At 39.1% G+C, this 102,912-nt stretch overlaps 4 protein-coding genes across 8 annotated transcripts; 2 read left to right on the top strand and 2 right to left on the bottom strand.

Moving 5' to 3' along the window:
• Positions 1 to 1,013: 1,013 nt before the first annotated feature.
• LOC119647026 (chromodomain-helicase-DNA-binding protein 7) lies at positions 1,014 to 85,246 on the bottom strand. Of its 5 annotated transcripts, none has more exons than XM_038047767.1 (21): positions 84,292 to 85,246; positions 54,036 to 54,092; positions 32,176 to 32,596; positions 31,734 to 32,057; positions 31,233 to 31,550; positions 24,244 to 31,178; positions 24,010 to 24,190; positions 19,708 to 19,795; positions 19,352 to 19,505; positions 19,100 to 19,277; positions 18,937 to 19,026; positions 15,471 to 15,668; positions 15,004 to 15,116; positions 10,114 to 10,283; positions 9,278 to 9,661; positions 6,081 to 7,809; positions 5,634 to 6,025; positions 5,338 to 5,572; positions 5,032 to 5,281; positions 4,649 to 4,969; positions 1,014 to 4,586 (listed from the first exon to the last, which is right to left on the bottom strand). In XM_038047767.1, exons 3-21 carry the CDS (start codon positions 32,217 to 32,219, stop codon positions 2,228 to 2,230), a joined length of 14,463 nt encoding a protein of 4,820 aa, XP_037903695.1. In that variant the 5' UTR covers positions 32,220 to 32,596; positions 54,036 to 54,092; positions 84,292 to 85,246; the 3' UTR covers positions 1,014 to 2,227. The 5 variants fall into 5 exon arrangements, with proteins under 5 accessions (XP_037903695.1, XP_037903693.1, XP_037903692.1 ...); XM_038047765.1 differs by having other exon boundaries at positions 19,367 to 19,505; positions 31,233 to 31,559; XM_038047764.1 differs by having other exon boundaries at positions 31,233 to 31,559.
• Positions 19,914 to 21,718, top strand: LOC119647027. Its single transcript, XM_038047769.1, has 2 exons — positions 19,914 to 21,320; positions 21,379 to 21,718. Exons 1-2 carry the CDS (start codon positions 20,017 to 20,019, stop codon positions 21,401 to 21,403), a joined length of 1,329 nt encoding a protein of 442 aa, XP_037903697.1. The 5' UTR covers positions 19,914 to 20,016; the 3' UTR covers positions 21,404 to 21,718.
• On the top strand, positions 83,453 to 84,019 carry LOC119647028. The gene is made up of 2 exons (XM_038047770.1): positions 83,453 to 83,662; positions 83,759 to 84,019. Exons 1-2 carry the CDS (start codon positions 83,576 to 83,578, stop codon positions 84,017 to 84,019), a joined length of 348 nt encoding a protein of 115 aa, XP_037903698.1. The 5' UTR covers positions 83,453 to 83,575.
• A 490-nt stretch (positions 85,247 to 85,736) lies between the features above and the next one.
• On the bottom strand, positions 85,737 to 87,128 carry LOC119661140 (ribonuclease P protein subunit p30). Its single transcript, XM_038070341.1, has 6 exons — positions 86,932 to 87,128; positions 86,685 to 86,869; positions 86,562 to 86,630; positions 86,234 to 86,502; positions 86,044 to 86,123; positions 85,737 to 85,978 (listed from the first exon to the last, which is right to left on the bottom strand). The coding sequence occupies exons 1-6, from the start codon at positions 87,020 to 87,022 to the stop codon at positions 85,785 to 85,787; spliced, it is 888 nt and encodes a 295-aa protein (XP_037926269.1). The 5' UTR covers positions 87,023 to 87,128; the 3' UTR covers positions 85,737 to 85,784.
• Positions 87,129 to 102,912: the final 15,784 nt, after the last annotated feature.

The following is a 102,912-nucleotide window of genomic DNA, read 5'->3' on the forward strand; positions in this document are numbered from 1 at the left end:
AAGGAAATATATTTTATAAAATATATTGGACAAACTAAGACGACAAGGAGACGAACGTACACAGGAGCGGGTGCAGAGAGGAAACAATCGCCCATGACCACTCCATTCATAACATTATGTATGTTCTCTCATCCCGCTCGTTCTCTCTTTTCTCATATTATTCTTCGCGTTAGAGATAATCTTATGTAAAGTCACAAAATTACCATTTTTCATTTTATTAATATATTTTAATCACAATAATGATGGAATTCAAACATATCCCTTCCGCTTGCTTTCGTCTACTTTTCATCATTCCGTATGTACGAGAATCGCTTTGTATTTTACATAAACAACTAGTTGTTAATTTGTATTGTTGTTTTCAAATGTTTCCCTTTTTAAATAAACTATACATCATCGACTTAGTAGTACATTCAATTTTACTGTAAGATCAATCATTCACAGTTTTTCCTTTTTTCTTTATTTCGATTATAAATTTTCTAAGAATTTGTCATCATAATAATTTATTTTATTTACTAAAACTCATGTTATATGAGGCGCATTGCACACACTTTGACGGCTTTCAAGATGAGTATCCGCAGAGAAAAGTCGGTTTTGTTTGACCGCCAAAACCGACTTAACTTGTCGAAAGCAGCAAAAGTGTGTGAATGTGCTGAACATGTTCAATTGGATTTCTCAAAAGAAAAAAAAATATTCTCTACCGAAAACAATACCCGCTTGCTACTGGCCAATGACGGTAAGAACTCTCCGATGCAGCATTTTGATGTTAATATTCCTACGGCCCCAGCAACAATAGGTAATTGTGCTCTCAAATATAAATATAATTAAAGCGCGCAAAACACCAGTCCACAGTCAATAAGCAAAACCCTTGACAATTAAAAACAAAAAAAACAGAATTGAACGCAATGCTCGCCTCCACCAAAAGGCATTTCGGCACCGCATTCGAGGAAAATAGAATATTAAGAAATGTCTGTCCATTGCAATCCACACTCTGAACAAATGAAAACTGTTGTCAATCATCATGCAACCTTTGTCTCGTTTTTATTCTTTGTTTACCGTTAGAGTTGTGTCCTTATCAATAATTCTTCAGTACAATTTATTATGCCTCCCTTCAATGTACGGTTGTTTTCTCATTAAGACGTAATACCTTAATGTATTTTAGTAAAATCTTAACTACATGCTTAGAGATGCGTAAATATTTATCATTTATAGGGTACTTTATATCTTTTACTTTATTAATATATAATTGCTTACGATCGATATCTACTTAAAATGAGATAAATAAATATTTTCCTTCTTGTTTAGTACACTATTCTTTTAGCTCTTTTTTGTTATTTTTTCTTTTCTTTATAAACTCTACTTTCAGAATCTAAGTGATTTAATTTATCTTATTTTTCTTGTTATTTTTATAATATTTAGCTTTCATTCTTAATGTACTACGTAAATTCGTCCTTAATTATGTACATAACTAAAAGAATTACATAATCTAATCTAAGAGAAGCAGAGGGTGTTATTAGAAATATGTATTTATAAAAATTAATTTACTTTATATCAGTTTTGAACATTTTGAATATATTTTAGAACAGCTCTTCAGAAAACCTCAAATGTAGGGAGAAATTCGCAGTTTGATGGAATACGCAACCTCTTACTTGTCGAGAATGTATGTAGTGTGACATGTCCGCAGCAACCCTTCAATGCTTACTACACACTCCTCGTAATTCGCTGAACGATATTTCCCTCCCTAACATCTTTGAAGATACTTGAAAATCTTTTATGCTCCAAACATCTTCGTACAAATATAGGAGAATGAAAACAAATTCATGTATATTTTACAAGATAACGATGGACTGTAAATAGCAAATAGAACGCAGATGAAAGTGTCACTGGAATAATGATCCAGCTTGAAACTTGAAGCTATAGAATTGAGTTTGGTGCTCGTGTAAACCACACAACAAACCAATTTCATCTGCACATCTCCTCGGATAATTTATCACAATATTGTTTATCGTAGCTTATCATTCATCTTGATGTGAGCATACGATAAACACTATCGAATGTAAAAATTTTGACGTTAGTCCACAGCGCGAGTGTTAAGATGTTGGCTTAAAACTTTATCCTTCGCTACACATTAATCCTAATCTACAGCATTTCTCTGGGAACCCAATCTCTTGGAAACCTTATTTTCTCTACTTGCCAAGCTTGCTCTAGATCATTACAAGCGCAATGTACTTTATCGATCGTCTTTGCCGTCGTCATTATGAGATGTCGACAGATTCAATGTTTCTGAATTTCCAGACTGCCGCGTTCTCATCGTTGAACGGAGCTCACGCTTTCGTTCAGGCGGTTGGCATCCATCTTGTTCATGTACAGCCGATGATCGTGGTCTCTTTAGGCGGCCCGACCGTCTCTCCTCTACGCCTCCCCGACTTGTGCTCGAACCTGATGTAGAACTCGCTCCAGTATTTCCTCCTGAAATTTCATCTTCATTAATTGAAGCCTTTGTTTCGCTCGACGGATGGGCAGGTATCGCAGGTGATCGATTATCATTCGTTGCTGATACAGCTGCAGGTGGAGTTGGTGGCGGTGGTGGAACTGAAGCTGGTCTACTGGCAGTAGGTGACACGGTCGCCCTTGAGGCTGGTCGTGAAGGTGGTCGTTGAGACATAGCCGATGGTGGAGGCGATGTTTCTATTGGTGTCGGAGGCTTCGAATACTTCGGTTGAACGACGAGATCTTCAACTTCCGTATCAGACACATGTTGAAGTTGTTGTTTCAGAGCTGAATTACCTTCGCAACTTGAAACAGTAAGACTCGAACGGGGCTCACTGCAACCACTGCTAGTACTGGCCCCGCTGCTCGTCGGCGGCGCAATTGTTATTGTCGTCTGAGAGGGCAGGGATGCTGCTATACTGGCAGCTGCCACTGGAGTTAAAGTAACTTTATCCAACGATGCTAAATCACCTCGGCTACTTTTATCTGATGAACTACCCAGATTTAATGGTATTACATCATCTTTAGAGCTGTTCGATATGTGACTCTCCGTTCGCGGTCGTTTTGGCTTATGATCTTCACTTAGTGGAATGGAAGAGGTAGGCGTTAAAGATATACCAGCTCCCAATCCTAAAGCTCTCGTGTACAAATCCATTTGTTTCATGTTTTGCTCGAAAACATCTTTCATGTCCTGGTCACGACTTCGCTTGCTACCGCTCCCACTGCCTGTTGTAGCAGCGGCCATTGCCTGGGCTGCCATTTCCGCCAATAAGGCTTGATTTATATCGGGTGGCATTCCAAGCGGCAACTGTGATTGATTTTTCGAACTCCCTTTGCCAGACCCACCAGAACCCATTGGCAACTTACCCTGAGTGAATGCTTGGATGGCTGCCAAATCAGGTGGGAGAGCGCCTCGTGCTAAATTCTCCATCCATTTTTGACGATCTTTCTCGGCTTGTTTTTCTTGCGAATCTTTTGAACTCATTGATGAAGAACGCTTATCACTTCCTGGCTGCGAACTTCCCATCAGACGTGAGGCCTGAGCAATATCCATTCCAGTCATTCGACTAAGTGACTCTAATAAATGTGGGTCACTAGGCATAAGCAGGCTTGATAGTTGCGAAGACTCATTGTTTCGACTTGACGCGGATCCGCGTCCCCGGCCACTTGAAGTTGTTGAACTACTCATCCCAGATGATCCGAGTGCACTTGTTCTCGAACTTGATGATTTACCTTGCGACTGTCGTGTGCTTCCTCCACTTGTATTTGATCCACTTCCACTACCACTGGCGCCACCATTTAGTAAATTGTATTGTTGTGCCAGCTGATCATAGGGTGACAAAGAATACGGATTTAGTCCACTTAAACCAAGCGGTGGGTACAACAAACTTGGATTTGGGAATAAGAATGGGAACCCCGAGTTGTTTTGTGCAGATGAGCCTGATGCGCTCGACGTAGGAGTCTTGTTTGATTGATTTCCTTGTGATTGGCTTTGCTGTTGTGACTCACTGCCGCCTTTATTCTTTTTATTAGTCGTATTCGGCGAGCTACCAACTTTGCCACTAGCTGTGCCAGTCAAGTTACCTAAATTTGCCCCACCTGCAGCCGCCATCAATGCAGCCAAGCTTTGAGTATCCATCCCTGCTAAATTGCCAATACCACCTAGGCCTGCTAGATTAGCAAAGAAGTTCATATTCAAATTTCCAAGACCTCCCATTCCGCCTAGGCCAGGCATGCTACCGAATGGCATTAGAAGTGGATTTTTCGGATCAAACCCAAGTCCTGGAAGACTTGATAACAAACTTGGGTTCAGGCCCGCTAAACTTGCAAATTGCATCGCGTTCGCTTGGTCCATGACACTTGGCCGACCTTTTTTAGATTGCTGTTGTTGGCCAGTTGAGCCCATACCACTCGAAGACGAATTGTTTGCTGATGAAGATTGTCCACGCCCTCCATGCCCTTTACCTGAGGAACTGCTCCCCATGCCGCTAGATTCTAAGCCCGAAGATTTCGGCGATGGCGCCGGCATAGGGTTCGTTTGCATTTGAATCAGTTCAATCCATTTTGGATCAATTTCGTAGGCGGGATTTTCACTTAACCTGAAGTAGAAAAATATGGAAGATTTATATTTACGTCGTAATTTCTTTAAAATATCACCTACCATTGCATTAGCCTTTTCAGTTGCGGTGCTTTATTCCCGGATATCCGTTTGCCTGTTTGTTTGTTTATCACTGGAACATATTCTTCCCCAGTTAAACTGTTCAAACCCATTTTCTGTTGTTGTTGAGCTTGCTGCTGCATTGCCTGCTGATGTTGTTGTTGCTGATGCTGCAACTGAGATGCTGTCGAAGTTGGCACATTCATATTGCTACCATGTTGTCTAGTAGAGCGTCGGTAGTCCATGTTCAACTGGTCATTTAATGCAGCATTTTGTTCTGCCAACCATTTATTTACTTTGGCATCATGTGAACTGTATTTAGCACTGCAATAATTGCAAGAGTCAAAATTCGACACTCACAGAACAATCTTTATACGGATAATTACCTGAACTCCATAGCTTGTTTCATTTCAGCCAACATCCCCTCGTATGCTTTTCGTTGCGATGCTGGCATTTGCTGCAGTAGCTTTTGCTGTTGCTTTATGAAGCTTTGCGGGTCGGTAGACATGGTTTGAGCAAGTAATGAATTCAAACTATCCTTTGACGAGCTACCTCCTCCCATTGCCATATTTTGAAGAGCTGCCAAGCCCGAGTTTGAGGAAGAAGGTGAAGATGCAGGATTTCCCTTTGAAGTGCCTGTAAAGCAAGCCATTTGTAATTCGTTTCTCGCTTAATAAGCACCCATTAATTACCTGGCACACTTGTAACGGTTATTGTGAATGGTTTCTGATTTGGTTGACTGGTTGGTGCAGACTGTGGAACTGCTGGCGTCACGGACACACTTGGTGTTATTTGTGGTTTCTTAGAAGACGGAAGAGATGGATCCGGGAACGTTTTTTGCTCCTTAGCAGCTGACAAGCCCAATACGATTTCGTCAAGCTTCTTCCTCTTCTTTTCCTTTCCAATTACGGGCGGTTCCTCGATTTGCTGGAAATCGTGTTTTGTTAATAAGAGCATAAGTCAAGTACTTTCAAATCATTATACTTACACAATTGTTCTTTTTCATCAATTTACTCAATGTGTCGTCTAGTTTTCCCTTAGTGGGTCCTCCATAGTTCATACTCAAATTTGCCGCTTGTTTCTTCGAACCCATCGAAAAGTCTTGTACCTCGCTAAGATCAATTGGACTCTTCATTTCATTAAGATTGACTTTAGGTAGTCCGGCTGATAAGTCCATTGCGCCCATTGATGATTGCGGCGATTGCATTGGACCTGATTTATTGAAGGACGTTGAAGGCGCTTGCCTAGTAAGTGGCTGATGTTGATGCGCAGGAGGCGGTTGCCTTTGCTGTGAGGGTAACGGATTGCTTCTCCGCGAATCCGGCCCACTACTTGGTGGACCGCAATTTCCTCCATCATCGTCCCATTTTTGACCTGTAACTGTTGAGGACATATTTTAGCGTCTAACTCTAAGTCGTTTCAAAATTCAACTTACTTGTCACTTGTGTACTGTTCAAAAGAGCGTGCAATTTTGCTCGCTCAGTTTCTACGTCAATAGCAATGTGCTTTTTTCGTTTCTTTCCTAAACCACTACCGCCAGTGTTGCCGACCATGCCCGCAGGAGATACAGTAACGTTTGCTCCACCAGGAACCCCACCTACACTTACTGGAGGTAATGGGCTAAGTGTGGTGGACGGACTTGGTGTTGACAATTGCGCTTGAAGATGTTTCGGCACTCCTTGATCAGTTGTAATAGTTATCACGTCTGGTGTTGCAGAACGTCGATCCAATAAATTCACATGTTTTATTGTTTCATAGAGAGGAATATCTAAGTCTACTCCTTGGCATCCAATATAAGCAGAATAGTTTTTGCCAACTGGCCATTGATTCTTCTCGACGCATGTTACAATATGTGATATGCGCTTTTCTAGTGCGAAATCTCTGAACCAACGCACCATCATCATGTTTTCCACTTTTGGTCTATCCCGTTCGGTTTTCACTTTCAGTTGTGGTTGTATTACTTCCAGATCGGGGAATCGAGCTTTCAATTCTGCAGCTTGCTTTTTACATTCTTCTTCAACGGCTTTCTCCTTTTCCTTCATCACTTCGTCATCATCTGGATCTCCCGATGAAGCCAGATCCAATAGCTCTGTTGATTCTTTTTTCAAACATTCCGCGGACGTTACGTCCTTATTTTCAGCATCTTCTACTTCTTTCTTAGCAACAATCTTGCTTTCTTCATCTTCCTCTGGAGGTGTAACTTTCTCTTCTTTCTTCTTTTCATTTTCTTCCTCCGATTTTACTTCTCTATCTTCATCAGCATTTTCTATGGATTTATTCATGGATTCTTCATCGACTTTCTCCTTCTCTTCGCCTTCTTCTTTGACCGTATCCTTTTCCGATTCGTCTACTTCCTCTTTTGCCTCTGAATTTGCTTCAGAAGCAGCAGATTCATTTTCAGTAGGTTCCACTTCAGTTTTCACTTCCATTTCTTCTTTCACTTCTGATTTTATGTTATCACTTGGTTCATCTTTAATCAGTGGAACTTCTTTTATAAGAGTCACGCCATCTAAAGGAGGTGCTTCTTCCGCTTTAGGTGGCGGAATTGCTTCAATCTTAATGTTCCTTTGGAACTGTGTTTCCAGTTCTCTAGAAAAACGACGTTCACATTCAGAAAAACTAAAGGAAGGATCGTTGAAAATATAATATTCAGATTTATAAAGACCATGTTTCAGAACAGCCGCAATCAGTTCTTTGTCATGGTGGCCTGGCTCCCACCAATCTGGAGTGTCGTAGTTATTTTGGCATAATTTGAGACGTTCATCCAACACTGGATGTCGTGAAATTTCACGCAATTTCGATAGAAGCTCTAAACGATCAAGCACTAATCTGGCATGATCCTCGCTTATATCATCGATGATTCCTTCGAATCCCTTTTCACACTCCGACAATTTTACTCCAGCTTGACGTTTGCACATCGCAATGAACACTTTATAGTAGTCGCTCAGAGTTTCATCGCTTTTCCTATCCAATTTCGACATTGCTTTGAACTTCAGCCAATCCGGCGCAGGAATATTTGATGGTTGTAAATCAATTCCGTATCCAGTGAGAACGCGCAGGAATTCGTTTTCTTCCCGCCGATTCCATTTCTTCGGCAGAGTTTCTAGCCGTGATCGCTCTCGTTCCTTGGCAGCTTGTTCGATTTTACTTTGCCGTTCCATTTTCTGTACAGTGGAATGAGTACAAAATTTATTAGTACAGTTCGTCATCATATTTTTACACAGAAAAATGAATATGTTTAATTTGTTCGTCCCACACCACAAAGTTTACGTACCAATATCAGACATGCAACAAAAAATTATTAAAGAATAAATACTTAACATGATATCAACCAGAAGACGAAAGGGTATAACTACGCTTTTGACGAACTAATTATAGATACTAAAATGTGTCATTAATTCACAAAGTGCATTCTACATTCATTTTACTTTTAAATTTCAATCAGATTTGTGTCTAGGAGACAGTTGACGCTGAAATCGATTGAATGTCATAGGAAATCTTCTAATTGGAGGAAAAGCGTTCTACGTTTTTGAAGTAATTCCTCTCTTCCATCGGTCGATGGAAAACAATTAACCTCTTTAAAAATAAGATATTTTGTTTCTTAAAGTTCTCTGCATTCACTCTAATACCGCATACAGTTAGTGTCCACGAGGTGGCCTCAATGCCGTGAAACGACTCCCCGATAAGCTCATAGGAGCCCTATATTAATCAATTCGAAGTGTAAACTCTAAAACTATGGTCAAAATATAGAAATTGGAAGAGTAATATTTGAATTACTGTCCCTTTCGAAAGTTAGATTACGACATGTACGCATGTTCAAAGTGTTATGTGCACTCGATTTAAATAAATGCTTGTACCAACATGTACCCTAATTATCGTCCGTATAAGACCACGCCTCAAATCTGATAAGTTTTCCTTCCCCAAAGGTATGACTATTTCCATGGTCGCAAAAGCTGGCAGCCTTCTGTCAACCAAACAATGAATACCATGCTTTTTACATAACTAATTTTTTGGCAATAGACACCTGCCTAAAGAATACCCAATCTGACCCGAATCATAGCAAACAATCCAAGACCTCTCTCTAATCATTCCCAAGGGACTCCGCACTTCAATAATAGATGAATTTGCTTAAATCCTAAAATTTTTTTCATGGTTATAGAGTTAGTGGAAAACTGATACAAAATACACTGGAAACATCAAAGCACCTGTTTTAGTGACAGATAATGACGGTTCGGTTTAGTTTACAATATGGTAGTTTCAACCCTGGAACATGGTATTGATTTACAGTTGCACCAAAAAGCTCCCCCAATAAATCACCCAGGCTTTCTTGGGTCAATAGTTGGACTATTTTCCTGAAGAAATTTTTCAGCATTCCGTGCAAGTAGCAGGGAACGTTTGCAAATTTTTCGAAATATTTGGTAGAAATTATGCTCTTTGTTCCAGGGTTAAAATATGAAGATTGTTTATAAGGAATGAGTTCAGCTCGGAACAAATGATAAAATTTTGGAAAAAACAAATTTCGATATGCCGAAAGTGTCCAAACATGAAAGATGACTTGGAATGATTTTTTTGCATCGAAAAGTTGTGTTTATTGTCGTTTTAATTCATATATTTTATAGATAATATACTAACCAAATACATGGCCAATTTATTCAAATCCAAATTGGCTAATTGACTTGGATCGGTCGGATTCAAGAGGCTGAGCATCAATCCAATATCAGCTGCTGATGGCATTTGGGCTCCCTGGGCGGATGATTGTGCTTGCGGTTGGCTACTACTTTGGTTTTGATTGGCTAATGTAGAAATATTTGTTGATGTCGGCGTCATTACACCACTAACGACCGCTGCCATATTTCCACCAACTCCACCTGCGGAAGTACCTTGCATCGAAACGCCCGTGGATGTATTGGCTTGTGATGATGCAGCAGAAACAGCACCAGCACCCGGTATTATTTGTACACCACCCATTGTCGTGGTTTGTGTTGGTTGTGATGGTGTCGATACCAACGCTTGTAACTATATTATAATAATAGGAGGGTACGAATACATATAGCAGAGAATAATTCGACATCAAAAACATGTAGGTAGATTTCGGTTCTTTCTTTCGATAGAAGCAAAATTATTAGTGAAAGGAAAAGAATTTTGAGGTTAAACATAACTTAATACGAATTGAACTAAATAGAGCAAACATCAAGTTACGTGCCAAAGTAGATCGCTATTCTCCTGTTATTGTAGTCTATTCATCACTTTTGTTAAATTTGTTATTGGTGCCATTCGTCAAAAATAGAAAGATATCTCAAATCCCTTACGAGTTTTCGAAAAGGTAATGAAACTAATAAATTTTCTACTTTTTTCGAAATAAAAAAAAATAAAAGAAACTCAACTGTTTCTCAAATCTACGAAACATACGTGTACACTAGAGTAAAACGATATACATTGAAGGGCGAACAATACGCTTCTTCTAATACCTTGGCTTTTTGTTGCATTTTCAATTCTTCTTTTTTGTAGTTGCGTTGATACGAGGTGATAACACGTCGTAAGCGTGTGTTTAGATCTTGCATTGATGGCCAAGTGTTATCGTCCACAGGTAATCCGGCAACCATGAAGCTACTGCTGGCGTTCTCTTCTTCCTCCAATCCTTAATAATGAAACAAAGTGAGTAAGATTAGTGAAAGCTGAAACTAAAAAATGTTCAAGAAATCACAAACATTATATATATGATACTAAGTTGAACGACGTTCAGACTTCACAATTTTATGGGAATAAGCTATGAAAGACCACTAATAGAATGTTTTATTTTCAAAAGGAAATTATTTGATTTCAGGCCATCATAATTTTCAGCACCACATTTTATTTTGTCTGAGGGGTTTAACCAGTAAAAAACAGTTTTTACATATTTCGATGGCTTAAGAGAGTCATCCCCTGTGAAGGCCATTTTTTGGCTTTTTTTTTAGAAATTTTTTGTGAAGAACTGGATACGAATACGAATTTTTCACCATAATTAATTTCTCCAGCCCGATCGCATGGTTCATTATTGAAATACAGAGTAATTTATACACCCATCTCCAAAAAACGGGTTTTTCTACTGTCACGGCATTTTAACGTACAGACTTAACTACAGTCCGCAAACTAGGATTATTAAAAAATATTAAAAGCTAACTTTTTAGTGCCTTGTTAAACTTTTTTTTTGTGAATTTTGGTGTTTTTTCACGACTTCTTCAATGAATAAAAAAACTACTGAATGAATCGCAATTATCCTAGTTTGCGGACCGTAGAAATGTATTCTGAATAAGTCGTGACAATTTCAAAGAATTTGGTTGGATAGATTTTGGGCCATGGTGGCAGCCGATTTTCAACATGCAGTTTCGAGAAAAACGCATTTAAAAAGTGTAATGCGATTTTTAGCCATAAAACCTTAACTGACTATTAATCTGCTATACCTAATCCATAGACCTTAGGTTTCTTTAAGAAACACATGTACAGCCTTGGCTTCAATTCTTGTCCTTGTAGCGAAGTCATTCAGACCGATAAATACGAACTTTGTTACGGCGATCGACATAAATCTGGCATTGACTTATCACGAATGACTCCGAATATCAAAAAATCACTTTGCCCATATATTCTACACTATATCTAGATACAATTGATGCAAAAAAAAATCGATTCCCCGGATCCGACACACAGGATGACCCCCTTAATACATTATGTAAAATTGAATTGTTCATCAGAAACTTTTTCCTAAATAGCATGTTTTCCAAGCATTTGGGCTAGCCCAGTCGGTACCAACGTAGAGCAGAAAAGATTGTATTTATTTTTTTACATGGGTGTACAGGGGAAAAACCCCTTAGAAAATCTGCTGACTTTTTGTAATATTTCTTACATCCTTTGCTTAACTTCCAAGCTGAGAAATAATAAAACTTTCAATGATAATGCCCAAGATACAGCAATGCATAGGAATCCCCAGAGCAGATACGAAAATTTAAAGAAGTTTTGTGTACATGTGTAATCTGCAAGAAAACATTATAAGCCTCACGTATTGTCTTCAAGAGAATAAAAGACTCAAAACGGACATTTCTTGAATAAGACATCGACAGTTGAATTAACAATAACCAAATGGAGGCGAAAGGTACGAGGAATAGCTCAACTTCTAGCAGAAGCCCCAAAACCTTGGCGTCGTTGATAATAACGCCAATGGTCGAGCGCGGCGTTCAAACATTCTGTTTATGCACGAGTTGTGGATGCAATTGTATCCCGCAAATATTTCATCAATCATGATAGCTAGCAGAGTGAGCAGTCGGAAAAAAAACGATACAATTTGTCGAGGACGAAACGCCCGTTAATAGAAAATATTATAGGGGAAAATATGCTCCCAATATTTACACAAGGCATCAATAATATCTATTGTCTATGGACAGAGAGGAGATGATTTTGCTGCAGGATGGAGTTCAACCGTATGCAGCTTCGGCAATTGACGACGCAATTTACGAGCACTTGGCCAATTTCGGACAGTTTTTCCTGGTAACTCTCCTGACTTGATTGCCATAGAAAATGTGTGTTCCACGTTAAAGGAGATTGTGTTTATGGGCCTCAGATCCAAAATAGGAAGCGGTTGTTCGAATGAATACAGTAGGAGTGGGACACATTTTCTTAGATGTCGCGTAAGCCTTCGATTAAATTCGACATGGTAGCCTCAAATATAAGGAAAAGGAAAAATTACTCCACAAGTCTATTCTCTGCTTATTAGATTAACAGAGCTTTCAGGTTAGACATAATTCTCACGTAATTATGTACCTGAAAAATATAAAACGGAAGCAGAAATTCACCGAACCTCACTCACTCTGCCTTTGACTTTTCCTTTGATGCCATCCTGGCACGCATATCAATTCATGAACCGCTTCTAGAAAACAGGAACATATACAAAGGGTCGAGAGCTAGATGAAGCAATGGACAATTAACGATGAGGCTAAATTTATGCATGATACCTTTACCCTCAACAAGCAAACATGTCTATCCGTAAGGACCAGGTCATCAATTATATAGGAATAATCCTGGATAAACGATTCACGTCGGGAAGCGTATACAGGCATAAAACGAGTTAACTTAAATACAAAGAAAACTGGATAAGAATAAAATACTTTAAACTGAATTTTTAAAAGAGAAAGCTCCTTAGAATTCTTAAAAAAATGTTTTTTTACATATTAAAAATTATAATACATTGAGAACACATTGTAAAAAGAAAAGTTAAAATATTGAGTATTTACGGAGCTACTGTACATAGGCGTGGGCAGTCCAACCGCTCATGTAGTAGTTGACCACTTACTCGGTTTAGGTAAGTCATCCACTTCCTGGGTTCCGAGAAATAATTTTTTGTTTTGCATATTTCAAATTTTGATATTTTCAGAAATAAGCCATATACATACATGCATGGAACCTGAAACATAGTTGCCTCGGGCCTTTTCGTAGAGAGATTTAACCTTCGATTGTTGGCAAACCAAGAACTCCGTGATCAAGAAGGAAAGCTTTACGGCTCTGGTTAAATCGTAAGTTCCTTCAATCACGTTTTACACCGTCATTTATCCTTAACTGCGATTTCTTAAAACTTGCCGCTATACCACCGCATAGCAAATATTTTTCCAAGTGTTTGGAATTCTTTTTTTTTAATTATTAGCTCGTTTTAAAAAAATAAAACAAATAGGAATTTTGAAAGCTGAGCGCTTCAGGTAGAAAGGTTTTGTGATCATATTATATGAGAAATTTCCTGTGCTTGTTTTTCCATTCGCATATAGCTGAAAATTCAGAATATTCCTTGATATATCCAACTCCGCTGCTCATATGAGTTCACTTTATATGACGTAGTTTTTGACCTTCTATAACTTTGTCAATAATAGTTGGATTAACTTCAAACTTTGTAACTTTGTGTACCGCACTGTTACTTATAATTGTGATTTTCACTTTTAAGCTGAACTTAGGGGGGTTTTCGGGTAAATTTCTAAAATACGGTAATCTATTATCAAGTTTATTTGAGCAAGTATCGGAATGTGATATATTTTGAGGCCTAGATTTGCATTGGTTTGCCATTGTGATTTTTTTTACCTGTTACACTCTCCCGACCATACATCTTGAGCTCTCACTCCTCTATGTTTCACCCAATATAAGAAATAAAGATCAATTTCGAAAAGTACCCCACATGACTATATTCTGTGAGAAAAAATGTACACTTCACATTTATGGCATTAAGCTTAACAGAAAATTGCGCCAGTTGCTATATATAAAGGGATTCACAGACCACATGTTCCCACCAAATTCTATGACAGTAGCCTCAGCCGATAGACACATCTCAGACAACAAGGTTTTGTTTTACACAAACCATTAATAAACGGTATCAAAAAACAGCCAATGCAATACTAATGGAAGGCATAAGCAAATTACAGTACAACCCAGATGATTGATTGAATTTTCGGGTGTAAAGTAGACGACCTCCTTGAAAATTAGTGTTTTCAACTGAGGACGGGAGTTCACCTGGATAGTTGACGATAATGTTTCAAAAGAAAAAACTATACATATAGTAAATGCAACTACAATTAGTGGTTGGTGGTCGCGTAGAGAAACTGCTTTCTTATTGAAACTTTATGCTCGATTTTCCTGAATTGGTATCCGCATAGCTCAGTGGTTAGAGCGATAGACTGCCCAGCGGAAGCTCTCGAATCAATTCTCATTAATGGCAGAGGGATTTGTATCGTCACAGGATGTCGGACACCAGTCATGTAAGCTGTGAATAAGAATCTGGGTCAAACCAGGTTAATAATGACGGGCGAGTGCAATGTTGACCACATTTCCTCCTACAGTGTGCCGTAGTCCTGCAGTGTACCGTTACGATTTGAATGTTTCAAGACCAAGTCCAATTGGAGTATTGTGCCAACGATTAATATTACTACTGAGATAAGTCGATTGATAAAAAAAGCAAAGATACTATCTTACAGTCAAAGTCATGCGTCAATTTAATTGAATGCCGTGATCCCATTTTTGACCCACTCTTTTTGTTACTCAAATTAATGAGCGTATCGGTTTATACAACACTGGAAAATCCGGAAGATTATCTAAGAATTCCAAGTTCTTGCTGTAAATTCAATTCAGCTAAGCTCGGTTTTGTGGGGATATCATATAAAAAAACTTTAGGTTCATGTTTTCCCCAATTCATTGCAAGGGGTTATCGCGCTGGAGAGTTCATTTTTGAGAAACACATATTCCAGGCACTCAGGACAGTTGTTCAAGTATAGTGGGAAAATGTTAACGCGCGAACGTTTCGCTATAATTCATACAATTTGCAAGATTACCATTATCATTATTTGATAACATACCTGATGAACATGGCCTGTCCATTTCAGCTTTAGAATCTGAATCCTTTGTGGCCATACCGTCTTCATCGACATCTTCTGCGTCTTCATGCTTCGAATTCGCGTCATCTTCATTTCTGTTCAAACCAAACAAAAAAAAACTCAATGTTAATACATAGATTGTCAGAGGAGAAAGCTCATTACTCAAATACAAAGATATAGTTGATAATCTACGAAACTAGAGGGATATATATGAAATATTATGATGACATGCAACAAGGTATTATCAGGAAAGAAGCGTAATGAAATATTAAGTAGCTCATATGTGACTAAATGTAACCAGAAAATATAAGAAATTGTATCAAATTCAACCAACTGACTAAGATGTGACAACATACATACTCACAACGTGTACTTCATTTATTTTTTCTATACAAACTTTCTGACTTTCTAAGTGGATAAGTGTGTTGTGCTTTTTCTTGTTCACTTACATTACGTTAGAGACAGGAGCATCATCACCGGGACCAATGTGACTACTGAAACACAATGTGGGATCGGCTCGAATTTGTCGATACATTTCGCATCCGTGCTTGTATGTTCCAACCAATAGACTCTTGTCGCAACAGTTCGGATTCCACCACGAACTTGGCATCTGATCGGGTGTTGTCGGCGGGCGAATGGGGAGCTCACTACGTAATAATAATATAACGAATAATAAACCCAATTTTGAATTTTGACAATTTTGATTAAGAGGAAAAAATACATAATTTCTTTTTGAATTTTTGCTTTCCAAAAAGTATGCCTTCTTCAATACTTGAAATTTAACTTTACCGAATCGTTAAAATAATAAAAAAACGTCGTGTACTTAAGTATTTACAACAAAAACTCTCGTGTTCACATGCAGGATGTATATATTTTAGAAGGGGCATAATATTCAACTAAGAGTGTACTACTATGATTCTTAGTTTTGATTTAACAAGAATATCAACTAATAAGAAACAAACGAATATATTCAACTTATATATTTGTGTAGTATTCAATAAAAAATAGCGTAACGAAAATAGCTTGATGTTATATATAAGGGAAAAAATATTTCTGGGATTAATAGATATAAGCGAAGCGCTTTATTCTTGCTGTGTAACTGTTCGTATGTATCTAGCTTCAACATATTTTCCACCTTCAATTATGAACGATTTCTCTAACACAAAGCTTCAAGATCCTTGCACACTCTTACCCGTTGACCAATTCTTTTACAACTACAATGTTCGTTGTTTTGATCGTGCCCATCACAATCCCAAAGCGGCATCACTACACAATTTGCCTACATCGATCGATAGCATTCGATCTGAATAGGTTTTCCAGTCGAGCAAGATACTAGACAGGTGCATTTCGCTAATAATATGAAGCTTGCGTAGTTCACATTGTTCCAAATGAGGTAAGATCTTATCTAAGTTCTTTTAGAGGTTGTACAAACTTATGTTTTTACAGTATGGAAAAAATCAGTTATATGAAATTTTCCCATATTTCTGCACTGGATAAAACAGAAATCTATTTCTTACATTAAGAAATATTTCGGTGAAATTTTCAAGTTTAATTTGCGTCATTGATTATCAAGGGAAATAAAGTAAAACACTTTATTTTAATTGTTGAAGAAACACAGTAAACTTGAGCCTATATGAAATATAAATTGCATTTTCTATGTTAGCATTATAGACGCATCAAAATTGAACTCTCCGGCCTAGTTGGTCAAGTCGCAGATGTTAATGAAACAACTATTATTTGGAACGTACCATTTAAAACATAGAGTGGTGAGCACACCAACTACGCAACAGCAGAATAATTCCATATTACTAACAAAACATTTTAAAGTAAATTGTATTTTACGATTCGGTAAATTTCTAGTTCAATAAATGCTTACTCTTTTTCTAATTATAAAATAATTTTGTATATTTCACAAAGCCAAATTTCATCATCAAAATAAATAAGATAGTCCGAAACCATTTAATGTGTAGTAGCTTGGAACGCCCGATTCGCCATTATATAAATTTACTTCTAGGGTTCGAACGATTTTTTCTTAGTCAATAGGCCACGACCGTACCAATACATTTATTATGGTGTTTTTCTGTTAAGGGATATTAATCTTTTGTTTGAGATGACAAATCACTCTTACTCTTTACTTTGCATTCTCAGAAGAGTTGGTTCTTTCTGGGGAAAAATTTACGTGTGCTGCCTGAGAAAACGACTCAAGAAGATCACTTTTATCTCATGCCTAATCATTTTTCGTAGGTGAATAGATCTTTGAAAGTTGATGTACAACAGGCCCAACTCTACCTCTGTCACTGATTTAAATACATTCCTGCATATTGGATAATCGTCGCTCAAAAAATCTCACAACTTTTATCTTTATCTAGTTAAAACTGTCTCGAATCAATGGTTCTCCGTTTTCAATTGCAAATCCTTACAGAGGGGGTCTATATGTTAATTTCGCTTGGTTCAATTGAACGGTGCTCTTAAAACGAGTTGTACTGAATAGGAGAAACGCGAACATTGAAGTCTGCGCTAACAAGCACAACCTTCCACTGTTTAGATGTTGGCTACTTAACGGAAGACCCACTTCGAATTAACAAATCCAATCAAGCCAATCTTTTCTTACGTTGATCATCTAATATGGTACAAATATATTACAGCATGTTTTACAATTTAAAACTCTCTCCAACATACACATCTTACATAAATGATTGATGAAATAGCTGAAGAACATACATTACAATCCATTATAATTAAAATTAAATTAATTTGATGAAATGCATGATGGTGGAAACATAGAGACTGAAATTTTCTCAAAGCTAAGCGGAAATTATTGGCTGATAATGAGATTTATGAAATAACTAGACAGAGAATCGTATTTCCAAAGTAGAAGGGGGACTTGGGGGCAAAGCAAGCAGAGTAATGAAAACATTTTCGTTCTGAAATTGTCATTGAATTACGAAAAAATTAAAGAACACAACATATCCCAAAAGACATGAATATAATTGAATGGATGTTAAATGCCTGTTGCGAATAGGCCGTACATGAACACTACACATATGCATACAAAATTATCAGTAGAAAAATTGATTTGGAATAATCGTTCTGATTTCAAGTCATAGTTATCATTCTTCATTTTTCCTTCTTGTCGACTAACGTCTCAAAAAAAAAGTATTAACATTTGAATTGTTTGTGAAATACACCGAAAATTTTAAAAATCAATTCCTACTATGAGAGAAGTGCTGTTGGTTGGAAATGCTTCAGACGACGTGAAGCATTTACTTAGGCTTTTACAGAGGAGGGTCGTATATGCTAAGATCATTTAAAGCTTCTATTCACATTGATTGTACGTGAGAGGCTTTACTAACAAACTTTCAAATCTTGATGCAATACATTTGGACCAGACGTCATATACAACAGCAATTCTTCCATTAGAAATTCGACTTATTCGTGAAATACCAATTGCAAAAATTCGAGAGAAAATATTTTTAAAAAAAAAACACATACATATATGTAAATACTTCGAAATCGGTAAGGAAACGAGTGGAAAATTGTATTAAACAGCATACCCATATGAAAATGAATTAAATGTAAATGTGATTTAAAATATTAAGTTTTCACTTTCAGAAAGCAAAGCGCACTGATTTCAATCGTAAATAAAAATAAAGTATTTTCTCAGTTTTCGACGTTTGGATACAGTAAACACGTCGCCTCTCCTTAAAAAGGCATTGACGAAAACAAAAAGTAATGGATCAAAATTTTATTGAATTTGAAATTTGGAATGCTTTAGTAATTTTCAAAGGAAGCAATAGGAACTCTTGGAAATATTTTATGTTTCGATTATACGCATTCCAAATTCAAATTGAAACTCCTATGAAAAATAAAATGATTCAACGCGGAAGAAGGAATCAGAAAAAAATGGTAATTTACCTTGCATGGACACCTTCATTGATTTGACTAACTAAATCTCCAATGACTTCGTGTTGTATGTAGTACAGCATCCTTACTCGAAGTAGAACCCTATATACAAATAAAAGCACGTTAGCATTAAAAAGTTTTCTCAAAAATACAGGTTTGATCCAACACGACTCACTTGTTGGCATGGCGCCCTAAATGCTTCTTATAAGCGCCTTCTAAGAATGTTTCGGCATCATACTTTTCGTCCTTACTCCAATGATTCGGGTCTAAAATATTCTGACCCCCGGGCACTTTGTCGCGATCCTGCTGTTGCTTATTAGGATCTTTTTGACCACCTTTACCCCCATTCCGACCTAGATAAAAGGTTTAACGTTTGTACTCGTAATAAATATTGACAGTTGCCAGGTAAAAGATAAACTAGTTTTACCTTTAGCATTCCTACCTCGTGGCACAAGATTATGTAGGCCACTGTGATCTCGGCTGATCTTTTGTACCTCGCCATCTTCGGTCGGTGTTATAAGATCCCAAATGAAGTTCTTTATTTTCTCATCGCCCTTATAAACGTGTAGACAATACAATAACTGCAAAATATTCAACAACGTGTTAACCTCTATGTTCAAGGCAATTATCGCCAATAGTTTAAACTAGATATCAGTGCATTTTGAGAAAAGTTTAATTCAGCGAAAACCTATAGTTTTCTCAATATTAGCATGGTAGATCATCATTCTGTTAGCGGAAGTGCCGGCGCTTTCGTCCTGGACTCTGTCTGCCAAAATTACTTACAATTATCCGAGCACAATCTTCGATGTCTGTTTCACGCCATCCCCGCTTAAATTGACCAAGTTCCTGAATTTCCGTCCATCGACCCCAGCTAGAAAAAATAACGATTTGAAAAAGAAAATTAAATGAAGTTTTACTCTATTGAAATTAGTAAAACGGAAAAATATAGGAGCCTAAGGCTGCCAATACTTTTCATATTATCATCCACATTCAACTACTTTCCGTCAAATTCGCGGCAAAGATCTTGTTGGAATTTCTATATTTTCTTCCTCTATTTAATTTAACTCTGAGATATTAGTGCTATCGGTCAATATGTCTAGCGTTTACATACTCAACCGATCTACATTGCCAATGGGAGCCAGCGATTTTCAACCCACCGACAGCCGATATACAGACAATGCTCTTGAAGAGCTCAACAATGCTCAATTGTTTAAGATTCTCGAAGAAGCAAAAAAAGAGGTCACTAACTTTCAACTAGAAAATTTCCTCCTCGAAGACTTTCTCAATAAAAATGACCCAAAGTTGTTAATCGGGGTAACGAATGCTTTGCAATTTAGCCACAAGACTGCTAGAATTCATTTTGCTGGGGTGAATACTGGATCACGCGATCGCAACGAAGAACCATATTTTCGGGCACGGAGTACAGATAGGGGTAGTTTTAGTGGCATGATGGGAGATGACTCTTCTTCAATGAAAACAACTACCTCCTTTTCACGGCGGGCTGGAACATCTGTGCGTACAATCGAGTCGCCACGCAACACTGTTGAGTTTCGGATTAACTACAGTATGAAAATAGAACTCGCTGAGAAGCTTTGTGATGAAATCAATGAGAAATTGGTTGCAATCGAAGCAAAAACTTTATCCGAAATGAAGGACTTAACGGCTAGTATACAAGAGTGGGCAATGAGCAATGCAGAAGCAATTCAGTCTAAAGACGCTTTCCAAAAATTCACTGCCGCTCACCTGCTCGACCAAATAAATTCCCGCATTCCAGCTGAGAAATTCATTCGCTATATCAACGACTGGTTGAAGAATGGAATGGCCTTAGTGGGAAAAATTCGGCTTCGCTTAACGGCGCTCAAACAACAATACCACAGTCAAAAAATTATACTCAGCAAAAAAGCAGATTTAAGTGTCATATTGCGCCCTATTGACTTTGAACAGCTTCAAATCGAGCGATCTGATTTTAAAAAAGAAATCGACGAGAAAAACAACCATTTGATGGCACTAAAAAAAGTAACAGGACGTGCAGCGCTTGTACTCAACCAGAACCAAAAGAAGCTCAAACTAACAGAAAGTCACTACAGAAAACTTGTTTCTGAAGCATTGGCTATTGAGGAGCATATTGCCCGGCTGGAAAAGGAAGGCACGTTGGTTCAAAACGATCTCATCAGCTGCGAAGAAAGCATTGAGAAATTACAGACAGATATTGACGATTACGTCGCTCCTAGCACTCTAGATTATGTTAATAAAAAGCATGAACTATTGTGTCTTGAAAAAGAGATGAAGTTCTTTAAGAGACAAATTTATATATTGAATATTAAACTGTCTAACGCTAGAGCGAAGTGGCGAAAATCTCTAACAGGAGTCGAATTTACAAACAAAACTGGGAATGAGTGAGCATTTAGTTCATTTATGCCAGCTGTGTTATTTCATTCCAATTTTTATGTTTAGATTAAAAATATTCGAATGCGAATGATTTCGTCAATTATTTATTATGAATAAGAAACGAACGATCTGTGAATTCCCTCGTGGTATTGCAAAGGAAAAGAAATATCATTAAATTATCTAAATTTTATTCCCTATTTCTTTACGGAGACTCATCTTATGTATGCCATTATTTACAAATACCCAATATATAAAATATTGTAACAAATTAATGATCCCTCCAATTGTAATTTAATAGATAAATACACAGTACGCTGAAGAAGAATTGGGTTACTATCCACAGCGGTATTAATAAGCTTAATTAAAATTTCCAAATTTCATATTTGTGGCCTGTATGTTGCTCTTATCACTAATCTCAGGGGTTGTATAGATAATATGAAGATTCTGTAAGTTACCCTAGTGACACCACAATCATCAGTTTGAAGGAATTCTCAAATTATGGAATATTAGGTGAATATTGAATTATTGTTAAGGACAGTTAAGGCCAGCTCAATAAAACTGTAAAGCGTAAATTAGACCAAACTAGATCTTTCAAACCAGTGCCAAATTGCCGAACACCGGGCGGGGAAACTACTTGTATCATGTGTCCAATCAGTTTCACATTTGACATCTTTCGTGCCGCTGATCTGTTGAAGTTCAACCTCCCGTGTCGGATTGTAAGCTTTTGTTTTGGTCCGATTTTGAAAGGTGAAATGGAAAGCACGCAATACAAGGCCCAGTGGAGAGTATATATACAACTTGCAAATGCAAAACCACTATTAATGTCAACAGCGTTACTATAAAGTAACAGATTGTAAACAGGGATTTGACATTCTTCATAAGTTACCTAGCGTAAACAAGCTAGACAACCTCTATAACTTTTAACAACAATAATCATTTCTGGTTTGGGATGGAGGGAGCCCGGAATCCGCCATTCCATTCATTGGTTGCTTGATATAAAACTATAGATTTCAAGTAACAAGTCAACTTATTGACACTCCTGACTTTGCAATGACAGCAAAGCAGCATTGATCATTCTCAATTGTCAGTTACTACACCGTAAATCCCAATATTAAAGTTTATCACCAGCTTTATACCGTCCTTGAAGAAATTACCACTGTATTAAATTTTATAAAGCATGCCCTGATGTCGAATTTTGACGATGCGATCCAGTTTTTAAAGATTTTCGAATTTCATGCAAGGAATACTTACAAATATTGGGCAAATAAATTGAAATAATTCTACAATGAAAAGTTCGAAAGCGCGATTATTAGAACATCCTTTCAATATTACGAAGTCTATACAAAACTTCAATATAAGTCAACTTTTCGAAACATTGGAAACTCTTCGAAAGGAATCTTTTTTCTTGAAGTGGGAAAATGCTTTATTTGAAGATTTCCTTGCACGACATGATATGTTTCATTTGTTGGCTACCAACAGCAATATGTCACAAGCAGGCCAGCAGCATACATCACGAAATTATCTTGCCCTGAAATCAAATAAGGAATCTCCTCGAAGTGAGGCGGAAGCTTCCAATATAACGAGAAGGAGCAGCGGAACAAAAATAGCAAGAAATCGCTCACATCATTATACTCACAAAAATGCGGATGATACGCTGCAATATTCTGTGGAATCTACGAAACCCCTAGAGCCAAAAATAAACTTTATAACTAAAATTGAAATGGCGGAAAGTTTTCACCAAACTCTGAACGAGAGGATGAGCTGTATCGAAAGTGAAACAAAGGCCCAATTAAGACAATTACGAGCTCAACTAATCGAAACTGGTTTGCGCAAAGCTGAGCTTAATCGAATAACAAATGTTTTCAAACGTTTCGTAAGTGATAATAGCTCGAAGTGGCCTAAACGTCGACCATCCGCTGAAAAGTTTATTAAACTTTTAGAGGACTGCCTCCGACATGGTACTCTCTTGGTTGGACAAATGCGACTTCGCAATTCATCTCAAATACGTCAACTACAACGTAATCAGCGAATACTTGATAAACGCACAGAATTGAATCGAACGCTTATGCCAATTGATTTTGAACTGCTTCAAATTGAAAAATCCAAAAATCTCCACCAAATGGAAGAAAGTACTTCCAAATTGGATTTTCTGAAGAGAAGCTCGCACAATGCAACAATGCGCTTAAAAAAACATAAAATTTTGCAGGAAAAAACAAGTGCGCTCGGAAAAAATCTAATCCTAGTAGAAAAAATGTTAATTGAAAGAATATCTAAACACGAGGCACTCTTGCCGCTGGCCGAGATGGAAGTGGATTCATGCCATCGGAAGGTAATGGATTTGCAGGAAGAAATCCGCAACTACGTGGTCCCTTCCACCATCGACTACGTTGACAAGAAATGTGACTTGATTTTGCTGGAAAAGGAGAAAAAGTGGTTGATTCGTCAAATTTATATATGCAAGATCAAATTGCAGAATTTGAAACGAAAACTCAACAAAATAGCACCCCAGCAAGAACAAGCCATCTAAAGAAGTCCAGATTCAGTTATGACATTGCAATGTTTCAAGCTCGGAACCAACTAACACTAAATAAACTGTGGATCGATTTTTATATTTTCGTTGGCCTCCATACAAATTCGTAAAAGTTTCAATATGCCCAAAAACCCTAAAGTATGCAAGCAAATCTTTGTTGAACGTACCCAAATGATAGAAGACCTTTTTCCACTTTAAAGCATTCTGATTTCGCCCACGATCCATACTGTATTTCATCTAGTCCAAGTGCAGCCAATGTATCCCTGTCTCGAGGTATGTAGTCATCATTTGCTGCCCCTCCACGTCGTTTTGCTGCCAATTTCTCCTTTCGACGTCTACTTCGGAGACCTGGACAAATTTAACATGTAAATCAAGTTAAGACTTGAAACAGATTTAAATACCTATACTGTCTTCGTCGCTATTTTCAGCCGAAGATTCTTCAGACATATCCATAACACCGTCATCGTGTCCGTACCGCTTAATCTGTGTCCTTCTACGAGGTTCACTTATAACAAGGTCTTCCGTTTCGTCTCGCTCCCCCGCATCAGGATCAATATCAGCTCTTTTCGCCCATTTATTCCAAAAGTCTGGGTCGTCAATTTTAATATCCGAACGATTGCCTGAAGCTGCGAATGATGCTTTCGAGAAAGTTGATCCCTTCTCATTCTCCATAGTGATAACTTGTGTGCGGCGCTTCAGAATCGAGTCGATGTCTTCTTCACAAAACTTGTCGCCAGCATTATCATCATCCATAACAGCGCCATAGGCTCCCTTCCGCAGAAGATCCTCGATTTCTTTCTTAGACAACTGTCTGTTACTGCTTCCATCCTTCCCTTGCGTGTTCATACTTTGCAGAATGGCTTTGTCCAAACCCAACTTAAGGGAGGCCTTGTCGAACATTTCCCTTTCGTACGTATTGCGACACAGTAATCTGTAAATTTTTACCATTTTCTGTTGCCCGATTCGATGACAACGGGCCTGTGCTTGCAAATCGTTTTGTGGGTTCCAATCACTATCGTATATTATAACCGTGTCCGCTGCAGTAAGGTTGATTCCCAAACCACCAGCTTTGGTACAAAGTAGAAAGACAAATCGATCCGAATCAGGCCTAGAGAATCGATCAATTGCCGCCTGCCGAAGATTACCCCGTATTCTGCCGTCAATGCGTTCGAACGGATACTTCTTGTACATGAGATAATCCTCAAGAAGATCCAGACATCGAACCATTTGACTGAAGATGAGGACTCGATGTCCATTTGCCTTCAACTTGGGAAGAAGCTTGTCAATCAAAACCATTTTACCGGCTGAATTCACCAAGTTCTTATAGTACGCATCGTGGTCATCGCCATGCGATATCTTATAATCATATTGAATTTGATCTTCCGCACCATTCAGTAGATACGGATGGATGCAGCATTTACGCAACTCCATCATAGTGTTCATCAAATTCGGAATGTTGGCAGAAGTCGTACCCTTTTTCAGGAACGAGAAATTCTGTTCTAATATGCCTCGATAGTACTTCTTCTGAATATTAGTCAGTTCGACTTCAACAATCGTTTCCTCCTTTGGTGCCAGCGACTTTTCTACATCATCTTTGAGACGTCGCAGCATCATTGGCTTCAACAAGGCTTGCAATTTCTGCACTTCGTCTTCAGTTTTTAAGCTGCCAAAATCTTTGAGGAATGAATCCGAGCAGGAGAACTGCTGTGGTTCTAGAAAATTGAGTAACGAAAATAATTCGTTTACATTATTTTGCAGTGGGGTTCCTGACAACAGAACCCGATGTTCGAGGTTTAGTTGACGTAATCCTTCTAGCAGTTTACAATTCCGATTCTTCAACCGATGAGCTTCATCAATAACACACACTCTCCAATTGAAATTTCTCAGGTCGTTATAGTCCGTTACAATCATTTCGAAAGTGGTTATAAGCACATTGAATTTAGTTATGTCCTTAATAACTTTACCGCTGTCGTTCTTAAAATAAAACTCATATTCTTGAATCATCTGTTTGCTCGTCACTGATCCGTGGTACACGATAATATTCATATCGGTCCAACCTTCAAATTCTCGTTGCCAATTAGGAATAGTCGAAAGTGGGGCGATCACTAAAAATGGTCCCCGCATTCCATACTCCCAGACAGAATGCACGAATGTCAAACTCTGAATTGTTTTACCCAGACCCATTTCATCCGCAAGAATGCAATTTCGCCCATTGTACCACGAAAACTTCAACCAATTCAGCCCTTCTAATTGATATGGCCTAAGCGTATTATTATTCTTGAAAATTGGGGTAGCCTCTAGTTTTTTCCACATGTCAGCCGTTGGACGTTTCTTTGGTTTCCACTCTGATTTAGGTGGCACTTTATTGAACGTGTGGTACTGCTCAATTTTGTCTTCATCAACATCCTCTTCTAGTTCCCATGTGCAATCTTCATACGGAAGACTTTTCCATTTCACTAAATAGTGTTTTGACACTTCACCCGTCTGGGCATCCGTGTGCTCCGACATATCAAGAACTCTATCGACTTCAATGAAATCGGGATTGAAGGGTTCCTCCTCAATATTATCGAAAATATTCATTTGTTGTGCTTGTTTCATTTGGAATCGCTTTATTTTCGATGCTATCCGTCGATCACCACGGAAAAGCTCCTCTTCAGTCCGCCACTCACAATGAAGATAGGAAAAGTTTCGATATTTCACTAAATATTCTTCAACCTCAATGAATACTGGTTCCTTTTTCTCCTCACCGTCGTTCTCAACTTTTGATTGTATTTTCTCGCTCCCCTCCCCGTCATCCTTTTTCTCAGGTGATTCACATTTTTCATTAATAGTGTCTTCCTTCGAGTCCTCGTCTTCCTCCGTGGCAGATACCTCTTGTGAACTTGACTTAACTTCGTCAATGTCCATTGCTTCAGCATTTGCTTTCTCATCCTGATTTACTTCATCAGTGTCCATTTTTTCCTCTGTACATTCTGAATCCTCTTCCACCACAGGTTCCACATTTGGTTTCACTTCCTGAACAGCTTCATTTTCATTAGCCGTCGGCTCACTTATTTCTCCTTTAGAACCTTCGTCTTGTTGCTCAACAACCTTTGCAGTCTCTTCGATAGATGCCCCGGATTCGGTTTCTTCATCTTTTTCATTTTCTCCTTCAGCTTCTGTTTCACTTTCCTTGCTCCCTTCAGCTACGTTTTTAGTTTCTGAGTTGGCGTCAACCTCGGCGTCTCCGTCAACGCGCGTTTCTTCCACCTTTCTTTCTTCTGGTGGTGGTGGCGGCGGATCAGGTTTCAGTTCTCTTTTCCCTATTCGCACAGACAAAACGTACTGCACAACCATCGAATCTTCGTCGCCTGTATTTACATAAACGTAATTCGGTTTATTCGCCTCATCTTGTTTATCTTTGTCGGCAGTTTCTTCCTTACCTTCCACAGCAGGTTTTACTTCTTCTGTGGGAGAGTTTGAATCTCGTTTTTCACCATCACTACTCGTTGCCGAGGCTGATGTCACTGCACTTGGCTTGTTCTTCTCTTTCTTTGCCGGTGAAGACGACATTAAGCCACTTTCGTCATCCGAGAAACGAAGCATTACGTCGTCTATATATTTTTTACGTTGAGTATTTCTAGCTGAACGACGTTTCGAACTGTCAATTTCAGAATCATTTTGAGGTGATGGAGGCGGAGTAGTGAGCAAGTCATCCGCTTCACCATCCGATTCGGGCACTATTCGCCCTTTTTTCTTTTTCTTCGACGACGACTTGCTGCCAGCTGGTGGACGCTTTCTTGAAGACGATCCTGACGACTTCTTCTTCTTTTTTGGAGTATTCCCATCTGGATTCTCTGGCAGTTCTTTTTGTGAATCTTCGTTGTTTTCTTCGCCTTCTTTACGAGTTTCTTCCGGAGCATTTTTGATAATCTTCGATACAGGAATGTCATCAAAATCGGGAGTTTCATCATTTAAAGTAGACCGGTGCTCTTCTACCACGGTCACTACTTTTTCCTCGGTACGAATTGCAGCGCCCTGCGAAGAGTCATCATTCGTCTTCCCATCAGGAGAATTTTCGGTAGCAACGGAATCTGCTTTTTTGCTCTTTTTCTTTTTCGGCTTATCTGGATCTTTGGGTTCCTTCTTTTTCTTCTCTTTCGGCACTTTTTCTTTGGGAGGTTTATTCGGATCTTTTGGTGGTCTAGGCTTACGCGGCTTCTTTGGCTTCTTCCCTTCCGTTGTGCTTGCATCTAATTCATTTGATGAATTATCTTGCGACAACTCACAACTCTCGTTGAACTCTGATAACGTTACAGAAGTGTCACCCGCACCTTGAGTTACACAGTCTTCAGAAACGGGAAGAGATGTGGGAGGTATGTCACCATTGTTTGAATCCGCACTAACGATGGGGGTTGCATTTTTCTCTTTTTTCTGTCGAGGTTTTCGTGGCTTCGAAGACCCTTTACTTCGTCCTCGGCCAGTTGTACTTGACACTTGAGGGCTCTCCACCATTTGATTACCGTAAATGGGATTTTGTAGAATGCACTGTGGACCACCATTGCATTGATCGTTAGTTTCGTGCTGTTGCAAAGAGTTCAAACGTTCTTGGAGACGCATAATCTTTTCTTGTTGTTCAGGTGCCGGTGGCATACAATACAATTCTTGCAATTGCTGTTGAAGTGCTGCCCGCTCTTGATTGTGAAGAATCGGACCCGATGGAAAGGGAGTTATGGGGTGAGCCCCCATCATTTGAGGAGGCATGTGCGGTGGTATTGGTTGAATTCCACTAGGAGGAACCGAAGTTAGCACACCGCCCATTATCATTTGCTGTTGGGGGTCATATATCGCAGTTGGTTGGGGAGGTAACTGGCCAATGCTAGGCGGGATGCCGTGAAGTCCAGAAGTCGGAACTAGAGGATGCATTCCCGCTGGCGGAGTCATCATTGAATTGGCGTTTATTGCAGGCGCGGGCTGTATTGGTGGTATTTGTTGATTTGTCTGCTGTGATTGCTGAGGAGACTGTTGTGGTTGTGGGGCCTGGTTCGCCTGAATGGCATTCACTGCAGGTTGCAGCTGAGTTAGTTCAGTACTGGCGTAGCTCTGTTCATTGGACACGTTTTGCACGGTAGTAGGTTGAAGTACGGTCAATTCGTTTGACTCCTCAACAACCGATGCGTCCGTTGTTTGTAATTTCGAATCAGTCTCCACTGATTGTTCAGTACTAACTTGGTTAGAGTTATTTTCGGGTGATGACGGAAGTAAATGATTTTCAGAGTTTTCATTCATTTCTTCAATGTTTTCCGCGCATCTTGTTTGGTCATCGGGGAAGCCTTCCTTCGACGATTCCTCTTGGGATGTCTCGCTATTTTGCGCTTGCGTTTGTTCCTCCGGCGATTGCACTTGAGGATGCATCTGGCTAAATGAAGGTTCCGAATGCCCTTCTGACTGTGTAGTCGCTTGTTGCGACTGCTGTGAATGAGTTTGTTTAGACTCTAAAGTAATTAACTGTTGATTTGAGTTCTCGTAATCTGCTCCCATTGAATTTGTATCTACAGGCACACTGAACATCATACTATGGTTAATTGAATTTGCCGAATTGCTATCATGCCCAACTACTGAAGGTGGCCTATTTACAAGCACATTATTGCTTGAATCTGTCGTTAAATGGGCTGAGTCGTTTGAATTGTGATCGATGCTTTTCAGTTGCGGAGAAGGTGTTGATATCGCTGGATTCGTGAATGTATCTATAAGACTATGATGGGTGTGTTCTGCTATGGACATGGACGCCACAGGCGACTTTGTGGATTGCAATAGATGCGATTCACTCAGAGAGCCATTGTTTTCACCTACAATATTGGAATTCAATACTGAACTATTTGGTTGTGGTTGCGGCTGCAATTGCGTAGGCTGCTGCAGTTGATCCGATGCTTGAGGCGGCATCTGCGACTGCTGTGTTTGCGATTGTATATGCTGTTGAGCGGTCATCTGAGGTTGCTGTTGTGGCTGTGGAGGAGCCACATTCCCAGCCAATGAATGAGGCGGAAGTGGCATCGTTTGAGAAACAGGAACTTGCTGTTGCGGATGAGGTGGCGTTAAGTCATTGATAGGGTGCTGGAGCTGTTCATTTACATGAAGACTTGCCCCCAGGGGTTGTTGGTTAGCGGAGGCTTGTGGATGCGTTTGCTGCTGCGATTGAGAATGTGGTGGAGGTATGGGTTGAGGACCTTGGTGGCTTAATGGTTGTGCGTACAAATGTTGCTGTGATGGTTGCTGTTGCGGCTGTGTTGAAATATTGCCAAGAGGGGCATTAGAGCCCGGTGGCTGCATATTCATTAAGGGAGTCCATTGCTGATGATGTTGCGGGGACATTGGCATTCTAGGGCCCATTGGAGACATCGGATTACTATTTGGCATCTGTTGCCTGTATGCTTGTGGATAATCCAAATTGCCGCCTGGCCCGGCTAAGGAGTTTTGTGATGGCATAACCATTTGCTCTAACGCTTGCAGAGTATTCACGGGAGTTGGTGGTTGTGAATTTGCTCCACTTTTTGATGGAGGTTGAATTGGCTGCGGGGGTTGCTGCTGCATCGGCCGTGGACTGGTGATTCCCGATAAGCCTGGATTGTGATGGGGCGACGGAGTGTTCGGCGGATTTGCTTGAAGTTGCGCTTGCTGCTGTTGCGGAGGCTTCGCGGGTGACATTACCGGTCGCGGAGACATTTGCGAATGTGGCGACATTTGAGGCGGTCTTGGCGACATTTGTGGCGATGATTGCGGGAATGGTGCTCGATACTGAGGACTACTGCTGAGTTGGGTTGCTGACTGTGGTTTTGCAGTAGTCATATAGGGCGACTGTTGTGGTTGCTGCGGACTTTGATGTTGGACACTATAACCAGGTACCATACCATGTGGTATCGAAAGATTCCCGCCAGGACCAGTTTGGTGTTGGCTCGTAACAGGCCCTGTGCTAGAATGCAAAATATTCGGATGCGACGACAACGCTCCGGCGTTTTGAGCATGCATGTGTTGCGTACTCAGGTGTGTTTGGTTTTGATTTGCATTTTGCGGTGTTTGAGATTGCTGCTGTGGGGGGCCCGACTGTAAAGTAGTCAGTCCACTCAGACTTGACTGATTAGCAGACGGATGTGTTTGTTGCTGCTGCGATGGATGTACCACTTGACTAGGGTGTAACGGCTGTGGCGGTTGTGCTTGACCAGGAACTGACAAATGATTCTGGGAGGGTTGCCCTAGATGATTTTGCTGAGGCTGTGGCGGATGGCCAGTCATTTGTGGCGCTGGTTGTTGTCCTGGTAGCAAATGGCCAGGCGCTGTGGAGCTAGGCACATGTCCGTAACTAAAACAAATAAACTATTAATATGATAGATTTCTCAAAATATCTTTAAATTACCTTGATTGATCTAATGAAGCATGGCTATATGCAACATGCTGGGGCGGTCTTCCAGGCTGATGTTGCATTCCGGCCGAAGGATATGGACTATAAGGCTGGGCGCCACTCGCTGATTGTGCTTGCGGTGCGCCTGGATACATTGGATGGCTACCCGCTTGGGGATAATGTTGTGGTATCCGTTGCTGCTGTGTCGCTTGTTGTTGATTTAAACCAACATAACTAGGTTGTTGCATCATACTACCCATTAAACTTTGTTGCGTTGAAAATGAGAGCTTCTGCTGTTCTTGTTGTGGATATGCGCCCATGTGTTGCCTGTACCTAAAGAATCTAAATTTAATCGTCGTCTATCTCATTAGGCTTGTAGGTTGGGTTAAACTGTATTTTTTGGGGTTAGTTGCTATAAAGAATAAATATAAACTCTAAGATAAAGTGCAGATTTTTCGCAATGGAGACACGCTATCCTTGCTAATTTACTAGTGGGTTACAGTTCCAACTACTTACCCTGCCTGGGATTGTGTTTGTCTTTGTGGTGATGGTGCGGCTTGTGGATGTCCGTATGCTCCCAAACCTGGTGCTGCATACGTACTTCCTTGTCCGGGTGCTGCAGGGCCACCAACCCAACCGCCTAAGTCACCCATTCCCATTCCAGCGTGTTGATCGGTACCCATTGGGTAAAGGTTTTCCGCCGATGGCTGGTACGATGGATATTGTGGCTGTTGTGGTAGTGGATGTGGTGGACGATGTCTTGGGTAACCTCCCGGTGGGCCCATTGCCCTTGGTGTAGGCGCTGCTGCAGCGGCTGCATCATATCGGTAGTAAGCATCTCTACAAGTGTATAAAATTCAAATACGAATGTAATACAAGTCAACAATTTATATTTTTAATATAAAGTCAAGTTCTGTACTGCAAGGCCTAGTGAAGTTTCAACTTTCTTTTTACGTACCCTTGGTGATTTCCGTGGAACATATTTTGTGCATTTCCATCCATTAGAGAATTGACGTGCAATGAAAACTTTTCCAGCGCGCATCCATCAACTCTGCTATAAATATTATCAGCTTCTCTCTATATCGTTTGCTTTTGCTTTCGAGTTACTTGGTACAGGTTATGAGCAGTCGCTTTTACAGCAATCATTCCTCATAGCGCCCCCCACCAATGAATATGGGTTGACGGCTAGCATCGGATATTCACCTTTATCACGCGTTAAACTCTGTACTAAATTTTTCAAATAGTTTAATCGAGTGGTTTCCAGTAGAAAATGACATCAAATTTGATAATTTGCGGGCAATGCTAACATTAATTTTTATATCAATTCTTCACAATTTTTCGGGTTCAAACACGAATTTCCGGTTTTATGCGCTGAAAAGCTGAAATGAAAAAAAAAATAGTTTAGTGTTTTGCAAAAGTTGAATATACGGTTTTGATACATATATTTTTCAAACTATAGTTTTCAAATGTTGCATAGCACATAACGTTAAAGGGGAAAAGCTATACGCTTATGGTTTCAAAAATATAACATATAACGTACAGCATTGCCCCGCAAACATTATGTAACTTTCATAATTTACAATATTCTATTAGGAGGATGTTCCTCTTCTCTTCCTCTTGTCCGATTATTCAAACTAGAAACAGTGAAAAAATATTTCCATGAATATTGATAGTGAGTCTTTATCAAATTGACTTGAGCATGTCGACAATAGCTTACTCTGCGTCGATGTAAAACAAGTTATTTTTAAACAAGTTATTTTTAAAGCATCCCCTCTCTGTACCATGCAGTCCCAGCGATTTTCTCAGATCAAGGTTTTTTATATAGTATATTTTTAATATCTAAGTAAAACAGTGGTCTCAACTCCATACCGGTAGTGGATCCAAAAACTCAGTGTTCGTGTTATCTAAAAATGTTTTTAAGTCAACATCTACCAATTTGAAGAAATTTTTATGCGGATGAAAGAGTACACCTCGGAAAGTTAGGCAGAAAGAAGGAAGGCATTATTGTAAACTAGGACTTTTACAAAACTTCTTCGAACGCAATGATTACTATGGATATTCTCCTTTTTTCATTCACGAGGGCTTTTCAACGCCATTGCATCCTTTAAGACTGGATAATTGAGTAGGACTATTCTATTCTCAAAACATTGGCTCGATTTTTCAAAAATTAACGATTTAAGGCTTAAATCAATATTGAACAATTCAATCAGATAGTTCTGTTTATAAATTGCAAGAGTGTAGTACAGACGTCCATATATTAAGGATATGTTGAGCAACGTATTGGTTAAAGTTGGATGTTATTGAAAAGGATGAAAAACAAAAAAAATTATTTCAAAACCAGAAAACGCTTTGTCCAGTATTATTCATTTATGTACCAGCAAGTGTTCTAGAGGGAGAGTTTTTATTAAAAGTGAGTGAACTATTTGTAAATCATTTTCAAAGTCACTATCATCACCGATCCCTAATTTTTGAACAAAATAACGCATATGTAGTACAGCGAACGCTTTCAGAAAAAAGAATCACACCTCAAATAAGGAATTACAATTAAAAATCGATAGAAATGTGACATACCACCACTCAAATTCTATCCAGCATTTGTTTAAACCCCGCTGCCTGAGCTTTTCTCTCGTTATGTATTCATTTCAATTTCATGTTGTCTTAGCTGCACACGCGAGGTGGTAGTGGGTTGACTATGATGAAATTCTCAAATTTAGATGAAACAGCACGGGGTGAAGGTAATCAGAGTGGAGAGTAAAAGGACAGACGGATGAGAGTATATCAGTAGAGAAGGCGCAACAAAGAGAACAAGAATAGGGATGGGATCAACCACCCGGCGACACATTACTTAATATCAAAAGAGAGTGTACTCCGAATAAAATCAATATGAACGACAAACGACGCCCAACAAAAATTCCATTTCATTCATTTGTGCTTCTTTCTACTGTCTCTTCTTGGTCTTTACAGAAAAAAGCGAATCACAGAATACTCTCCTCTCGTCCTTCTTTGATTTTATTTATTTATATCATACACAATATTCTCATTTCACTTTTATTATTTTTCTATATCGCCATTACCATGTGTATGTTATTGATAGAGTGAACGCGCTAGGGAGAAAAAACTAAGTTTTATCAGTTTTCTGTTCTATTTGCTTCAATGTATCTGTGAGTACCAAACGAACCTGAATGGAAGCTGAGTGGGGTTGATAGAATGGGTAAAGATTATCCTTTTTCTCAACTTTACATTTATATACGTATAGATATAATTCTTTTTTTGCTTCGCTCCTTGCCTGGTTGGTTAGTGCCAACAAAACACACAGCACTATCGATTTTTCCATCTTAAAATGCTGTGCTTGCATTCGTATTTTGGATTGTTAAAAGTGATACGTGAGTTGAGTCGAGGGGTTACTTACTATCAATAACAAGGGATTCAAATAAAGTTCATATTACGCGTTATTTTTATGCGCAAGTTGTCCAGCATTCGTAAGCTTTATTTTGATATGAGCTTCCGGACACTGGAATATAAAAAATGTATTCGAAACTACAAGCTGATTCTCCACGCCATTATTATTATTAGAAATGTTAGTCGATAACTGTACGAAAAATATAATCATGTATCAAACTATTCTGAAAATCTCAACAAACGGGTATACTTACAGTGTAAGTGAAATACACGGTACTCCAAAAAAAAAAGAAAAACAAAAAAGATAATTAAAGTCAACCCAATATAATACCATGTAAACATATATCTATCTCTGTACATGATGATTTGTAACTCTGTGCAAAACATACAGCTTCGAAATAATTGAATTCACAGTAACTTTGTTAGAAACGGTAGGATTTGTACCAAGACATTCATTCATCGGGCAATTTTTCGTGCCTTGTCTCTCTTCCATTGCAAACAAATGGCGGAAATTTTTACTTACAATGTGTAACTGAATTGAAAAAGGTCGAGAACCATAGTGCATAGTTCTTAATTAGCACACATTAGAATCAAATGTCGCCATACTACCATTATATAAATTGTAGATCCACTTTTCAACTTAAAGACATACATGTATGTTTTCTACTATTTAGATGTCTCAAAAATGTTTATGAATAGATTTTGGATCACTATACTATCAACTGCAGAACACTCAAAACAACAAACCGCATGATACCTACTCCGATTTCCAACCGAATACTACCAATCAACCCACATCTTCATCATCAGACAGTGAAGAAAAGACTCTAACCTATCACGTTAAAGGAAAGAAAGAAAAAACCGACTCTTCCATGTTTTGCCTATATTATCCTCTATATGTTGCTAGACAATTTTTTGCTTTCAGGATATAAGGTGTTTTCGTATAAATTTCCAAAATATGAAAATATACTTAACTTTATTTGTGCAGATATTGTGTATTTTGAGGCAAAGGTTTTTTTTTCAGATTTTCCGGTTGAAGGGGTTCTGAGAACGAACATGTTTCACGTGTGCTCCAAAAATACATTTTGAGCACTCACTCCCCTATCTCTCATCCAATATCAGAAATAATCATAATAATCAGTTTTGAAAAGTGCTAACCAAGCCCTTTCATTTGATACGCCACATGTCCATATTCTGTGAAAAAATTTACATATATGGGGAACCCCCCGTCAAATATAAAATGGCGCACTTGCTACATGTAATGGACCAGACAGACCACATGTTCTCACCAAAAGTCGTGACAATTGTTTCAGCTGGTTCCGAATAAACCGGATGTCACCGAGAAAAAGACATCGAATGGATTCTAATAAGGTTTTGTTTCACACAAAACTTTAAAAGCGAGGTATTAACCTCGTTGCAGTTCTCCTTTTCTAACCTAATACTCGCTCTCTTTGCCTCTTCAATTTTATTGTTCAGAAAATTGGCTGCAAACCCATATTGAAAGTTGTGAATAAGGACTCACATAAATGCTAGGAAAGACCGTTCCAAAGAGCAGTTACGGCATAACCTTTTCAGAATCTGACTGAGAAACTTAAAGCCTCAAACACAACACTAAAACAAGTCGGGAAACCGGAAGCTTAATTAAAGACATTTGAGTGTCCATTTGCCCCACTAGTACGTAGCACGTAATATATGCATATATTATGTGAGAATATCCAGATTCAGAGGGTATTTCGGAGCCTAGCCACCGTATAGTGGCAACTTCTTGATTTTTTTCGGTTGAGTAGTTTCTGAAAATGGGTCTCTTAAAGAAATTATCACTTTCCGACTCCCCGTACTCCCCACTTTTCCAACAAATGTCAAAATTAAGACAGGCCTCGGAGAGTACTAACCGAGACCTTTCATTTGATACCCCACATAGCTATATCTGTTGAAAAAAATGTACACCCCCCTTTTGCATGTACTGGGACCCCCCTTAAATTCGATGTAGAATTATGTAACTCACTGTATGTGTGAGCGTTCACCTTTCCCATCTTTCTATCAAATTTGGTGTCAATCGCTACAACCGTCTCCGAGAAAAACGCGTGCGATGGACAGACAGTAAACCGATTTTAATAGGATTTTCTTTTACACAAAACCTTAAAAAGGAGCACGGATGGATCTTTAGGGATAAGGGAAAATTTGTAACAACCAAAACCAAATTTGAGAGATTGACGTCGTCTTCGACTGAATCGAAAACGAACAGTGGAACTGGAGTTTGCTATCTTCTAGAAACCACAATGATGGGACTTGACAAATTTCGTCCTAACCTAGCTAACACCATTACATATTTTGGTTTGTGTGTACCCCGCGTGAAATCATATTGTTGTTGCATGCAGTTTACCTCTTGCGATTCTATGGACCAGCCGATGTGAGCAGTTTCACAAAATACTAAATGCGACCTTCCTTCCATTCAATACCCTAGAATTTCAACCCATATAATTTTATGAATCCTCCCCTCCTTAATATAAAATCATACCGTTTTTTTGTGGTTTACAAACAAAGATTTAATAGTTTGCCAGAAATGAACTACACAATTTTACGATCATAATGTGTGCCGGTAATCAAAATTTAAAGAGACTGCAAGATGTTTCCAAAAGAAGATATTTATTCGTAGTTCGTCCGAAATTTAATTCCATTTATAAATAAAGTAAAGCATCGCCCTGACCGTTCAAAATACTGGAATACAAAGATATCGAGTGCGCACCTATCAGGTTATGGAATTCTGAAGTAAAGCGAACACAAAAAGTTGATTAGAAAGTAATTTGCAAGAACACAATCGAATTTCTAGAATTAAATAGTTAAAAACTTTCAAACTTCTAGCAAGAAGTTCGAAAGTTTAGAAGCCACAGTTTTTTGTATTGAAGTACCCGTAGTAAGTCCACATAGAAATGAATAGCATCGCGACTAGAAGTGTCAACTATCATTTTTTAATGGAAAGGTCAAGTCGATGAGTTTCATTTAATTATTGTTGCTTCCTACAAAAACGGCATTTCGTATATTAGGTATGTGATTTTGAATTTTCTCAAATTACAGAAAGGAAACCCTCTAGTATGGATTATTCGAGATAAGCATTCAGCGTATTCTGTAATCAATCCAAAGATTCGCAGCGATAAACTGTACACTGAAAGTAGGCTATTGAGTGAGGAACTCAGCCGAATGACAGGTAAATTGGTCCTGAATTTTCTATCTAAGGAAGCTTTTTATTATTATTCCCCAACCTTGAACCAGAGAAATGCACAAAAATGATATTATGCCCGACTTGCTAACAAACAAATATCCAACTTAAAATACTATCGTTTGGGAATATCTTATCATGGTTATAACCAGTTTTCATGGCGGCCCATGGTCCATGGCTCACTTTAAAAATTGCAACCGAAAAAGGTAAAATAAAATTGGATAAAATCAACAAATGCTAGCTTAAATCCATGGCTGGGCGATGATCATAGAGAGTCGTTTCAAATTGCGAGAATAATACAGTGAACTGCTTGGGTGAGGTGAATGTGTTACTCGCGCACATTTGTAATTCGTCGAGAAGATGAGAAGAAACTCTGCATATATAAACATACGTCTGTAAAGCGATTTCATCATTTTTAGTCAAAATGAGCAGAAGAAGAAATCGTCTAGTGCGTTAAGTGTGAATGACCTTATAGAGGAGCATAAACCTGTTTTACAGATATAATACTTGCGTAACACATTATTAAGCAAAATAAGAGAAATATCAGGAAATACATAGCAACAGCACATGTGCTATATGTAGAAAAATATGTTGCATTGTCAGCATCGGCGGAGCAGTTTCTTTGGTTTTTGTCGATCTTTGATTTAATTCGAAAGCGTATAAGTCGGGTATAAGTAGTCTATCTTTAGCTAGTAAAGGAGATAAATATGTTCACAATTTGCAAATAAAAGTTTTGTAACAACTGCAAAATCTACTTTACTGATTGAACCGAATAGAACCAGTGAAAAAACGGATGCTCTCAATTGATCTTTTACGATAAAATTTAAATTTTTTTGATATTGATCGAAGTGTATGACACGGATACATATAAGCTTTAAATTTTACAGTAATGTTAAGTTAAGACGTATTGCTTGATTAACTGAAACCGAGCAATGCTCTTTACTTGCGGGAAATCTTGATCCCGGTCAAATATAAAATGAAAATTGGTAATCGTCTCAAATCGCTTCACACGCAAATTTATTAATTTCTTTATTAATATGAGCAAAGGATTCACCTATGAAAAATTATAGGACGGAAATATTGTTTTTAAGAGTTTTGTGTAAAACAAAACATTTATTTATTTAATTTAACGGACAACAAACAGAGAAAACTCCAATTAATTATTGTCCTCAGGAGGAGGAGAAAGCAAAAAACTTATCCTACGTTTAAAACTACTTAAAGTAGAGAAGCTCAAAGGACCGAGCTGTTCTGCGTTGTAATTTCGGCAAAACCTAGGAATGGGAGAATGAAAGTAGACTTCGAGTTCTACGTGTGTTATAAGATGCAGGACGGCAGGTGACGTCGTCAGCAACGGAGCAGTCCATCAGACCCGAGGAAAGTTTAAAAAATGTGCATAGATCCAGATAGAATCTACGCTGTTGTAGGAAGGGAAGGTTCAGAAAGCGGAGGCGAGGGGTAGTCCACACGAGGGAAGCTTCTCTTAAAGAAGAGGGAACGGGTGAATTTGCGTTGCACATTTTCAAGGGCAAGACAATCGCAGTTACGGAAGGGATACCAGATCACGGAGTGAGGGTATCCCTCACAAGGGAATTGAAGAGAGCTAAGGAGGGTTGGATGGAGTCAAAATCAGAGGACGAGTGAAGTATAAATCCTGACAATTTTGCAGCTCGATTGATGACATCGAGGAAATGGGTGTCAAAGCGGAGCTTATTGTCGAAAGTGACTCCGAGATCTTGAGTGGAACTTAAGCAGGATAAGGAATGCCCGTTAAGAGAATAAGGGAAAGAAGGGGGTAGCAACCAGAATGGCACCTTCTGACGTTTAGCGCTAAACCATTAGTCGAGCACCAACGAAACAGAGTGTCCAGGCTAGATTGAAGGGAAACACAGTCCATAGTCGATGATATAGCGGAAAACAACTTTAGGTCATCTGCATAGAGCAAACAGGGACAAGTAAGGAGGGGAGGAAGGTCGTTAATAAAGAATAAAAATGAACCCAGAATATATCCCTGTGCGACACCAGAGGAGGGGGAGAAGGAGCGAGAAGTACAGCCGTCAAAAGAGACGCGGCAGGATCGGTTGAAAAGTTAAGAGGCGAGCCATAAAACAAGTGGTATGGGAAAGTTTAGAGACGAGAGTTTGGATAGAAGTATCTTGTGATTTACAGTGTCGAATGCTTTAGCGAAGTCAGTGTAAATGGTATGCACTTCTTGCCGTGAATTTAGACATTTGGCGACAAAGTTGGTAAAGTCAAGCAGGTTGGAGGTAGTGCACCTACGTTTAACGAAGCCATGTTGCTCTTTCACTATGTGTTGGCCAAAGTGGGCGGACAACCAGTAAAACATTAAAATCGACTCAATATCTGTCTCTCCGTCTGCTTGACAGAGTACGACTGAACCTATGATCAGATACAACGAGTGTCATAATTAATTCTGTATTGAGTTTTATAGTTGCTTCCCATAAATGTGAAAAAAAGGAGCATTCTTTTTCTCAAAGTATGGTCAAATCAAATGGTTCAATCGGTACTTTTCCAAACGTTAAAGTTTGCGTGTAGACTCGAAATTCTCGCACCATATCAGAATTTGGAAATGCATGAAGGAATATTTTGAATTTTCAGCCTTTTGCAAATGGCATAGTTATGTATCCAAAGTTCTCAACATAAAGAAACACAGACACAAACCAAAACCTCATTAAAATCGAATTAATGTCTGTCACGTCCGATCTATTCGGAAACGGATAAACCTTTTGTCATCAAATTTGGTGAGAATATGTGATTTGCAAAACCCTTTAAATGCAACAAGTGTCATCTTGTGTTGAGTTTACATGCGAAGGGGGGTCCTGATTTTCTTTTCTTTTTCGAAACTGATTTCTGGATTTGTTTAAGAATTCAGACCTAAATCCACCATCCACTTGATAGCGGACCGTACCAGTTGAGAAAAAACTTTCTTTTGCTGTTCACGAGCCAAACCGCTAGTCGTCTATTTCTGCCTATTTGGTGTTAGCCCCAGGAAAATAAGCATATTCACTCCGTCCTTACGAATATATATAAGGGAGTAAATACGATCCCTGTTTGTCTTAAAAAGTGAAGTAGGTCCTTTTCTCATAACCTATGCAATAAAAAAATCTGAGAACAGAAAAATCGCCATGTTACACATATATTAAATCTAGGCGTCAAAATACATCCCATTCCGATTTCTCTGCAAATAAAGTTCATAAAAACACTCGAAAATTTAAAGGAAATATTATTATTAACAAAGTTATAGAAAATCAAATTTTTCTATTTTGTATTAATTTACATAGAATGAATATCATCATATAGTATTACAATAAAGTGAGCTTATATAAACGGAGGGGCGCATGAGTGAGAGTTTGAAGAAATCCAACTATTATTAACAAAGCTATAAAAGCTAAATTTTTCCATTTTATGTGGATTCGGTGCATTCTAAGACATGTATGACGTCATCATCATATATCAATTCGTCAATACCACAACAAGGTAAGCTCATAGGAATAGATTCCCGAATGAGAATTACTTTTTCCTTTTTAGCTTTCCTAATCAATTGTATATCAGTAAGAATTAATCGAGGCACACATGTATGTAAGTTCAGTTGTTTAAAACTGCAAATTTGAAGATGAGAAAAAATTTTGCACGGATCAGAGGATGAGAAAAAAAATTGCGTAATATCCTCCGGATGAAACAAAAATAAATTTGAAGAAACGTCCATCGATCTTCACAAAAAAAAACAGTGAAGCATGTAGGCGGTAGAATAATGGTGCGGAGCTGTTTTTCATAGCAAGGTGTAGGTCTGATACATCCAATTGATAGCGTAATGGATAGATTCATGTAGAAAGATTTGTTGGGGATGATAATGCTACCTTATGCCGAGGATTCATCATCATCATCATCAACGGCGCAACAACCGGTATCCGGTCTAGGCCTGCCTTAATAAGGAACTCCAGACATCCCGGTTTTGCGCCGAGGTCCACCAATTCGATATCCCTAAAAGCTGTCTGGCGTCCTGACCCACGCCATCGCTCCATCTTAGGCAAGGTCTGCCTCGTCTTCTTTTTCTACCATAGATATTGCCCTTATAGACTTTCCGGATGGGATCATCCTCATGCATACGTATTAAGTGACCCGCCCACCGTAACCTATCGAGCCGGATTTTATCCACAACCGGACTGTCATGGTATCGCTCATAGATTTCGTCATTGTGTAGGCTACGGAATCCGAGGATTATATGGTATTTATTTGGACATTTCAAAGAACAATGATCGAAAATACTCATTGCGATTGGTCAAAACATGGCTCCAGGGACTTAATGTGGCCAAGTCAATCCTCAGACCTCAATCCTATTGAGAATCTTCAAGGCAAACTTAAACGAGAAATTTAGAAGACAATCTACCAAAACAAAACGCAATTGGGGGAAACTATCCAAAAAGTTTAGTAAATTATTCCTATAGAAATTTGTCGGCAGTTGATATCGTCCATGCCTTGAAGGATTGAAAAAGTGATCAAGAATAATGGCAGATAGTCAGGGTGTTAAATATATTCTATCTAATTGAATAAACAAGTCGGGAAACCGGAAGCTGGACGCTTCAGGTACGAAAGGTTTTGTGTATTTCTTAGTACGCAGCACGTAATATATGCATATATTATGTGGGAATATCCACTTTCGGATGATATTGACATTTATAGTCTTGAATTTGCGAAGAAGCGACAACTTTGACGTATTATAACTTTGTTAGTAATAGTGCGATTTCCACCAAACTTGGTAAGATCATGCTCTATATTATACCCTATATTGTTGCGAAATTTTGTGGTCCTAGCATGAATTTAAGGGGGGTTCTGCAGCGAATTACTAAAAATTATAGTAATATACTATTATTAACTTTATTTATGCAGATATCAGTGTGGAAGGTATTTCGGAGCCCAGGCACTATATAGTGGCAGCCTCTCAATTTTTTTCAGATTTTTCGGTTTGGTAGTTTCTGAGAATGGCCCCCGTAAAGGAATGGTCAATTTCAACCACCCGCACTCCCCACCTTTCCATCAAATGTAAAAACTAAGACCAGCTTCGAAAAGTACTGGCCGAGACCTTTAATTTGATACCCCACATGACTATATTTGATGAAAAAAAAATTTACACCCTCCTTTTGCATGTATGGGGACCCCCCCCCCCCTTAAATTCGTTGTAAAAGGATGTAATTCACTGTATGCGTGAGCGTTCACAGTTCCCAGCTTTCCACCAAATTTGGTGTCAATCGCTGCAACCGTCTCCGAGAAAAATGCGTGTGACGGACAGACAGACAGACAGACAGACAGACAGACAGATAGTAAACCGATTTTAATAAGGTTTTGTGTTTACACAAAACCTTAAAAACGCGACCATAACTAACGAAATTCGAATGTTAATTATTAAGTTTGTACGACGCAACTATATATTATAAAATAATTAAATTTGCAGGTTTTCTTTAGAGTTTGTAAAGTTTTTAATTTTTTGGTACGACAATGAAGTATGTCTAGGTTGAAAATTGATCTAATTTTCGAAGGATCATAGAAAACGATATGAAAACCAAGTATGTTTGAGAAGCAAAAACGCCCATACCTATTATTTTGTCTATGTATGCTTTTGTGAAGAAAATCGGAAATATGCGTTCGATCAACTTATGTCTGTATAGGTACAATATTCGGTTCGGGTTAGGCAATCTTGGGATTTTGAAAGAATGTCAAAGAATATTTTGAATTTTAGCTTTATACGAACGGAAAAACGTGCAAAAAAAATTTCTCACATAAGATGAACACAACATTTCTATACCAGAAGCGTCAAGTTGCCGGTATTCCGAGCTGTTTTTAATTATTTCTACATCGGCGTCAGTTGCTCTATGCATACTTATATGTATGGGAATGCGTATCAGGAGTATTTATTTTACATACATATATATTTACGTATAATAAGGCGGGAATACTTAGATCCACAAGATGCGTATGTACATATGTAAATAGGAAATAAGCGGTAAAATGCAATGCTTGTCTTGAAATTTAGAAATACTTGAACGACCTTCATACCCTCAATTTGAGATCCCTTATTTAAAAGTGCAAATAAAATTAAAAAGTTGAATTGAAAAACTTGTCAAGTTAAAAAGTAGACAAAGTCAACCCAATTGTTGGTAATATTTTATTGAACAGTTAACATTTTGATCAGTTACGTAGCCTCAAATCTATGAAAACTTATTTTACAATTGATCTCAGATGCTCAAAAAATAATCAATAAAATAGAAGTCCTTTTGGTTTGGATTTACACATGTTCTCTTCAAAATGTAAAGAATGAAATAAAGTAGGATCCGAATATGAACTATAGATACTACGTTAATATAAGCCTACTTTCCCTGAACTTCAGCCTCTCCTCTACTTAGGGTGAGAAGATTGTTGATGACATATTACAAACAACTCGGTTTTACTATCCACAACTGTGTAGACCGTTATACTAAGATTAGGGAGGGTAAATCTTTGCTCGAATTAAATGGGAGAATTCAGCTGCAAATGCAAAGTATGAAAGTATTCCATCACGCAGAAAAAAACGTCGAAAGGGTTGCAAGAGGGAACGAACTCTTCTATTTCTGAGAAATAATCTGTTGGAGCAAGATTTTTCAATACCGTACTAACGATTTCCTTCATTCGGTTGTTGGTTGCTTAAAATTTCGACAAAAAAATTATGTTTGAAACTGAAACGATTGGAATGATTTTTTTTATCCGGAAAGATTAATTTAAATTTCATTCATCGAAATTGTTTTACTAATATTTTGAATTACATTTACGATATTTTTACAGTGATTTTTGGCAAAAATAAATGTCCAGGAGGATTAATACAACTACCTGTAAGGTAAGGTAAGGATTGAATCGAAATTCGATAGGGCGTATTACAGGTCTAAATGATTGCTCTCAAGTCCAGATAAAATAAGTCGCACATTTATATATTGAAAATATATCTAACAGGTAACGGTAAGCTACGCATATCTGATTTCTTTTAGTTTTGAGGGCCTCGATCAGTTTTATGAAGTAGAAATTTGAGAAATGTTTTGTTTCAATTTAAGTAACTCATGCTGAAATATGACCATATAATACTCTGACAAACTATAATACTATGAAACATTTTTATTAGACTGTTCTGATTGAAATAACTCTCTTTTCAACACAGCAGCGCAGCAATGATTCTGTTGCATAAGTATTAGACAACCATGAAGAAAATAATGGAGTGTTTAAGTCGCAATTCAGTTATCATTACATTTTCGTCTACATAAATACAAATGCACTTTTCATCGATGATATCTTATCTGGTATGGTGTTAATATAATCAATAATTTATTGACACAATAAATTATCGAATTGAATAAAAGTGATGAACCCATTAATAAACATAGAAAATCAGAGGAACAAAACCTCACAGGAAATATACTGCACGATTTGAATAGCAAAAGCAATAGAATGAGAAGAAATAGTTCACTGATCAACATGAGCTTGAGTGTACTCCACTTTTATAGTCGTTTCTATAGTTAAGCGGAGAAGGTTATTAACCTCATCACCAAGCTGAGAGTTTGTGAAACACATTTTATATATTGCAAAATGCTTCCACGTTAACCTAAATGACTGAACTGGTATTGTACAGTACTGAACTCTACTGTTTCTTGTATTGTGTGTAATATACACAATTGCATCGCTTTCATTCCAACCATTGTACACTATTTCTTCTCCCGCATTTTTCTCTACCTTTTTCTAAGCGAAAACAATCTCTGCTGCTTCGATTAGAGCGTACACTTTCATAATGAGGCTTCTCATCAAACATATAAACAAGAAAAAAAAAACACGATGGTCCAGGGCAAGATGTATATATATAATGTGAGGAGAGACAACGAACAAGACAAATCTCAAGATCGTCTAAATCTTTTTCTGTTTTATTGTGTTTTGTACTCATTACAGTCAAGCGGCCATCTTCAACTTGTAATATTAGCGCAATAGAAGCGATATGTTGAAACAACGGCAAACGTTTTAAGGGGACTGAATTATCGTGGGTTTAATTTCGCCCAAGTAAAATATTTTATCTTGCACGATGTTTATATTACTATCTGATTGATTTATGTAGGATGAATCAAACATACCATATATATCGCCAAATTTCTATCAGCAAGTACTGATTTAAAGTGCAAACGACCGTAATACAAAATATTTCCTAAAATTTGTTGAATACTCTTGCGTCTATTAACTATGTAATTGTGAAAGAACTCAAAGATGCAGATTAACAATAACTAAAGTTATATATAGTATACCTGGTTAAAAACAAGAATGTTAGAAAAAAACAATGAATGATAATTCTTTCTATTGCTCACAAGAAGGCTGGAAAAAAATTATAGGCTACTACGAACTGCTTTTTTTAAGGTTTTGTGTAAAACAAACTAATCTGAATAATTGCGAAAAATACCATCTGTAGGAGGAAGTTATGCAGATGGCTACTGCCAATTACTCAATAAGAACAAAGTGTTTTGCAACAACTAATTGGTAAGTTGTAGTAAATCCATATTTGTGGAACTATAATAAAATCAATGATTGAATTTTAATTCCTCGGTCTCGCTCTTAAGTTTCTAATCCTAGTTCTGATCATAGATATTTGTCTTGATCTTGTTTCTGGAAGATTGTCATCATGTGCATACATTGTGCGATGATGACAATGATAGCTCACACCAATATATGTGATGAAAAAGAAAAGTTACTGCCCTGCACGTATGTGGACCCCAATTTAAATATAATATAGAATGATCTTACTTAATGCATACATGGAGTTTTACAGTTTCCACCTCCCCACCAAATTCCGTGCCACCACGTATAACAGTTTCCCACAAAAGTACATGTGACAGACAATGGGCCGATTTTAAAAAGGTTTTGTTTTACATGAAACGAAAGAAAACTAACAAGAAGTCGGGAAACCGGAAGCTTGGCGCTTCAGCTATGAAAGGTTTTGTTTGTTTCTTCTGTGAGTATATTTGAGTGCAGAACTATCCCTTTTGTACGTAGCCCGTTATGTGTATGCATTTAGCATGTCAGACTACTAACTTAGTATGATATTGATATTTAGTTGCAGTAATTTTAAACGACAAAGTCAATTTTGAGCTACTGTAACTTTGTTAGTGATAGTATGAGTTTGATCAAATTTGGGGATAACGTGCTTCATATTAGAATCTATATTACTACAAATAATAACTCTTAAACTTAAGGGGGGCTTTTACTCAATTTCCCCCAAAAATATAGTAATATATTATTATTAACTTAATTTGAGCAGATATCTTTGTGGAGAGTATTTTTACACTGGACACCGTATAGAAACAGCTTCTCGATTTTTTTATTGGGTAGTTTCTGAGAATGGATCCGTTAAACAAATCATCACTTTCACTACCTAAGCGTCTAGCTTCCGGTTTCCCGACTTGTTTAAACTGGGTCGCCTGTAGTAGCTAAAGGGTTAAGAGATCGGGAGAAAATTATTTAATATTTGCTTCTCAGAACTGTGTGAGAAAACGCCTGATATGCAGCTTGTTCGATAGTTTTTAAGCACTTTGTACAGTAACCTGTATTTAAACATGTAATCAGAGAAGTAATCGTGTACTTTGCATTTCGTATCATTTTCACATTTAAGTGGCACTCGTGTTTTATAGAAAAGTATGCTAGAGCTATTTTTTATCTACCTATCTATCATCTGGATGAAGTGGCATTCCCCAACTGGTGTTCTTTGTGATCGACGTATCAGCGCACGTCCCAAATCTAAAATTTACTGCAATGTCGTCCGTCTGCCGCTCTCTATAATTCTGAGTGTTGGCCTACTATAAAGGACAATGAACGGCATCTTGCGGTAATGGGGACGAAGATGTTGCATTGCACTGGTGGCGTGACACGTTTTGATTACGTCTGAAGTGAGAATATCCCCCATCGATATGGGTTTGCATCGATCGTGGAAAAACTGCAAAAGAGGCGTTTTCGATGGTGTGGTCACGTAACTCACGCTAACGAGAATTCAACAACTAGTAGTGGTCAGAACATCGAAAGCAATGGGAAGCAACCAAAAAGCCGGCCAAAACAATGGTGGCTTGAGACGCTGGATGGGGATTTAAAGGTCTCGCGATTACATCTTGATCAGGCATTTGATAAAATAAAATGACGAAACCGATCACCACGAGCCGACCCCGCTTGTGAACTGAAGGCCGAAGAAAAAGAAAAAGATGCGAGGAGCGACGAGTCCACGACAGCTCCGTGTTACATAGTTAAAAATTCCATTGCCCTCAATTTTCTAGAAAACAATTCAAATAAATCTTTTGATGGAAAGCCCTGTGTTGATAATGATCAACTTCATAAGCCTCACGCTCTCAGTTTAATAGTATTAGCAAACGCCAACAATTTAACCAACATCAAATATAAAAAAAGGGCAAGGGAGAATTAGATTCTTCTTTAATGTAATTTTAATATTTCACTCGAATTTCAATTATTCTCGTTTATCATGACGTCAGCATCTTATTTGAATGGCTTAAGATGCTGTTAATTAGCACGAAATTGATAAGTTTGAACTTCTATAACTTTGACACTAATAGTTGGATTTTCATGGAACTTAGCATGTGTATGCACGAGACTGTTCTCTATATCGGTGCAAAATTTGGTACACCTAGGATGAACTTAAGGGGAGCTTTTAAGTCAATTTCTAAAAATTGATAATATACTATTAGTAAATTTATTTGAGCAGATACCGGAATGGGACATCTCTCGAAGATTAGATTTCACATAAGTGTTTTACACAAAACCTTAAAAAGGACTGCGGATAAATAGATTCTTCATAAATGCGACTTTAATATTCCACGCGAATGTCAATTATTCCGTGTAATTATGACGTCAGCATCTGATTTGCATGGCTTTGGAAGCAGTAAATTCGCGCGAAATTGCTAAGTTTGAACTGCTATAAGTTTGGCGTTAATTGCCAGATTTTCACCAAATTTAGCACGTTTGTACGAAATATTGTCCTCTATTCTGCTGCAAAATTCGGAAGTCCTAAGATGAATTTAAGGGGGGTTTTTCAGTAAATTTCTAAAAAGTAGTAATATACTATTAGTAAGTTTATTTGAGAAGATATCGGAATGCGACATATTTTGAGGCCTAGATTTCATCTAGGCGTACCACCCTGATTTTTTTCGGATTTTTAGGTTGGGTAGTTTCCGAAAATGAGTCCTGTCTCACTTCAAATCTTACTCACGCACTTTGCAATTTATGCCAAAACTAATGTCAGTTTCGGAAAGTACACACCAAGACCTTTCATTTGATACCCTACACAACTATATCCGGTGAAAAAATTTTTTGAATCCCCCCTTTGCATGTATGGGGAGCCCCCCTTTAAATTCCACCTAAATTTATGCCACTCGCTGTATGCGTGGGATTTCATAGTTCCCATCTGTCCACCAAATTTCGTTCGGATCGGTTTAGCCGTTTTGGAGAAAAATGCGTGTGACAGACAGACAGACAGACATTGAATCGATTTTAATAAGGTTTTGTTTTACACAAAACCTTAAAAACGTAATGGCCAGCTTCTACACATACTCACCACCCTCGGTTAGATTTAAAGAGAAAAAAAAAACATGTATTTCGAACGGTAAAATTATACAGTATTAGTTAATAAATAAAAAAAACCAAATTGAATCGTATTGACTAATTTCGCTATTATTATTAAGATCCACACTTATTTTCTTTGACATTGGTAGGTTGGTTGTTCGGTAGAATTTTTCGAGATTGTAGATCTTATGTATCTGAATGACTATTCAGTATGAAATATAGAGAAATGTTCGAAAAAATTGCAGCCAGTTATTGTTTTGTAAGTTTGACAATCCCTTCAAATTAAAATGTTAAATATGATAAATGCCCCTTGGATCTGCAAAGGAACCTACGAATAGAAAGTTCAGTGAAATTGTCGAAAATTATCAAATATTGAAATTTAAAAACTAATGGGCAACTCGAATCTGATCAGACCACCAAACAGTTTAACCGAATAATTTACTTTCATAATTAACTCTCAAATAGCTGAAGTTTATGAGGCAATGCAAGGAATATTCAAATTAGAATACCAGCCTTTCCAACACTTTCGGTGTAGATTAATGGGGGCATATCTTAAAGGTAAGAGGGAAATGGATGCCTGGAGACCTGGAGATGAAGCATCAACAAATGATCTTCACAACCACCTGAAGAACGTTATCATTGATACGGTCACAAACATACTTGGCCCCAGCCGCAAAAGGAATCGGAACGGCTGGTTTGACGATGACTGTAAGCTAACAATGAAACGGAAGAATGCCGCATACCGAGTAATGTTGCATTCTCCGTCGAGCGAAGAAGCAACTTCACAGACGGAAAAAGGAAGCCTAAGGGAACCAACAAGTCTGTGAACTAGAAAAGTACAGGGAGCAACCGCAACAGGTGCGGAAGTTTTACCAACAAATCAGCAGGATGAAGCTTTATACAACTCGATGCTCATCCTGCCGAGACAAAGAGGGAAATCTGATTTCCGACAGAATGGGCATATTGGAGGGATGGGTTGAGTACTTTGATGAAATACTGAACAACCAGAACTTCGGCGAGTTGGAGGTCCCGCCAACTGAAGACGACGGACAAATACCACCAAGTTTAGGAGAAATAGTCCATGCAATTCATCGGCTTAAAAATCATTAGTCGCCTGGAGCCGATGGAATTACAGCCGAATTAGTTAAATATGGATACAACCAATTACACCAAGTGGTTCCTCAACTTGTACTCAAGGTATGGGACAGCGAATCAATGCGTGACGACTGGCAAGGAGGCATCATCTGTCCCATACATAAAAACGGAGATATCACACAGTGCAGCAATTATAGAGGTACACGTTGCTGAGTACCATCTATAAGATATTCTCCGCTATCTTGCTAGGCCCCATACGCCCAGAACATCATTGGCCCATACCAAAGAGGTCTCACTCCAGGCAAATCAGCAACAGATCAGATTTTTTCTCTGCGGCAAGCGATGGGAAAACTTGGTTTCTTTCAGATTTTTGAGTTCGGTAATTTCTGAGAATGGATACGTTAACAAAATGAGCATTTTGATGTCGAAACTGCCAACAATCTAAAGTCGAAACCGAAACGCCAAAGAATTTTCGACTACTACTAATATTTTAGCTTTTTAAAGGATATTTTAAAGGCACGCAAGGGTGCAATTATTAGAATGTTTTTAAAAGTATGATTTTCAGAAACGAAATATCATATTAACATTAGTTAGGGTTTTGTGTGAAATGAAACTTATTAAAATCGATTCAAGTTTATCTGTCACACGAGATTTACTCCGAAATGGCTGGAACTATTGTCGCGAAATTTGATGAGAATATGTGTGAGGTTTACGGGGGATTCCCAATATACGCGAAAAAGAGAGAATAATTTTTTTTACAGAGTTTGGTAAATTCTAACAGAATATGGTCATGTGTGGTATCGAATTAAAGGGCTTAATTAGTACTTCTCACTTCTGATATCAAATGAGGACTCAGAATGCGTGTCCCACAAACAGGTCTCATTCCCAGAATCTATCTCACCGAAAAATTAGAAACAAATCAGTGCCTCTTTACAAAATCTAGGCCTCAAAATACATCCCATTACGATATCTGCTGAAATAAAGTTAATAATAGCAAATTACTATATTGAGGAAATTAACCTGAAACCCTACTAAAGGTCATTCTTTAAGGCATCAGTATAAGCGATAATATTAGACAAAATTCTGTAAGGTGTAAAGGCAATCCGACTATTGCTACTAATTAGAGAAAATAAAAAATTTTGTATTTCATATGAATTTATTGCACTTTAACATCATGATATAAACCGAACTCATATGGGCGGGGAGTTGGGAGTTTGGAGACATAGGAAGGAATATTTTGAATTTTTAACTGTGTACGGGTGGAAGAACGTGCATAGAACACAAGACAAGATTAACATAAAAATGTTATATTCGAAGCATCCAGCTTCCCTTGTTCCGACTTGTTTTAATAAATAAATAAAATCAAAGTACAAATGTGTTATTATGCACAGGCTTGCACTTGATGTTGAGATTACCCTTTTTTAAGGTTTGGTATAATACAAAAAGACTTGATTAAATCGATTCACTCTATGCTCTATGTTATAGCCTACATTACTGCATTGATTCCAGGATGAACTTAAAGGGGATATCGCAGTCAACTACGAAAAATTATATTAATATATTATTAACTTTATTTTAACAGATATCAATATGGAGGGTATTTCGGGGTCTAGACACCATATAGTGGCAGCCTCTTGATTTTTTTCGGTTGGGTAGTTTTTGACAATGGGTTGGTGAACGAAATGAACATTTTCAACCCTCGCATCTCCCCCCTTAAAACAAATGTCAAAACTAAAACTTCATTTGATAGCCTACATGACTATATTTGGTGAAAAAAAAACCTACATCTCTTTTGCATGCATGCCTCCTCTTCCTTTAAATTCAGTGTAGAAGCATGTAACTCATTGTATGTGCGAGCGTTCACAGTTCCCACCTTTCTATTAAAATTAGGGTCAATCGCTATAACCGTTTCCGAGAAAAATGTGTGTGATGGACAGGCAGTAAACCGATTTGAATAAGGTTTTGTTTTACCTAAAACCTTAATAAAAAATGCTGTCTTGAAGTATCCCTAAGACTTCACTTGTTGTAAAATGAATTTCGAAAAAGTATACGCAGCAAAGAAAAATACTGAAGCATCGTATTTAAAACGGAGTCAGAGTTGGGTGGCAAGGAGACGATGTCCGCCAGACGCTTCGGTTATAAAGGTTATGTGAGAAACTCGCTAAGCACGACTTTTCATTCGTACATAATTAAGAATACAAAATGTTCCACCATATTTTGCCAAACCCCAAGATTCACATATATACATACAAATCAGGTAATATACTATTATTAACTTTATTTGTGCAGATATCGGAATGGGATGTATTTTGAGGCCTAGATTTCATATATTTGGATTACTTTTTTCAAATTGTTCGGTTAGGTAAGTTCAGATAACGAGGCCTGTTTCACTTTTTGGGGCACACATTTTGTGCCCTACTCCCTAGGCTTCACCCAATATCAGAAAAAGGCCAGTTTCGAAAAGTACTAACTGAGCCCTTTCATTTGATTACCCCCTTGATCATATTCTGTGAAAAAACAGTTTACACCCTCCTTTCGCATGTATGGAGAGCCTCCCTTAAAATTCTTCACAAAATGGCGCCACTCGCTGCGTGTAAAGAGACAGATAGACCACAGGCTCTCATCAAATTTCGTAAGAATCGGTTCAACCATTTCTGAGTAAATCATGACAGACAGACAGACAGACATTGAATCGATTTTAATAAGCTTTCGTGTTTACACAATACAGTCGAAAATTTCCAATATATCGCAATACGATTGATGTGAAATTTTGCATTTGCTTTCATTCCAATGAAAAAATATTTTATCACATTGCTTAATAAAAAATTTTGGAGTACGTACTTAAAAAATTACCTCCTTAATACATCACAAACTACATGCATAGCAAAGAAACATGGAGGAAATGGTTTACAGTTGAATACTAGCCGCTAGCTGTAAATCTCCACATCGGAAGAGACAAACCGAGATATTTTACCATGTATTGTCGTTCATTTTGTTGCACTTAAAAAATAAATAGATATGATAAAAGGCAACGAAAAAGTGCCGAGAATAATTATTGTGCCGTAGTGACGTGGTTGGCCCGATTGCCTTTTACACCGATTATGAGATATGTAGTTGTAATTGATGAAAAGCTTTAAAAGTTCGTACAGTTCAGTTTCAAGTACACACTACAGCAATTTCAATAATAGAACAGAAATAAAAAATATCACTTTAGCGAAAAATAAATTATATGTGAACAAGAGTGAGATGGAAAACCAAGAGACTCGGGAAGAAAGTCCGCACTATTAACTTGTGCATGGAGAGCGCACAAATGTGAACAAAATGAGGCAGCGAAATTTAATGAGTCGTCGCCACGTTATTATGTTTATTAGTTTTTTCTTTTACATTTTATTAAAATACACCATAAATTTCCTATATTATAAATGTGAGAATCTAGATATGTTCGTATCTCTTGGGTCTTTGGATATACATACTCATATAAATGAACTCTGTATTGAGACGTTGGATTTTCTCGGCTTTTCGATTGAAACCTGAAAGAAAGAAAAAACCAAATAAGAAAATGAGTGGTTAGGAGAATTGAGGGCAGAATTCATATTTTATATCGACAGTAAGCAGTCACGTTGATGTAAGTAATTAGAATTGATAATGCAGTATTCCTGACATACCACACGCTGTTGAGTAAGCAAAATAAAAATGAACTTATTTTGCGAATATAATTTCACTATTACATAAAATGGTGAAGGAGATGAAAGGGTGACAGCGGAATTATTACGATAAGCAATTTCGTCCGAACCGCTTGGAACGAATACTCGCCGATTGGGTGTGCCTAATCAAAGTTAATATCCATGAGAATGAATCACTTTTTCAACAATTTCCCGAAGTACAAAGGCTTCCATATATGTATTATGGCCTGCCAATTGTTTTTGTAATATGATCTGTAGAAAGTTATTTTTACTAGCGCGTACTTATCTAGTTTCTTGTTGTTTCGTCTCTGACAAATTCGCGACTACTTTATTGTATAATCCTTTAATAAATAATACTGAATTATAGGGACGTGTCGATCCATATTTCGCCATGAAAAAGCCATACTGAATGATTTTCCAGCAAACTACGGCTTCCAATTAGGGCACTAAAGGCTACTAAATATACACTTCCAATCAATAGAATAAACTTGTGCCTGTGGAGAGTTTTTCTTTACTTTTGTGCTGCTTAGACAGATCGGCTACTCTCCACCGCTAAACTTGGTAAGGGCGAGGTCTCTGAATCATTATTTAACGTCTCAAAAGATTGCGCCTGTTTGGAGCCTCTGTTTATGTGAGTTATAGTACCATAAAGAACTACATATATAGTAGTACGCCTCTTCATCCAAGTTGCGCTGATAACCGGAATAATTGCATGGCCCTGTTGGCACCATTGTTCGAAAGCATAGAGTCGAGATACTTAAAAAGTTCAGTTCTTTGGAGGAACTCATTTCATTGATCTGCATAAAATAAGACAACGAACAAGCCGGAATACCAGAAGCTGGATGTTTCGGGTATCCATCTTGTCTTGTGTTTTTTGCACACTTTTCCACACGTAAACTGCTAAAAATTTAACACATTCCTTGATATGTTTCCAAACCAAGACTCCGCCGTTCATATCAGTTCATTTTAGTTGATGATGACGTTATACACGTCTCAAAGTGCAATAAATCCAATTCAAAAATAGTTGGAATGCCTACAAACTTTTCCGAATTATGTCTAATATTACCACTTGTCACTGATGCTAAATTTTGTACTTCTAGAATGAATTTGAAGGGGGTTTTCAGGTAAATTTATAAAATATAGTCATATGCTACTATTAACTTTATTTCAGCGTGGGATGTATTTTGAGACCTAGATTTTGTACAGATGCATCACTCTTGACTTTTTTTCAGATTTTTCGCTTGGATAGGTTTTGAGACCGAGACCTGTTTCACTTCTTGAGACACACATCTTGAGTCCCCATTCCCCTGCGTTTCACTCTATATCAGAAATCATACTCTGTGAAAATAAAAGTTTGCTCTTCCTTAAATATATATGGATATGAATCGATTTCAATAAAATTTTGTCCCAAAAGCACCGGATTAAAGACACGCGAAAATTGTGTGAGTGACATGAGAGGGACTGAAGTGTCAACAGAGTTATGCCCTGTGGCATACCTTATTTTTTACCTGTGAATTTTTTCTCACCCACATTCGATGTCTTTGCCGGATTTAACACTCCGCCACTTCCGGTCTACCCAAAATTCAAAACAGTGCTGAAAGGAAAATGTTTTGATATTCCAGAGACTGGAAGGGCTGTGACAGGGCATCTTGGATAATGTACTACTGTATTGCAATTTTAGTGAAGAAGTAGAATTTATACAAATTCAAATGTAGATTTGCTGCAGCAAATCGTGAGCGTGATAAAACACCGCGGTAGCATTTGCGAAAAAGCAAGAGTAATATTTTAGAGGAAATTGAAATCAAAAGGGCCAACTAGCCCTGCTTGTGAAAGAGTTTCATATTTTACCAGGAGGAAGAATAAATAAATTCAATGGAAACTTCCACACTGTAAAGCCGTAGAAAATAATTATTTCACGAATATAGAGAAATGAGAAGTAATGTCTGTCGGTCACAGCTGATTTACTCGAAATCGGATGAACTTATTGTCACGGTTGAAACTTACGGCCAAAATGTGAACCCAAGTCTCGTTCTCAGAACCTACCCAGTCGAAAAAACTGAAAAAAAAAACAATGATGCATCCAGACGTAATCCAAGTTTCAAATTAATCTACTTCGTTGAAATAGCATATTGCCATATGTTAGAAATTTACCCGAATTCCCCCTCCCCCTGTTATGTTCTTTCTTGAAGTACACCAATATAAGTGATAATACATGTATATAATAATATATATAAGGCATAATTCCTAAAAAAAATGTCAAGGCAGTCTGCCTTTATTAGTAAAGTTATAGGTCAAAAATTTTGTATTTCACATGAATTTATTGGATTCCGAGACGTGTATGATGTCATCATAAAAAGTGAATTCAAATGAACGACGGCAGAACATTTTAGTTCTTCTTTTTAAGGTTTTGTGTAAAACAACGAACGCTCACGCATACAATGAGTTACATAATTCTAGGTTGAATTTAAAAGGGGAGGGGGAGTGGCATACATGCGAGCGGCAGATGTAATTTTCAAATGAGAGGTCTCGATTAGTACTTTCCGAAGCACGTCTTAGTTTTGATATTTGTTGGAAATGTTTTACGGACCTATTCTCTGTAACTACCTAAACCAAAAATCTGGAAAAAAATCAAGAAGCTGCCACTATATAATATATAGGCTCCGAAATACCCTACATACCGATATCTGTTCAAATAAAGGCCATAATGGTATATCATTATAGTTTGCAAAACCCTCCTTAAGTCCATCCTAGTACCATGAAATTTTGCAGTAATGTAGGCTATCGCATGATCCTACTATGGTTGGTAGAGGTTGCACTATCCCTAATAAAATTATAATTTTTTTTCAATTCGAGACTTTGAATGTCAATATCACTTGAAAGTGGTTATTCTCACATAATATATGCATATATTACGTGCTACGTACTAATGGGACAAATGCACACTCAAATGTCCTTATAAAAGAAATACACAAAACGGTTTCGTACCTGCAGCGTCCAGCTTTCGACTTTCTGAGTTGTTTAGTTATTTTTATATCAGTATTTATTACTGAAGTTTGTGTATAGTGTTCAATAAGATGGATATGTCCCAGCGGTATTCAATTTACGTACATACATGTACATATGTGTCCAGAGTAGAGCGGAAATATTCAGATGTGGTGGTTGCATACTTATATATTAGTATATAATTCATCAGTATGTGGTAATAGGCAATGTTTGTTTAAGATGAGCACAATATTTGTATCTTTAATATGTCTACATCCTTAGCTATTCAGGAATAGAAAAACATGCAAACAAAAAATTCTTCGCATAAGATGAACACAGAACCTTTATACACGAAGCGTTCATCGTGCGATATTCCAGCTTGTTTATTCCGTTGGGAGGATGTTTCGTTCGTTAGATCAGAAAATAGAATAGCGCGAAAAAATATAGAGGAATGAGGTCATGACTTTCAGTCGATTTTCAGCAACAAGATGTACATAACAAGATTCATCGGAGCAAAACTAAGGAAGAAACAGTGATTTAAGCAAGCATGTCTTATACATGACCTAATGCGGACTCATGGTTCGAATGACAAAACGCTGCAGCTGCATTGGATTCCTTCAAATATACGTATAATCCTCTTCTTAAGGATGTTTTGGATGCCATGAAGCCTATCTATGAAGATCTGAGCAAAGATGCGCTTCGGGAGTTATATGTCGGAGGTTTTACGCAGAATAACAATGATAGTTTATTTGGAAAATCTCACCAAAGCTTTTGAGTAGAACCTCCGTCATTATTGAAATTGCAACTTATGTGACAACCTGGTTTTCAATGAGGGTTCTTTGCTTTACTAACCTTCATGCAAGGCATGAGAATCAGTAGTGGACCAATCGCCCATAAATGACCGCAGAGCTGAAAAACAGACCACAGAAAGCAGGATTCATCAAAGACAGGAGCAAAAAGATGCTTTATACATGATGGATTATAGCACCATCCTTTATGGACCTAGCATTCACGATTCAGTGTGAGCTAAGCCGATTATTCCAATTTTTAGGGTCCAAAATTTCGAAGCGTTTTTCCCGCAACTTACGTTTTCAAGCCCCCCCGTAACTCCAAAACTACTGCATCGATCCTTTTGTAATTTTGAACACTATTTCTGTACTTAATTTACATGGTGAATCTTTTTTTTTCAAATTTGCTAATATTCTTTATTTTATAATAATAAACTAACATTTTTTTGCAAAAATCACGCTTTTCATTTCAAAGTATTCAAAAAGGGATAAATTGAAATTTCGAAAAACCTCTCCAGCGTTACCTAGGGAAAACGATCATCTAATGAAACAACTTTGGTTATTTGATTTCAGATGAACCAGCGCCGGAGACGCTTCCGAATAATTGCTGCCATTGCCTTATTTCTTAATATTTCATCATGAAAGTTTTACACAAGTGTTCCAATGTCATACCTTAATGTACCACTGGCTTTAACAAATTAATTTTAACAGTGTCGTCAAATTCACAAAAATGTGCTTTTTTACAGGAATTAACGTTTCAATGGTGGAAGTCACAGTTTGTTTTTAATCTTCGGAACGAGCTGAGTAATGAAAAGACGACAAAATTGTTGCTGATTTTTAAAAAGATCCTCCATAGATTTTCTTACTCATTTGTATTATAGTTCGCAAAAATAGCATAGTTTACATGAGTAAACAATTGCATATTTTTATTTTATGTAACAGAACTATCAGGAGAAAAATAAAATTTGGATTTGGCGAATTTTCAGTGAGACTAGTCTGTGTATGTTCTTCTATCAGCCTTTCTTTTTTGCTAGTAGACAAGTAGGCGATAGACTAGTATGCATAGCACAGTTTTTAGCATTGTGGTATCAGAAGCAATATTATTACGCTTTATATTTGACTATTTGAAAAGCGAACTTTTTGTTTACTTCATTATCACCCCCGATATGGACATAATTGTGTGCAACGCATGGTCATGAGTAATGGCGAAAACCAAACATGATAAAAGTTGAGTTTTTATTTTCACAGCAAAAATCACCACAAACAATTCCAATTGCTTTTTATGCAAAACTGCAATCCGAGCCATGACTCTACTCTTTGACACCAAATTCTTATTCTTTTTTTCCCTTCATCAGTGCTTCCATTAGTTAGCCATTGCCACAGAAGCTCTCTGTCTATCTTGAGTGGAAGGTGGCCGGTGGAAAATTGATGTAGGCACGCCGCTAGACCGTTCCATTGCCTATTGCCGGCGTACACACGCCAATTTCTATAAAATTGCGAATTTGCCCTGACTCGAGTGCTGCCATTATTATATTTGACTCACTTTCAAGCTGATATTTATGCTCATGTTTTAGTTTGGCTTTTTCGAGAGTCGTCACGTCGGTGGACGAAGTGGTGCCATTGAATTCAGCTTAATGCTGTTCGGATCATATTATGACGAAGGCAACTTTCGTAATGGCAATTTCATCGGTTTTGATCGGCTGCCGCGTTTTGTTGTTATGTCCCCTACTTTCCTGCCTTTTTTGCTTCCGATTCGAATTTGGACTGAGATTGAATCTTATCGATGTTTGGATGCGAGTATGGAGGTTGTCTCCCTCTCATCCTAGGACCCTTTTCGCTATTCGCTATCTTCGCATTGATATGTTCGACGGATGTATTTCAGCGCTCATGCGGCTGCTATTGTTGGTATTTGGATGGGGTTCGGGTTACACTCAGTATTGTATCTGTGCGGCCTTCTGGCTGAATGTGCGTTCTGTTCTCATTTCAACCCAGCTGCGAGTTGTAAAGCTGAAGTTCGATTCAGCCAGTCAATAATGCCGATTACATTAAAAGGTGGCTGTTTCGCGTCTGTATCTGTTCACCCAATAACTGGAATCATGTATTAATATCATTATGGAAAAAATCGTGTCTCATGTTGTCTCTACTTCGAATGATTCGTATGCAGATGAGAGGAAGATGGCAGGTGAAGGAATATTCTAGACTTTGTAGTTATTCCAAAACAGAACATAATTCTTCTAAATGGCTATGCGAATTGACATCAACATAGACTCGAAATAGATTTTGACAATCCTACGAAGGTTTAACAATTGAAATTAAACGTGGCATAAAAAATGGCATTTCCAATTACTTCTTTCCTCCGCACACTATTGTGTAAGATACAGTCAGTTCTGGAAAGTGGTAACATTGTTATCAATTCTTTTAATTTTTTGTCTTGGGTTTCGTACTGAGAATGTTCCACTGATTCAGTGCAAATCTGTTTAGTTAGTATCTGAGAGTTTCTAGATCAGTGTACCAGTTACCAATGTAATTCCCTGAATTTGACATCGATGAGCAGGCAGGAAACAATCAAGCTTCCTGCAAACCATCGACACTGCGCAGATAAGCGCAAAAGGTAAAATAAACTAAAACAAAAAAAATGTTTTTACCTTTCCTTAGAATAAGGAAACGCGGCAAATTCTCTATTCTGCAGCGATAGCATCTTTTTAAGAAGAATAAATAGTGCAGTCGCTAATATATTGGATTGGGGAAAAAGGAATGTCATATTTGTGATCGAAATTTGAAGCTTTATTTAACATACTTAGAATTATCCGATTTAAGTCAAATATGCGTCGTTTTGTTCGCAAACTTGTTGTCATTTAGAAGGCAAGTTCATTATCCCCCCTCCTTATTTGCAAAAAACTGAGACAGCCAGTTTTCGCAATCCTCTTTTGAGGCCAACTTAGTAGCTCCAAGAGCGTTTTGCATGGACCCGAAGAGATGGTAATCACTTGGTGCTAGGTCCAGACTATACGGTGGGTGCGATAGGACATCCCTTCCGAGCTCCAGTGCATCGCAGGCGTTGATTCGATCTAAGAGATTTTTTTGCGTCAACTCGTGTGGCACCTAAACATCCAGTTTTTTTAGAAAACAATCTTCTGCAAATGATTCTAAACGATTTTATGGTATATACCCAGTTCCTGGTCAATCGAGCGAATGCTCACATGCCGGTCTACTTGGATGATTTCGACGATTTTATCGGTTTCTACGACGATTGGCCTACCAGTACGGGGTGTATCTTCGACATCCGCTACACCAGAACGGAATCGATCGAACCAACGTTGTGTTGTTGAATCGTTACAGTATCGGGCCCATAAACTTCACAAATTTTATATTCAAATATTCTTTACGAAATTAAAGTCGTGAAACTTTTTTTCTTACCGATGTATGGCGTTCTTCCACCTATTCTACCTGGAAAATCATATTTCCCAAGAAAGTTTTCAACCGTTTGTGCACATCCTTTTCCAAATCTATGGTCTATTTTCAATTTATTTGCCATTTAGAAATATTTTTATCAACTCCTTTTTGAAGTGCGTCGCTCATCATGATCTTCAATTTCCCCTTTTGAGCAGTTCTGTTCTTATTTTGAATTTGAAAATTTTTGTTTATAACGTTTTGTAACGTCTAAACAGTAAAGCGGCTTCTACGAAAATTTTTTCTGATGGTTCGGACAGTTTTATCCCCTTCCTGCAGCTTTATTATTAGGTGATCTATTTGAAGAGTGATTTGTTTTGGCATCGAAAGCCATTGCTTCCATATTCTTTTCCTTTCGAAAAAAGGTTGAAAAGCACTGATATATCATGAAAAAGTGCTCATTGAATACTTAATAGTTACGGGATGATCGAAATAAACTAAAACACGCTATCTCCTGGTATTGGGTTATTGGAATAAAATGTGATTTATGAGTTGAAGTTGCGAACGTTAATCAACCATTTGTACCTTGCAACAAGAATGAAGGTTGCACGAATAGTTTGATTTTGGCAGGACAAAGATATATATACACTGAAAAAATTAAGAAAGGATGTCCACCTTTACAACTTTCAAACGATGTTAAAATTTTAATCTAGACAAAGGTTTTCTGTTCCTATTTGACATCCAAATTTTGGCAGAAAGTTGTTTGAGATAAACATGTAATTTTCCACCGGTAACATTCAAAACAAAAAAACTGGCAAGTACGCTTCAGGTATGATTTTGTCCTGATTGTTAACTTTAATATGATAACAGTCTGCAATGGTTCAAATTGCGTTAATTCACACGAGAAGCACAACTATGAAATACCATAGTTTCGTTAATTATAGTGAAAATCCCACTAAACTTCCAGTATTATGGTTTATATTATGACTTTTAGAGAAATTTCTCATAAATTTCTAAACTGTAGTGATATATCATTATTTGAAAACATATACATAGCTCAATCAAAACATTCTTTTACAGAGAATGACTGAGAGTATGCGCTTTGAGTGAAGTCTACTCAGCGCCAACCGCAGCGAACTATGTTACCAAGAGAGAAACGTCCGTGTACGCGTGTTGACATAGTTCACACTATATTTTAATATTCTATTGCTTTTATATCAAAAGTTCTCTTTCCTTCATCAACATCACATTTGTCACATTCAGAAGTTTTTACTTAATACATTTTCTGAGAATCAAGGACTAACATCTTTTTACAGCTGGAGAATTTCCTAAAATACATGTGTCTGGTTCAACGGTTCTATGATCAGAGGGTAGCTAATATGTCACAGCGAAACTTGCAATTATCAACAACACCTGCCATCTATCAACAATGATTAAGCTGTTCTAATAAATGGCCGTGGTTTAAATTTCGCTGGTGGTAGGGGACTTGTACCGTAGCCTAGGCATCGCACATCTGTTGATTCAGCTGTGAATAATTGCCTGAGTCAAATTAGGATAATAATTCCGAGCAAACGTAATGCTGACCATATTGAGCTTAAATTTCTTCTAGTCTCGAAATGAACTGCTGTAACACACGTCAACGCCTAGGTCCATAATCTCATACTGTGTTTCATTTTAGGACAACTAACTATTATATTTACATAATAATAATAATAATCGTTGGCGCAACAATCTATGTTGGATCAGGGCCTTGAAGTGTGTTAGAGCACTTCATTCAAGACCGTAACGGTACACTAGGAGGCAATGTGGTCAGCATTGCGCTCGCCCGAGATTATTACCCTGATTTGACTCAGGTACTCATTCACAGCTGAGTCGACTGGTGTCCGACGTCAAATCACGATACAAATTCCACTGCCACCAGTGAGATTTGAACCGCGACCTTCCGTACGACAGCCTCGCGCTCTAACCACTCAGCTATTCGGACACATAGATTACATAGATATATATATATGCATACCATTAATGTACAGATAAAGGCCAATTTTTATATTTTCCGATAAAAATTGAGGACGCTAGATTGCACAACGATTGTGACGTACTTGAAACAAGTGCTATGGCTATACCCTTGATAAGCGAGGTATAAAAGGGCAACCTAGAGAAGTAGAACGACAACTTGCATCACAATGCTTAGCGAATGGGAACAGTATGTAGATGATGTACTAACGAATGTACCATGACATGTCTTTGCAGTACTATTAATTATTCTAGAACAAACTCTTTCTAAGAACCTAAGATGTCCTTATAAACTACTTCTTTCAAATGTCCTCATAGTAAGTTGTCCAGTGGATTTAAATCGAACAATCTTTTAGGACATCCTACTGACCCAGAACCGTCTATCCACTATTCATGATATTTTTCGGTAAGATGGATGTACCCGCCCTGAAATCATGTGGAGGTATCCCATCCCGCTGAAGAAGATGCATTATCTTCTTCCCTCTGATAAGTGGCAAAATTTGTACTAAATCCAACGGGACATGCCAGAAACAAAAATATACCCTTCATCTGTCAATCGGTTTGGGAAAATATAAGTTGGTCCTCAATAATTCCGGCCCAAGCTTTCCATCAATTCCATCAATTCTTGGGTAAAAATATATTTTTCGCTACTTTTTCTACTCATTACAAATAAACGTTCGTTTTGTAGAGCGAAACCCAAGCTACAATTCAATATTTATTCTAATGCTATAGCTAAGATAAGAAGTTTGAAACACATTGGAGTAACAAGGCAAACTGGGAGAGCGTGGCTGCGACATACGGCTTAAACCAGCAACTGATTACTTGGTACACTGACGGATCCCTCACAGCAGAAGGAGCGGGTGCCGGTGTCATTGGTCCAAGGAAAATGTACTTTGGGCCAACGGGCAGGTACACTAGCATATTCCAGGCGGAAATATACGCCATAGACAAATGTGCCTCCTGTAACCTGCAAATCAACAATAGGGGGCAGGACACAGCTATTCTCACCGATAGCCAAGCAGCGATCAAGGTACATAGGTCCAACCAGGTGAACTCTAAACTGGTATGTAGCCAAGAAGGGAATCGGAAACGGTTTCATGGCTATGAATCTAAGAAATGACGAGGAACGGTTGAGGGAACTATACTGGATGGGCCTACTGGTGATAGAGCAGTCTAGGGTGCTTATTGGGGGATACGAACCCATACGCACAAAGGATTGCTTAAACCTCACCAAAAAGAACCTCCGAATCATAGTGGGAGTTCTCACTGGTCATTGTCGGCTGAACTATCACCTAGGGAAGCTAGGGATATCTACGGACACTGCCTGCCGGTTTTGTGAGGAGGAGCACGAAACCTCCATACACGTCCTGGGACAGTGTCCGGCACTTGTGCAAAGTAGATCGAGGCACTTACTACCAGATGCAAGGCTAAAAGGTCTAGAAGTAGGGAACATACTAAAGTTCCTAACGGATATAGGCCTGCTTGAGATATTATGACCAATAGGGACACTATAGCCAGTAAAAGGGGCGCAAACGTTCTTCAAGGACGCGGCGCGACTTTCCCTAAACAGAATAATAATAATAACGCTATAGCTATCGTAGTTTTTGAGTTATTATGATTTAAGTGGTGGAAGCGCGACAATTTTTTTAGAAATTAAAATGCGCAGCAGGTTTTGACACTGCCCACAGTATCTGGCTCTTACCTGTCCAACCCACTACGACTATAATTCTCGCAATTGTTTCCATACTTGTGTGGACTTTCCAAAGACAAATTTTGTACTATGAAGTAGATCTAGGGTTCGCGTGCTTTTAAGCTATAAAGCTAAATCGTTACGGACAGGATCGTGAAATTCATAAGTGGCCTTATAGGTAGGATAGTTGATATTGAAAAGTTCCATTAGTAGCGAATCTATGTCGAGCTTAAATAATATGTTTAAAGGACAGTACCAGAACACATAAAAGTCACTCGTTAATGACTGATTACATTCTCGCTTCTCTTTCGACATAGGTTAGTGAAGTATAAAAATGTATTTTGAGAAATCATTCCGGAAATGCGAAAATATAAATGTACTTTAAATCACTTCTATTCATCATGTTACTAGACATAGTAGCAATAGGATTTAGGAAATCAATATTATTAGAAGTATAGAATGCAAAGCGTCGATATATCGAAAGAGTACGTTTATTGAAACTTGAATGAACCATACCAGTCAAACAATAAAAAATCTAGTTACGGAATTGTGTTTATCTTTTACCTTTAAAAGAGGAACACAATGGTGACAATACGTCACACATCATTACTTGATAAATTGAAAGCAGAGATTGTGGAAGAGCAGTCGGACTTTAAGGTATTAGTACCGTGAACTTTTATTTCTTTCTACATTTTTCGGTTCTATATGCCTTCAGAATTTACGTCCTACATTTTTATAAAGAAATTTGAAAAAAATATGAAAGTTACAGTAGTTTTAATCCGCGCACATCTTCAACTTCTATCATAGAGTGGTGCAAATACTTGCGGGCAATGAACAAGTCGGGAAACAGGAAGTTTTAGGATTTTGAATTGAAATTCCTCAGATAACGTTTCATCTCACTTATGGAAACCTCAATACCATGATATGGAAAAGGGTTAGACATTATGTAAAACGATATACTGTTAATCGATGTTACGAAAAATCTATTGTTAAAACTGCAAACTTGTTTTATTATACTTGAAACCACGTTTTCAAATTTTCGAGGAGGCATTCGCAGTAAAATAGTTGGAATTTGAATACCCATGCCGATGTACGGAGCGAGCTTCAAAAAAAATTTAATTTTCTAATAAATATATATTTTTTTTAACAATTTAATATAAAACAAGTTGGGAAGGCGGAAGCTGGGCGCTTCAGGTATGAAAGGTTTTGTTTGCTTCTTGTGTGAGTATCCCATTTGTACGTAGCCCGTTAAGAATATGCATTTAGCATAATCGATTTAGTACTTCGGGTTGTAAATTTACACGATAGTCAACTTTAAGCTACTGTAAATTTGTTACTAATAGTATGATTTTGATCAAACTTGGGGATCATATGCTTCATGTTATATTTTATACTACTACCAACTTTTGTAACTCTGCGATAAACTTAAGGGGGGTTTTACTCAATTTTCTCAAAAATATGGTAATGTACTATTATTAACTTAATTTGGACAGATATCGATATGGAGAGCATTTTGAGGCCTGGGCACCATTTAGAGGCAGCTTCGTGATTTTTTTTCAGATTTTTTGGGTGGGTAGTTTCCGAGAATGGGTCCGTTAAAGAAATCATCACTTTCCACCCCCCCCCCCCCACTCCCCACCTTTTTAGCAATTCTCAAAACTAAGACCGGCTTCGAAAAGTACTATTCGAGACCTTTCATTTGACATCCCAATGACTATATTCGGTGAAAAAAAATGTACACCCCCCTCTTACATGTATGGGGATCCCCCCTAAATCTCAACGAAGAAGAACAGCACTCACTGCATGTCTGGGAGTTCACAGGTCCCACTTTCTCACCAAATTTAGTGTCAATCGGTATACCCGTTTCTGAGAAAAGTGCCTGTGACAGACAGACATTGAACGATTTTGAGAATTTTTTTTTTTATAAATTTGTCATTTTGCTATTTTTTTTTTTTAAATAATTGCATATTGAAATTTCCGCACATTTCTACAAGTCTACAGAATATAACGGATTTTTTTTTATTTGGGAACACCACAGAAGGCTATGTGCTTCCGCGCTGAGATCATCTTTTTTTCAAGAACTCTATTACGGATATAAAGGTTGTGTTCATTTTATGTAAGCAACCCTGTATGCACGATTTTCCTTTCTTACACAACTAAGAATGCAAAACATTCCTTCATATATTGCCAAACTCTAAAATATAGATATGTACATCCATATTAAAGCCATAAATATTGTGCTCATCCTAAACAGCAAATGCCTAACGTATACATATGTGTATATTTATGCATCTAAATTGATCGAAAGAATTTTCAGGGATTTCCATTTCCATGGTGGCAGTGGAATTTGTATCGTGATTTGACGTCGGATACCAGTCGACTCAGCTGTGAATGAGTACCTGAGTCAAATCAGGGTAATAATCTCGGGCGAGCGCAATGCTGACCACATTGCCTCCTAGTGTACCGTTACGGTTTTGAATGAAGTGCTCTAACACACTTCAAGGCCCTGATCCAACATGGATTGTTGCGCCAACGATTATTATTATTATTTCCATTTTTCTCTGTACACAAAAGCATACATATATATACCCCTACATGTTCTTATTAAGGACTACCCACAAATTTCATTAGCCATATATATATGCACACTTGCTTGTCTCCAGTAATTGATACTGATATAAAAATGACTAAAAAGGGAAAACTAAAGTGTGGCCATGGGCCCGATCGTTCATAAAGTTCACTTTATATGCTTTATAGTGCAATAAATTTGCGTGAAATGCAAAATTTTGATCTTCTATTACTTTGTTAATAATAGTTGAATTGCGGTCAAACTTTTCAGAATTATGCCCAATATTATCGCGTCTACCGTTTTTTTATTTTTGACCTTACGGGGAGTTTTCGAGTAAATGTCTTAAATATGGCAATATACTATTAACTTTATTTGTGCAGACATCGGAATGAGGTGTATTTTGAGGCCTACAGTTGGTATTGTGATTTTTCGATTGGATAGGTTCTGAGAAAGAGACCTGTATCATTTTTTGAGGAATACATTTTGAGCTCTCACGACCCTAAGTCGCACCCAATACAAGAAATAATATAATCTTCGAAAAGTACTAATCGAGCCTATTCTTTGATACCCCACATGACCATATTCTGTGATAAAACATTGTACATCCCCCCTTTGCATCTATGGGTAGAGCCCTCCTTCAGACCCAACACATAATGACGAAACTTACTATATGTAAAGGGATTACCGCCAAATTTCGTGACAATCGGTTCGGTCGTTTTCAAGTAAATCGCATAGCAGATAGACAGACATTGAATCGATTTTAATAAGATTTTGTTGCACATAAAACCTGCACTGATTAATGCAAAATTAAGCAAGAGAAAAATTTTGTTGTATATTTTAAACTTCCGTCAAAATTATATATTAAAATTTCAGAACTATCATGTATTCCCTTTTAAAAGAAATAATGAAAAAACGTTAAAATTTCAGAGTTGAACATCAGAAGTAAACCAAGGGATAATACTTGAAGATATGCGAACTGCGGGAAGATCCCTCCTCTAACTTCATTTGTCGCTTTCTCATTAGATGCACTCGTCCTCCGACAAACCCCTTATTGTTTTTTCAACAAAATTTAACCCATTTTTTGGCTGGTTCGACTTTTAATAATTCCTTGCGCTTAACAAAAATATGAACCAAACAAAACACAACATGAGCAAATGAGCACATGAGCCAGCACCCTCCCATCAACAATTTGCGGTCAACATTTCAAGAAAGTTCAGATAACGAGTTTCCAACACAAAAATAGGGAGGTCGTTCGTCGGCTTCGAAAGCTCGCAGCCACCAGCCAGCCAGTTATACATACATTCATATACAATGGATGCCAAGGCATGGCTCATGCTGCCAGCCGACACCGAAACGATGCAGACGTCAAAGCCAGTCAAAACGAACGGCTGCTTGGCGCTTTTCCCGCCGCGCCTTTCAGCACTCGTAGGGAGAGAATCCGCCAGCTGTACCTCGATAACGTGCCGTGACGACATCACACACACCAACGGGCCTCCTAGTGGCGGCAACACCATCAACATGTCGCTGTCACTGCGACAGTACAGAAAACCGGTGTTCAAACAGACCGAGGCACACACGCCGCCGGAATTGCCCGGAATACAAAACACTCAGCCCAATACGAAACGCGAGAGAACAAATTCAGATGACAATCGGACAGTAAACCCGTGCCACCCGGTCTGCTGGCTTTGCGGCGGCGAAACACATTGCTCGTCGTCCGGCCAGTCTTACCGAGACCGTTCTCCCCGGACGAAAGCAGCTATGCGGGCACTTGCTAGCAGTTTGTCCGATTCCACGAGTGGACCTCACATTTCACCCGATGAAAGCTACACAGGACAATCGACAACACTGGAAAGACACTTGCATAAACATTGGAACATCTTCAGCAGCAGCGCTGCCTGTGAAGACGACAGGGTGCTCGGCCGCCTCAATTCACGTTTTCCTATTTCAGGCTCTTGTAATACACACAAAACATTCGATAAGCGCGCATACACCGAAATTAGTGACAACTATCACCAGACCACATTATGCCCAGCAACTTACAGCCGTCCGGCGAGCAGCGGCGCTACCGTCAAATGGGTGGGTGACTGGCAGCTACGCGACATATTGAAAATTCCCAACCGACATCAGGCATTTTATCAATAGCACTCACAGCAATTCATGAAAACATCACACGACCGTGTTTATTTTCGATATCGCCAAACTAGTCCCGGACACACTCTGCTCACATATGAGGCATTCACTCACACAATCGAAAGGAATCCAATCCCAAATGAGATTTTCCGCGCACGAAAAATGGAGGAAAATCGGACAATTGTCGCACAGCGCAAAGAAATGTAATGAAAACAATTTGAATTATAAAATCGCCATGTTTAATTTAAGCAGAATCGGGTCGGGTCGCCGCGCCGCATTATCATCTTGCAGACGTGTGTGTGCCTCGAGTCGAGTTCAAATTAATTTTTTTCTTGTTTGCTCTGATACTCGGCGGCGTTACCAACAAAGCTGTGGTGCTTCGAATGTGCACATTATTAGGATTGTGAGGCTTAGCCAGCCGTTGCACTGGTTTAGTTGGAGCTACTCGAAATCCGGAACAAGAGCCAATTCTAATTATGCGGCCACGTTCGACAGTGAGAGACGCGATACTATTGTGGAGAGATTAGTTGACGGATGAGTTGATTGCAGGTCGGATGTCTCCACTGGACCAGTCGATTGCATAAGCTAACAAGGTGCTCGGCACATACGCCGTCGGCCAGACCTGTCCTGTTTTGACCGTGCATCCGTGCAACTCATAGTTCCTACAACGGTGGCAATGCTCGCCTTCGATTGCCCGTTTTGTTTTGGCTTTACGGGAATTTCGCTGTGCACTGAACATGACACGAGCACATGAGGCGACAAGCAAGTCCCGTGCTCGTGTCTCTCATTCATGCACGTTGACGTTTACGCCACTCCGGCCAAGATATCGCCCCGCTGCTGCGGCCGCTGACTGGCGTGCTACACTAGCGCCAACAATTTCGAATGAAACCCATTCGTGTGACGTCGGTGATTCCGATGACGAAGCCATTACCGGATACCGCGCCGTGCACGCCGTGTCTTCTTCGAGCTGTGTAGGAGCTCGGTTTCGATTCCACGGCCAGCGAATCGCTGCCGACAGTGCTCATTCGTTCCTCCACCTTTGGATTGTTGTTTGTTATGCTCTTGGTGTTTTGCTTTCGCATCTCAAATAGGTCTGGCTCGGTTCTGCTCACGTTCCAAGCTGCATTGTCTTTTGTCCTGAACTAGATGCATAGACTGTTATTAATTGGTGTTACCAGATAATATAATGGGGAGCTGCTTACAGCGGCTTGGTGGAAATGGTTTTTCTCATTGAACCCGGAAATGAGCCGGAATGGCCACATTACAGAATCTTTTCTGTTCGTATGCGCGCACATGTTTATGTCCATACATTTTGCAAACACTACCGAACTCAATTTGTCTTGTCGGAATGCGTAAATCCTGAGCACCATAGTTCCAGTCACCTATTAACAATTGTCTCGATGAAAAATATTATTGATTGACGCATTGAAGGTGTGGAATCCATTGCGATGACGATTCCAAACAACTTCAAGCATTCACTTGAGGGATAACGCGTGAGACCCTCTAAATCCTTGTGCAATGACGGAAATGACATATATATCTACAATTTATATAGTTACGGATGTGTGTGCCCTTCAAAATAATTATCATGGGGTGGCCACCATTAAAATTACAGTAGTATGTCGGGATCTTGTTACTGTGGTCTTGAATCCCAATTCATCATGGTTAGTTGTTCTGGACGTTGTGCCTGTCAAGCTGTTAAGAGGATCGCATCCGGGGAATCGACGCCCTCAATTGTATCTAGATATAATGTAGAATATTTGGGTACGCCCTCTATGGAGTGTTGGCTGAATATAAAAGACAATGAACGGCGTCCTGCGATAATGGACACGAAAATGTTGCGTTGGACTAGTGGCGTGACACGTTTTGATCAAATTGCCAAAGAAGCGTCTTCGCTAACAAGAATTCACTTGTCAAGATTGGTCTGAACATCGTCAACAAGTCGATGGTAAGCGACCAAAAGGTAGGCCGAAACAACGGTGGCTTGATACGCTGGATGACGATTTACTTGTGAACAGGACAAAGGCTAAAGAAAAAAGAAGATTTAGGCAAAGTGATTTTTCGATATTCAGATATGTCAGGTTTATGCCGACCATCGTAATGAAATGCGAATTTACTGGTCCGAATGCCGTTCGAAAGACTTCGCTAAAAGTGCGAAAATTGAAGTCAAGGCTTTACATGTGTTTTAACGTAGTAGCACAGTGTGAAGATTTTAAAATATCGATTTTTTTACATATTTCGAAAGTACATTGTACAGTCTAACTCTTAGACTGAAATTCGAATTCGTGCCGCAGTGGGCATAGGAAATTAGCCGAAAGCAGCTATTTCAATCCAATATCATATTCTCGATCCTATATTCATATAGTCACCTGACTAAATTCTAGGCATTATGTAGAAATAGATACTATTAGAAGAAAAAAAAAGAAATCGACACAGTATACTAGAAAGGATTTTGGAAAATCTCATTAGCAAGTTTTGTATCGGAAAAAAAAAAAAAAAAAAAAAAAAAATTGGAACAACTCATTAATAAGTTTTGTTACGAAAAATCTATTGTCAAAACCACAGTATACACATAGTAATAGGCAGTACCCACACAAAAATGCCCCCACTTGCAAATGTGTTGCAGAAGCTTATCTGTACACATCAGAGACGCCAAACAAGGACAAGACATAATCTTCACCAAATCGTATTGGCAAGAGAGAGATCGGAGAACTTTCACTATTCTGCACTACTGCCGTGCTCACACATTTAGCAAAAAGTAGTTTCACGTATTCAGTTATGCATAGGCAAAAACTAGCCGATCTCATCAATACATTGGCAAGTCCGGGAGTTATGTCAAACACAGCTGATCGGATTTTCGTTATATCTCGCTCATGCTCAAGGACAAAACAATTCGAAATCGTGCGTACCTGTTCTAGTATCTACCTGTGGTCAAAACTTTAAACGTGTTTTACTCGAAGCACCGTCTCACAAAGTTTCGGGGAAACAGCAACCGAATTAATTGAAATAACATTTCAGGACAACCGTGTATTATTTACTTGTTATACTGTATTACTACCTTAAGAAACCGAAGGTATATCGAGTACTATAGCCCAAGCTAGGATAATTGCGATTCATTGAACTGTTTTTTATGCATTAAAAAACCGTAAAAAACACAAAAATTTAAAAAAAAAAAAATTTAACAAGGCGCCAAAAATTCACCTTTTGTTATTTTTTAATAATATACTAAAATGCCTTTTATTTTTTTCCTTAAGATGAGCACAGCGCCTTCTAGCGCGGCAAAAGAAAAACATATTTTTTGGGGATCGGTGTATACGTTGCTCTGTACATAAATATTGAACTATGATATCAGGCTAGAAATATTATTACTCATGCTCAAGATATCAATAAATAAATCTTTATCCAATTCTTCATAAAAAACTCCCAAAGAAGCGAAAACAAGTGGGCAAATCGGAAACTGGACGCCTCAGGTATGGAAGGTTTTGTGTATTCCTTTTATAAAAACATTTGTGTGCATTCGTCTCATTAGTCCGTAGCACGTTATATAGTATATGCACATATTATGTGAAAATATCTACTTTCAAGTGATATTGACATTCAAAGTCTTAATTTTGCAAAGAAGTAACAACTTTGACTTATTACAACTTTGTTAGTAATATTACGATTTCCACCAAACTTAGTAGGATGCTCTATGTTATAGCCTACATTGTTGCAAAATTCCGTAGTGCTACGATGAACTTAGTTAGGTTTGTAGCAAATTATTAAGAATCATAATAATATCCTATCATTAACTTTATTCGAAAAGATATCGGTATGGAGGATATCTCGGAGCCTAGGCACCATATAGTGGCAGCCTCTTGATTTTTTCAGATTTTCGATTGGGTAATTTCTGAGAATGGGTTCGTTTAAGAAATGATCGGTTTCGACTCGCCGCACTTCCCACCTTCCCAACCAATGTCAAGACTAAGACCCACTTCAGAAAGTACTCATCGAGGCCTTTCATTTGAAACCTCACATGACTATATTTGATGAAAAAAAATGTTGCATGTATGTGGACTAACACCAAATTTTGTGTCAATCGCTATATCCGCCTCCAAGAAAAATATCATCGATGGACAGACAGACAAACAGTATACCGATTTTAATAAGCTTTTGTTTTACATAAAACCTTAAAAAGGTCTTCGCGCGAAATGACCCCCTCAAAGGCATATTATTTGCACAGCATCAATGCATTCGCTGCCTATATGATAACAGGTGTCTCTTCTTCTCTTTACTTCAACTATCCAGAATCCAATATGGGCAATGATTATCCGTAAGTCGGGGAACGAGCTAAATCTCGAGTTTTATGTCAGATAAAATAGCAGAAAATAATTCATTATAAATCAGAATATATATACGGCAGACACCAGGTCTGTCTGGATGCAATATGCTCCGCAAAACAGTGAGCAGGGGTCATATATATCTCAGGTTGCCGAATAGAGAAAGGTTATCTTTTCTAATGAAAGACAATTTTTGATTGGATGGTCCAGATTGTTCCTCTTCTTATTTTAGAAAGCTACTTTTAAGGAAGAAACCCAACAGAATTGGAAGCAAAACAGTGTGAGCTAATATACAGTGCCGACAATCAAATGTTCGCACTCCAATTGTCTATAATTTGACCTCCTTAATTACACTAACTACTATAGATTCAATTCCAATTCAATTCCTAATTATTTAAATTTTAGGTATTTAATGTTAAAAGTTGGAGTTGTAAAACTTAAAATTTCTAATTTTGACTAGGACATTGGCATGGTTAAGCCTTCGAAAAAAGCCTCATATTCTCGCTTTTCGTTATGAGAGTAATGGGTAAGTACAGTTCTAGAGCGAAGGAAAAACTGACGAAAACAGCCAGATGGGGTAAATGGTTATTACTGCAATTAATTCGCACAGCAGCAGCATTTGAAGAACCTTTCAGTAGGGCTTTAGACCACAAAGACCAGCTACTGTGGAAATTTGAATGTGAAATGTATTCTGAAATGATCAAATTTAGTTTATCGCGATCTGACAATTAATCTTGGAATCGAAGAGAAAACCATGAGAAACTCGAGTCCAGGTTTGAAACCCTCACAAACTTATGGGCGTTCTTCAAGTCACAGCAAATTTAAATCAAAATTAGAGGATGTGTTTTGAAGATATTCTTGATCGGAAATTTATGCACATCCATGCACAAAAGTTTACAGTTGTGATGAAAGGGACAAGCGGTTTCTACCTTTGCCGACAACTCTTTTGTGTGTACTCCCTGAACAGAAAATCTGCCGGGATAAATAACAAAAACTTCATACACAATCAAATGAGGCGTGATTTTGTTCTCAGCTACATAGTAAACCCGAAAGTATTTCATTTATAATTTGAACACCCAAAATTTAAGTCTATGTAGATATTTTGCTGTTATCTTTCCCTATGCTAAGTACGGAATAATGGAATAGATGAGTCTTCAAGTACCACAATGATCTAAAATAGACGAGCAGCAAATCTAAAGAATGACTTTTGGCCAATGCAATTTCCGTAGTGGAGGTCAATAATGAGATCTTTTTAGCAAAATCCGTTACAATCGCTATATAATAGCGTATGTACCGGACTTCACTTGTAAAGAATAAAATCCGAGTTGGAACTAGGGCTGTGACAAAAATCTTCAATAGACAGGCATCACCAATTTATATGTCAAATCTGAACTTATCATCAAATGGGACTGTTAATGGCAATTATTATTGGTGGCTCAAATCTCAGCGATGGCAGAGGGATTTGTTATCGTGACTGGATGTCAGATACCAGTCGACTCAGCTGTGAATGAGTACCCGAGTCAAATCAGGGTAATAATTTCGGGCGAGCGCAATGCCAACCACTTTGCCTCCTAAAGTGTACTGTAATGTACCGTTACGATCTTGAATGAAGTACTCTAACACACTTCAAAGCCCTGATCCAATATGCGCCAACGATTATTATTATCGAAATTGATTTTTTTCTAATCTAGGGAAAGTGCAACAAATATCGCCGATATTTATTCAGGTTGGTACCCACTGTTATACTGCGAAAACCAGTATCCAGCAAACAAACAGCCCTTCCCTACGATTACAATAGATTAGCTAGATAACTCACCCTTCATGCAATTGTATTTGAACGACTTATTCAGACTTCTTGTAATCGTTCTACAGAACAGTGAAAATGAATAATCAAATTCAGTATCCATATAAAAACAAGTCGGGAAACCGGAAGCTGGACGCTTCAGGTACGAACATTTTTGTGTATTTCTTAGTACGTAGCACGTAATATATGCATATATTGTGTGAGAATATCCACTTCCGGATGATATTGACATTCATAGTCTTAAATTTGCAAAGAAGCGACAACTTTGACGTATTATAACTTTGTTAGTAATAGTGCGATTTTCGCCAAACTTGGTGAGATCATGCTGTATGTTATACTTTATAATATTTCATGGTGCTAGCATGAACTTATGGAGGGTTTTGTAGCCAATTACTAAAAATTATAATAATATACTATTATTAACTTTATTTGTACAGATGTCAGTATGGAAGGTATTTCAGAGCCTAGGCACCATATAGTGGCAGCCTCCTGATTTTTTTCAGATTTTTCGGTTGGGTAGTTTCTGATAATGGCCCCCTTAAAGGAATTATCACCTTCATCCCCCCGCACTCCCCACCTTTCCAACAAATGTCAAAACTAAGATCGGCTTCGAAAAGTACTAACCGAGAGCTTTAATTTGACAGTCTACATGACTATATTTGATGACAAAAAAAAAAAAATTTACACCCCCCCCCCCTTTTGCATGTATGGAGACCCCCCTCCCTAAATTAGACGTAAAAGGATGTAACTCACTGTATGCGTGAGTGTTCACAGTTCCCACCGTTCTACCAAATTTGGTGTCAATCACTGTAACCGTCTCCGAGAAAAATGGGTGTGACGAACAGACAGTAAACCGATTTTAATAAAATGTTGTGTTTACACAAAGTCTTAAAAAGTGCAGTGTTTACCAGTACGCCTCCTGAGCAACTACTACTCTTGAGTATTGAGTAATTGTAGCAATTAAGTGATATGCAAATTTTGTGAACAAAATAATTATCAATGAGGCCAGTCTACGGGCTTCTGATTTTGAAATTTCTTCTTCACGACCACTGAAGGAAGATTGTTGATGAAAGTAAAAATCGTAGTGGATCCAGAATAAATCCTTCCGATGCGTCAAAGGAAGAGAATATGCAACCACTAAAAGAAACGATACAAGTTGGTTTAGAGAGGCAGAAGGAATATTAAGTGAGGCAATTTCGGGCAGAAATAACATGCCTTGGAATATTTCGTATAGATAATGTCTCCTTTCAGCTGAGAATTTAGACATTTGGTAACAAAGTAGATAAAGCCAAACTTATAATATTCTTCAACTATAACTGGGCCAAAATGATTGGAAACCACTTTTTGCCATATCCAGGTTTTTGGTATGAGAGAGTAGCGGAAAAATTGTTGGCGAATGATTGATTCCCGATTTTGTGTATCAGGATAATGAGGGGCTCACCTCACAGGTTAGAGAATAACAATACTGTTTAGTTTCATTTTGACAAAAAAGCAGTAGAAAAAGAACTGGTCTAGATTAGAAAGGCAAAAGAACCCCATTTTGTTTAAAATTAATCAATTTTAAAGTGTAATTATCAAAAATGAAAAAAATGGCGAAAATATGTCGTTTTTGCCCATGTTAACAAATAAAACGCAAACGATTTTTAAAATCGGTTGAGTAGATCCCGAGATTGTCTGGTGGCCAGTCGAAAGTGTCATTTTGTTGAATATCTTTGGAATCGAGTTTTATCATTTAAAATTGACGCTATATAAAGGTCAGCCTTCTTCGGGTTAATCAATGAAATGGAAGACGAAATCCGAATGATAGAAAGAAGGGATACACAATAGAGACATATTGTTGCGAGGGCAGCTGCAAAGAGCCGAAAATGTGATCTTCCTTAAAACCGAGACAAATTTGGTCGAAGAACTGTTGAATAAGAGGATGAGCACCTCATACCATGCGATTCTATATTTAAATAACTGTTATGTATTCTGATTGGTAAAGGATTTCAAGTTAATCAACGAAAGAATCTGCTTAATCCGTTTCAAATAGTTTCTCAATGTACGGCTCATCAACTGGCATGCAACAACAGAAGAAAGATGCTGTCACCAAATCTACACAAGATCGCAGAGAATTTTCGACAAGTTCTTTCCAACGCTATCAAAGTCTTAATAGGGAAAGATTCATCGAGTTTGCCAACAAGAGTTGTAATCTCCAACCGCTTTCCTAATAAAAAATATGCATAAAATAATAAAAGCATCACCCAATAGGCGCTTTTTTAATAAAATTGACCGTACTTTCGTTAAAAAAAAAATTGTCTCATATTAGATATCAGGGCGATGTTACAAAGCCAAAAGCAGTCACATCAGAACGGGTTAGACCCCAAAACTTATGGAAAATTGAAAGGCAACACGACTGAAGTGGCACCTATGTTCAAGAGAAAAGCACATTTTGAAACCTGGGCCCTAGGAAAGTGGCAATCAAATGAGATGAAAACTTAAGAATGCTATGCGGCGTGCTTCTGAAATGACGTTTGAAATGGAGAACATGAACGATTGATTTAATCAGGTCTGGAAGGAAGCTATTAACAACGAAATCGAAGCTTATCGACACGGACTCAGGCAACAAGCTGAGAAAATCTGCAGACGAAAGCAAAAGGATCATTTAGTATCGTAATGCTGGATGAGCCCAAAGGAGATCAATTGCTCATAGTTTGAATGTTCGGTGAGGTATTCGAACCCAGAGCAGCGAGATTGGCCGAAGGCGCAATCGCTACACGCTTGATTACATCATCAGGAAGATAGTAGCAGATGATATTTCAGGTACACTGCTGGAAAACCAACTAATTGGTGGAGTACATAGACGACGTGTACATTCTTACCCTACCGGGACTCAGAAGCGAGTGGAGTTCAGGGTCAATGAATCCAAAACGAAATACATGACCCGTACTCGAAAAACTGCTTATAATATATAAGTCAGATTTTATTATCTTAAACGATACAATCCGAAAAATTAGTTATTGCAATTTTTGGATCCACTCCCTTCCAAGCATAAAACAGCTCCGTGTGGAGTATATGGAGCAGACTAGGTTAAGAAAGGAAGTCAGCTTCAAAACGCATCGATAAATGCTAATGCAAAAGAAACATTTCTATCATTTAGTTATTATGTGGTGTTATTTGTTAAATAAGTTGAAAGGTTTGTGTATTTCTTCTAGGATGATTGGAAAAAAAACAAACATATCTAGCTAGCACGTAGTGTGTATGCATATATTATGTCATATGCAAGAATTTATTCTGGTTCGAAACGCTTCCTTGTCTTTTAGATTATTAGTGCCCTGAAGAATGTATCCAGCCCTCTCCTGGAGAGGCTATTATAACTATCACCTTTGGAGACGAAGCTCGCAGCATATAGACGACAAATGTGAAACAAACACAGTAGATTTATCTCCGAAATCACGAACAAAACCCTGGAAATAGGCAATGATTTCAAAAAAGTCTAGACCCCGCAAATGGAGTAGGATTCGATTTGCAGAGAAACAACCTTTTTGGAAAACAGATACTATGGCACACATATAAATTCAAGGTGGGGCAGGAGAATCTGAACCACTGCGGTTTAGGCAGAATTATATGCGATAAATCTGTGTATCAGAGAGAAACTACGGGTGCAGTACAAACATGATAAGAGAGCTTTGGAAACTATTGAATCACTTCCGAATGAATCTCATTTTGTATAAGAATGGAATCGAATCCTTAACACTCTCACAACTGAAAACGAGCTGACGGCTGTGAAAATGGGAATGGATTTGCATCCATTTGTAGACCTAGGAACTACAAACATTCCGATTTTGCGCCGAGGCATACTACTTCGACATTCCTAGCAGTTATCTAGGATCCTGGCATATTTTACGGATCCATATGAAAAGGGATCTGTCAAATTTTCTTTCCTACTATAGATGTTGCCCTTATAGAATTTCCATGCTGAATTATCCTCACCTATACGGACTAGATAACCCGTCTATCGCAGCCTATTGAGCCAAATTTATTCCACAACCAAAAGGGTACCGACATAGACAGCAAATTTTCTCCACAGGTTGCAGGCAGAATCAAAATTTTGAAATAAAATAAAATCAAAATACGGACACTGATATGTCTTAAACCCAACTACTGTGCTATAGAGGAGAATCTGCATACGATGAATCCTTATTCTTGACACCAAACATGCAGACGTTGCAATAATGACGAGTTGATATCATACTAGGCTGCCCCGCACTTGCGTGGTGGTCGTTTACGAGTAATACTAAGGCAAACCAAGTCGAAAAACGGAAGCTCCGCGCTCTAGGCTTTGTTGATTTTCTGTGCAGAAATATTTAGATACACGATGGTTCTACTTATATACAGCTCATTGTGAAGATACGTTGAATATACTCGATATTCAATTCGATGTGATACTGACATTTTATCCCGTGAGAGTAGTGATTTAACCCGAAAGGGGTAATTTGACCTACTATCTCTTTGTTAATAATAAGATTTCCACCAAACTTTCCAGTATTAAAGTTGATCATATTGCAACAAATCTAGGATGAACTTGAGGGCGGTTCGCAATAGATTTTCAAAATATTAAAGATTAACTTTATTTAAGTAGATATCATAGACCACCATGATTTTTTTCAGATTTTTCGGTTGGGTAGTTTCAAGATGAATGTCAAAACTAATATCTACCTCGAAAAGTGTTAGTTGACACCTTTATGAGGAAGTAGATATGACAGACAGCAAACCGATTCTATTAAGGTTTTCTCTTAAAAAAAAACCGGAAAAGGGCTTGACCAGAGCAATATAACCGAATGCCTCCTAAGCCCAACGAATATTGATATTATATAAATAATTCTTACATTTATTCTAGTATTGCCGCCTGCAGATTTTGTAAAAAAATTATCAGGCACGTACATATAAAACAGTTGCATATTCCAGTCTATTTTCCCAGCAATATTTTATTCAATAAACAAGAACTGTTTTTGAAGATCTAAGACTTTTTTAAAATTAGTAGTGTGTGTGTGTATGGTGGGGGGAGAAGCTACAGCTTCTGAGCATTTAGGCCGTGTTGGCCCATTGTACTCGTCACCCCCGTCTAACAGAATACCCCGGCTTCGTTAACGTATCGCAGGATTTCCGTTAGTCGATGTCATGCTACCCGTCGCAATTGGAGAACATCGGCACCAAAGATCAGATGCCTGATAGGTGCATATGCGGGGCATTCACATCGGAAATGCTCTGTGGATTCTGCTTCCTCATTACATGAGGGGACACGTATCATCTTGAGTAATTTCTATTCTGAACATATGCCCAGCCAGTTAATTATGACCTGTCAGAGTGCCCACAATACACCTGCAAGTCCTCCTGCTTTTTGACAGGATAAACTTTGCGGTACGCATGTTCGGTTCTGGAAGGAAAAGTTTGATGTGTCGAGCAACATTTAGGCTCTGCCACCTGTCATTATGGCAAGCTTGTTCTCAGTTTTTGAAAACAGACTTAGCCAATGCTACTGATACTCCAATTGCTGGCTCTGGTCCTGACATAGGGGAGATTGACCCCTCTTTCGTTAAAGCATCCAAGATTTCATTTCCCTCTATGCCACAGTGACCAGGTACCCATAGTAGTTCCACCGCATTGAATGTAGAGATAGAGTTCAAACGGTTTCTGAATTCCTGAACGATTTTCGAGGTGATCAAAGGACTACTCAATCTAAGTGTAATTACTTTTCTTGACTTATTAGCACTGATGAAGGGAACAAGTGGTTGCCGAAATATCGGTATTTGCAAGAATAAATATCTACACCAACGAAAAAGAAACAACAAGTTTTTTTTATTATTTCAGACTACTCAATGCCCTCAATGCAGCTTGGCTGTCACTGCAGATTGCGATGCCCCTGCCCGTCAACCGCTCGTCAATCACCCAATTTGCCGCCCTTAGGATCGCATAAACTTCGGCTTGAAAACCCGTTGCATATTGTCCCAAAGGAAAAGCCCACTTCTAGTTTTTTTTCGAGAGGTAGAAGCCGACTCAAGAACCCTCTTCTGTTAAAATTAGTAGTACTATGAAGATATTTGTGTCAACTTCCACGTCACTGATCTAATTGTTTTTATCATGAATTCTTGGGCAAAGAAATTGTATCAAATTTGACTTGCGAAATGAAAGAACAAGTTTTATACTTTTATACCCGCCATCCACTTCGACATTATTTCTTTTTTAGATGTGAAGGCCGCAAAAATTTGCTGGTATTCTCACACCAAGTTAGATTTATTTTGAAGTGGTACAATATTTTTCAAGCTGCTTTGTTGTCAGAGGAAACATGGATTTTATCACACCATTACAGACAGGCGGACATATTCATAAATGGTGTAGAGTTTAGAAGCCGAGAACAAATGGAAGACGTATAGCATCCCAGACGATTATCAACCCGTTCTGAAGAAAATCGCGTTACATAAATCAGAGATGTGGGACTCATAAACCATCGCTTATTAGGGAGCTTGTTGCTCCCGCTTGCAACACAAAATTATTAGTCCTGCCATAATTGTGGAAAGGCAATCACTGGTTTTTGCATCACGAAGCAGCACCTGCGGAAAAGGGAATGTATAGCTATATATTGATACAGAAATGAAAATCGACAGGCAAGCAATTGCAAGAGAGATTCTTCACTGCAACCTACTCGGAAAGACAGCATAAAATGGAGTAGATTATCGTTCATCTATCAAAAGGAGGATTCGGGTGTTGACTTGAGGAAGATTTACTCGTCCTTAAAGATGTCGCGAAAACAAATGAGCCTCTTTTTCAAGGGTCACTTTCCAATGTCTATCTCTAATCTCTTAAAGAAGCAGCGCCAAATTTAGTTACAAACAGCAATGAATGCGGTCCACTTGACTTTTGCGTAACAAAAACTAACCAAATTCTACTTTTCTGGTAGAGTACATCAAGGTTCTTATTAAGCTTATCAAACAAAACCTGTTATGAGAAAATGCGCAAGACTCTTTGCTACATGCATAATAATAATTTAGAAATTCGGCACTAACGTTTACATCCATTACCTATCTGCCTGCGTGGGGCTACCGCTGCTGATTTAGAAATAGTTTTTCAGAATACAGTATTGAGTCGTTAGTTATCGCTGGATCTAATACATACGTTTTGGTTATGAGGTGATCTTAGTCTGACAAAAACAGCAAAAAATGAAATCACGAGTTTGCTGCCAGTACTCTGACCCCATTTGGCGACAGCCAAACAAATTTTAGACATTTAAACTTGACGCTGCAGCTTCTGTAAGGCAGAAAAATTTCATGGAAGAAGATAGGTTGGGAAACATCGCGAACCACGCAGGATGCTGACGTCCTTTCGAGAAATTTGGAGACGTAGCCTGGAATCTTCGCACAATTGAAGAGATAGAAAGACTTGCGCAATCAATCATTAATGGCCCATCACTATCAATTACATCCAAGGTGCCACTACGTTTCTTCAAAAGAGCGCACGAACAAGTTTTCAAGCTGGGAAACTGCAAACAAAAGCATCGTGGTTGGATTAGATGAAGCGCTTCCCCGGGCGCAATTGAAAAGCTACATTTGCCCTCGATGAAAAAGTCGAAGCGCGTTCACAATATGGTTATCAATCGAAGCACGAAGAAATGGCCACTCGTCGCATCACTCGAACCAAGCCCTGTCGCCGCCGACCGAGTGCAGAAAGAACGACCCACGTATGGCAAGACTTGAGCGTAAGTTTAATTTCAATTCTCCTCATCATTTGTGTCTTTTAGAAATTGTTTCGGTTTTGGGATCGGAATAATTTTTTCCTATTTCCCGATGATAAGCTCGCTCCGTCTCACTCTACCGCTGGCAAGTCAACGGGGGGCACTGCCGTAGTCGCCGCCGATGCTGCTCCGTTCCGCTCGCTGCTATCGTTTCGGATGCCATTTGCTGACATCGCGCCGCACCGCAAAAGAAAACGCAGCAAGCAAATGAACGAAAACGAGACATATCGAACATTAACCGTGCACGCACACACCCCAATTGTCCCGTATCTAAACACAATGATAATTACACGGCGGCACCCAACACACGCTCGGCCGTAGCGCGACGGACTACGACGACACCAGCCGCCGCTGAATAAAACGACCGCGACGAAAAAGAAGAAAAAAGACGTGAAGGAATTGAACTTTTCAATGATGGCAGCGACGATGGTGAACACCACTAAAACCTAATTTCTGCCCAACCGTGCTTCGATTTCCGCCCGAAACGCGACATTTTCACGCGCTCCGCACCAGCTCCGCGCTGAGCGTGGCCATTTCTCCGTGCGGGCGCTGCAAACATGCTTTTGGCTTAACAAACTATGGCGACTACTTACGTTCCGGGGCCCACTTCCGAGCGTTCTGACTAGTCCATGTAATCCCAAGTACTAATCCGTGCGATGCAGCGATGACGTATCCACTTTTCGGGCGTCCGGAATGATAGACTGGGGTCTATCGCGACACCGAGCACGAGACTTTCTTGACTCGAGCCCGTCCTCACGCACTTGCTTCGAGCCGAATGCGCCGCAAGGAGACCTACTTCTCGGCGAGCGCACGAAAGGCCGATTCCCACACGGGGGTCACGTCGGCCCCAACTCGCACTGCTAAATTCTCCCGTCCAAACTAGGATGCACACCCGGCCGGACGTTCTTGTCTTCCACTCGCGAGGCTGCAAGTCCAGCACTGCTTCCGCGGCCGCTCCGGGAAAATGCCGTCTACCGCGAGCAAACGAAAACGTGTCGCAAGTGTTGTTGTTTGAACCTGACCGCACTATTGCCCCGACTGGCCGACACAAAGTATCGAGCAAAACACTGGAGCTGACTGCAGCCGAGAATGCTCGCTTCGTGACACAAAAACTCAAGGCACGAAGCTGCGGCTCAATTTCGACTTAACTAAATGAAAACAACTCCCTTGCGACTTTCCAACCGAAAACTAAACTAGTATCCTTAGAAAAGCGACTGAAAACTTCTCACGGGGGGCAACCAGACGACAAAGTCTCTCCTTGCAGTAAAAAATTCTGCTGCTGCCCGACAAACTTTTCTTATTTTTATGCACACTCACTACTCACTCGTACGCTCGGTTTTACACTCGCGGCTCACGTAAACTTACAATTTTCTATAATACAATACACAACTTTTGCAATTAACTACTTTTTAGTTTATTAAACTCATTGAAAATCAGTGATTTTCAAGTGAAAAGTTTTTTTTTCAATCAAAACGTACGCACCACATCGAAACCCTCCATTTTGTTTCAATCGGTCTCGACTCGGTCGTCGTGTATATGCGGCGGCTGGTATTTGATTTCGCGCGGCGAGAGAAGACGGCGAAATCGTCCAGCGGGTGCTGACATCTGCATTTTCTGTCGGTTCGACCCGAAATCAACTGCGGGAAAATGGCGGTTGCGCGGGATTTTCGCTTATAGTAGGTTATCACCAGAAAATTGTTTCTCTCCGAAATAAACTCGACTTAAAACAATCGTCTAAATGAAACATCCATTGTTTATAGTCCACAGTGTAAAATGAATGGAAGGTGTTTTACAAGAAGTGCCTTCAAACTTTATACCCAGGGTATTGCAGTTCGTAGCATTAACTGTGTTGCTTATATCCCCGATATATCCTTGGAAAACTTTCGTGCAGTTTTTAAAGGCGGATTTGGGAACTTTTTGTCCGAAATGAGTGGGCCCTCACCTACCTGTGGATAACAATGCACTCTGATAATTTTCCAGGAAGTCAAGTTCATCTACACCTTAGTCCATCCACCCCACCCAATAATGACCTCTTTGCTCTTTTTAATTATATAGTTTTATTATTGACTACTACCCGCAATCATGGCTAGCTAAGCTTTTTCTTTTTGTGTGGTTGTTCATCGGTGACATCGTCACTTTCCATGTCCTTATCGTTATCGTCCAGCCTTCCTGCGTCCTCACCATCATCGTCTTCGCTCTCACTGTCTTCCGAGGTCGAGGATAGGACCGTGGGCCCCAGTTGCTTCACGAACATTACTGTCTTGCCCAATCGTCGTGATTCTGAAACCGCAGAAAAGCAGCAGTTAGAAGGCTCTATGAGCAGTTTCTCTTGCAGTTCTACTCACCAGCTTTGAGAAAGAGAACACGGCAAGTGTTGAGAACGGCCCCTTTTCCTTGCTCCTCAGTCAGTCCAAAAATAAGAGCCCTTGCAAGATTTTCGTACTATCAAGGAGAATTAGACAACCAAAAATAACGGTAATGCCTTACACCTAATAAGCACTGGTAAATTGTAATGTTTTTTTTAAAAAAGGATACAAATTCGCAACATCATACGGTCCACGTAGCTCAAATTCATTCGTGGCTCCGCTCGAGAAGATGATGTTCCTCGACTTCCCTCTTGCGTGGTAATTGTGTGCAATCCGAATCATTTCCTTCCGCTGCGACGAGTTAACTATTGCTGGCACGTATTTGACTTCGAAGCAAAGGCCGCGCTTCACCGCCATTTGGTACGCCTTCCGGTTAACCAATAGTTTCGTGTCTGGGTCGAAGCTGATTATGTCCCCGTTGAACACTGTGCAGCAATGCTGAAAGCAGGATATCATATATCCATTGATTCAGAGATTAGCCAGTGGAATCCACTCACCGTGAGAGCAGCATCGGATTTTGGCAAGCCAGCGACCAAGTGGTATTTTCTAAGGTTCAAGGAGTTTGTCTGAAATCAGAATTCAGCTTAGATGATAGCTTTAAGATGCTAATCTCAACGTACCATAGCATGTGCAACACCAACGTCCGAATATACAATCGTGAGCCTGTTAAGAATTTTCAATTTGTCTCTGAATTCGTCAAGGAAGCTCAGCTCGATGGGCGCGGGAAATGTGTCACTTGACCGCTTGGAGGCATCCTTTTTTGAATGGTCGAACACTTGTTCTATCGCAACAGTTCGGTAACCAACTGAAACGACCAGGAATTACTGCACAACTGGGCATTTCCAGATACGGATGGCGGATACTAACGTTCATAAGACTCTTTAAGAATTTTTATCAAAGCGACTTTGTCATTTTGGTAGGATATGCCGAAATCGTAGAAGCCCTTGGTCTTCTCCATTCTGTCGGTTCCTTTTAGGATATGCCTAGAAAATTGCCGATAAAAGGTGGGTTAAAACACTGTCAATTATGATAGTAAACAAGCTGCTGTCACACGTGCGAGCACAAATGACGTTTCCCAGCGATTATGACAGATGTCGCTGTTCCTTTTGATAGTTAAACAAGTTTACAGTGTAGCTTTGCCGCTAATTATCAGTTTGAATCGAATAATACGAAAGGATGAATGGAAGTTTGTCCGTGACTATCATTTTCTACTTTATTTAATATTTCGTTGAATATCCTAATCTAAAGTACGTTCTTCATTTACCAAGTTAGTTTTCAACTTCTAAACTTCACCCAAAGTCTTCGAATGCTCTGCTGGCGCGACGTCATTGATCGATCAAATAAATCCCATCTAATTTTAAAATTTGTCTCACTAAACTCACTCAAGTCAGTGATTTTGATTCTCTTCTGATGTTGGAAAACAGAACAACGCATATATGCCCTACAGGCAGTCAGCATTTTATGAAATATTTTATTTTCAGCTGCTTTGTGTAGTCAAGAACCACGAACTAGGACGTGAGAATAGGTACACCGATTTCGCAGCATTTGGGCCCTCATACCCTCATCCCCCCCTCCCTTCGCTATTGCGAACAAAGAGTTTGATGACTTAATGAAACAGGGTATCTGCAAGCCTTCCAATAGCTTTTGATCCTCTTCACTTCATTTGGCCCCTAATCCTAACGCGAATGGCAGCCATGCGGAGATAGACTATAGGCGTCTAAATGCTCAAACAGTTCCAGACCGACATCCCATCCCACTCATCCATGATTTTGCGCACTCGCTTACGAACTACTGTGTTTTTACGATCTTGGATCTAGCCAAGGGGTATCACCAAATGCCTGCCGCTCCCGAAGATATTCCGGCTATTTGCACACCTTTCGGTCTCTTCGAATTCACCAGGATGACTTTCGGCTTGTGCAACCCTGCGCAGACTTTCCAGAGGTTCATCCACTCTGTCTTGCGAAACTTGAACTTTTGTTTCGTTTATATGGATGAGGCTTTGGTCGCTTCTCCTTTAGAATCTGAGCACTTAGACCATCTCGAGTGCATTTTCAACGTCTCCTTGAGGCCGATCTAGTCCTAAATGTGGAAAAATGTAGATTCCTACAGAAGCAGGTAAAATTTCTCGGCCACTTAATAACCCCTGACGGTATCCAACCTGACCCAGACAAGGTTGAGGCGATTAAGAGCTTTCCCCTACTAACCATGGTGACGGCTCTGCGAAGGTTCTTGGGCACGTTAAACTTCTATCGTTATTGCTCGGCCAAGGCGGCTCATAACCCAGCGACTCTTAACGCTTAATTATTTGGGCACAAGATAAAAGATCCTGCGAGGTTGGGTGCTCTGCTCAGATGCACCCCTAGCTGTGCTCGTTGGCGCCTCAGATACAGTGGTAGGCGCCGCTCTTCACAAATCGGTGAATCAAATCTGGCAACCGTTGAGCTTCTTTTCACAACAACTCAATGCAGTGACAGCGTCTACGATCGTGAGCTTCAAACGGCATAGGACTACTGCATACCAACCACAGTTCAATGGTATGTTGGAACGTTGGCACCGGACGCTAAAGGCAGTCTTAATAGCTCTTTCGTCTTCCTCGGCATCCGCACAGCGCAACGTACGGGAAGAATTTGCGTCTCCTCGCCGACCCTGTGCGGGACATCAGAGCAGGGTTAAGCGACTCTGGAATGCTATCTTTGCTCAGAGACGCGGTTTCGAAGTTGCGGCCAACTCAACCGTCCCAACATGCGACAGCGGAGGTCAATACCCCCAAGGTCCTCCAGCCGTGTACACAGGTTCTCCTGTAACCACCATATGATGACCCCTTCAGAGTTCTGGAACGAGGCGAGCACTTGTTCAAGCTCGACTTCCGAAGCGGGCCCAAGTAGGTTTCCTTGTCAAGGGTGAAGGCCTTCGACGAGCCGGTGGTCGCTTCAACAAAGCGCACACGAAGCGTTAGGTTCGCCCAGTGATCCCATTGGCGAAATCACGTGGTCGGTGTGCTCGTTGAACACGAGCGGTTTCAGCTGGGGAGGAGTGATGTAGCGGCACATCGAGGGCGCGAAGCTGAACGCCATTGTGAATTCGTCTCTGCCGCTGCATTTTTTCGATTCCTTAACCCTTTAGCTGTCACAGGCATTCCAATTTCTAACCCAATCGCCGCGTTTACAATACTAAAGTGCTAATAACTCAGAAACTATGATAGCTAGGACACTGAAATAAACGTTGAATTGTAGCTAAGCCTTCACTTTAAAATCTATATAAAATACTGACTTAATTAATTAATTAACATTAAATGGAAAACCACTTCTTGAAGAAAAAACACCAAATGCCTGAACCTAAAGACTCTAGATAGACAACATTTTTCAATATTAGATAATTGACATAACTCATTTATATCAACTTCCATTATTAAGAGCAGTGCGAAAGCCTAGATTAAGAAAAAAACTTAGCAATAAATTTAGCTGCCATTATAAGTGTTACTGTAAGTTACTTCAACGGCGCAACAAACGGTATCCGGTCTAGGCGTGCTTTAATAAAGAAATCCAGACACCCGGTTTTGCGCCGAGGTCCACCAATTCGATCTCCTTAAAGACTGTCTGGCGTCCTGGCTTACGCCATCGTTCCTTTTCAAAAAGAGTCTGCCTCGCCTTCTTTTTCTACAATAGATAATGCTCTTTTAGATCTTTCGGGCTGGGTCATCCTCATCTATGCGGATTAAGTTTTGTATTGAGTTAAGTTAAGTATTGAGCCGGATTTTAGCCAGAATCTGGCGGTCGCTCATAAATTTCGTAAGCCATGGAATCGTCCATCCTCATGTAGGGAACCCAAAATTCTTCTCTGGAACGCGGTCAAGAGTTCGCATTTTTTTGCTACGAACCCAGGTCTCCGAGGAATACATAAGGACTGGCAAAATCATAATCTTTGGCGTTTGGTTAGATGTTTCGAGTGAAATAGTTTTTGGGAGCTCAAATAGAATCTATTGGCAGCCAATAATCGTGCGTGGTTTTCATCGCTATAGCTGTTATCGATTGTGATTTTCGACTCTAGATAGGAGAAATTATCAACGGTTTTCAAGTTGTAGCCTCTTATCTTTATTCTTCAAGTTTGATCAGTGCGATTTGATGTTGTTGGTTGGTTGGTTTTTGGTGCCGACGTTGTCATATATTTTGTCTTGCCTTCATTGATGTGCACCCTGAGATTTCGCGCCACCTACTTGATCTGAATGAAGAGAAGAATCATCATATCACTAAACAAAGATAAATCGGGAACCATCTTACCAATAAAAGCAGCTCCAGGTCCATAATATTTTCCGAAAGTAGAAGATCTAACGCACGCAATATGTGAGTTCATTTTTACTGTTAGCTGCAAAAACAAATTAAGGAAAATCGTAACTTCACTCAAAATGTTTTATTCATCCACGAATGTCTTATCACCGAAGAAGGAATTTCTCACTGCCACAATGAGCTCTGGTGGAGTGAATCAAATCCCTATGCATTGCGTACAGCAATTTATCGGAATCTATGCAGTTTAAACATTTGGGCAGGTTTATTGCAGACTTATAGGGCCTTATGTTCTCTATACATGATGGACAATGGATAGGCCACTTTAGCCAGTTCGACGGTCTGCAGGATCTCCAAGGTCCTTAGAAATTTCTTCTAAAATTAGCTACACTACCGCAAACATATTAAGCAGACCGCCATAAAAAGTAGTACGTAATTCCTGTAAAAAGCTCTCCAAGTCATAGGATGAACACAAGAATGGCAAGGAATTCTATAAGGTAGGATAAAGTTGAGGTTAGAAACAATTGCTTCATGGGGAAACTGCGTGAACCCAAAACTTGAAAATAGAGCCAATTATACCTGCGACCCAGCCGGAAAATCAAGATGGGAAACTGAATTATTTATATCCAGCAAACCAAACCTAAGTTTGGAGTAAGTTCTAAAAACTAAAGAATGTAAGGGATGGTCAAGAACGGCCATACGGAGTGACTATTGTCATTCGCAAGGGCAGAGCTCTTAGAAAATCTGAAAAGTTGGCGAAATTCGCTTGTGTGGTTGATTGCTTCTTCCTCGATTCTATATTTTGCAAATGTGGCATAGGTTACCGCTCCACGGTATAATTGAAGAATCTCCTGTGTCTTTCCATCAAAGGTTTTTCCACACAATTTTTGATCCAGTGCATATCATCAGAATGCTATTCCATTTGAAGTAACTTTCATAGTTTGATTAAAATTATTGGAAACTAGATCCCCAAATGTAAGCGAGTTAGGAAAATGAAAGTTAACGTTTCTAGCGTCGCAATCCTGTTTTAAATTCATTTCCTTTTCGATCAAAATGATACTTTCTTCGCCCAGAATTTGTATTTGTGTGTTATTATTGTATATCAATTTTTAAATTCAAATCAAACTCAAAATATATTCCCCAAAAAGAGAAACACATCTCGTTCTCAGAACCTATCTAACTGAAAAATTTGAAAACCCATCGGTACAAAATCTAGGGTTCAAAATACACCCCATTACGATGTATGTTCAAATAAAGTTAGTAATAGCTTATAACTATATTTTAAAGATTTACCCGAACCCCCCTTAAGTTCATTCTAGAAGCACGAAATTTGGTAACAGTATAAGTGATAATATAAGATTCTAGAAAATCTGAAAATCAATCCTAGCTTTAATAAAACTAGAGAAAATCAAAGTTCTGTATTCCATGTGAATTCATTATATTCCAATGGTTCTGAGCCCCGCCCACTGGCCGCATTAATTTGAGTAACAACTCGCTTTGTTCCACTCTTCAGTAGTAGATGGTGGGCTCAGGACCTAAATAAAAATTAGTTGTATTAGCTGAAAGTAATCTACGTGCAAACCTGGCCCTTCCGAAAAATAATTTATATTTTTATCAAAAATAGAGCAAAATGCCACCTGTAGCCGGTTTTGGTCTCGCTACTCCTCAGGAAGGAGGTTTGAGGCAGTGTTTGATGAGGTCGCCTCCACCCTGCGATCGAAACCGACTAACCACAAATATTTTTGACGGACAAACCTTTGTTAAAAGAGGATGAGTCAAGTGGGGTTAAATTTGGTGAATAAGGAAGCCATTCTTCGTTGGTCAAAGAGTCAGATAAATTTGATTGGGTTTGCACCATGCGATGGGGCTGAATCTTGTTGAAAGTTTCAACGACGGTATTGAAAGTGATGTTGACTCTAAGGTAATATAATAGACGCAAAATTCCATTGATGTAATGATTCGTATTGATAGTGATGCCTTTTTCTGCGAAAATCAGAGGTGTTTTGCCTGTTGCGAGCGCACTAGCCAAAACCGTGGCGTGTGCGCATCTGCATTTAAGAGGATCGAGCCAATGAAGAAAAATTAAAGAGGTATGATATGTGTATATATATAGTGACTCATAAAATTCATCACATTTCCACTGTAAATGCGGCCCTTTACTGTTTTCTTAAAATATTTATTTTATTCAAGCAAAGGAAACAAAAGCAGGAAAGTAATTTGACTAAAGTTCTTCAGTACAACAAACACTAAATACCGTTACGTAATTGCTTTATGTAGATGTCTACTTGGATACCGAAGATCCGTATCAATGTATTGCGTAGCACTAGACAAAAACTATAACTTTAACGGAAACGTTTATTTCACCCTTAATTATATTGTCACCGATATTATTATTATCCTTGTCCGGAAGACCTGGAAGAATTCAATGGACTATGACATCTTTCTTCAAACATCTCGATTACGCTGATGCTAATGACATCGGTTTGTTCTCTCACCGGGTCACGGAGCCTGACCAAATGGCTCTTGATTTGAGAAGAAAGGCAAGGAAAGTTGGACTGAAAATAAACACCAACAAAATTTCTCTGCATTAATGGGCAGAGCATCGTAGGCGTCGATCAATTTGTATATCTAGGAAGCATGCTTTCGACGGTAGCATCGAATTGGACGAATTGGCCCGACGTATTAGCAACGGGATGTGGAAATGCAGTTATCTCAATACCAAGCTCAAGTTGAGACTGTTCGGTGCTAATATACTTTCTAGGTTGCTATAGGAGAGTAGCACAGGGAAAGTGAAGCGGAGTGTTACTGACAAGCTCCATACCTTCGTCAACATCTATCTGCGTCGTATCATCGGAGTACGCTTGCCTCACTGGGTCGGCGTACAGGCCTTGCAGAGGATAAATCACACATTAAGGCGGAGGTGAAAACTGCATTGCGGACTACTCCATGCAGTGGAACCCACTGTTCCAAGATAGCCGACGAGTGGATCGTCTTGAAAGCGTCGTCTTGGCGCAGAACAGTAGAGGAGGAGTGCGGGCATCTGGTAAAGTCGAGGGAAGTACTGAAGCGCATCTTAGGTAACCACGAACGATGGTGCTTAGGTGTGATTAACGCACTACACCAATGCCAACCCATATATAATTTAACATATTACAACAAGATGTACAATTAATTATAAAACAACTGGTACAATTCGAGGCGTATTTATAACCAACGCGTTCTGTTTCAAATCAAGAACTAGACTGACTTCGAGGTTTCATAAGGTATTTTATTCAACTGAAATACTTACATTTTAAGTTAGGGCTATCGCTTATTAATAGATCTAATCTTTAACAGTATTTTACCTTCCCTAAAGACCAATTTATTGTCTAATGTTTTTTCTGAAATAAAGGTAAATGTTATTGAAACAAAATTGACAGAGGAAAGTCGTGAAAAAGCTACGTTAACATCTAGTTTTGTAATTTGGTATAGCAAGTAATCTGGGGGAAGTTATGTTTTTAAATGAATTAAAGGATTTTATTGTGCAACTGAATAAACCAGTGATGACCGATGTCTGGAATATGGCCGGTTGTAATAGGTTAGGGTAAATAGGTCTTGGAACAGACGATTCTCATTACATAGGGAGAGCAGATGATGGGGTAAGGTGTGTTTATAAGTATAGTCAGGATCTTGGCTTATTAGAGTGGAAAATTGTGTGAGGAATTTAATGAGAAGGTTGGTGTTACCCTAACCATCAATGCTTTTGGTTTGTATAGAAAGTGTACCTTTCTACATCATTTGTTAGATTGGTACATAATCTCGGTAGCTGCCTTTCACCTCTGCGAAGTCTTTCCATTTGACGTTATGAAGGATCACACCAAGCTACGAAATCATAGGTGAACAGAGGACGACTCAGCTGTTTGTAGCTGTTTGTAGCTGTTGTAAGGATGAGGACGTGTTGAGGATAGCGTAGGATGGTGTCTACAGGAGGGGTGGGTGGAAATTTTTATTTAAACTTACACTGAGGTACGTAGTTGGGTGCTTATTTGGAATCGAGTATAGCCATGTCAGGTATCAAATGAAAGATCCCGATTAGTTTTTTCCGAAACTGATATTAGTTTTGACATCGGTTGCAAAAGGGAGGAGTGCTGGGGTCCATATACTACTACATTTATTATATGTATATTTTCTAGAATTTGATTATTCTAGGATCAACGCTCTTTAAGCTTATCCTAGAATCATCAACTACTGCAGTAATATAGGCTATACTATAAAGCATGGTATTACCATGGTGGAAATCACACTATTACTAACAGAGTTGTAATAGCTCAAAGTTGTCACTTTCGTGAAAATTTTTTGCATTCCAGGACTTTGAATGTCAGCATCGTACTAGTGAATGATCTGACAGGCTAAATGCATAAACATTACGAGCTAGGTACAAATGGGGCAAATGTCCAGGCGCTGACGTAGGTAATTTTTTTATTTATGAGGTTAAGGATATGTTCAAGTACGGTAATGAGGCAATGTGGGATGTTATCGCGATATATCTCTTGTATGGCTTGGGTGTGTTTATTGATGGAATTATCAATGACTACTGGATTAGGTTCAGGTGATATATCAATGTTTGATATTTTATCAGTCAAGCTATAGGTTATATGGTTCCAGTTTGCGAGCTGGAAATCTGGGATTGTTTTGAGTATAGGTTGGTGTATGGGTTCCGGTTTTTGATACTAAAAACTACATAGCTGTGGTCGCTAGTACCTAGAAGGGTGGGAAGATCATGCAGCAAAGGAGAGGAAGGATGAAGAGGTGTAAGAACGAATGGTAATTATTTTGGCGGTAGGTAGGTTGTGATGTAGGTAGCAAAGGTACTTGAAGAGTCCTGAGTGTACCAGTTGAAGGGAGAAGTGGCATTAGAATTGAAAAGGGTATTGTATCGGAACTAATTCTTGGCATTGAAGTCCCCACCAAGGATTAGTAGAGGTTGCTTGTTTAGTGTAATAGGATGCTTATTTAGTTATTTTATTAATCGGGAAAGATCAAGTGGGTCTAGAATTTGATCAGGGCAGTATAAAGGGCAGATGAATAGAACTGATGCGTTAGTTGTAATAGCTATTGTTGTGGTTTCGAAGGACGAAGTTGTATTTGGTGGATGGGTATTTGTTCTGTTAACAGATGGTTAGCTAAGACGATTGCATTTCTACCTCACCCTCGCCCTGGTGATTAGTTCCAAATATTTTATAATTCGGGGTTGTAAAATCAGGTTTTTCTGACTTGGATGGCGGACATTCGGCGGTTTTATACCCTGCGGAACAGAAAACTACTTCGCCCCTTTTACTTATTGACATGTGTTATCTGTGTTATACTGTCGAACTTGGTTAATTCGAAGTCGAATCATCCGAAATTGAAATTACGGAAGTTGGGAATAGGTATCTAAAGACAAGAAGTGGTTTCTCTTCAATGTTCATGAGAGATACGACAACAAAAAAATGGATTCAACCTCCACATGATAGACCAAATTATAAAGAAAAAACACTACCTTGTACGAACAAGAAAAAAGTAAAAACAAATCATATAGGGTAGGTGTCACCTATTCCAAGGAATTGTTTAACGAGATGCGGATGAATTTGTCTAAATATGACATGGAGGTAGTGGGCTCCAGCAGGGAATACACGTTCAAGCAAAGGATTATCCAAGTTTGAATTATCAAGATTCGACCGGATTCGTCCTACTGTTATACAATGTTGGTATCCTGGCGAATTGTTATTACTATGATTTATATTTATGTCACACATATTTTCCCAATAGTGATATTCGTTACAATACTTATGTGATACTCCAGATGGTAAATTTTATGACTTTACATGACTAACATTTTGTATACGCTCTTTTTGATTTTTACGAATTTCCTGCGTTTTTGCATTCTGCACATTTGCCAACAATTCGGTGCGTGTTTCCGATTCGTCTGTGACCGATCGGTATGGTTAGGTCTGGATATTGGTAAGGCCTAAGTCTAATATTTATATTCCGTGCTCCTGGAGCTTGTGGTCGATTTTGCAATGAGTGCTGCCCAAAAACAACGTCTGAAGCATTAACGCTTAAATCTTCAATGCTGCCAAACGGCTGGCATTCTTCCTCCAATTTTCCGACACTTTTTGTCATTCAGTCTCACACTATACTTGAGCCTCCCGCAAATTTCAGTGTGGGGTGTACGTGGGATGGTTGTATTTTCCATCCGCAACTCATCTATACTCAGTTTATTTTGGTCTCTGAGAATATTCCTAATTCATCAGTGTGTTGAAGGCTGTAGTGTATCTCTACTACGGGGAAGCAGCTTAAGAACGTCATCAGGTCAAGACTTCTTCAGCCTTTGTTCTGTTCAGAAGCGCAGTCCGCTTGTCTAGATTGGTTGCGCCATGTTGCTATGTCAAAGCCCTGATCTGGATACAATCGCGAGACTGTCAAATCACCATACAGCGGATCAAATCATCGCTTGGTCCACCAACTTTGATATTCAGATCAATCTTGGCAAGTGAATTCTCATTTCATACATGACCATACTGAAACTGGCTGAGGCACACACTCGCCACTGTCGGCGAGTGGTGTTGCTTGTGACGTAAGAAACACCTTCAATTAAGCGAGGTAGCGTCAATTGGTTATCATATTCTAGGCTATCTTTTGCGGATATTGAGGAACCTTTGAAAAGCCTTATATGATAGTATTTTAAGACTCAAGATGCTTGATCAATCACACCTGGTCGGACAAGCGGATGATGTTGCGGGACTGCTAATGCGACGAATAGATGAACATGGATTTTCCCTAGCTCTCGAAATAACCGACACCGTTGTCCTGACCAAGGACAAGGTTCCCACAGTCGTGCCCAGGTTGGGTTGGCATCATAACAGACACGAAGATGAGCTTTTCTGAGTAGAGTCACAACAACACCGCAGACGGTTTGCCGCTGATGCCCAATGTCGGGATCCCTTATCCAAGAGGCGTCGTTTGCTGATGAGTAAGCCGATGAATCATAAGCGCCTAGCGCAAATTCAAAGGCGAAAGTTTATATACCAAGGGAAATAAGGAAGCCTTCGCTTGTCAAGAGGGAGTTCACACTTTCTGGGCAAGGCTGCAATCGTGGGAAAGGGGATCGAGGACTAGACTTGCGGCCGTGGTTCAATCGAAACATGATGTGGTTCACTATTACTTAAACCAGCTGCTCAGCGGATACGCGTGTTTTCAATTTTACCTGTATATTGTAAGGATGTGGTGGAAGTCTTTCACACATTTTTCTTGTGTAGAAGATGGGAACGCCATCGCCATTACCTTTTGATGGAAGTGTCATGCGTCTCCAGAGACTATAATTGAAGCTATGATGCAAAGCGAGGACACGTGGAACACAGTGGCATGTTACACTTTGGTTTGACGATCTACCCGCTAATTTATTTATCACTGCACCTGCAGTTTCTGTACATTAAAGAATGGTACCCGTTCTGAGTGTCACAATTAGAGGGGTATTTGCGTGCTCTTTGTCTAAAATCTAAAAATGCATTTGCAAGATCAAGTTGAGACTGTTCTGTGCAAGATTTTTTCTGTGTTACTATATAGGAGTAGCACATGGAGTGCTCCCCTCTCCTCTGGTGTTATCAACACCTGTTTGTCCAGTATCATCGGAGTACAATGGTCTGATACAATTGCAAACGCAAAACTTGGTCGGCGTACAGGCATCTGGACCCACTTGGATGGAAAAGCGAAAGTGGCAGTAGATAGATTACCTTTGGGAGGGGCGACAATTGCATTGCTGGCTATGCTCTGCAATGGAATTCACTCTACCAAGATAGCGGACGAGTGGGTCGTTCCAAAAGTACTTGGCGCGGAACAGTAGAGAAGGAGTGCAGGCATCTCAGGAAATCGTGGGGGGGGGGCTGAAACACATTTCAGGTAACCGCGGACGATGGAGGGTAGGTCTGACTGACGCGCTATACATCACCAGGGGGCTCTCACTACATTTCGACAATTGTGTATAAAGAAAGAAACAAGTCGGGAAATCGGAAGCCGGATGCTCCAGATATGAAAGGTTTTGTGTATTTCTTTTATAAAAACATTTGAGTGGACATTTGTCCCATTGGAACCTAGAACGTAATATATACCTATAATATGTGAGAATATCCACTTTCGCGTGATACCTGACATTCAAAGTATAAAATTTACACAGAAGCGAAAACTTTGACCTATTACAATTTTGTTAATAATAGTTCGATTTTCATTAAACTTGGTAGGATCATCCTTTATTACATACATTATATTCCTACAAAAAATAAACGTTAGGGGGGTTTTACAGTTTCACATAACTTAAGGGGGTTTTTAAAATCAATTACGAAAAATTATAGTAGTATACTATTACTAACTTTATTTGAGCAGATAGTGGTATAGAGGGAATTTCGGAGACTAGCCACTATATAGTGGCAGCCTCTTGGTTTTTTCAGATTTTTCGGTTTGGTAGTTTATGGGCCCGTAAAAGAAATAATCGCCTTTGATCTCCCGCACTCCTTATCATTTCAACAAATGTCAAAACTACTAACGACCTTGAAAAATATTAACTGAGAGCTTTCATTTGATACCCAACATGACTATATTTGGTGAAAAAAAATTACAAATTCGACGTAGAAAGATGATTGTATGGGTGAGCGTTCACAGTTTCCACCTTTTCACCAAATTTGGTGTCAATCGCTTTAACTGTTTTCGAAACAACCGCGTGGAACAGACCGAAGAACCCAGAAAGGGGATCTCATGTTCGAACTAAAAAGATCCAGCGTAGGCAAAGCTGATGACTTTTCACTCAAGTCAAAAACTCACTGGGGGAGAATGCCGCAGTGCGTGCTCGAAAATATGAGCTCTACAGACTTTGAAAGGATCTCGATGAAGTGACATCGAAAGGAGAAATTTGTACGACTCTGAAGGAAGGCAGCCAGTGGCTTTATGGGGACGAAAATAAGCGGTGTATATGTATACAGCTGCTACGCCCCACCAAGTTTGACACTGTCTGAATTCGAGGAAATGCTTAATAATCTTATTCTCGACGCAAGGGGACGAAGTTCAAAAGTGATTGCTGGTGATTTCAACGGTTGGGCCCTTGAGTGGGGTAGTAGAGAATCAAATGCAAGGGGGGGCAGTTTATTAGAAGCTTTTGCGCAGGTGGATATAGTTTTGGCTTACGATCACCTGGCAATCTTTTTCGAGACATGTGTCGAGCCACAGGGCAATGACCTATCCTGCTCGAAGCCGAGAAAGATTTCAGGCTGGTCTGCAAAAGCTTTGAATAAGCAGACCTTCAGAGAGGTGTGATTAGAACCTGATAAAATAGGCGCCTCTACGGAAAGAGTCGTCCATGTGGCTCAATGCATCGCCAAAGCATGTGACGCGTCCATGCCTAGGAGGTGCTCATTCCTCAGTAGAAGACCATACTACTGGTGGTGAACTGGCCAGCCTTCCACCACTCCTTCCACCGAGCCAGAAGAGCGGCTCAGAGGCCGGTAAGTAGAGTCGATCAGTGCGCCTATAAGGCAGCCCGCAAAACCATCAAGCTCGCCATCCAGCGGAACAAGAGGAAATATTTTAAGAAGCTCTGCTCAGAAGAGGTAAACCCGTGGAGGAGTGCATATAGAATCGTGATGGGACGATTCAGGAGCCGTTCATCTCCGCAGATCACATGTCCTACTCCCTTGCTGAAAATCATCCAGGGATTATTCCCCCAGCAAGAGGAGCACCGACACATTCCAACCACCTCTGAATGTGACGTGATTCCACCAGTCAACAGAGATGAGCTGCTGGAGATTTGCGGTAAAATAGGAGACAATAAAGCGCTGGGCCTGGACAGAGTACCGAATAAGGCCTTTAAGCTTGCCGCGAAATCTAGACCGGCCATGTTCGCTGAGTTGTTCGAAGCGTGCAATTCCCAGGGGATATTTCCAGCGGCATGGAAGCGGAAGAAGTTTGTACTTCTGCCTAAGTCAGGTAAACCTCCAGGTGAACCATCCTCATACAGACCCATATTTCTTTTGGACCCTGTGGGGATCATGTTAGAACGGGTAATCTATAATAGATTATTCTCTGTTATTGAGAGCCAAGGCTGCTTTTCAGATCGCCATTATGGGTTACGTAAAGCCAGATCAACCATTGATGCCATCAAATTGGTTACGGGCTTGGTTGAAGCTGCAATTCACGGAAAGAGTAGTACTAGCAAATATTGCGTGGTAGTAACCCTAGACGTACAAAATGCATTCAATTCGGCCAATTGGAATTTAATACGCAAATCCCTAGCGAAGGTTACTATTTGCTCTTATCTCGCTGCGATCGTCGATAATTATTTAGGTGAAAGGAGGCTCTGGTATGACACCGATGACGGACCGAAGGAGTACGTTGTTTCCGCGGGTATCCCGGAGGCTTCGTATTGGGAACACTATTGTGGAACATAATGTACAACGATGTACTTATTTTTCCCCTTCCGGGGGCGTGTATGTATGTATGTATTCTTAAACTGTCCGGGATTTGTGGAAGAAAGGAGGAATCTAGAGGAGATTCTAGGAGAGGTGCTGGTACTAGAAAATGTGGTGCCGAGAATGGTAGCACAATAAGAGAATTGGGATCCAAAATAAACTGCGAAAGGCAGAGGAGAGGAGGAAAGCGCGGTCACGTACGCCGTACTAAGCTAGAGTGAGCTGACTCCGCTCCGTGATGTAATACCTGCTGGTGGTTCCGCGGGGCAGGGAGGGAGTCGGGTTGGTTTTAGTGGGTAAAAATCCCACACACTCGTGTGTTCAGACCAGATTTCCATCTCCTCCACAAAAGAAGACAGACAGTAAATCTATTTTAATAAGGTTTTTTTTTACACAAAACCTTGATTTACTATGTGCGGCTAAGACTTCATGGACCGCACTATGTGCTTGTAAGTGGTACAATATCTCTTCAATATCCTTACAAGCCATCGTTCCAAAAAGTCACGTCTGCGCTTCCCCTGTTTGCTAAATCTCTCGTCTGCCTCATTACCGACCTATTATGAGAGCGACATATGACGATATAATCTGAGTCAAAATCTCGCAGAAATTTGAAGTCAAAAGCGGTGCCCAGCAGGAGGATTGTTTTCTGTCACCGATATAATTTCTTCTTTTTATCAATGACATTCTTAATTCTGTCGGGGTCAGGGGAAGTGGAGGGTTTTTGATGGTCTATATTATCTTTTTCCTTAAACACATTATGATATAAGGTCGGCTTGGCCTTTTATCGAGTGAAAGGACCTTGGCCAAACGGTTCTGAATTTGGAGAAGAAAAAAAGGTCCCTCTTTCTAATCTAATATGAAACAAAAAAAAAAAACAAAACTAAGGTTCTCAGTTTGGCGGGTCAGCTGTTACTCTTCCTATCTGCATCAATGAACAGGGTATTGAATGCGTTGATTAATTTGCATATTTGCTTCTTTCCACGGTGGCACCGAAAACGATGTGCATCGTATTAATAGTGCTAGATTCTCACTAGCTCATTAGCTCACTAGCATCAACATTAAACAGAGATTGGGCTGCTAAATGGAGCAGTAGATGGGAATTGACCGTCAATGGTACCTGGAAGATCCAAGAGTTCCTCAAAATTTCTCTGTCGAGTTACTTTGGTGGTAGGCGGAAGTGTCTGTGTACTAAGAAAAGGTGATAACTCTATTGCTGGCTATATCATTCAATGGAATCCAGCATCCCTGGATCTATGTGAATTAGTAGGTTGCCCTGAAAGCCAGTCATGAAAACTTGGAGGGGGATGAAAAACATTTCAGTGAACCGATAACGTTGGCGCATAGGTTTGGATAAAGGGGCCACCGCTTACGATATAGTATCGAAATCATGCGTATGCAGAGTTTTGGCTTTCGACCTTTATAACTATTGTATCACGACAAAGCAATCCACAATACAGCCCTCCGCGACACCTATAAGAGGGAAATGGATGCCGCAATAACCGCAGTCAACAGAGGACCTGGAGATGAAGCATCAACAAATGATCTTGACAACCACCTGAAGAACGTTATCATGGATAAGAAACAGTCCGTGCAATTCATCGGCTAAAAAATCATAAGTCGCCAGGAGCCGATGGAATTACAACCGAATTGGTTAAATATGGAGGCGACCAGTTACACCAAGTAGTTCATCAACTTGTGCTCAAGGTATGGGACAGCGAATCAATGCCTGACGATTGGCAACGAGGCATTATCTGTCTCATACATAAAAAGGGAGATATCACACAGTGCAGCAATTATAAAGGTATCACGTTGCTGAGTACCATCTATAAGATATTCTTCGCTATCATCATCAACATCATTGGCCCATACCAAAGAGGCTTCACTCCAGGCAAATCAGCAACAGATCACATTTTCTCTCTGCGGTAAGCGATGGAAAAACTGTTGGAATATGGACAACAGTTGCACCATCTATTAAAGCCGCCTATGATAGCATAGCCAGGGTAAAACTGTACACGGCCATGAGAGAATTCGGTATCCCGACGAAACTAATAAGACTGACTAGGCTGACCCTGACCAATGTGCGAGGCCAGATAAAA

The sequence above is a fragment of the Hermetia illucens genome, chromosome 1, assembly GCF_905115235.1.
Source record: "Hermetia illucens chromosome 1, iHerIll2.2.curated.20191125, whole genome shotgun sequence".
Lineage (NCBI taxonomy): Eukaryota > Metazoa > Arthropoda > Insecta > Diptera > Stratiomyidae > Hermetia > Hermetia illucens.

Bases quoted from the DNA above. Each gene is read 5' to 3' on its own strand.
- LOC119647027 (XM_038047769.1), top strand. From the start codon at position 20,017: ATGTCTAGCGTTTACATACTCAACCGATCTACATTGCCAATGGGAGCC. The intron at 21,321-21,378 runs GTGAGCATTTAG...TTTTATGTTTAG, and splicing joins ACAAACAAAACTGGGAATGA to ATTAAAAATATTCGAATGCG.
- LOC119647026 (XM_038047764.1), bottom strand. From the start codon at position 32,219: ATGGATGGAAATGCACAAAATATGTTCCACGGAAATCACCAAGG. The intron at 6,026-6,080 runs GTAAGTTGAATT...TGTCCTCAACAG, and splicing joins GAACAGTACACAAGTGACAA to TTACAGGTCAAAAATGGGAC. The intron at 4,587-4,648 runs GTAGGTGATATT...TTTCTACTTCAG, and splicing joins CTGAAAAGGCTAATGCAATG to GTTAAGTGAAAATCCCGCCT.
- LOC119647028 (XM_038047770.1), top strand. From the start codon at position 83,576: ATGGCCACTCGTCGCATCACTCGAACCAAGCCCTGTCGCCGCCGACCG. The intron at 83,663-83,758 runs GTAAGTTTAATT...CCCGATGATAAG, and splicing joins ACGTATGGCAAGACTTGAGC to CTCGCTCCGTCTCACTCTAC.
- LOC119661140 (XM_038070341.1), bottom strand. From the start codon at position 87,022: ATGGAGAAGACCAAGGGCTTCTACGATTTCGGCATATCCTACCAAAAT. The intron at 86,870-86,931 runs GTTAGTATCCGC...TGGTCGTTTCAG, and splicing joins TCTTAAAGAGTCTTATGAAC to TTGGTTACCGAACTGTTGCG. The intron at 85,979-86,043 runs GTGAGTAGAACT...CTGCGGTTTCAG, and splicing joins TGTTCTCTTTCTCAAAGCTG to AATCACGACGATTGGGCAAG.